Raw genomic sequence first — 121,896 nt, 5'->3', positions numbered from 1 at the left:
GAAAATGCTGTGGTTTCTTAGGATCTTGAAGATTCAAGACAATTATAAAAATAGTATTTATGAAATAGTAACTCTCTGAAATGAAGCGAGCTTATTACTACAGTACCAGTCATTCTTATTTGTACAGAACTCAAATTTGTAATAGATCTTTGGCAATAGCTGTGTGGAGGCTCTTAAATACTGTGTCTTATGCTTGATTAGCATGTTAAAGCTTTCAAGCAGTATAAGTGCTCATTTTATAAAACCTTTCATTGGACCGATGAGGACTCTGAGGGTCTTAGAGGAGTCAAAGCACGTGGTCAAATTTCAAATTCACCATCAGTTAGTGACCCAGTAAGAGGTCACATCTTCAACATCCTTCCCATAATTCTTTTTTTAAAAATATTTATTTATTTATGCATACAAGAACTGGGGCATAGGCCAGAGATGCGGGGGCTGAGGACCCACCAGAGACAGAGTGGGGAACAGAACAGGCAGACTGACTGAAATACACTGCTGAGAGGAGGAGCGGGCAAGTCAGGAGAGGTCTGCTGCCCCATGTGGGTAGCTCCCTGGCTGGGGATCGAACTTGTGCTTCAGTGGCTGCAGCTAGCTTCATAGGTTGCGTCTTAACCCCTTTGCACCACCAGGGAGGCCTAGTCCCATAATTCTTTACATCACACTGATTCCCTCTTCAGTACTTAGATTTCACCAGGGAAGCACAGTAGTGATTTCAAAGAAATTTTGCAAGTTCATACTTGTAAGCTTAAAGTGTCAGGAAATTAACATTCTTTATATCCTCAAAGATAACATTTGGCTATTTGGAATTTTAGACTGAAATGTGATAAGATAAACTTGAGATCCTAGAGTCTCATTAACGTGTTCATCTTCCATCAACATCCAATCAATTGTTCTGATAGGTGGATTCTAATCCCAAGCTCCTCTTGCATCCATCCCTGGTGTTCTATTTCCACAGCCCAGATATATGCTCAGGCCCTTGCTATAACACATTCACCTGTCTTTTTGCCTCCATTTTCTTCCTACTGCACTTCCCACAAAATGGGACTGGATTAATATTTTTGAACAAATTGCAGGCAATGATACACATCCCTTTGTCTTCCCCAGCTCTATTCATTTTCCTTTGACTATAAAGTCTTAGCTCTATAATCTGACTTTCAGGGTCCTCAACAATCTGGCTCCAAATATTCCTTTCCAAATCTTGAGAGAATCCTTTCTGAGTGGGAGTTGCAAGCAACAGTGTACTGAGGCAGCTTGTAATGACTTACAAGATTCACTCTTACACCTCAGACTCCTCTCTTCCCAAATCTGTGTTTAATGATGTCATTTTGGTAGCTGGAAGTTGGTCATGGTGGAAATATTTACTCCACACAAATCAGCCAACGCCACAAATCTAGGCTTTATTCTTTTTTTTGTGTGTGTGAAAGAGCTGGTTATTAAATGTTTATGAGCACACCATCAGTTGCAGGGTAACCAGGATTTAATCTGAAAGTGACAGTTTGGTGTGGTATGAGGGACAAAGGTATTAACATCAAAAACTCAAGTACCTATCAGAGATAAGAGAGTCTGGGAGAGGAGAACAAAAGGCAGAGCGTTGAAAAATTCTTGAGGTGGTAGACAGGGGTAATGGTGAGTTCCCACAGAAGCAGACATTGAAAACGGGATTTGGGTTCAAGTGGCTTATGGGAGAGATGAGCTCAGATAGGATTGATAGGGGAGTGAGGGAAGAGAGACTGTGAAGAACAGGCAGCTAATACAAGATGCATCAGTGAGCAGGCTGCTGCTGTGGGCAGATGAATCTCAGTGCCACTGGGGGAGTGCGTACAGCTCGCCTCATGGTTGCCCACCCAGGAGAGAGGAGCACCGAGAGTCTATCCTCGGGCAGACAGCTGTGGGAGCTTGCATTGAGAACTGGCAGGCACGTAGGGAAAGACTGAATGCCCAGTGGATGCGGACAGGACGTGGACACTCATGGTTTTCTGTCTTTCACAGGGTGCTTGGTGATGGTGGAGCTTCATTTAAATGGTCAATGATTGGGTGGATCCACCTGGCCAACTGTGAATCATTGTTGTTCCCACGCCCTCTTTGTTCCTTCCTTTGGTTCTGCTCATAGCTTCCTTCCTTTGATGAAATATCCTTTTTTTTTTAGCTCCCCTCAGTTTTGACAATTCCCTAATTCATCTCAATTTATCATGGATCAGTACCACCTCTCTCAGGAACTCCATCTAGTTCCCTCCTGCTGTGTGGAAGTTGGATGACGGTAAGCCAAGTCCGAGGCACGATGGGACCTGAAGTAAGAGGTCAGGGAACAAGCCCCTCAGGTTAGAATGTGCTGAGTCACAGACAGAAGACGTGTTCTGGAGTCATTCCAAATGGTGAACTCCATGTGGGAAGGGATCATCATCCCTGTTGATGATCAATCTCTCCCTCAAAGACCACCTAGCACAAGGACCTGACAAATGGTGGCTACACAATTGTTGGTGGTGGCAGAGAAAAATGAGTGAATGGAGGGCTGGGTGAGCAAAAGGAACTACACAGGGAGCTAAACCAGGCAGTGAAGCAGAATTCGAGGCATCATGAAATCAGTCAATAAGGGAACCTGGATGAACTCCAAGGATGAGCATCAAAAGCCTATTGGGTCTTTCCACATGAGACACACGTGTCGGTGGTCATAGCTTGTCTTTTGAGGTTGAGTGAAATTGCCAGTAACTGCAATCCCACATAAAGTGTGGCTCTTTTCTTTCAATCTTTTCAGGGGCTATGAGTGGCTTCAGTTTTTCTTAGTCGCCTCTGGGAGACTGAAATACTATCTCCATAGAATTAAGAGGGCTTAGGAGTTGCTTTGGTATCTCAGAAATGCTGCCCATCTTCTCTACCACAAAACTGTAGACACGTCTTGATTTCTCCCCAAGCATTGCAGAATCCAGGTTTTCTGTGTAGGTAGCACACTGAAGGAATAGGGTGAAGACCTGGGCTTTACAGTAACATGCATTTGAACCACTTCTTCCTCAGTCTCCCTGCAAAAAGTTTCCTTCCTTTACCCTGTATTACATAAAGCAATTTGGCTCTCTGAAACCTATCCAATGACTAGCCCATTTTGCCTTTTCAAAGATGCCTTATGGTCTTTTCAATCAAAGCAACCATCTTTTCTCCTACTTGAAGCTCTCCCTCTATATCTTCTCATCACTGTGTCTTTGCAAACAATTGCCTCTGCCTGGAATATTCTTTCCAGAACAGAAGATTTGGCAGAAGTCTCAAAATTTGCCTTTCCTTCACTACCCCACATCATTCTCTGTAAGTAGAAGGAAATAGAGTCAGGATTAATTTCCCACTGGCAGTAATTATAACATCATAATTGCCATAGTTAACTTTAATTTTTTAACTTGTTATTTTAATTTTTATTGAAGTATCATTGTTTTACATGCCTGCTAGTGTTTTGACAGTATGGGAATTCCACCCCCCTCTATAGTTGACATTTTTTTTTTTTATTCCATGAACTTCTAGTAAGTGTTTAGCTGGGCTTGCTAAAGTCATGCAGCCCCATCCCTTTCCACTACCCCTCACCTCCCACCCTTCCCAATTTAGAGCACTCCCCTCCCCTGGGATAAGGTAGAACTTTATCTGCACCTGTCCTATAGGCTTGTGCAATGGATATTTACTTACAAATCTTCACACCCTTACTGAACTATACATCCTGCATCTTCCTTCTCTAACATTGCAGCCTAGCACAGCATCTCACACAGAACAGACTAAGAAAATCTTTGGTTTATAAAGATGGATGGATGGATGACTGGGAGGCTTTAGACAGCCGTGAGTGATCTGGAAAGGCTGCCCGGGAGGGAGCATTTGGACCCCCACCCTCTCCGGCCCCATCCCCGCTTCTGATTGGGGTTTCCTGCTTGAATTACTAGGCAACTCTAGATTTATTCAAGACCTACTATGTACAAGGACTGAGCTCTAGGACTGAAGCTTTTTACTATACTTCTGCCCTACTCCAGCTTCTTGTCACCAGAGTAGCTGCGAGGGTACCTCTTTCCATTCATTTTGTGGAAAGACTGAGACTTAGAGGTAAAAAAGTGATATTACTGGAAACAGGACTGTCACGTCTGCATCAGGGGTTTTGCACTGCCAATTCATATTTTCTGAGTGAGTTATTTCTATGTACCTTCCCAGCAGCCAGCACTGCAGTGCCTTGCATATATTATACGCTCAATGAATACTTGTCAATTGATTTTGCACAAGTATGTGACAGCATAAATATATTATGAAAAATGAGCAGTACGGACACCAAAAGTGTCAGAATTCCTTCTTTTAAAAAAAAATTGCATAGTGGTGGGGCTTGGCTTAAAGTTCAAATGCTCCTGTACCCTGCCCTGCGGTATCTCTATCCACAGGAATTTGATAAGGTAGGCAAAGGGTGATATTACCTTTGCTCCCTCACTGCAATCGAAAGCATTCTTAGCTTTACAGTGGACCCCACTGGCTACCTTGCCGAGGCATTTTCAAGAGTGTAGAATCACCTTTTCACTATCCAAAGAAGATGCTGTTTAATTTGAGGGTCCTGTTGAACAATGCAGCTCTTAGAAATGGTCAGCATTTCGTGGTTCGAAATTTTCGGTAAGTGACGGCCAGAGACTTGAGTCTGATTTAGGAACCGTAGTGATAAATGAAATTCGATTGTGCAGATGCAGGCAGCCTGCAAAGGCCTCTTTCTGCAGAGTGTAATGCCGGGCTCGACCCTTATTTGAGACAGCTGCCTCTAATTCCAGCTGAGCTTTCATTTCTCAGCCCTCTGTAATCAGGTTTTCTTGTGCTCTTGGGAAGGGAGGGGGCTGCTAACCTCGGCAGGTAGAACAGACTAAATGTTCTTGACATCTTCCCTTGGTGTGTATTCTAAATGAGCAACTGGCTGAAGGAAATTAGAGGAACTAATTTACACAGGACCTTCAGTTTGTGTTTGTGTTTGCTTGAAAACAATTTATCACTTTCTGGGGTGTGGGGATGAATCAGTACTTTAAAAGTAGCAACTGGATAAATATCTACAGAGTTGCTGCAAAGAAGCCTTCTATGTGATGAGGATAATGATTTTTTAAAAATAAAATCCAAATTTGAAATCTATCACTGAAATTCTTGGTAGCATGTGCAAAGGAGTCTGTTTCCAGTGAATTCATCATAAAGGCTGCATCCTGTTTAGTCATTGAGCATGTGTGGGTAGGTGGTGGGGCATGCATTTGTGGGGAAGGGGGTAGGGGAGGTAAGTTAGCAGGGTAAGCAAAGCCATCAAATGCAGCCATTGCAGTCAGAAAGTTTCCAGAAGAGCTAGAATATGTTAACAATCATAATTTTTTGAGAACCTCCTTACAAACTAAACCAACCTCCGATCATCTCTGACTTCCTAAAGCAAGAAACTTCTAGTCTGAAGTTTTTTCCCACTGTTAGCAAGTGGGTCTGCAATAGTGGTCTTGGGCACCCCCTTTTTTGGACCACCTCACTGCCCCAAGCTCTCTGAAGTCCATCATTTGTACCACTTCTTTGGCAAATATAAGACTGTCAGAAGTTAGCATGGCATTGTAAATGATTTTGAAGGTTAAGCCCATATTAGACCTACCTGGGATCTCAGAGTAGTGGCTTCTTTTTGTAGATTAGGTAAATGAGGTGCAGAGAGATTGTGGGGTTTACCAATGAGTGCCAGAGCTAGATCACACAACCCAAGACTTGGGAGGAAACCTCAGGTTTTGGAGTCTAAATAACTAGGTGCAAAACCTGGTATCACCCCTTGCTGGCTAGATGACCTTGAGCAAGTCACTATGCTTTTCTATGATGTTGCTTAGTCTATAAACTGGGAAAAAGAATACCCGCTCTGCCTACCTCACAGGGCGGTTCAATCATTTGTTTGATAAATATTTATCAAACACCTACTGTATGCCACACCTATGCAAGGTGTTGAAGATATAGATAATGGTAAATAAAGTAAATTAAGATATTTCATTCCAGACACATGAAGTCACAGTCTAGTGATAATCAGTGAGATAATGTGTGTGGAAACTGTAAAGTGACAGATGAATGTTCATTATTTTATTATTCCATCCCACTGAGTTACATTAATGTGTAATGAAATTTTATTCCATAGTTTTAAACAAAGAATTATCATTGAGCTGAAAATAATCAACTGAATGAATAACTTAAAGCTCGGAACTTATACTCTTGCTTGAAAATTACAGGGCTGATTGATTTTTTTTATATATAATTGCTACAGGTTAAATTTTGCAAGCAAAATTACTTATAAATATTTAGGCTTTTTGCTATTTACTGATATTCTATTGTCTATTTCCAGTAACTAGACTATAATTCTCAAAACCCTGGCTAGTTCTCTCTTACCGTGATTGGAAACTCAGACAAAGGCATGGCTAATGCAGACCAAATCCATACCCACTATTTAAAAAGGTGAAAGCCTCAAGTCACCCACATTATTAGAAACTTAATAGTGTATGTGAGTCTCTATGAAAAATAGGGTAGCATGGAAATGGTGAAATTCTCATGTGGCATGGGTACACTATCTTCCAGCTAGATGAATTCCAAATTGCTGGTCTCCAAGAAGACCTCCAGCCCTAAAAGACCCCTCAACAACAGAGAAAAGCTCCCTGTAAACTCTGCCTCTAGTGTAATTTTGACTTTGATTTCCAGTCTTCCACAGAGATTCAAGGTTTTACCCCCATCTCTCTTGGGAAAGGTTCAGGGCCCTTGTTACAAAACAAACCATGTGAGTTTACCACTAGAGAATAACAGGAAATAATGTGGCCAGAATTTGGCAATGCCACAAAACAGGGGTTGTGGTTTTGAAGGGAGCAGCCATATTGCATTGGGCATGATAAAATAACAGCTTAAGTGAGGCTGAAACCATTGGTGCAGGCCCCCGGATCAATCAATTCTAGTCAATTATATACATGTATGTGTGTATGTATGTGTGTATGTATACACATCCTCCCCCACCCACATAGTCAATAGGCTCAGACACCAAGGCTGCTGAAATCACCCAATCCCCAGACTTTTCATCTCTCAAACAAGGCTATAGAGTTTGACTGTGTTTGGATAACAGTGTCCTATGATTTGTTGCCTATTAGGGAAACCACTTATAGCTTTTAAAGAAACCACTGAAAAATCTCTGTCTTTATCAGAGAAGACCAATTTATAAGTGCAGTTCAATTTCATCTCACAAATAGGAATTTCTTCAGAGAATATTGAACGAAGCCACCCAATTCTGTGGAGGTTATGGATTGGAGCCGAGGTGACTGGAGTGTAGGTATTCATTCCAGACTTCTCTGAGGGCTTACATAACTCATTCAGTTCCTTTCATCCCCCACACATGCCCATCTAGCCACGTGTAGACACACAGAGGAAGGGAAGGCAGGCCTTCCACACTCTTGTGTAGAGGAGAACACACAACCTGTTCAGATTATTCATATTTTCTGTCACAATTTAACATGAGTGCCTTACTAAAGACATATTTCTTGACACCAGAAAAGTACACAGGACATGAGACCAGGAATGGAATGGGTCATAATATTTCCTTGGCCAATCATAGAATTGGGGGTTTATTTCTAGTTTGTTATTTTTAGTAATTTAGTAATTTAACTAAGATAAAACAAGGAGAGGCAGCCACAGGTGTTCAAACGTTTCAGGATTCCAGCCCTTTACTAGCAGGTCTGCACAAAGTTAACCCTCATCTCACTCTCCAATTTTCAGATGAGGGGAAGTTTCACAATTTTAGGATATTGACTAATTTAGATTTCTTAGACACTACCTAGTCACCCAGTTACCAATACTAATTTATACTACATATGAGTAAGTGATAAGAGTGAGAAAAATTGCAAGCAAATTTTTATTAAAATATTAGTATTCTAGGGCCTCCCCTGGTGGCGCAGCGGTTGAGCGCTGGGCTGTGAAGCTGCCCGCAGCCTCTGCAGCGCCAGTTCGATCCCCTGCCACTGGCGAGGGTCCCACATGGTGCGCAGACCTCTTCTGCCGCCCGCTGCTCCCCTCAGCAGTGTGTTTCGTCAGTCTGCCTGTTCTGTTCCCCACTCTGGCTCTGGTGAATCCTCTCACCCTCCCGCGCTTCTGACTGTACCCAGTGCTTGTATAAATAAATAAAATAAATCTTAAAAAATTAGTATTCTAGTTAATAATTTAAGAAATTAAAATGCACAAGCATTAAAATAAAAAAAATTAAAATAGCACAAGCTATTTTTCAAATAGGATCAGATTCAAGGTTTTTGTGAACATAAAGTCACTTTCCTGTGCGTCCACTGTAATATGCCTTCTTGAGATGGAAAGAAAAGGCTGGAATGAATGTCAGGTCCCTGGGAATTCAGAGGGCTCCAGAATACCCTGGGGGAAATATTCTGTTTATAAACTTCATGAGTGCTGTAGCAGACAGAGACATGAAGGATCACTGATTTTTAGTTTATTTTCTTACCTTTTCAGCTGAGGAATCTCAGAGGTCAAAGTTGGGAAAGGTCATCATTGAACTAAGACTGGAATTTGAATATTTAAAACCACTACTCTCATTTTCCCACTGCTTGGATTACTTTGATCCCATCGAACTCATTAATTTGGCCAAGCTAACCTTGTGCAATATTCTTTTTTTTAGGTACAGTCAAACTATCCCAGTGAAAAATAAAAACACCAAGAAAATATGCCTTAACTGTTGCTCCTATATGCAACATTAAAGACACACCAAAATCTCAGTCATAAGACCTATTGGCCCTCTATTCCTCCAGAAGCTAAAGTCTTTATCTCAAATTCTCCATGGGGATCAAAATATCATTTAACCCTGAATTTTTTCCTACTCTGGTGAAGTCTGTTTCTGTCTGACCACTTTTTACTCAAATCAAGCACTTTCTCTTCCAACAAAATACAATTATACAAGGGAACCCATCCAGGTCTTCCCCCATGCTCCAAACAATTTACCAGAATTGGAAAACACATACTCTAGCAATGAAAGGCTTCATTTTGCCAATAGAGAACACTCTTCCATTTTCTAGCTAGGAAGGTATTCGGGCAAAGCTAACACAAAGATATATTATTACCCTGGCTTAACTTCTTAGCGATCAGTGATTTGGGGTTGACAAATCTCTGTAATTATTTTTTTTCAAGGATAAAATTAAAGTAAAGAACTAGTCTGCCCTCTTTAAAAGCTCTGGCTTTAACCAGACACAACGACAGTTTTGATGGAAAATCTGTATGTGGTTGCCATTGTTTTCTCCAATATTGTATCCTCTCTAGTATGTATTGGCTGAAAAACGACTATGTGATTTAGGTCTAGTTTTCCAAGGAATTACACTTGAGTACAAGAAGACCAAATAATTTTGGGGAACACTAGAATAGTGATACTCGCTCAGTTTGGCTGCTCATGAACCTGAGTAGATTGCCTCCAAGTGAGGTTCGGGGTCCCATGACATTAGTCATTTATGCCAGTGGTTTTACTTGTCTATTTTAAGTGTGGGTTTATCACCAGAAAGCAAGGAAATGCTTGATGCAGGCCAGAAAACTGGGGCTGTGTGAAAGCATTACATGGTACAACAGTGGAGCTCTTCCACTTTTCTCTAATTTTTAAGTACCTTAGGAAAGAGGTGTGGCAGCTCCATTTTGGAGCCAAGGGGAGGTCTATGAGGACATGGTAAACAGGATAGGAATTCAAACTGGATCTATTGTGTTTGCTTTCCTTTCAGTGATAAATTTTCCTGGTTAGCATTTGATATCTATGAAAAACAACTCTTTTCCCAAGAGAACATTTCCTGCCCCACCTCCTGGATAAAATTGAGAAACGTGGTGACTACATTAATGATTTTTCTATGGTGTAAACAGCATGACCCCCCTTTACCATTCCCAGCTAATCTGCCCTTACTGCTGGTATGATGTACAAGCGCTACCTCTCTACCTTCTCTCCTCAAGAACCCTGGGGACTTGTTCTATGCAAAAGGGGTGTGTGGAGCTAGGGAGCCAAAGTATGAGTTGAATTCACTATTAATGTGTGTGTGTGTGTGTATAATGTGTATATATATATATATATATAAAATGTGCATATATATAGTGTATATATATATACATTAATAGAGAATTCAACTCATACTCTCTCTCTCTCTCTCTCTCTCTCTCTCTCTCTCTCTATATATATATATATATATATATATATATATATATATATATAAAACTTCAGAATCAGCCTTCATGTGGCTATGGGTGAGATCAGTTCCACCAGGTCCTCTCACCTGTTTTCCAGGTCTTTGCACTTGACTCAAACTGCTATGACTAGAATCCAAGTTTATAATGCCCTTGTCTCACAGGCATATGTCCAAACAGTGTTGCTATGAGTACAGATTTGGGTCTTAGGGAATTTCAGTTTTAGCAACACACTAGGCCGTGATCAATTGTCCTTTGTGACTCTTGGACCTTGTGTTCAGACTGGGTCACAGGCTGGTTTTGCTTTAACATTAATCCTCTTTCAGGTGCTTTTGGTATCTTTCTTTATCATCAGACCTTGGGCAGGACATTGGAAATCCATTATGAGCAACCTCGCTAAATTCATTCCCAGAAATCTGCTGAATTTGTTATACAAATTGATTTACTTTTGCCATACTATCAGTCATTCATTTACTTAAGAAATATTTACTGAATACCTACTGTAGCACCACAAGCATTGCAATCAGCACCGGGCATATAGTAATGAATAAAATAGGCAGGATCCCTGACATCATGGATTATAGAATCCAATGGAAAAATAAAAGTAAGCAACAAAGAGACACATGGATGTATATTAACATTTTTGCCGCATTATGAGCAAAATGAAGAAAAAGCAGAGGCTACTTACTATAGTCAGGGAAGGAATCTAACAAAAGGTGTTAAATTCCCAACCTAAATATGAGAAGAAACCAGCTTTGAGAGCTGAGGAGAGAATGTTCTGGAGAGAGGGAATGTGGTACAGGTAAGGGTTCTATAATGAGGAAGCATTTGGAGTGCAGGCAATCCTTCATTTGCATGACCCCAATATGCTAAAATTTCAGTTACCACCGTTAGTTAAATAACACCAGTCTCCAAGTACACCATTCAATTCATATAATAATAATTAACGTATCAATGGTGAGTTAGCATATTAATTGTGGATAGTTACCTGCCTGAAGTAAACACTTTCTTGTAGCTCTTGGCCCACAAATCACTATGTAAATAACAGATACTCCTGAGGATCAGTGTCCCAGGACATCACTCCTTTCAGTGTGTCAGGGTTGCTCCCTGTGCGAGTTACTCAGTTGTGCTGCTCTTTTTATTTTAAGCCCACGTGACAGTTTATAAAATGGATAACTGAAAGGGAATTGTCTGACAGAGACGAAAGTGCCCCAGAGAAAGAAGAAACAACACTGGAAGTTAAATTTGAATAGAAAGTAGGTGTGTTTATAGAAGAAATACCTGACTGTGGGCTTGTTGGCCCAGCGACTCCTCACAGGAGGCTCCAGAGATGTAGCTGGAGGAAATTAGTGAAGACAAACTTATCCACACCTATGAGGAAAGTGGTTGTGACTAAAAGTATGATGTTCCAAAGGAAGTGACACTGGGAAAACCCTTCACATTAAAGAAACTCTCAGAGATAGTTCACGACTTTGAAAGTGCTAAGGATAAAACAATGGAAGTTGATCCAAACTTTGAAAGGAGTATGACAATTCACCAGAACATAGGAAAGATGTGTGCTCTGTCATGTCATAGAAGGCGACATTGTTAAAACTGCTTGATCATTTTTACAAAGATGTAAAACGCTGTGATTCTCAATGTTTTCAATTTTTAAAATTACAGTGTACTATATTTATACCAGCGTTACTATTTTTCATTTCTCCACACATTCATAACTGACAATAAAAGTTTTTCATGTTTTGACAAAAGATTTTAAAAGTCATAGGACATTGACATTTTCCCCAAAGCAGAAACATGGCTTTGCAACTTCACATTTAATGGTTGTCTATAGCTCCATACTCCTGTGCCAAGGCAGAAGGGTCTGTATTAAAACAACAGACAACACTTATCTGCTAACATTTATTGGAGGTGAAACCCCAGGGCCACAGGAGTGAGGGCGACATTTTCAACAGCTTCCACGTGGAGATTAGAGTCACAAAGAGCTATTCTTCTGATCCCTTGTGTTGTTAAGAAGAACTTAAACTAAGGCTTCTGTTCCTATATAAATTTAAAAATGAAAGGTCTGTCTGGACAAAAGGGAAGATTCAAGTAGGATGTTTCTGTCTTCTTTCTACCTTTAAACTCAAATCTGTTGATGGAGAAATAAAAGAAGCAGCATTTCATAATGTGATTCCCAACTTAGAAACTTCTTGTGTGAGGACAAATTTGAGGACGCCTCAGACCTTTTATCTTTTGCAGTCTGTCTTCTGTGTGGGTAAAAAGAGCTGGAAGCTGCAGATATTTTTTCCAATAGCTAAAGCTGTTGGTCCTTTTTAATCATTACTTTATTTTCCCGTTCATTTCCTGGAAAGGGAGGAGGTTTTAGTGTCCTGCAAAATTTTCATTTCCTATTCATTCCCTTTGAGATTATCGCTGAGATTTCCTCAGTTGCTCTGAGATTCAGCACAACCACCATACTTCTGAACTCGATCATATTCTCTTAAATGAAACTTGTATTCCTGAGAGTATTTGGAAGAAAGTGGATACAACAAAACTCTGCAGGGGAGGGAATTGAATCCCTGAAGGGTAGTCCTTTAGAGACTCAGCTTGGGTGGGCTCCAGAATAATTAGGAGTCTGGGCTTGTGCTCTAGAGGAAAAAAAAGGCTTGAAATTAGCTGATGGGTTTTTTTTCCCCCTGTTGTTAATGGATACAACTTCAACAACATACTGAGGTTTCCGAAATTCCTTGAATCCTGGGGAGAGGGGTTTTCCAGCAAAGTATTTTTTCCTCTTTTCAAATAATATTGGAGGAAGTCTTAATCTATGGAATATTAACATGTTACTGTAAGTCAAGAGAGTTTATCTTCTGTGATTTTATGTTGCTAGGCCCTTATTAGAGAAGAAAAAATATTTTCGAAGCTGCCTTAAAAGTGAATTGGAAAAGATTAAGTTGCTGTGCCTCCATTCCAGGCAGACATGTTAAACCTGTTTACAGATCGTGGGAAGGATTCAGTTTACCCTGAAAAATGAATGAATGTCAGCCAAAAGGGGGTGCTTCTCATAATATCAGTACTCACATACATTCCAAGTATTGCTTAATAATATGAAAACCAAACATATAACCATAAAACATAAGTAAAAACAAATTTCCTCCTTAAATGCCATGTCTCCAAAGTCATCATGTTGCTGACTACTATCCAGATCTTGAACATAGTTTTGTAAATGTTTTACGAGGGTTCCAGAAGAAGAAAGAAAATGAAGATCTGTTCTAGAAACTTCTTTTGTCAGTAAAATATTTTTGTATATTTACACATTTATTTTTTAGATATTTGATTCTTCTTAAATGTTTACATTTAATTGATTTTGTTTATGTTTTGTTAGGTGCATAATCTATTAGTGTTAGGAGTTGGTGCCTTAACGCCGTCTGGGGTTCCCAAAGACCACACGGAGCCAGAGATGCAAAAGCAAAAGGCTTTATTGCTAGCTTAAGTGTGGGCCCAACTCTGCCTGGAGTACTGACACAGCAGTCTCACCAGGTTGAGAGAGGGACCCCCTCCCAGAGCAACCAGTTGTTTTTGTACTTTGTTGACTGGATGCAGGGACTTTTCACACCTGGGGCAGGGTCCACCCTGATTGGATAGCTCTCATGGTGCCAGCTAGGTTTTGTTTTCCCTTATGTTGTGGTTTCTGCCCAGAAACGAAACCTAGCTGTGCCCTTTTGAGATGGCAGTTATTTCTCAAAATGGCTGCAGTCTTGCTCATCTTACATTAGGAAAGTAAAGTTATATTCTAACTAGGTAACCACGTTGTAGTTCCATGTTCAAATTTTTTTTTAAAGATTTATTTATTTATTATTTATATAAGCACTGGGTACAGTGAGAAGCGCGGGAGGGTGAAAGAATTCACCAGAGCCTGAGCGGGGAGCAGAGCAGAGCAGGCAAACTGACGAAGTACACTGCTGAGGGGAGCAGCGGGCGGCAGGAGAGGTCTGCGCGCCATGTGGGACCCTCACCTGGTGGCTAGGCACGAACCGGCGCTGCAGAGGCTGCGGGAGGCTTCGCAACCCAGCGCTCAACCGCTGCGCCACCTGGGAGGCCCTCCATGTTCAAATTTTTTAATGTTAGGAATCTGTAACAAAACAATTGAGGACTGAGGCTTTAAAGACATATTCTTTTGGAGAATATATGACTCACACACTTTAAAAAGCGGAAGGCAATGGTATCTCTTTGAAATAGGAATGTTAACCAAAATTTTGATCCACGTATAAACTGAAAACACATATAAATTTAATGTGTCAGTAGTGTCTTACATTAAGTCAATAAGCTATTAGCCAACCAAGCCACAAATCCCCTATCTTTATGGAAGTTCCTTTCTTTGCTAACCAGAATCTTGGAAGGGCTTATTCTCACCAAAGATCTACTGGAAAATAATCTATTTACTTGCTTAATTCACAATGAACCAATTAATTCTGCCATAAAGTTGCATATTTGATGAAATATTCATTTGTCTAAGTTATTGCACATCACACAATAGAAACAACAGTGGGTGAATTTGTGATTGTTCTACCTATTATCCTGTTGTCTTTGCAAAGAAGACATACTTAAATCCCACCAGATAATTTCACTCTTCATCCCAGGTAGCACAAGCTTTTTTCCTAAGCAGAAATTCAAGCATCATCATTTTGTAACAGTTATAAACACTAGTAAAATTGGTGTTTAATATATTTGGTAAGCCACAATTTGGCCTGGGTTATTCATAATTTGGAATGGTATATAATACAAATTATTGTTAATGGAGCTAACACTATAGATAGTGAAATAATAGATGCTACCATTTTATGTACTGACTATCCCAAATAACAATTATTGTTTTTATAATGTAACAGAATGTTAGAATAAGACTCCTTCTATCTCAGTTTCTGCCCAGACCTAATAGGTCTTCCTTTATTCCAAACTGAGATGCCAAACCACTAAAACAGAACATGCAACAGGGTTGCACAAGAATGAGTTTGCCACCCATTGGTGACCATCCCTAGCCTCCAAAATGGACTGCAGAAACCAAGACACAGGTTGTAGGTTAGAAGGGTATTTCTGAGGGTTGTCATTGTGTATGAGGTGCCCCATATGGGGGCGAGAAGTTATTCTTCCCTTACCTCAGGTCTAGCGAAACTGGCACCAATTTTGTTAGTGGGAGAGCTTGGGGACACAGTACACTGAGGTCAGGCCTCTCCCTGGGAAACCTAAAGGAAGAGGAACTGACTGGCTAACTGTTCTGAGGGCAAAACAAGAGAGGACTATATACTGGGGACCAATCTCTTGTTTTTCCATGAACTAATATGGAATGAGGAAGAGACCTAACACGGCATTGTTCACCTCGTGAAGCAACCTCCTGAAGGCGTGGAGAGAGACCAGCAAAAAGAGTCTGGATGTGTTCCCTAGGATGCCAGAACAAATGTAATTGTCTGCCATCAGGGACTGCTGTGAGACATTCCCAGTGAGGAGAACATTCTCCAAAAGCACCCTATAAGAAAAAGAGTCAGGTTCAAGCACCTCCACCAATGCTAGATTACTACAACAGGACCAGGCTTTGCTGGCTCTTATCTCCCCACCTCCCCTGGGCTTGCCTCAGAGGAACTGAAGACAGGGAAACAGAAGAAATAGCTATGGTCCCTCTTCCCTTCTATAGGAGGCCAACTTGAATTGGGCATGAGCTGGAAGGAAAAAGGTGTTCATGTGCAGTAAACTTCTTAAATTGCTAAGTAGAGATAGCACTTAATTACTGGATTATTAATAGAGATAGCACTACAAATAGTGAAAAATTATTACTACACATTCTGAGAATCTCAGAGAGCAGAGTAAGCCGAGGACTTTTTTTTTTTTTAATTTTCTGAAAATTATAAGAAAAGCTACAGGGCCCATTGTATTCAACTAGGGAATAAGAATAAATCTCCAAGGATAGATTTGAAGGGCAGTAGGGGAACAAGCTGAAATTGTTTTCTGTTGTAGGTACATTATATAGTCTTTGTATCATCTAATGAATTCAATAATAATGGCTAACATTTATTCAAATAATTTTATATGCCAGACACGGTGTAATTTCCATGTAGTAAATCATTTCATCCTCACAAACATCCTTATAAGATTATTATACTCATTTGTTAGGTGAGAAATTTAGACATAGAGGAAGGTCAAGTAATGTGCCAAAAGTTGTACAGCCAGTTAATGGCAAAGTCACTCATATGGATATTTCTAGCAAATGAAAATTCAACATCTTGCCTCAAAATTCTGCTTTTCTCTCAACCTCTGAAATACCCGGTGCCTAAAATTGAAGCCACAGCAATGTCAGTTCCAATGCACTAGCACTTTGTAGAGACACGTGAGGCTACTTGTGGTTTGCTATGTTTTATTTCGGGAATAAAACAAGGAATCACCGTAGTACAGGAGTTGTTTTCCTGAAATATTTGTTTCTCTTATTTCGTAGATGTGGACAACCACTACAAAATAAAGTACAGCTGAAGGGTCGCAACCTCCTGACTCTAAAGGACTTTACAGGAGAAGAAATTAAGTATATGCTTTGGCTATCAGCTGATCTGAAACACAGGATAAAACAGAAAGGAGAGGTATGTAGTATTTTTATCTTATCTTCCATTATTACCAATCAGCCTTTTTAAAGGCAGGCTTTCTAAAGAAAGAGGGAAAGGAAATGACATTAAAATTCCTAACCAGTAGCTAAGTAATGAAACCACATAGTCGGGGTAATTGATTATCACTGAGAGTACAGGCATATAAAAAGCATAAAAATCAGTTATTCAATGACAAGTCATTGCACTTCTTTCATGTGGAATGTTGAAATTCATTATGAACTGGATCAGAACTTAAGGAATAATATGTCCGGAAAGATTTTATATTTATCCTTCCTTTCTTTTCTCTGTGTGTTTTTTAGCAAGTTAAAAAGCAGGATGATACATTTTTTTCGAGCCAACGAATTTGAATTGTGGATGCATATCAGATATATGATCATTAGAATAATGTCAAAAATTCACAGTGATGTGACAGTGTTGATTTTATTTTTACATTAGCATAGAAACAATTAAATGGTAACCAAGTAGGAGAAGAAATGGGATATGGTGCTTAGCTGTAAGCATTATTCTGCATTTTGAGCAATTTATGTTTGAGACACGCTTAATTAACACAGTAGTTTCATTTAAATTGCTTAATTGTGAAAACATTTTCGTATTCCGTGCTTGCTCAAAAGCTTTTTTAGAGTTGGTTTCAGTTTGAGAAAGTTTTACACAGGCTTGATTTTCTTATCTACTTCACCAGCTCTTCAAATTTATAAGAACCAATTGAAAACAGGAGTGACTCCAACTTCTATGGGTTGATACTTCTGTAGAAAACCTGAAATCAGGAGAAAATTTCCCCCAAGATCTCAGGCCTTTGTTCTTTACACTTTGTGTGTGAGGAAGGTTAGCTGGCAAGAATCTATTTGTTCCAGAGCTCACTCTTGCTATCAGGAAGTCCATCTACAGAAGAGGAAGGAGGAAGAGACCCGCCCTCTATGCAAACTCTCCCCACTATTTCCAAAAGACTTCCAGCCTTTGCACTTCCTTGAAGATATGAGATGCAAGTGTAGCTGAAACTGGGGCATCGTCACTAGCAGTCTTAGCAGCACACGTGACAGAGTAGCCTATTCCCAACTGAGAAAACAATTCCTAGCCAAGCATCTTCAAGCATCTTCAACACTGATGGGGATTTCCGTGGATTTTAGAAGATAATTCCATCCTGAAATATTAATATACTTTGCAACAAGTGTTTAGGTTGAACCCAGCGCAACTAATATTGCTTGCAAATTGCAAGCATTACAGGGAGTTCCTGTCCCCTCACCCCTTGTACAGAATATGAAAAGATACTTTATTTTTAACTTTGAATTTTTATTTTCCTTTATGTTGACTTTTTTTCCCAAATTACATTTATTGAGGTAAAGTAGGGTGACATCTTTGTATCAGTTTTGGGGGGTTATAAGTTCAAAGCTCTGCAAATGGTGAAAGAAAACTTGAACTTTTAAAAATAACATTAGGAATGCTTGTTTGGAAACAGTAATTCATTAGTCTACATTTTCTGATAATATAAAGAATACTTTTTGAAACATAAGGCCTGATATTGGGTATAAAATGTATTTGTCATTGTATTCTTGTCCTTGATTTCCAGTATTTGCCCTTATTGCAAGGGAAGGCCTTAGCCATGATTTTTGAGAAAAGAAGCACTCGAACAAGATTGTCCACAGAAACAGGTGAGTCTAGAGACAAACTGGCACTTGTGTTGAAAAGTGGGACTCAGGTGAGAACGTGGGACATGTAGCCCAGTCGGGGGATTTGTGTGTCTCTTTAGCAACCTCAAAGGGAAACACTGTCACTGGGCGTTGCAGTGCAAGTCTCTGAATGCTCGTCCCAGTTCTCATTGAAGCTACAAGCAGAGATGAGAGAAGTTCCATGAGGACTGCCCAGAAGACTCACATAGTTCTTCATATTCAGAAACAAAACATGAGTCGTGTGACTTCTCTGGCTTCAAACGCATGTGCGCAAGAAATGTATGGGTATTTTTCTAACATGTAAAGAACTTTTTCTTGTTTGTACCCACTTCGCTAGCTGGCGGAAACCTAATCTCTGCAAATTCAGCAATAATGAATCGCTTCCAGATTTACTGTGTCAATTAGGGTCTCCTGTTTGCCATAGTCATGGTTAAGTCCTGGAGGGTAGCCCAGTGTCAAAACGTCTAGGGCTGTGTAGATCTGGTCATCAGGACATCCTCATCAAATGTCCATGCTGGAATTGGCCGGGACTTCTGCACTCCCTTTAGACCTTGACTGTCTCCCTTTAGACCTTCACTGTGGGGTTTGCCTCACTCTGATCACAAGACCTGAGATAGCACTTGGTTCGATTCTCTCAACAACCTGGCAGCTCCCAATGCCACGCTGGACACAGAGATAAAACGAGGCTTCCTCAATTCCATTGCCCCCACCCCCACAACCAGTGCTGGGCTCCTGAGAACTCGAAAACATTTGCTGCATCCTAAAGTCCTGTCTAATAACAAGATTGGGGTGTTCTTGGTGCTGGGGTTCCCCAAACACATGTGAAAGGTTCATCATGCCCCCCACCCTTCAGTACTGGGCCTGGGGCACAGACATCTGTAAAAAAAAAAAAGTTCATCAATTTGTATTTCTTTTGCTGCTTCTCTCTCATTCTTCCTCTTCCAGTTCTCAGTGTTGGCAGCCAGGTGATAGAGCAGGAGGGGAAACTGGCTCTCACCATCCACTATATTCTTTTAAATCTTATTTGTGCCTGGCTGTTGAAACTCAAAAAAAAATTTTTCAAACTATAATCACTGTAATGGGCTTCAAAAGGTCTACTTTGAAACTCATAGGCCACATACTATCTTTTCTTTCTTTCTCTATGCAGTTCTTTTCTACTAGACCACCCTGAATCAATAATGTGACTGCCCAAAAGGACAATGGATAGGATGCAGGAGGAGTACCACAAATAAAAACTCATTAGCTAACACTTCAAACATTGTATCCTACTTAGAAGCATCAGAATTTTTCAGGGCTGAGAAACACACAGCTATTGCATGAGATTCTTGCTTTGTAATGATCGCTAATGAAGTTCATCAGAAACATAACGAAATGCAATTCAAAGGGGCTAAATGACTTGCTAAGTTCACTCAATTAATACAAATAGCACCAGGATTCAGATCTCACTCAACTTCACTTTTCTTACTACTGCCTCAAGACCCCTTGAGAGAAGGAGAAAAGGGGGAAATGTATGAGGTGTCCTCTAATCTTTAAGGTTTTTAAGTACAAAACAGATGAGAATATTTTACTCTTTAAGGCTGACTCCTTTAAGAGGTCGAGATGACATTTGACACATAGTAAGGGAAGAAGGGATAGTGCACAAATCAGTCAGTAATTCTTCAATTCTGCTTTCATGAGTCATATTGAATTTTATATAACTTTATCTTTTTTAAAATCACCAAAATAATCCATTAATAGAAATTTCACAATTAAAAAAATTTTTAAATCAAATTTTCATAGTAATTGGTGTTTTCTGCCACTCCTCTCTGTTCAAATGTTATGTTTAACATCAAATAGCCCTGCATAAGTGATTCATTTTGCCATTCACACAGAATGTGGTACTTTGGCTATTAATAAAACTGAGAGTGGAGGTTTAATAAGCCTTTGGGTGCAGCCGCTGTGCCAAGTGCTCTACATCAATCGCATGGATTATCTCACTTAATCCTCACAACAGCTCTGTGACGGTGAGAACATTGAGGATAACAGGCAGAAACAGGTTCAGCAAACCGCCCAGGGGCACATAGGCAATAAATGGCAGACCCAGGATTGGAAGCCATTATTAAATGCATTTTTTAAGTATCTAATTTAATTCAGACATGTAATAGTATGTTTCATCTTGGGAAAATTGTTTCTACAGGTGACATTAGGCATTTTGTTAAATGATGGTTTTCTAGAAAGAGGTGCTCAGAAACCTGCACAAAATTGCAAATGGTAACAACAAATACATGAGCCAAAGAACATATGATCCTAAAACCTTATGGTTTACAGAGTATTCATCATGATCCTCCGTAAGTACCCATGGGGCTAATTGTATTTGGCATCCTGCCAAACTCAACAGTAGGGAAATCAGTCAGTGCTGTTGGCTTTAAATGCTTACAGAAATGGTAAACCCCAGCCCAAAACATGGCAGAACATTCCTGTGCGTACACATGCATCTTAACATTTGGCTCTAGCTACAATGTCTCATCAAAGCCTGTTACCTTGATATTTAGAATGAAAATAAGGTGTAATTAAAATGGTCTATTACTGCTCCAGATTTGTACCAGCCCCTAGGATGGGTGTGATCCGTTTACATCCTAAGTATGAATTTCAGATATCCAGCAGTATTTCTAATTACTTCAGGGGACAGTATAAAATTCTGCACCCAAGTCCTATTAATTACCCATGTAATATTTTCATTAAGGTGTATCACACCAACAGAAAAGACAAACATCCAGACAAAGAATGGAGATGTTAACAGCACCCTCCCTCGTATCTCTGTCCAGTCTCTACCCCACCCACACCATTACCCTGACTCCTAACTTTATATAAATGGAATGGAAAACACCTACTGCTACGAAAATTTGATTTAAAAAAATTTTAAATTGTGAAATTTCTATTAATGGATTTTCATGATTTTAGAAAAGATAAAGTTAAATTTATATAAATGGAACTTTATATAAATGAAATCATTCCATGCATTCATGCGTGCTCTTTTGTGTCTGGTTTTCTTCGTTCAACATTATGTTTGTGAGATGTGTCAGCATCACTGTGTGAAGATGTAAATCATTCATTCCTCATCCACTCTGTACATGCCTGCCTGGCAGGCTGTGCAATTCTCCTGAGTGTGTACTGATGATTATATTCTTTTATTGCAAATTAATTGAGCAGATAGATGGATACATTTATTAATCTTGGTAAGGGCAGTAACTGATAGAAAATGCACAGGGCCTCCTAAGAGATGGTTCTTTTCATTATTTAACATTGCTGTTTGACTTTCAAGGTGAAATAAAAGCTGCTGCTTTCCAAGCTGTTTCACACTCATCTTTACAAAGATTCCAATATAAAAATTGCGATGCTGTTCTGCATGACTAGAAGTGCAGCACAGATAATCTAGTGACTGCCTTCGTTCTACCAGCAAGAGCCCTCTGAGCCCTCGTATTTCCAGGGTGTGATTTCTATTTCTACCTTCCTTCCAAAGCTTGTAGGGGTCATGAGGAAAAGAAAGAGCAAAATAAGTTGTGTGTTTATTTTCCCAAACAAAATTTAGGGTATCAACCAAAGAAACGCCTTGTTCAAAAATATCTGCTGTGAACACATAAACAAATAAAGCAGATAAAAGACTTCTCTGGACGAAGGGTGAAGAGGGAGAGGAGACCTACCCCCTGTCCTCCTTCCCTCAGCGAGGGCAGCTCCTGATTGTTTATCAGAGCCTCTGCTACACCATCTGGGTCTGAGAACCTGGCCTGTGCTTTTGGACTGGAGTCCGATTTTTAAAAAAAATATTTATTTATTTATTTTGTAGAAGAACTGGGGTGTAGGTCAGAGGTGCGGGAGAGGGAAGGGTGAGAGGATTCACCAGAGACAGAGTGGGGGAAAGAGCAGGCAGACTGACGAAATACACTGCTGAGGGGAGCAGCAGGCGGGACAGGAGAGGTCTGCTGCGCCATATTGTGGATCAGCTCCCAGCCCGGGGACCAAACTCAGGCTATGGGGGTGATAGTGCTGAGACTTAACCCCTAGGCTACAAGGAAGGCCCTGAGACTTCTTTTTGATCAGTGGCTACAGTTGCAATTTTTTCTGGGGGGGGGGGCAATGCTTCCCATTTTCTCTTTCAAGGACAGCTGAAGGCTTGGCGCCTCCCTCCCCCCCCCCACTTCTAAACATGTTCTGTGTTCCCTCTTCCTATCCCTACCTCAAGTCCAGGCTTGCTATGAGTCTACTTTAGAGCACAAAGAGGGGAATGAAAGAACAACACACATTATTGCAGCAAAATGGCCTCTGGTCAAAGTAAGAGCGTGACTTGGAGCTGACCTACCAGGCCTTAAAACCTTCCTTTGTAGTTACCAGCCTGCGATGGGAGTCATCCACCCCTGGTATAGACACAAAGGGGGATCCAGTAAAGACTCTGTTGCTGAATAGGCACTATTCATATTTGTTTAGGTGACTCCCTGTTTAGAAGCAGATTAAGTGCTCAGGAGTGATTATAATCGTGTCTAGACTCCATTAGCACACTTCATACATGATAGAAAATTCTGTTCTGTTAACAAAATGAGAGGTTTGCAAATGGAAAGAATGGGTCCTCTATCCAGAGTCAAAATTCCTCCTATATTCACTCAGCAAGTATACACTGAGTACTTAGTAGGTACGTGTATTTATCAGAGGTTTTTGGGAGCGCTCCATCAGTGGACAAGACAGGGAAATCCCTGCTTTCAGGTCATGTCCAAGTTCCTGCCTCCTTCCCACCTTCGTTCTGCAGCCTCACCTCCCACTACTCTCCTCCTCCCAAATCCTGCACCTTCCACACCAAATTTCTTGTTGTGCTTTGAACTCACAGTCATGTGAGTTCCTCCCACCCTCAGTGGTTTTCTTCACTGAGTTGCTTAGAAGTTACAACTCTTGTTCCTGACATTCCCTTCTCTGCGCTAGTTTTCTTACAGTACTTGTCAACATCTAAAAAGACATCTTATTTAATCTACTCATTCAGTTTATTTTCTGCCTCTCCCCTAGATTGTAAGTTCCTTGTTTACAATGCTGTTGGCAGTGCCTAGAACAGCACCATGCACGTCATTTTAGAATGAATGAGTAAAAACATTCCAGGGGCATGCTGTGGGGCCAGGACCTGTTACGGTCACTTCAGGTGACTACTTCAGACAAGATGTGCCTCCCCTTCCTACAAAATTTGCTTCAATTATTGATAGTGAGGACAATACCCATGCCCCCAAAGTAATGAAAAGGTTTGTTATCCACATAATGTAACTTTCTAGGGAGAGCAGAGCTGGCTCCCAAGCTGATCTGAAAGTGGCATTCCAAAGCAGGGAAGTGATAGTGCATTGGGGTTTTATTGTGAGTAGGTGGTGAGACTGGGGTGAGAATTCCGATGCACAGGTCGGGGTTTTTGTGGTTTCAACCTCTTGCTAGTGCCAAAGGAAGGAGCAGCTATACTTTCTAATCAGCTTGCCCAAATGTAGGGCAGAAAGAGCAGGGGGAGGGACAGGGTTGAAAGCCTGAAGCTGTCAAACACCCGAAATGAAGTCAGACTTTATAGGACTCAGAGTGAGTAGGACAGTTAAGGTGTTTCCTCATCTCTCATTCTACCTAGGATGTAACACATCAGCTCTGCAAAGGATCATAGGGCTACAGGCCAACTGCCTGATTTTCCAGATGAGGATGAGACCAGTTCCCCTTTGTTGCCCTGTCTCTGTAGATTCCGATGTAACTTGTCTCAGGGCCTGTCTCCCTTTGGGAAGACCTTGGGCTATAGGTTCTTAAAAATAATCTTGAACATTTTTTTTTTACACTCTTTGACTCTCAGAATCCCCATCTATAAATCTTTTATAATGCTGCCTAATGTGCTCTTTGTCCGAGTGAGCGGTTCATTGGGAGAGCTGGCAGCTGATAATGCTTGTGAATCATCATGGCTGCCACCAGAACATGGCCGCCTCCAGCTAAAGACTATGTTGTCAGAGCTTATTTAAGACAACTTTCCTAAGTACGAACTAGGTAGATTACAATTTCATTTTATGTAGTAACAGGCACAAGGGCTACTGTTTTGTTCTGGATTTTTTTTTAACTTTTTATTAAAATTTTCAAATAAACAAAAGTAGAGAGACTAGCAGAATGCTTGCAACAACACCCTTACATCCATCAGCAACGGTTAATACGTTGTCTTCAATTTATTTATTTTTGTTGCTGAAGTATTTTGAAGTTACTTAAAGTTATAATGATATCCTATCCCACTTAGTATGCATCTTTAGAGTCTCCTGTATGACTGTAATGTCATTATTACACCTAATAAAAACAATTAATACCATTTACTACCAGTCCATATTCAAATTGCATTATTCAAATTGTGTTAAAGCATCAGTGGGGTGTTTTATGAGACTTTGGGTCAAATTCCCCTTGATGGATCTAGCTGACCATATATGTGAGGCATCCAGGAGGGAAGGAGGAGAGTAAGGGAAATGCGGGGAACCGAGGGGAGCACAGTGGACAACGGGGGAGGACTATGGGTGCTTTGGTGGTGGGAAAGCTACGGTGACCACACCTGAGGGGAGAAATACTAGACTGTCAAAATATTAACAAGGATGTAAGACAATGGTATGTCATTAAAAAATAGATAACTCTCCATCCTGGGAATGATTTTTTCTGTCCTTGTTGAAAGACTAAAAATAAATAAATAAAAATCCTCGTCCCTTAATTCCCTACGCAATTAATGATTTCTTCCATTCTTATTGGAAATAGGTGGGATTAGCAAGTTGTGTCTGTTACATAAAGATAAATCATGCACAGTAAAGTAAGGAGGAAAAATTGTTTGCAGAAATCCTTGGACATTGTATTTGCAGTAATACTTATTTACTTTTACATTGTGCATGGAGGAAAGCCTTTCCACTGAACCTGTCTCAAATGATAAAGATCTGATTGAATGTTATCATTTCCCATAATTTTGCCCCGGATATATGAAAAATGGGCTCCGTTTGCCCACAGAATTTAGCTGTGGCTTGGAGCCGACCCCACTATATGTCATCCTCAGAGCAATGGAATATACGGGGAGGGCAGGCAGGAAGCACCCTCATCTGCCCAAACGTCTGCGGTCATCACACATTCCGTGGGGGGCTGAGGCAGGGAGGGCCACATGTGAGTGGTGCTCAGCTTTGTCTGGGTTGAAGGATAAATAAAGCATCAGAAAGACCCTTTGACTTTGCTGACTTTTAGCAACCAGGAACTGCCATTTCAATGCTTGCTTTATCTTCAAACTTTTTTCTAAAACTGAGGTACAATTTATGTGTAGTAAAGTGGACTGATCTTAAGTGTGCAGTTCAATTGGTGTTGAAAAATGCACATGCCCATCTAAACTACAAATTCTATCAAGATATAGGACATTTCACCTCCCTAGAAGTTCACTGATGCTACTTCCCAGATAATCATCCTCTCCAGAAGCAACTCCTGTTATAATTTCTGCCACTGTGTGTTACTTTTTCCTGTTTTAGAATTTCATGTAATTGTAATTATACAGTATCTATTCTTTTGTGTTAAGATTCTTTTATTTGGTGGGCCTCCCCTGGTGGCTCAGCAGTTGAGAGCTGGGCTGCGAGGCTGCCCGCAGCCTCTGCAGTGCCGGTTTGTTCCCCGGCCACCAGCGAGGGTCCCACACACACAGACACACACACACACACACACACACACACACACACACAAAGATTCTTTTATTTAGCATAATATTAGTGAGATTCATCCATTTTATACCTATTAGTAGTTCCCTTCACTTTTACTACTGCACAGCATTCCATTGTAATCCCTGATATCCCAAGCCACAGTTCATTTTTCCATTCTCCTGGGTGGACATTATATATTTCAAAGAATTCACCCGAGGTGTATTCCCCCCAAAAGGAAGGATGTCCCATTATCACCAGGTTCTGAACAAGAAGGTGGAGAAATGTGCACACATCTGAAAGAGAATTGAGTGCAGTACAGAAAATTCCATCTTGTTCCCTTGATTCCTCATTTTCCTTTGCCTAGAAATTCCCGATTAGAGAGGTTGGAGAAATTTAAAGATTTTAACTTTTTGATTAATAGTGCCAATTCCTAATCATTTTGTCTCCTATTTCAGTTCTATTTTTTTCCCAAAGTGTTTTTTATCTTTTTTTTTTTTTTTTTTTGTAGGTTTTGCACTTCTGGGAGGACACCCTTGTTTCCTTACCACACAAGATATCCATTTGGGTGTGAATGAAAGTCTCACGGATACAGCCCGGTTTGTAAACCTTCTCTTCAAAGCTTATTTCAGAACCTGATTGATAAATTTCAAAATGAAAATATGCTTCTCTTTAGATAATGGTTTTTCCTCCCAGTGCCCTTGTACTGTTCTCTGCTTTCCTTATTTCCCACTTTCCCTGAGCTTCTGAACATCTCTCCCTCAGACTGGTCACTTTCCATGGGTTAAGATATATATTTTTTCTAAGCAATTTGAACAGGCTTCTGATCATATAAAAATCAAACTTAGGGAGATTTAGAAATCATCACGCATGACTCCTACATTCTGCAGTTCAAGAAACAGAGGTCCAGGGAAATCCACACCTTCAATGACTTATAGCTAGTTAGTATTGAGGCAGGTGGTAATATTAATAGCTAATATTTATCAAGCATTTATTATGGATCAGTCTTTGTTCTAACTCGTTTAATTCTTGTAACAATCCAAACAGATTGGCATAAAGAGGTGGAACCACTTAATTAGAAACATACTAGCCACTACAATGCAAACTCTCAAAATATCGATGACTTAGTGTTGTGCAAGTGTTCCTGATTGGGAAGAGGGAAGGACTGATGATTTATGTGGCTGTTCAGGGAGTCTTGATGAGGATGACCCTGCCATCTTTAACATGGACTTTGAAGTCACCCTGGCTATCAACATCCAGCCAGCAGCAAGGGGCCAAGGACATGGAGAAGAGCTACTTGCTTCCAAGCCACATTAGCAAAAAAGTGACACAATCAAATCTACTCACATTCTATTGGCATCTACTGGTAGCTCCCGCCCACCTAGCTGAAAGTAGAGGTGGAAAAAGCTCATAACTCCCATGCAATATTAAAAGACTGCAACTTAGTCTCCCGGACTCCTCATGCAGTGCCCTCACCATTCTACCAGGTTGAGGAATGCAGAGTAATTATCTTTGTTTAAATATTTTGCCCTCGACATGGAAAACAAATGATTTTTTTCTGAAAAGTTGGTGCCATAAAGTAATTCCTTGCAGATACTGTCTGCTTTTAATGGCAGCTGCTCTAGTATATACTAAAGAAGCCATCTCATTTGAATTGCTGAATAGATTTCAAATAACTCATCCTTAAAGCTTTTAGTTACATTATTTCATATGGGACTATGTTCAGATTAAGAAGTGTTGTTGTGTTCATCTTCTGGATACAAAGGAAAAAAAGAATAAATAAACACAGATGAGTTATTTTTTCCAAATATGCTGCCACTGACTGGGATGATATTTACCTAATAATTCTGCTTCCATGAAAGTGAAATATACTTTATATTCAAGAGCAAACATTATAAGCTGTTTGAGGAATGATGCTAGGGACACAGCCAGGAGAAGTTTCAGAGGGGATCCTCCACATAGAATCGAATGAATTAATGGTGAATGAGTTATGTGTGAACTAATGATTGGAAAAGCATTGTAATGTATAGCATAGTAATGAGTAATGAGTTGTGAAATGTGAAATGTTGCAAATCACGGAAGCTCCTTAGAGACTCAGCGTCGAGGGTTTTTATTTGGGATGGCTTCATAACATCCTCTGCTCGACATATACCCAAATTGCAAACTCCTGGAAGGAAAGCAGGTCTTCATTTTAAACCACAGCCTGTGTAAGAGCTTTTCAGGCATAGTGAGGCACTCATAGATCCAGGAACAGTGGAAACCCTGCCCAAATCCACATTCCCAGAAGCCAAAGGCCAACACAGCAAGCAGACCTTTCAAAGGAAAGCAGTTAGGTCTGCTATGTTAACTCCGTTCTGTTTAGAGATCACAAGCCTTGAAATGTAACCTAAGATTTGCCCCTTACCTACTCTGTGACCTCCATGGGTGAAAGTTTCTGTGGATCTTAGTTTTCTTTTCATGAAAGAGGGAATTCTGATCCTTAAGGTCCACTTTGACACTGCACTCATGAATCCATGCAAATGTACTAGCCATAAAATGGTAGCCCTCAACCAGAGGTATGACCCAGTGGAAACTGTAGACAGACGCAAGTTATTTGTATGGGGTAAAGAGATTAAATTTTCAGGGCTCAAAAACTCTTTTGAGAGTTATGTTGGGGAGCTTGTTAAGATGCACACCAAGAAATTTGCCATGTGCAGTTTAGGGTTCAGATGGTGTCTGGGAATCTATATTTTCAAAAGAACCCCTAATGATTTTACTGCAAGGGTGGCTGGATCACACTTTGAGTGATCCTGTGTTGGGCGGTTGTATAGTAATCCTGGATTGCTGTGCTGTCAATCTAAGCTAGTGTAACAGTGAGAGCAATGGTCAGGAAGGGACAAATAAACATTTATATGCCTTTATGATAACTGATTGTGAAGGGTAATATTAGCAGATGCAGGGAAATGAAAGCCGTTTCTGCTTTGGGGAGAAAGTGATAGATTAGGTACTAGACATATTGCATTAAGATCGGACAAATATCCACAAACCATTGGAGATAAAGATTGTGGGTTAAGTTGAGAGCTGGAGAAATAGAAATATAAGCTCAGTGGTAGAAAATGAGCTCCAGAGTCTCATTGCGGGAGGATTACAGAAGGCTAAACCTTGAGGAGAGGTGTGGTTAGGGAGGATCAGGAGGAAATTGTCAGGGCAAAAGGAGACTAAAGATAGTGCAATATCAGAAGAGGCCGGAATGGGAGATGGGGAGGTCAGAAAGGGGAGTAACTGCTGTGGAAATCTGACTTTCTCTAGTATACCCTATGACTGCTTAATCTGCCAAAAATATCTGACAAACAAGATATGGCTGAGATGCAGAAATTCAATAAGTCTAAATTGAAGAAGACAAGAGAAATCCACTGCCTTTCACAGAAGCAATTGAACAGAAGCAAGGAAGTGAATCTTAATGACATCTACCCTGCTGATATGCACTGTATGATCCATAGCCATTGCCTCCTTGCTTTCTGCAGAAATTTAACTTTGTAGATGCAAAGAGAATGGATGCTGTTTAAATGACAGGTGCTGACCCTTTCCAATCAAGAGAATAGTGCCCACATGACACTGACCAACGGTGGTGGTTTTCCACATGCCTGTTTGGCTGCTTTGGGGGCCTGGTGGTGTAAAAAAAGGGACTGCACATGGGTATGAGAAGAACCTACGGGGGAATACAGTGAATGTGGCAATAGGGAAAAAGAAAGCAAAGCAAAACTGGGCCAGTCTCCTGAAAGCTGTTAAATGCAATTTTCAAAGTGTCACTTACTTAGTCAAATGATTTAATTATTCATTTATTCAAACATTTATCGAATGCCTGGCTTTTCTTCCAGGCATTGAGAAATGCTGATCAAGTCAAGCAAAATCCTTGTTCAAGTGGAAATTATATTCTAGAGGGAGGAGGTTTTCACTGAACAAATAAAGCATGAATAGAATAGCAATTGAAGTAAGTGCTTTAAGGCAGCTGACGCAGAGTGATCTGTGGGCAGAGAAGCCTACCTGAGAGCGAGTGGTCAGGGAAGGCCTCTCTGAGGGCGTGCTAGACAATCTGAAAGCTCACTGATGAGACAAAACTATGGAAAGAGCAGCACAGATCCAGAGAACTGCTGCTACAAAAGCTTAAGGCAAGAACAAGCTTTATGTGTTCAAAAACAGGGAAGTCAGCAATGTTTCTAAAATCTGCAATCAACATAGCTTAAATCCAAACTTAAAAAAAAGTACCCCTATGAGTTTATACTATCTCAGCCACCAAAGGAAGGAAAAAATCAATCAGACCAGGGAGGAAAAAAAATCAAATACATGGTAAAAGAAATGGTATGCCTCTTCTTTCTGGATTATAATAAAACCTGTTCACTCTTCAAAATAGCGTGGGCAAATTCTCCTTGGCTAACTAGGCCTGAGTTGGGTACTGTTCAATCCGAGGGTGCTAGTGGGGAGGGTCAGGGAGCAGTGAGCAGGAACTGCCGACCGTCACGTGGAGCTGGTGCCTCTACCGCCCGCGCCCCCCCCCCCCCCCCCCCCGCGCCCCCCATTGTCCCCAGGTCTGATGATTCATTAGGAAATGCTGTCTACAGGGGACGCTCGTAAGAGACTCAGTGTCCGGGGTTTTTACTGGGGATTGGTCACATAGGCACCCTCTACTCACAAGTACCCAAATTCCACACTCCCAGAAGGGACGCAGGCATTCAGCATAATCTATAGTGTTTATACAATTTAGGCTATGAGCCATCCATATTGTTTCTAGAAATGGTGGAAACCCTCCCCAAATTCTATATAGATCCCAGATGCCAGCCAAGGCCGGCTGACCTTGCAAGCAGGCTTTTTGAAGCTAGCCACCTTACGACCACTACGTTCATTATTTTCTGCACAACCAACTCTCATCATTTTTCTGGATTTTGCTAAATGTCCTTTACCCATATATATTCGAACTGGCAGGGGAATGGATCTTACATCTAAGATTCGAATTGTTTCCTCACTTTAGTGTAGAAGCCTATCAGGCCAAGGCTCCCATTGTTCAGAATCAACGATTGCTAACTTTTCTTCTTTGAGAAGTCTCTCTTAACTCTTCCCCACCCTCTAATATGCCAGAAAACACTACACATATGCATTTGTACTCAATTAAATTGGCTTCAAATTTGAGGGTACTTCAGATTTTGTCAGTACTCTGGTACTCTATTGGGTTAAATGTGGAATATTCTCTGTTTTCCTGGCTCTGGCCTTGTCCTTTTAGATGTAACACTGGAAGTGACACCTTAGCATGACTCAGAACACTGATTCTTTGGAAGTTTAAAATTGGAAGGAGCTTGGCAATAGCAGTGGGACATTATCATTCCAGTTTAAGGCTTTGTGTTTCTTCCATAATGACAGCTGTTCCTGCCTAATGCTCTGGGTCCACTATTGAAAGATGCATAATAGCTTCACAGTCATTTTCACTTCAATACAGTACTTAGTAATGCAGCTTCAGGAACCACGTGTATGAAAGGCTCCACATAAAACCAAATAATGTAACGTTCTACTCTAATTACTTTCCCTGTAGATGTCATTTACTTATGATAGTCATTGCTACAGTAACACTTTGTTGTGTTCTGCCAATGTAAAACTAGTAGAAAGGAAAATCAGCATAAAACACTGTATTAGTCTCCCAGGGTTACCAGACCACAAACTGGGTGGCTTGAAACCACAGAAATTAATTTTCTCACAGTTCCGGAGGCTAGACGGCCAAAATCAGCATGTCAGCAGGGCCGTGATCCCTCTGAAGGCTCTAGAAAGTATCCTTCCCTGCCTCTCCCTACCTGCTGGTGGCTCTCAGCAGTCCTCAGCATCCCTTGGCTTATTGCTGCATCACTTCCAATCTCTACCTCCATCTTTACCTGGGATTCTTCTCTGGATGTTTTTTTTTGTATCTTCCCCTCTTTTTATGAGGACAGCAGTATTTGACTTAGGGTCTACCTGATTCCACTATAACCACATTTCAGCTAATTACATCTGCAAAGATCCTGCTTCCAAACAAGGTCATATTCTGAGTTTCCAGGTGGATGTGAATTTGGGGGACACCATTCAACCCCACATAGTCACATACCCCTGTAGCACCGTGGAAAGGTCTTAAATCATTGCCATTCTGTAACTCAAATAATGGAAGTTCTAGAGGGATTTGTGGATGAGACAAAGTCCTCAGGAAAAGTAAACCATTGTCATATTGAAAAGAATATTTTACAAAACTGAGATACTGTTATTAAGATATTCATACCCATGATATTAAGACTCAAAAGTAATATTTTTTAGGTTTCTGGCGAAACATTTTAAAATATTACCACCTAATGGGAAATACGTACCTGACCAGGTACATATAAATTGGTATCTAGTTGGAAATGTGTTCTCTCCATGAATCTTTACAGAGGACCCCCAATAAGCCAGCAGGTATGACAGTTTTATGTTCTCAGGTAAGTGGTAACAAAAGCTAGCTCCTCTCAGTGTGAACTGTGATATTTCATACTTTAGAGGCAGTTCACCATAGTGTAAAGAGCAGGAGCTTTGAAGCAAGGTCAGGCAGGCTTCACTCCAAGTCACAGCTCACACCACATTGGCCCTGTAGTTTGGACCAATTGCTTCTCAGTACAGGCGTCCTCAGCTGTAAAAGAGTTACAAATACTTATCTTAATGAGTTATATGAGGATCAATGAGAAAATGCTTATAAAGGACAAGCACACAAAAGAAATCCAAATGATATGGGTTGAATAAAGTAGTGACTTAACTCAATGTCAGGAGAGGCTCTGACTCAATTGCAGCCATTTCTGTGGTTTCCTATCAACTTACGCTGACCCAACACTGAAATTCCCTTTTTTTAAAAGATTTATTTATTTATACAAGAACTGGGGTGCAGGTCAGAGGCGCAGGAAGGTGAGAGAATTCACCAGAGATAGTGCTGGGAGCAGAACAGGCAGACGGACCAAAGACGCTGCTGAGGGGAGCAGTGGGTGCGACAGGAGAGGCCTGCCACGCCATGTGGGTTTCTTCCTGGCCAGCTGGGAATCGAACCTGCACTGCAGAAGTTGCAGACAGCTTCACGGCTCAGCGCTCAACCCCCTGTGCCACCGGGGAGGCCCAACACTGAAATTCCTATAGCACATTTAGAGCTCATTCTCAATGCCATTTCTCCCTACCTGTTTATCTCTGAAGTCCTCTAATCTAGAAACTAACTTCTAAGGGAGAATGATCTGGCTATTATAGGAAGCTTTGTGAATAAGATGCATATGCAATTTCATTTACCATCCCAGGCTTCTTTCTGGTGTCTTTTAAATGACACCAGTCATTTAAGAGGAGCCCATCTAGTTTTGCTGATATAAGTAAAATGCTGGGTGCAGATATTCGAGGGCTGGACTATTCTCCCTCCCAGGGGGAGACTGAGTCAGAAAATTTATTTCTTGACCAAGTACAATGGGATTAAAGTCTATGCCTCTTAGTTCTCAGCCAGTTTCAATGAAAAGTAAGAATAGTAAACATCCAGGTTTTGAAAATGATTACAGGATTCTCAGTGATATCAATATGCACAACCAAAGATTGCTCCCTCTGTTTACGAGTCAGCTATTCAGTTGATAGATGTCATTGACAAATACTGGAATTCAGGGGGCACACAGTCTGATGCACGGCAGGGTGGGGACAGAGGGAGGAATGCATTGGCTGGACCCTTTAGGAATGCAACTTTGGCTTTTGCAACACATCTACCATGTTCCAATAATTTAGGAACAATTCAACTCCTCCTAAGAGTATGAAGCTGTGTGATTGTCCACCTTACCAAATCCATACTTGTTCTTGAGATCTGTCTCAGTACACTATAGCTGGTTTTTTTTGTATTTGTTTATATGTTCTCAGTATTGCACAGACTCTGTACTAGCCCCTTCTGGAGCCAAGGGGGCACATTGCTTATGGTTCTTTTTGGTTTTATTTTGGCCTTCTGGCTATTTTGGTTAATTGTCAAACAAGTTTTGATCTTATACTAAAGGAGAAAAAATAAAAATAGTAACAGAAACTTGAGGTAGGAAAAGTCTTTATGGGTTATTCAGATCAACCATTCTTCTCATATCTCCTTCACACCATTTCTTCAAAATTGTCCTTGAGTCTGCATGAAATTATCCAGTGTCAGGACACTCTACATTCTGAGCTATCTTGTTCCATTTTTATGCCCTTTGGCTGTTCGGACAAGTTTATTCAATCTGACTGAGAGTTTTCTTTTAAATTGAGTTGAAATTGGTCTTGCTATGACTTGCTCTTCTCAATGTTCTGGTTTTTAGTATCTTTATCAGCTTATGACTTTAATATATTTAAAAATTTCAACTCATTGCAGTCATTTTTCTGATTGCGGCTCATGTGATCCATCTTCCACTTGGCTACTGGGTCATTGTGACATTACTGTATTAGTCTTTAGTAAAACTCTTTTCTTTTTGACATGGTGAGATATCCCAAATGAATTTTTCACATTTCTTCACCAAGACCAAGAATTAGCCATTGCTCTAAGAAGTCATCATTCATTTTCAATTGCTATCAAAAATCATGTTTACAAGAAATTTCCTTTTTTTAGAATGAGACATTTTCTCTGGGTTTTAGAGTAATACTCCCTTTGGTAGACAAAGAGATTTAAAAATATAGGTAGACCCACAAATACTGCCACTATCCAGAAATAATTTAGGCTAGTGTTATCACCTGAACCATCTTTCCATTTAAAGTCCTAGGTCATACCTCTCTTTTTACTAAACTGCAGGAAAAAAGGCAGTGGTGGGTGGTGGGTGGGGAATAGACCAAGTTTTAACATTTATGCAAAAATCAAGCTGAACATACATTTTAACTTGTTGATTATTTTTAAAGCTTCTAATAGTGGCTATTAAGCATCTAAGCAAAAAACTTTAGATTGGGGTAATTCGGATTTTGCAAAAGGTATTTTGCTACCATTGTTGACAGATGCCTAAGACTGTCTGCAAAGCTGCAGGAATCCACTGAAAGGCAAATAGAACTATATATATATTCTGCAGAAATGAAAAGAGACAAAAATGAAAAGTCATTACAGAGCCAGAGAGTACTTTTAACTTGTCAACCTTTCATTTGTAGCACGTATAACACAGCTCTTACCATGTTTAAAGCGGAGCTTCTAAATTGATGGAGAGCTATATAAAGGCCAGATTACTGTTAATGTGCTGTTACTACAGCTCTAGTTACAGGTTTGTCATTGTTTCCAGAGAAAAGGTGATTTTTACTTCTTTTTAAAGCTTTTCAGTTGCTTGGAATAAGAAAAATAAGAATGGAGCTTTCTCTGTTTTGTAGCGTCTTTAAACTTAAAGTAGAAAGCAATGTCATGGACAATATGAATTGTCTATTAGGATGTTTAGTATCTTTGTTCTCCGAGTGATTCCAAGGTGAAAACAACCTGAGAGCTTCTCGTGTTTCCCATATCATTGATTCCACTTCACCTTCAGCTTCTATAGCTGACGGGGGATTGAAGTGGCATTTTCTAGCAAGCTTTATAGCACTCTCTTTGCCCATAGATGCTTTAATGTTCAAGGGGCTTTTTGTGCTTATATAGGAATATTCTTTACAGTCCAATCTATTAGCCTCATGAGTTGATCAAACATTTAGAATTCCTTTAAAGGTAAAGTAGCAAACACCGCTCAGTGGTTTCAAAGTGTTCCCAAACCATTAGCAGGAGTGATGCCTGGGAGCTTGCTGGAAATGCAGATTCCTTTGGCCCCAACCCTGACCTACTGAATGAGAGACACAAGTGTCTGTGTTTTTAATGCTCTTCTGGCGACCCTGCTGTATGTTCAAGTTTCAAGACCATTGTTTTAAATATTCACATATGTAGTGCCAGGAAGGGCACAGAGCAGGTTTTCTACGATTCGGCAGACAGGTACAGGAGAGTCATGGAGCCCTCCATGGCTTTCTCAGGCTTTTATTGAGCTTTTACATGTAGTGCAGCAACAAGATACAGGCAGCAGGGGAGCTGGGGGGCCAGGAGGCTGGAAGGCCTCCAGGCCCCCAGCAAGTCTCCACTCTGGGCTTCTCTGGCTTTCTGTCTCCCCTTCTCTCCTGCCTCCTCCCCTGCTTCTCTTGGCAGATATCTCAGTAACGCACCTTTGGCCCACAGAAGTAAAGAACACAACTTATAACAATGTAACAAATGCAGGCCCCACCATCAGGCAGAGCAATCCTAATGGTAGGAGGGCAGAAAAACCTGAAAACCTTGATGGTTTGGGTTCCATGAGCCGGGTCTTTGGGTTACCTGTAAGAAAAGATTTGGCTGAACACAAGTTTAACCAGGAGATGAAGATGTTTCCACAGACACAAGCAGGCGAAAGGTACCTTTTAAAAGAACTGGTTTATGAGGAAAAGGAGAAAGAAAACAAGAGGCACCTGAGTAGTGACAGAGGGTCAGGAGAGCTGCCCTTTGCCAGAGCAGAAATTGCACTGAGGAAGTGTTCTTCTTTGGGGAAGGGGTTCATTCTTTATGTAATTACTATCTATTGTTACCTTAATCACTTCTAGGGTGTGACCAGGTTGCTTTGTAAAGACCAGTGATTCTCTACACTGGCCTCCATCCCCACCCCACCCCCCACCTCTGGTCTAAGCCTCCTGGATACTTGCTATAGCAGTCTGAGCCTACAGATTTTCTTTCTATAGCTCCTTTAACACTGTGTTCATCATTTCTACCCCCACATCCAGTTTCTGGTCTTGTAAAGCTTCCATCCGAGAAATTTTCTACTCTTAGCCCCCATCACTACTATACAACCACTAAATCAAATATATACAAAAGGAACAGCACAAGTCTCCTCAGCCATTGAAACTTTGATTGCAAACAAAATCAAATGCTTTTAAACATTTAATTTCATCAGAAACCTACCATTACAGATTTCCTTGAGTGCACTAAACATTTTAAAAAGGAAAAGAACCACATAAAATACACCTTGATTCAGAACTGAATCTGTGGCCATATATCCCTGAAAGTGCTGATCTGGCCTGATTATGTTAGCAGGCAGCATGAGCAGCATCCAGGAACCCCAAACCTGCTTGCTCTAAATGGGTTTTGCCATCTGCCGCATAAAGACAAACATACTCTTAGTGCATAAGATCTTCAATAGAAGGAACATTAATACAAATAGTGTGCAATAGAGAGAAAGGAAAAACTATAGTTAAAAGAGTTTTTCCACGAAACAACATAAGTTATTCCTCCCCTTTTTATTACATATCCAGACAAACTGGATTGGCCCAAAGGGGGGTGGCACAGAGGCCCAAAATCTTGTCCCATGTCTAAGGCAGTTTCTGGCGGGGAACCATAGGAGAGGGGCAGAAGGAATTAGACAAATCTTTAAAGAAAGGCGCAACATCAAAATATAAGTCAACATAAAGGCTGCCATTGTTAAACTCCTCAGGGATCTCTCACCCATGGCTGTTTCAAGTGTCCCCTTCCATGTACCCCAAGTCCCTGGTACAAGTCCAAGGCTGCAAAGCAAGCACAGCTTCTTCTTTATCTGTCTCTCTTCTCCGTGTACCTCCTCCACGTCTTCTAGTCTTCTCTTTTCTGTCTCTTCTGTCTTTTAAGCTTCTGCTGGCTGCTCAGCTCCACCCTCCCTTGGGTGGGGCAGGGCATCAGAACATCCCCTATCTGGGATTACACTGTTAAAATTACAGAACTGATTAATATTTTAAAGCAAAACTGGGCACCCTGCCATTCATATAGATTCATTTTGTTTTACATTCTTATCCTGCCTTTTATCTTTGCCTTACATGGTCCTGGAAACGCGCACTTCTACACATTGCTGGGTGGTCAGGAACGCTACAAGGAACTATGTTTTTTCAGGGTTCATGTAATTTACCATCTCAATTACCCCATCTCAAGATCCTTAATTTAATTACATCTGAAAAATTCCCTTTGCCATGTAAGTAAGGTAGATTCACAGGTTCTTGTGGCGGTATATCAGGCTGAAACTGGAGGCATGGGGATCAAAGAATTCACCAGAGACAGAGTGGAGAATAGAAAAGGTGGATTTATTGAAATACCCTGCGAGGGAGCAGGGGGTGAGATGGGAGAGATTTGTGCACCAATAAGGATTTTAGGCTCTCTTTTATACTCTGCTTTGGTGGTGTTGTATAAATAAATTCTAGCCTTCTACCCAGGCAGAGGAAGAACAAGCAGTACTTCAGGAATGGTGAGGTCAGGAGAAGCTTTATTACTCATGCATGAGGTCCCACACCTGGGTAGCCCGTAAGGTCTGAGCACCCATTTAAAGACCAAGGGTTTCTTTTATGCACAACTGTCTCCATATCTGTTACACTGATAGCATCGTTTTTCTGCAGGTACAACCATTTGTGGCAAAGTCCCCAGACACCGGGGTGGGGGTGGGGTGCAAGGCAAGGAGGGAAAGATGCAGGCATTCGGGGATGGCCTTGGAGAGATAGACCAGCTAGTTGGCTGCCCGACCTTGTAGATAAGAGTGCTGAGGCCCTGGCCATGAATCTTGAAAGGGAAGGAGCTGTAAGTAAGCAAACTTGTTAATCATGCCTGCATTGGAGTGTCCATTGTGTTACAGGGCAGGGAGAGAGGCAGTCCAAACCCTGCAAACCTGCCTATTCTAAATGGGTTCTGCCATCCGCAGCATCAACACAAAAACATGTAAGACTTTAATGGGGAGGAACTTTAATAAAACTAGGAAACAATACAGGAAAGGCAAAGAATCTAGTTTCTAAATGAAGCACCCAAAGTTACCCGTCCCCTTGTGGGTAAAACTCCATCCAAATGGGATTGGCCCAGAGCAAGGCCCCAAAGCCTGTCACAAGTCTAAAGCATCTTCCAGTGGGGACCCACAGAAAAGGGCCAGAAACAACCAGACAAGCCCGGAAGGAAAGGAGCAAAATCAACATCAAGATAAAAGCTGCCACTGTCCCCTCCCCATGGGTCTCACCCACATCTGTGTCACCCAGTCCATGACCAAAAGACAAGCGCAGTTTCTTCACGTGTCTCTCAGCTCCATGCGCCTCCTCCAGGTCTCCTTCTGGATCTCCATCCTGCTTCCTTCCTTCCTCAGTCTCCTCTGCAGCCGCTTCTCTTCCTGCTCAGCTCCACCCTCCATTTGGGTGGGGCAGGGAACCTGGAACCTCCCCTTTTCTGGGGACCACCCTGTTACAATTGCATCTGGGCTGGAAGTTCTGCTGGAATCTTTATTAGATTCATTTGCTCAAAAATATATTTTCTCATCAGTGAGCTTTCTAACTTGGGGTGGCATTTTGCCTCAGTTATTTGCTGGGATGTCTGATCTTGGGTGCTGGCCTTTGCCACAGGATGTGTCCTGGCCCTGCTTCTGCATTCCCAGACCAGGGCTGGTTTTGCTGGCCTGGTTTCCATGGCAACCGTATCATTTACTTATCTATTCAAGCCTCCTAAACCTGCCTGCTGGACCCAGAGTGGGGGCTTAGTTTTTAACCTTATTAAATGGTAAGGACAGTCCTGGGTATTAGGATTTGGACATCTTTGGGGGAGCTGAGTAGACAGACATTATTCTATCTATTACAGAATCCTTATTACTGATTTTCATAAAAATTCTGATTATTTTAGAAATTAAAAGATGAAGGATTCTTTCAGTTTTGTTTGTTTTCAGTTTTTGGCAGGTCATGGACCACTTAATATTTTCATGATAGATTAACCTGCCTTGCTTTCAATATTTTAGAATGTATGGCTAATTTATTGGCATTACATTTTTTGTAAGTTGGCTCATCAAAGGTTTCCCTCCCAAAGAGACAGGAAAGTGAGTCTGAAAACTTAGATTTCTTCTTCAGGATAGTTAACTGAATTATTAATGGGAAGGAATGGTTGTGTCATCTTTCTTATTGGAATTGTATGTGGTAATTGGTATAGTAAATGCGGGATTTCTCTTCATCCTCACTTTATGTAAAACCACAAATGCTGTCCGTTGAGAAAATAGTCTCAAATATTTCTAGGACTGTTTGACTTATTTGTTATGTTAATTATTTGTGGTTCACACAGATTAAAATAGCACATATCTATACTTTATGAACAGAAATATACCTAACAAAATCCCACAAAGCATGTTATCTATAGTTATATATACACACTTCCCTACCTCAGTAAATAAATTTACATGTGTGTGGGGATAACTATCCTTCTTTGTAGTGTAACTATAGTGATTTTCTCCTGCCTAAGGACATAGTGAATCTCCACTCTTTCTGGGCTCTCTGCTTCTTTGCTGCTACGGTTCTACTACTCTCTACTTTTTCTACTGCTCTGGTTCTGCTGGCAACCCTGTGAGGCCACCCTTTTATGCCCAGCCTCTCAGCCCAGGTGTACCCACTTACGCATGCCTGCACCCTACTTCTGATGGCACACATATAAGAACACAGTTGTCTATCATTAATACTAATGGCAGGAGGGCGGAAAATCCTGACAATTTTCACTTACCCTACACTAGGGTTTTAGGGAAAGAATGAATGGTACTTTCAAAAGTATGGTGGCCTCAAGTCCCTCTATTAGGATCTCAATCGAGTTTTAATATGCAAATGACTTACCTGGAGACCTTGATACAACACAGATACTGCTCAGCAAAGGGGATGGGGCCCGTGAGTCTGCAAGTCTAACAAGTTTCCAGATGATGCTCTTGCTGTTGATCTGAGAATCAGGCTTTGGCTGCACATTAGAATCTCCTGGAAAGTTTAAAAAAATATTGATCACTAGGTCTCACCCCTAGATATTCCATTTTTCTGACATAATCAATAGATATTATGACCTCAACATCAAGAATTTTAAAAACTCTGCAGGTGATTTTCCTGTGCAGCAAAATTTGAAAACCCCTGTTGTAGTCAAAAGTTAACCAACATTACTTGTTTTGCAAGAAAAATTCTACAGTGGCTCTCTTATTCGACTATTTCATGGCACAATATACAATGTGCTTAGATAGTTCAAAACATTGGCTTCCAAATCTTGAACTTGCCACTATGCCCCAACATGAGGCATTTTTTATCAGAAGTGGTAAAATAAGCAAAGTATAATACAGAAAATTTCATAAAGCTAAATTCATTCAATTTCTAGGATAATATTTTTTTAAAAGATTTATTTATTTATTTATACAAGAACCGGGGTACAGGCCAGATTCACAGAAGGGTGAGAGAATTCACCAGAGACAGAGTGGGGAACAGAACAGGCAGACTGACGAAATACACTGCTGAGGGGAGCAGCGGGTGCAACAGGAGAGGTCTGCTGCACCGTGTGGGACTCTTGCCGGCAGGCCGGGATCAAACCAGTGCTGCAGAGACTGTGGACGGCTTCACAGCGCTGCGCTCAACTGCCTGCGCCACCAGGGGAGGCCCTCTAGGATAATTTTTTGACATTACATAATTTTTACCTTCTTTTGGGGTCAAAATGTATTTGTTTAATTAAGTGGAGATATTATATGTGTTTATTTGCTTGTTTTTATGCCATTAATTTGCTAAACAAGAAGTTGGGAATCTTATATTGATATTCATAGGTTTTTGGAAATTTTGCTGACTTATAAAATCTGAAAATTTGGGAACTATGGTATGAGAATCAGTGAAGGTTTTAAATTGTTGATCCTATAATCCCTGAGGGCAGGGATTTTTTTTTTGAGTACTTTTATCTTTTTTTTAAGCAACAATATTTCCCTACCAAATGAGTAAATGACATATCGCATACATATACATGGACTAATTTTCCATATAATGATTAAAATATAAATTTACAAAGGCCTTACTGAACACGTACTAGCTTTTAGTTTTTAGGCATTCTATTTTTTAAAATTGATTTTACATTGGTTTACAACATTATATAGGTTTCAAGGGTGTAGTGTCATACCTCCATAAATGTACATACCATATCATGCCTGCCACCAAGATCTAGTACCATCCACCATTTTCAAATTGACTCCTTCTACTCCTTCCTTCCACCACCCTTCCTCTTTCCCTCTGGTAACCACCATTTGGTAATGAGTCTGAATTATGTTTGGTGAGTTTCGTCTATTCCTTTTCCCCACTTTTTGACTTTTTTCCACTTAGCATCATCACCTCAAGTTCTATCCATGTTACAGAAGTCCAGCATGTCATCATTTTAAATAGCTGAATAGTATTCCATTGAAAATATATGCCACAATTTCTTTATCCAGTCACCTCTCTATGGGCATTTAGGTGATTTCCATATCTTGGCTACTGTGAAAAGTGGTGCAATGGACATAGGGGTGCAAATATCTTTTTGAATAACTGTTCTCATATTTTTTGGATAACTATCAAGAAGTAGAATTGCTGGATCATATGGTAATTCAATGCTTATTTTTTTGAGGTTGTCTATTGAGGCTGTGACAATTTATATTCCCCCCAATAGTGTATGTAAGAGGGTTCCTTTTTCTCCATACCCTCACCAACACCTATTGTTTCTAGTCTTTTTGCTACAGACAATTCTCACAGGTGAGGTGGTTGACTCATTGTAGTCTTGATGTTATGAACTTTCTTTTGGAAATAGATGTAGATTTCCAAATATATGGAAATTAATATTCATTACTTTTTAATCTCTTACTATAAATAAAGCATCACACTATGCCATTTTCATAGATTAACTCATGTGATCCTCATAATATCTATTCAATGAAGTAGATATTGTTATCTCCATTTACAGATGAAGAAATTAAATCATAGAGAAATAAAATATGTCACACAGGTAGTAAGTTACAGGACCAGAATTAGAACTCAAGACTAACTGAATACCTCTAATCATGATTGTATACTCAATATAACTGTATCATGAGAGACTTTCCAAAACAATTTTTTTGCCAATAAAAAAGTTCCTTAAAAATGGAAATTGTTAGAAGCCCTTGTTGTGTGTGTGTGTGTGTGTGTGGGACCCTGTAAGTCATAGGAAGAAGCCCAGATTTTTAAACAAAAGCCTGAGACTTTACCTGAGGGACCACCATCGCTCTGACACATGGAGAGAACACAAAATCTGAATTCCAGGTTCTCCTTCCAAATTTTTATCATCTGCAAATTTGAGGTGATGTGTAGTAATGGTAAGAGCATGAGCCTTTGAGTTAAACTGACTTTGACTGAATTTAAGTATAATTCATGTATGACGTGGGGCAGTTACTTAACCTTTCTGAGTCTTGGGACCTTGAAAAATAAAATGATATCCGTCTTTCTGTGTGTTTTTTGAATTCATGGCAACAATTTTTCTTGCTTTCTTGGTGGTGTGTGTGTGTGTGTGTGTGTGTGTGTGTGTGTGTGTTTTGCAGGGTGTTGAGCATTTGTAGTTTGTTTGTTTATTTCAGAGATGCTGATAGTTATGCAGAGTGCAAGGGCAGCGGTCAGTGTCAGCCCCTGTCAGAGTTCACTGCTGGCAGTGTCAATTCAAATTCACTGAGAAGCAGACTCCAAGATGGACTTAGGGTGCAAGATATTTATTGAGGGAAACACCTGTCAAGGGTTAAGCAAAGGAAGCAGGGGGAGGCAGGTGGAGATCCTGCAAATCTGACCTCATAAAAGGAGAGAAGGAAGGAAGGAAGGAGTAGGGTTGGAAGGCCTCAGGTGGCAGCACAGCTTGGTCTTAATGGGAAGACCCAGCACAAGGATTGCTCATCAGAGAAATCCCATGTCAGGCAGAAGGCCCAGCTCCTGTACTCCCAGCATGCTCAGTCTTTGGCTCAAATAGGCTGGGGAGAGTGTGACCTCGCTGGCAGCGTTGCAGCAGATCCCAAAGGTGTAGCAGTCGGAGACTGTCAGCTAATAATGCTCCTTCCAGAAGGTTCCCTCTTATCGGGCAATCTGAGTAGGCACATCCATGGCTGCCACGTTGGAACTTTCAGTTTTATACTGAAAATATGTAGTTTTCTCTGGGGTGATGCAAAAGAAAATGATCCACATGCAAAGAAAGTACCCATAAGGTCATTAATGTTTCTTTATATATCTTCCTCTTGGTCTTGTCACTTTTAACTTTACTAACTGCTGCTTAAAAATTATAATTCATCGTCACAACTGCTGGACCAAAATTGATTTCTCATCTCTGTATATAATAGCAAAATCATGAGTGGAGCAACATCTGGCTTTTTAAATGACTACATGTTTAATATTAACCTTTAAATAGCTCATGTTGACAGATAGTTATAACATTAAAAATTCTAATTTTATTAGCATTTCTTATTACTGTTTAAGATCCTTATTAAAGAAGGAACTATTAAGCATAATTAACATAGATTATCTTTTCTTGGTTTGCCGCAGTGTGCTGTCTGGCATGACAGATGCAGTGTTGGCTCGAGTGTATAAACAATCAGATCTGGTCACCCTGGCTAAGGAAGCATCCATCCCAATTGTCAATGGGCTGTCAGATTTGTACCATCCTATCCAGATCCTGGCTGACTACCTCACGCTCCAGGTTGGTTTATTTCTTTGCCTCACACAAGGGTCAGAGCAACAAATGGTTCCTGACTAGCGCTAAATGGAACCATTTAAATCATAGTACTTGTGTTCTGTTTTCAAATATCATCTTGACAAAGAGTTACAGCATGTGTGCATGCTAGATTTCCGAGGAAAACAAAGCATTGTTAAAAACAGATTACAAGATCCCTTCTGTTCTCAGTCCTATTTCCAACCTCTTTTAGCCTGTTCTCATCCCATGTTCTTTCAATCACTTTGCTTTTGGGTGCCATATTTGACATAATGGATGAATAGGGAATGCCGGAGCAAAGAGAATGGAAAAGCTTTATGTGATCCCACATACATCAGACTACGTGGCAGGGAAGGAAGACTGAGGGACTGTGCTTTGAATATTCAAAATGGTCAATTATTGCATCGCTTTCTGAGAAGAGGGAACTTTCTATCATTTTAATAAACTGATTATTTAAGACAAGAGTTAAGAACATACAGAAATTATAGAATTGGGGCTCAAACTTAAACCTGTACCCCCAAATTAGGATCTTACAATGACTTTGAAAGATTAATTTCACTTGGTTTGCAATAGCCCACCTACATTTTCTTCCCTCTTAGAATCCTGAAAACCTGGGTTTCTGTGTCTGGGGGCAATTCTGGGAGACAGGGCAAACTGGACAGTTTTGGTTTTCTCCTCACTGGAATAAGCTGCACACATATAGATATGAAGTTAAACTCAAATTCAGACTCTTTGGAGATGAGAATAAAATTCATAGATGCAGCGAGGATGGTATCTAAGATACCAAGTGGCTGTTTGCGGGTGTTGCTTTACATATACACCAGATAATTTAATGCTTCCCCCTGGGGCTTTATCATTACTAGATTATAAATTCATTTAGAGAGAGAGAGATATGCTTTATTCATTATATTGTCCCCTGCAGGATCTGGTGCAATGCCTTCAAATAGGCAATATTCAAAGAGGAGTGGGTTGAATAAATAGCTGGTTATCAAGAACATGAAATCTAAACCAGGTGGACCTAAATTTAAATCCTAGCTTAGCCACCTGGTAGTTCTATGACCTTTAAATTGCTTAGCCTTTCTCTTTTTAAATATCTTAATCTTTATAAATATATAAAACTAATAGACACTCAAGAAAAAATAATGCCTCGGTGTCCATTATAGTTTTGTCAAATCTTACTTTAGAATTTTTATTGTTTTTAAAGAAAAGATTACAGATACAGTTGAAGCCCACTGTGTAACTCTCCCTGAATCCACTTCCCCCCACCCACTAGGAAATTATTCTGATATTTGTGTTCAATTTTTCCTCTTTCATTACTAGTCACAGTTTTGTTTATAACCACCCTGACTCACATCTTTCTTTACTTGTATTGTTTTTAATTGAACTAACATTGGTTTACAACACTATATATAATTTACATACAAAACCAAAGCAAAATAAATCCTAGAAATCTGACTGCAGAATTGAGGCTATGGAGTGGGGGTGGGGGTAGGAAAAGGGAGCAAAAGTGGGACGAAGTCCGAAAGAGGGACTCTGGTGGAGGATTATGGGTATTTTGGTGGTGGGCATAATATGGTAATATGTTTCTATTTATAATTCCCAGGCATGTTTTTTAAATTAATTTGTTTTAAAAAACATCCTTGTTTACTTATTTCACAATATAGGATTTTTACCCTTAGGTGAGGCAAGCCTAGTTTTCCCACCATCAAAGTGTCCCAGGCATGTTTTTAAACATCAACAGCCAAGGGTATTATTGGACATATTTTAAACTTTATTTGAATGAGGACATTCTCGACTATCATGCTACGTTGTCCTGGTACACTGTATTTCCCCTTTCTTATCCAGAGAATGTAAGCTCCATAAAGGCAGAGATTTGTGTTTCCTTTGTCCACTGTTATATCTTTAAGCCCAAGCACAGTATCTGGACCTAAATGGCGCTCAATTTGTTGACTAAATGAAAGAAGACAACAAAGATTTAGATTTGAAAATATAGGAACAGATGAATATCCTTATATGCTCATAGAATGTCTTGGTTTAAGATAGTAGCAAATGTTGCTATTTTTTAGAATTGCACATTCATGTCATGAATTGGTCTGTGTAATGCAAATAAAATGCAGGTTATTGCACAAAAAACATGAAAATAGACAGGGATGCTGTTTCCTTCATTTTAACCCTAATAATTGTTTCACATACGTGGGGTCCCTTCCAGATGTAATCGCCTTCTTCCCTCGCCTTTTAGGAACACTACGGCTCTCTGAAAGGCCTTACCCTCAGCTGGATCGGAGATGGCAACAACATCCTGCACTCCATCATGATGAGTGCTGCGAAATTCGGGATGCACCTTCAGGCGGCTACTCCAAAGGTAGGGGAACTGCCTTGAGACTAACCTGCTCTTAAACTATCCCCAGATTCAATTACCTGCAAAACCACCTCTCTTCCAGTCAAGGAGAGCATAGGTGAGCCCACACAATTTAGGTTGTTACCAGCCCTACAATTGCAGCTCTCTGGCTTCTTGAGTACCCAATTTCTCACCTCTACAATAGGAGATAGTCTCGGCTGATGCCTTTCATGCTGTAAATCTGTGTGAAAAGCATGTCTGAATTGTCCCTCTGAGTGCCCCATAAGCAGCCGTTGTGATGACTGGCAACCCCAGGCCTTTCTACCACAAAGGCTGAAGAAGGAAAGAAATCTAGGCAGTGTATGATTCCCCGGGCGGGGGAGGATGCTGTCATGTTTGTAATACTGCAATTTGGTAGAAAAATATCAATCTAATGTGAAGATCATAGTGATAGCATCTTCACCAGCTTGGTGTTTCAAAATTCCCCTGTAGGGTCCCGTCAGCTTTTTTTTTTTTTTAATTTATTTATACAAGCACTGGGTACAGTCAGAAGCGTTGGGGGGTGGGTGGGGGGTGAGAGAATTCACCAGAGCCAGAGCAGGGAACAGAACAGGCAGAATGATGAAGTACACTGCTGAGGGGAGCAGCGGGCAGCAGGAGAGGTCTGCTGCGCCATGTGGGACCCTCACCGGCGCCCGGGATCGAACCAGCACTGCAGAGGCTGCGGGCAGCCAGCGCTCAACTGCTGTGCCACCAGGGGAGGCCCAGGGACCCATCAGCTTTTTAAAACCTGAGTCCCAAATGGCTGGGAAAATGACCCTGCATACTCCCTACCCTGAACCCCAGAATCCCCAAAACTGCCTGCTCTAAATAGGTTCTGCCATCCACCGCCTCAAGACAAGACATACTCTAGTGCATAAGACCTTTAATGGAAAAGAATTTAATACAATTAGTGTGCAATAAAGAATAGAGAAAGAATATAGTTCAAATCAAGCACTCTAAGTTCCCCATCCCCTGTCGGTAAATGTCCAGACACAAAGGCTTGGCCCAAAGCAGGGCCACTGAGGCCCAAAAGCCTGCCACAAGTCTAAGGCACCTTCAGGTGGGGACCCATAGGAAAGGGGCAGAAGGGGCCAGGCAAGTCTGGAAGGAAGGGAGCAAAATCAAAATTAAGATAAAGGCTGCCATTGTTAACCTCCCCACGGGTCTCTCACCCATGTCCGTTTCAATGTCTCCTTCCATGTCCCCCAAACCCCTGGTGCAAGTCCAAGGCCAAGAAGCAAGTGCCGCTTCTTCACATGTCTCTGCTCCAGGTCTCTTTCTTGGTCTCCTTCCTTCCTTCTTTCAGTCTTCTCTCTCTTCTCCTCCCTGCTCAGCTCCACCCTTCCTTAAGGTGGGGCAGGGAACCAAGAACCTCTCCCTCTATTGGAGTACCCTGTTACAGTTTCTCAAAGCTATACAGGAAGCAGGACTTCTTTCCTAAGTCCAAAGTCACTCTTTTAACACCCAAGAAATTGGTAATAGTTGTCTTTGAGAAGGTTAATGGGGCTCTTCAAGGGTAGAAGTAGGCGGGAAACTATTTTCACAGCGTAAGCTTTCATACGACTTGATTTTTTTTTAAGATTGATTGATTGATTGATTGATTGATTTATACAAGCACTGGGGTGCAGGCCAGAGGCATGGGAGGATGAGAGAATTCACCAGAAACAGAGCCGGGAGTAGAACAGGCAGAACGACGGAAAACACTGCTGAGGGGAGCAGCAGGCGAGACAGGAGAGGTCTGCTGCGCCATGTGGGAATCTCCCTGGCTGGCGGGGAATCTAACCGGTGCTGCAAAGGCTGTAGACAGCTTCACAACGCTGCACTCAATGGGGAGGCCCACGATTTGAATTGCTTAACACGCAAATGCTTTACCTACGGAAAAACATCAATTCATAAATAAAAACACACTCAAATTAAGAAGTACAAATCCCCTAAGAAGACCTCCATTAGCATGCCCTCATCCTCACAAAATAAACAGACCTTGTAAAGGATAAACATTAACCCTGTAAGAGACACATCCAAACTAATCTTGAAAGATTCCACACAGAATCTTTTCAATACTCCATCTCTGCTGAATTCTTTTCCTCATTAGGTTTCTCATTGGCTACTCATGTTTTATCTGGTGTCTTTTGATGAGCCAACTCCCCTAAATAGAAAGTGTTTCAGAAACAAAGTAAAAGATGAAACTGACCTTCTGGTGAGGAGGAGAGGACTACTGCCCACCAGAGTGTTTCTGGTTTGTTTTTTTTTTTTAAAGATTTATTTATTTATTTATACAAGAACCAGGGTACAGGCCAGATGCGCAGGAGGGTGAAAGGATTCACCAGAGACAGAGCGGGGAACAGAACAGGCAGACTGACGAAATAGACTGCAGAGGGGAGAAGCAGGCAAGACAGGAGAGGTCTGCTGCGCCATGTGGGGCCCTCGCCGACAGACGGCCGGGAATGAACCGGCGCTACAGAGGCTGTGGACAGCTTCACAGCGGTGTGCTCAACTGCCTGTGCCACCAGGGGAGGCCCCAGAGTGGTTCTGTTACAGGGCAGGGAGAGGGGCACCCCAGACCCCGCAAACCTGCCTGCTCTAAAGAGGTTCTGCCATCTGCCGCATCAACACAAAACATATGAGACTTTAATGAAAAGGAACTTTAATACAATTAGGAAACAATACGGGAAAGGCAAAGAACCTAGTTTCTAAATCAAGCACCCAGAGTTACCCGTCCCCTCGTGGGTAAAAGTCCATCCAAATGGGATTGGCCCAGAGCAAGGCCCCAAATCCTGCCACAAGTCTAAAGCATCTTCCAGTGGGGACCCACAGAAAAGGATCAGAAACAACCACACAAGTCAGGAAGGACAAGAGCAAAATCAAAATCAAGACAAAAACCACCATTGTCACCTCCCCACGGGTCTCTTATCCACATCTGTGTCACCCAGGCCACGACCAAAAGGCAAGCAATTTCTTCACGTATCTCTTGGCTCCATGTGCCTCCTCTAGGTCTCCTTCTGGCTCTCCATCCTGTTTCCTTCCTTTCTCAGTCTCCTCTGCAGCTACTGCTTCTCCCAGCTCAGCTCCACCCTCCTTTGGGTGGGGCAGGAAACCTGGAACTTACCCCCCTCCCGGGCACCACCCTGTCACATTTCCAGACACGTGTGTGTTTGCTTTCAGGAGCCACTCCTGGGGTGTGTTCCTTCTGAAAAGGGGAACACATCTTGAAATGAGTATTGAGGCCTAAAGGCTGCTCCCTATAGGCTTCTTGAGTCTGAGATGTTTATTTGCCAGTCACTGGGAACATGACTTGCATGGTGCAGAGAAATAGCTTATTTTCTCCAACAGGAAATACCCACATCCTTGAGGCTCTCATGTCCTCCAGTGTCTTAGGCTGGCTTCCCCACACATCCACACCCCGTGAGGATTTATGCACAGATGAGTTTTTAAGGAAACACTCCTAATGAGACTAGGGAAAGCAGGACAGAAAAAAGGAAAATCTAAGCGTGGGTGTTATTTTCAGTGACCAACTACCCAGTTTGCCCAGGACTGGGGGCTGGGGAGGACACAGGACTCAGCCCTAAACTTAGGAGAGTCCCAGTTCACCTTAAGGCCATACCAGCTTCAGCCTGATCTCACACGTGAGCTCTGGAGTGTAAATTTTCCTCCAGAGTTTTGCCAGCCCCAGGCAAAGAAGGCAGGCTTCCATCCTTTGAACCACTCATTAGTCAAGGGCAGCAAGGAGAGATGGGGTGGTAAAGCCCCTTTGGCAGGAAAAGCGGCCAGCCCGGTAGCCTGAGGACCACCTTCTGAGAAGAACTGAGAGGGCTGGGTGTGGAGATCCACACTAAAAAGTGATCCTCTGAAAGCACCTGAGGAGAGGATCAGCATTATTTGTTGCATCCTGCTAAACAAGCATGTGTGTGCGCGCACATGCACGCACGTACACACATACACACACACACACAGGCTTTTCCCTAATGTTCTTGCTAAACCACTTTGAGTCAATGCCCCCTCCTGCCTTGGTTTCTTAGGGCTACCATAACGACCACACACTAGGAGGCTTAAGATCAGGGAAATGCATTGTCTCCCAGTTCCAGAGACTGCAAGTCCAAGATCAAAGTGTCTGCAGGGCAGACTCCCTGAGAAATCTCTGCAGAAGGATCCTTCCTAGTCTCTGTGGCTTCCTATAGCCCCAGGCATTGCTTGGCTTATGCTTGTTTCACTCAGCCTCCATCTTCTTTGTGTCTTTGTGTCTCTGTACAAATGTTCTTCTTCTTAAGAAGACACCAGTCATTAAATTTAGGCCCACCCTAATCCCCATTAATTAATTATATCTGCAAAGACCCTATTTCCAAGTAGGGTCATATTCCGAGGTTCTGGTTGGGCATAAAGTTATTCAAACTAGTATTCTTGCCATGGAAGAAGTGGTAGACATAGGCAACAGCATGTATCAGAAGCTGCCCTATTCTAGTAAGCTGCGGGTACCCAGAGAGATGACTCTTGCAACAGATAATTCTTTTTCATTCAGTGTGAACTAAAATAAAGGGTCAGATCTGACATGGGTTTTTTTTTGTAATTTTTTAAAATTGAGGTGACATTAGTTTACAACACTGTACATGATTCAGCGGAATAGGATCCTATCTATAATTCTCCACCATGGTCCAGCGGGGGTGCCTTCCTCCTTTTGCTCCTATCCTCAACTTTCCCCTGTAGTAGCCTCAATTCTACAGTCAGATTTCTGGGGTTTGTTTTGATTTAGTTTTGTGTGTTCCTTTGTTTGGCTTCTTTATAGTCTACATACACTTAAAATCATGGATATTGGTCTTTTTCATTCTGACTGATTTTAGCATAATGCCCCCCTAGTTCCATCCATGTTGTTGCAAATGACAAGTGTTCAGATCTGACATGTTGCTAAAGGTGGTTCTTCTTCACTTCATGGGAAGGGAGAGTCAACACACTCTCACTGCACATTTAGTTTGAAGAAAGACTTTATATTAATGCAAGCTATTATAGCATTTAGTTTTTTACAGATAAAACATTTTATATTACATTTAATTTACATTAGCAATCATTGTTCCCTTCTATAAGGTGTTTTTAGAAAACCTTTATTCTGTAGGAGAAAAACATAGTTTCAACATTTTATTACATGTCAAAGATGTTTTATTAACATTAAAGGAAAAATCCCAATATTACAGAGTAATTTTAGTATTGTTCTCATGCAGAAACTCATTTAAATGACAAAGAGTAATAAAACCTGGTTAAATCTTGGTGGGAGTAAGAGTTTAAAAAATTCTTCTGGAAAATCTGATAGCACAGAAGTTGTTCCATCAATTTATAAGTAGATCTATTTCCTTTAAAGCCCAAACTAGGAGATTTATTATAAATTTAAGAAGCACTGAAAAGTTTCCAAGGCCATAATTAATCTATTTCCCCATCCTTCAACCAAGAATAACCTACAAGTTCAAGAAAACATAATTTTGTCCATGGTTGTAAAATCCTTCCATAAACTATTGAAGGTAATGATTTTAACATTGTTCTAAGTGAATATTTAGACTGAACTGGGTTTGTTAATCACCTTCTTCATCTGGTTTTAAGATTTATGTAAAAGCCAATGAGTGATTTAGTATTGAAAGCTGAGCTGTGAGTAAAGAATTCCTCTTTGTATTCTCCGTCATGGCCCAGTGCATGCAAGGTTGGGTGATTTTCTAATTTCCAAGCCTCTCTGTTGGTTCTCTAAGTACTTATTGATTCCTTCTCTAAGAATGATTATGCCTAGGGAGTGTAGGACCTGCTATTCAACGTGCTGGCTAAATTTTCAAGGCTAGAGGCACATGGAGTAACAGCCCAGACTCTCCATTTATGTTTAGCAGTAAGACTGGTCACATCCTTAGTTATTAAATTAGCGAGCCTTTATTAATTACCTTTCCCAAATGCTCATCAACAAACTCCAGGAGTTATGGCTGAGTGTGACAAAGTTGCTAAAACATCTGCAGCCATCATCATCATCATCATCATCATCATCATCATCATCATCATCATCATCTGAGTAGTTTCCTCAAGAATTTTGTGACTAGAGAAGGAACTATGATAGACAATTATGTGCAAATAAACAGTTTCATATTAGTAAACCTGAACATGCTTGTCTCGGGTTGAGTTCTCCGGGAAGTAGACTTGGAGACAGAGTTCAGTTGTAGGATGTGTAGGATGTTTTTTTAGGGTGTGTCCTTGACATCAACAACCTCAACAAGGTAGAGGAAGGAAGCAAGAGTGGATAGCGGGTGGACTGTGGGCTGGCACGCAGGCCCAGGGTCAGCCTTAGTTGACCCTTTAGACAATTCCAGATCTGTGATGGCCATTTCAGCTGCCCCAACTTGGGAGGAGGGAATCAGATTTTCATATCCTCCTGTCAATCAGTCATTTAACGTAGGTGGCCCTGGGAGAGGGTGTGACCTTGGGTGAGTGAATTCTCTGCAGCTGGGGCAGTGCCCAGAAAGGGCTGAGAGCCCTTTGAGGGACAACTTCTGGGAGCACATCTAGTGCAGGGGGAATAAGTCCTTTATGCATAAGGGGGAATCTGGGCGGCACATCACAGCACTCACCCCAATGCCCTACTGAGAATTTATAAAAATCAACTCATAATACATGCAAAGACTTCAGGAACATAAGGAGGCTGGAGGTCGGTGAGGATAATTATGGTATTTGGACTGACAAGGCTCCATATGGAGGCTCTGGAGGTGAGTCTGGGCTAGACGTTTCACAAAGGAGGAGCTGACATGTTCCGATGAAGATGTTCAGGAGGGAACAGAGTGGGGAGGTGTTCAAGGGTGAAAGACTGTACTGGCAGAAAAGGGCAAGACATATACAGGGACAACAGTACGGTCGGCTGTCTGCAGCAGTGTTGAGAATAATTAAAGGACACAGAAGCCGGGAATGTCTTTGGGGAGCCTTGATACTCTTATTAATCAGCTTCGACTTAAGAAACAAGTAGTAAACATTGAAAGCTTCAGAGAAAACAAATCTTTCTATTGTGTACAGAACAGGTGGGAGACTGAAGAGGGAAGTACAGGAGCAAAGTCTGAGGTCTGAAACAGCTTGGGGGGTGTAAAGGGCAGGAATGGACCACAGTGCAGGTTTTCTGATCCCATGCAGACCGGGTAAAGGAGTCAGAGTCCTCAGTAGTTTTGCAGGTCTTTTATTGGGGTTCACCAGGCATATGGCAGGCAGGGGTGCTGGCTGGGGGGCTGGGAGGCTGGCAAGCCTCCCAGCCCCCAGCAAGTCTTTACTCTATCTGGGTTCTCTGGCGTTCGTTCTGCTGCTTCTCGGCTTCTCTTCGGGTTCTGCTGCTGCTGCTGGCTGGGGCTGCTGGGGCTGCTGCTGCTGCTGGAGTCCCCCCGTGACGCCGCCCTTAAAAGCACAGTCTTAGCTCAGCTGAATCCCATCTACCTATGCCCACACCCTACTCCAGGTGCCGCCATCAGGCATGCATTCAGGACAAGGATCCATCATCTATCCTGATGGCGGAAGGGCAGAAAAGCCTGATATTTTCTTTACCCTACAGGGGGCTTCAGCTGCTCCCAGAATGCTCCCTCACTTAGAGTTGGCACTAGGTGAGCCAGCAAAGCCCACGTGGTGCAAAATTTATCCTTGCAGGGCTCTGATGGCACCTTCTTAGATTTTGTGCCCTAAGTGCCTCACCTGAGTTCTATCCCTTTATTCACCAAACCACCCCAAACAAATAGATGTTAGCAAAAGGAGTATACTTGCTGGGTAAATGCAATCTCAAAGCAAGTACCTGCTGTAGAAGTTTGTTGGTGAGTACAAAATAATAAGATGTATATTTAGCTGGAGTGGTCAGGGGAGATTTTTCTGAGCAGGAAATATTTGTGCTGAGCCCTGAATGCCTTATCCACGTGGAGTGAGTTGAGGAAAGCATTTCAGCCCAAAAAGGCATTTAAAAAAGAGCTTGTGGTAAGATGCTGAGAGAAAACACATGAGGTTGCAGAATTATGTTTATAATCTTCTTAAGCTATTAGAGGATCAAGAAGAGGCGCTAAGAGGAACTGGAAAACACTGCACCTGTTTGTCTTTATCACTATGGAGGTCAAAGATAAAAGTGGGGCAATTGGTTACCTTTTTAAATTACAAAAAGCACTAATCAGGTTTGAAATTCTAGATGTAAAAATTATATTCTATAGACCCTGATTAGGTTACAACTTTAAGCAGTAAAGGCAAGGACAATGCCGATGATTGTTGAAATGAAATAGAAGCATGTGTAAGAAACGATGTAAAAGAAAATAACTTAAATAACAGTTCAATTCTTCCCCCTACAGGGGTATGAGCCGGATCCTACTGTAACCAAGTTGGCAGAGCAGTATGCCAAGGAGGTATGTTCCTTATATATCAGTTGTAATTGCCTTTCTCTGGCCCATGAAGTTGTATAACCCAGTGCTTGTGTATGCTAGAACGGTACCAAGCTGTCACTGACGAATGATCCATTGGAAGCGGCTCGTGGAGGCAATGTGTTAATTACAGACACTTGGATAAGCATGGGGCAAGAAGAGGAGAAGAAAAAGCGGCTCCAGGCTTTCCGTGGTTATCAGATCACAATGAAGGTACAAATTCATGCCTGTCTGACACTTCATTAATTCAAACTGTAAAGGCCAGAAACCATCCAATTGCTCATTCACTTGAGGGAGAACAGGCCATCCTTGCATTCCCTAAGGACTCAGAAGGTTAATGACCATATCCCCCAGGAATTTCTGTTTGGAAGATTCACTGTGTCCTTTAAAAAGACCCATTTGACCTGGATGAAACCATTTGAAACCCAGGGAGAAGAGAGAAGCAGTTTTTCCCCTCTCACAGCCATGGAGACATTGGAATCCTTTATTCTTTTGGGTTTAGACACATCAGGTTGTTTCTGCTGCATGTGGTCTCTGCTGATTTCTCCTCTATGAAACACTCGATAATTATCTTCTTCAGGTTAGTCCTTGCCTCCAATTTTTTAGACTCTTAAGTCCAGTTTAGTTATGCTACCTACCTTTAGGGCATCCTAGGGGAATTCCATCTGATCTAATGCCTTTTATGGACATCTGAAGCAATATTTCTCAGTCTTAAGTATGCCTTAGGTTTCTATACAGAGCTGGCAATAGATTCCCCCCTGCTCCCCCCTCCACCTCAACTCTACCAGTGTTTCTGATTCATTAGGTCATGGGTAAGACCGAAGAATTTGCATTTCTACCAAGTTCCTGGGTGATGCTGCTGTTTCAGGGCCACACCCTAAGTCAAGTGTACCTTAGGATTTTTTCAGCAGAGTAATTTGTTTTGGTGCAGAAAGTCATTACAAAGATATTTTGTTCATAAAGTAACATAAATATAGACTTCTCATTTATACATGCCAAATAGAAATGTATAAATTTTTCAGGATTATATCTGAAAAATAAAAAGTGAAATGTCTTTCTCCCAAAGCCCTTAGCAGTGACTATTCCCACAGGTATTACAGACTGATGTGCCTCTCTGCAGACCTCTTCTATGTATTTCCATATGCCAACACAACACAACTATTGATTTTCATAAATGGCACATTAAAAACATTATTCTGACTTACTTTTTCCACTTAACAACACATCTTAGATATTTTGGGATTTTCCATTGTTTCTAATGGCTGCATAGAATTCCAAACTATGAACGGACCATAATATTTTAAAATGTTTTCTGTTGATAAATTAGGCTGTTTCTAATAATATCAATTACAAACAATGCTGCAATGAATGTCCTTATACATGTTTTTCTGCAAGTATTACTGGGGGATAGATCCCTAGAAGAAGAATTTATGGATGTAGTGGTATATATTATGTGAAATACTGGAAATATTGAAAAATTGTCTATCCAAATAGAATTGACGATTTATAATCCTTCTGAACTCTCTCCATTCCTGTAATTTATGTTTTTAAATCTATATCTCATGCTTTTCAAAATCTGCATTTCCCTGATTACTAATGAAGTGAAGCATCTTTTTGTTTATTGTCCATTTCCATGTTTTTCTATAAGTTGCTATCCTTTGCCGAATTTTGATTACTTTTGCCTTCTTATATTTATATGAGTTCATTATATGTTGTGACTAATCTTTTGTCATATAGTTGGCAAATGTTTTTATGGAAAAATTTTAAATTCTCTGTAGTTTGCCTCATACTTACTTTGACCAAGCTTGCACATTTTTCTGGTGGTGGGGCTGTAGGTTTGAACAACAGTCATCTCACTGACAAGTGAGTGATTCAAATGTTACTCCGTTGCCAGTATTTTAGAAACTCAGAAGGTTCTGAATCTAGAAGTAGGATGGGAGGTAAAACAAAATCTTAGTACAAAGGTGGTAATTTGTAAGTAGAAAAGTATAAGGGAATGTAGTCTTGAATCTCTAAGTGAGCAATGGAAATGCATGGAAAAATGTAACTTTGAAAAATGAACTGTTAGAGAAAACTAAAACTGTTAGTACATTGGCATTAAGAATGAAACTTCTAGTGCATGATGGCTCAAATAAAAATCAAACATCTAGCATGTATAGTGATAATCCTGTTTAATGCACTCCTACCTCAGTGGTCTTTTTTAAAAATTGTTTTAACTAGTGACAGAGTATGCTTTAAATATTAAAACCCATAATTTGAACATAAGCTCAAAAGACAATAAATCACATAAAAGCAACTTTTAAAATATATTGGGCTATTATTGGTGCCTCTTGCTATCAGTCACATATTACACTAGTAGGACACTTTACTGAAATGTTCATTATCCCACTAGACAGAACCAGAAAACAATATTTTAATTTGGAGCCATAATCTCCCAAATAAAAAAAATGACTGTATTTATTAGCCCTGGAGCTTCAGTTGTGGGCAAGTGAAGCATGTACACATATTGAGGTGTAAAGTTGTACTCCAAGCACATATTTTTGTAAAAAAAAATGGCAAATCAATAAAATTTTGATGAAAAAAAATGACTATAATGTTCCAGCCATTGAAAGTACCATATAAATTTCTCCTGGGTGCTTTGAGCTTAAATCCTCACTTTTCCCCTTTGTCTCTCCCTTGGAATTGATCTCTGGCCTCTGGCCAGATATATTTTTAAATACTGAAGAAGACAAATAAGACAGCTACACATAGTTGTCAAAATGCATCTTATCCCATTTCTCTCTCTTTTTTTGGGTCCCATCTCTTCTTTAGACTGCTAAAGTTGCTGCTTCTGACTGGACATTTTTACACTGCTTGCCCAGAAAACCAGAAGAAGTGGATGATGAAGTGTTCTATTGTCCACGATCACTCGTGTTTCCAGAGGCTGAAAATAGAAAGTGGACAATTATGGTAAGTAATCAATGGGGAGGATAAGCAGGAGTCTTTCCGTGAGGACCCAACTTGGTCATTCATGCCTTTTGGTAGATAATAAGCAACTGAGATTATCCACCTACTCATATGGCATTGATTTTCCCTCCCTCTATCCCAGAAAATTCATAATACTTTATTATTGCTAATTAGCATTTAAAATGCCATAGCAAAAATTTTTCCTTGCATTCTATTCTTTATCAGAAGATGATTGACATTGCAAAGATAAATCAACCAATATCTGTTAAAATCAGTCCTTGCTAGAAATTCAGGGAGGAGGAAACTAAGTTTTCTAAACTATCACTTATAAAGATGTTCTGCAGTTTTGAATTTTAAAAGATCTTATTAAACAATAATGTTAAATTCAATTTACTGGAAAAATTAAATTCATGATATATACAAGCTATTTATATATGTGCGTATATATGTACGCATATGCACAGTGATAGCTTATGTCCACCCATTTAAGTCCTACCTTGGCTCTACAGGGAAAATATATTTTAAAGAAGACGAGATATAACCATGTTAAAATGAAGGCAGAAGTTCTAAAGTAGAAAGAATACGCAACAGGGGATAAGGAAACTTGACTTTTATAACTGTCTTTAATACTCATCATCCGTGTCCTCTTGGATAAGGCAGTTCCGGTTTCCTCCCATATAAAACAAGCAGATCAAGCTATAGAAATGGTGAATGATTGTTAATCTAAGGTCCCCAGTCTCATTGACAGGCTGCTTGGATTCCTGTGCTCAGAAGGTTCTAAGCCTTCCTGTGGCCTCAGGAAGATACAATGACTAGTGTTATCTGACATGGATCCTGCAAGGGAGGTGGACACAGATATGCGCTCTCTTTATGTCTCTAAGCTAGATTATTTAGAGACCCCCGTTGGGTTAAGTTCATTTCAGCAACCATAAACACTGCATCTACAGTCTGCCAGTTCTCTGCAAGGAACTGGAAATCAAAAAATGAGTGTGCAGTTCTCACACAGTACAACTCACAGAGACACATAGCATTTTCAAGTGGGATGTGACCTTAGAGAGTGTCTAGTCTAAATTCCCATTTTATAGGCAAAGCAATTATTCTTACACAGCTTATTTAGAATGGTATTTAGGCTTAACACTGTTGTGTTAGATTTTTCTGGGATGTTCTAAAAGTACAGTACTTTTTTCCTTGAGAATTTCCCTATCCAGGGCCTCCCCGGTGGCGCAGCGGTTGAGCGCTGGGTTGCGAAGCTGCCCGCGGCCTCTGCGGCGCCGGTTCGATCCCCGGCTGCTCCCCGGACACTGGAGGAGGGTCTCACATGGCGCACAGACCTCTCCTGCCACCTGCTGCTCCCCTCAGCAGTGTACTTCGGTCCTTCTGCCTGCTCTGCTCCCCGCTCTGGCTCTGGTGAATTCTCTCACCCTCCCGCGCTTCTGACTGTACCCAGTGCTTGTATAAATAAATAAATAAATAAATCTTTAAAAAAAAAAAAAAAAAAGAATTTCCCTATCCAATACAGAAACCATTAGGCGCATGTGCCTATTTAAATTTAAATTTCAATTGATTAAAATATAATAACATTTAAGATTCCTTTCCTCTGGCGTACTAACCACATTTTAAGTGCTCAATCGCCACATGTGGCGACAGCATAGAACATTTCCATCACTGCAGAAAGTTCTGTTGGACAGCACTACTCTCTAGAGAATAATTTCCAAACACACATCTGAATTTCAAACAGGATAGACAGATGGAAAGATACAATCTGGTTCCACGTTCTGAGATGCCCATAATGACTGATGTGAGGTATATAATTAAATAGGGTGAAGGGCTTGTTCACAATGAATACAGCATTTTAAAAGTAAAAATGGTCTCAGAGCACTCAGAGTAGCTTTTTCAGGCCCCCGTGCTGGGTGACTTCCCCAGTGCTGTTCAGAGCCCTCCCGTCACCATATCGTTCTCTCCATAGTGTACAGGCCTTTGTATCCCTTTGTTTAAAAAAATAGAAAAGGACACCCTTTCTTCCCCACAAAGCTGACTTTTGCATTTTTTAGTAACTAGTGAGCCTGTAGGACTCACAGATTTTACTGTGGAGCAAAAGTAACCTAAAGTAAGCCTGCAAAAAAGCTGATACTTCAAAGGACTGCTCTCTGGATGACCCTTAGCTATATATACCATTGCAAATGTGAGTCACAGTATTTTATAATCTCTTACTTCTTTCCAAGTGAGGGGTGCCAGACAAAATACAGGACTTCCTATTAAATTGGAATTTCAGATGAACAACTAATAATTCCCTAGATAAGTCCCATGCAACATTTGGATATGCTGGTAGCTTTCAAATAGTTGTATATATGCCTGTATGTTTTTTAGCATGTCTGCATTTATTTATTTATTTATTTTACTTCGCTAAATCTGGAAGCTTTGCTGCAACTTGACTTTCTAAGATTTTACATTTGGAAATAATTTGACACATGCAATGGCCATTAAAAGCAAAATGAAACCGGAGATGTGGTGCTGGGAACCCATTAATAAAGCTTAAAATATTTTACCTGGAGTATATTCTTATTCCAGAGTTGGCCTTCCTAATTCCTCCTTGTCATTTGGATCTCAACTTTAATGCCATTTCTTTAAGACTGCTCATCCAGTCTTAGCTTGTGCCCCAGCCTCCTTTATCCCATTTTTAGTTTCATTTTCTAATGACATTTATCACTCCTTGATAGTTCATCCATGTCTATTTGTGGCCTGTCCTCTACTATAATGAGTGCAGTGAGCTTGTCTCTACAGCAGAACCTCAAATAACAATTTGTTAAATGCTGTTTTGTTGTAATGTTGATGACAATACAAAGCCCACTAATGTTCGAAAAGCTGATTTCTTTTTTACATTTCAGTTTCCAAGAGCCTATCAACTACATTAAGTGAGGATTTACTATAATGATCTTCACTGTACATAAAATGATGCCACATAAATACCCTAAATAAGTGCTCAATACGTTTCTGTATCATGAAGGCAATTACAGGATATGGGTACCAGAACATAGGTTTATTTGGGCTCCCTGTGTGATCCTGAGCAAGTGATTAACTTCTCCAAGCCCCATTTATTCATTTGAAAAGGAAATTCAAGTAGAAACAACTTTATCAGGTTGTGAAACTTAAATGAGGTGAGAGTCATCTGAACATGATGGTCAAGTTCTAGGGACAAGCAGGTACAGCTCTACCCCTTACCAACATGTAGGAAAATCCTGTGTCTGTTTCCTCATCTGTCTTTTATATCTCTTCCCTCCTCACAGAGCTGATAAGAGCATTAAATGGTATGGTGCCCAGAAAGCATTTATCACAAGGTCCAATATTTGGTAACTGTTCAATGAATACATTCAATGAACACCTTTGAAATATAAGAACCACACCTCCTTGCCACATTTTAACCCATTTTTTTCTCCAGATTTTTCAAGATAATGAAAATTTGCATTGCTAGATTAAAATGCTTAAGTAAAGTTAGATGTCTCTCATGGGTGACCAACATTTGCATTATTGAGTTATTATGACATAATTTGTATTTTCCCTTTTATTTTACTTTTATAATCAACAATGTTTATTGCAGCACTTTTAAAAATAATTTATATATATTTTAGTTAGGATGTTGGAAAAGGAAATACACGTACCTGCAAGGCAATAAAACTACCTCTTGAGCGGTGTCAGAGAAATCAGTACTATCTGTTGCTTTGAGGATTGATTTCCTTTTCTATAAATGATAAGCTCCCTTAAAAGCGTGTTACATTAAATGAGGCAGTGCAAGATCATTTTTCTGTAGCTCAAAGCAGCACCTAGCACAGCACCTGGCAAATGTTTCTTAACTGAGTAACACAAAAGACACTAGCACCTAACACACTGTCTGATACATAGTAAACCCTCAATAAACGTTGTTCATTGTTGTTTCCCATATTATTACTATTGTCATTATTGTGAAAATAGTAGGAGTAAAAGTGAAAATTACCATTTGTGGCTGATGGCCTAGGGGAGGTTGTCCTCTTGGCTATAAAGTTAATGCTCTTTCACAAGACCGAGATTCAGATAGCAGACATTATTCATTAGCCTAAACTATTTACTTTTATTATTCTGTGTCTGATGAAACTTAAACTTCTCAAGGTTGTGAGTGACCAAACCACAGTGGGAGGGATTATATTTCTCTAAAACCAGCCAATACCTGGGTTCTACTTAGGACTGGAAAATCCAATCATAGCTCCACTGTGGTATCTCATTTCAGTCTTCTCACCCATGCGTCCTGGAGGGAGGCCTGAGTAACCAAGGTGGTTTTGCATATACTTGGGTCAGCCTGGTCCCTCCTGACCTTCCTTTCTCCAGATTAAAATAATATTAGTTTGAAACTGTCCTCTTATCATTTCCTTAGGAAAACACATTTTAACTGCCAGGCCTTCTGAACTTTCTAGAACCCAGCTCCCCTTCTCTTGGTCCCTAAGCAGACTTGCTAATGTTTATCCATTTCTTTCTTTCTCTTTCTCTGTTGTGTCATCCCAGGCTGTCATGGTGTCCCTGCTGACAGATTACTCACCTAAGCTCCAGAAGCCAAAGTTTTGATGCTGTGACGCCTGTCAAGAGAGGAACCATGTTCTTCAGTAACAGAAGTTGAAGACAATCTAAGAAATAAACAAATCTTGATGAAGTATATAATGTCTTGACATTGTGAAACCTTCCTTAATTTAAGTGTTGATGCATTATAATACATGGCTTGACTTGGTTTCAACTCTCTAATTCACAATTTCTGAGTTACGTTTGGGTATCATATTAATAATCATATACATTTGCGTCAACTAAACATAAAATATTGTGTTCATAACACATAATGTCTAAGCCGTTCAATGTAATCTATGCTTATTACCTTAATAAATTATCACCCATGCTAATTTATAAGTAAACATTTACCAGGCAGTCAGCTGCTGGTAGATCTATGGGTTGTGTTTATATCCCTCGGGACCAACAAGGAAGCCAAATGATCCATCTTTCTGATGTAGTACAATTTGCAGTCCAATGAGGTAGACAGATACTCACTTATAGAGGTGAGTGATGGAATTCTTGGAAAGTAGCTATAATTGTACCCAAACTCTGGAGTTTTGTCAGTTATATGTGGGAAGAAGGGCCCTCCAAGCACACATCTCTTCTCTGTAATGAATACTTAATATTAATGGTCTAAGTAGCTTATGTGAACAAGTGGTAAACTACGGCTACCTAGCTAGCAACATCAGATCCATGAGAGAATGAAAGTTTCGTAGGTTCAAAGTCTCTAGCAGGAGCAATTTAATTTTTTTATGTTTTTGTACTTATTTTTCATCTACTCACACCATACACTGCTATTTGCATAAATCTCCTTGCCACATTTTTAAAAAGATTTATTTATTTATGCATATAAGAACTGGGGTACAGGCCAGAGGTATGGGGGGTGAGAGGATTTACCAGAGACAGAGTGGGGAACAGAACAGGCAAACCTCAGAGACTGAGGGGAGCAGTGGGTGAGACAGGAGAGGTCTGCTGCGCCATGTGGGTATCTCCCTGGCTGGCCAGGGATCAAAGTCATGCTGCAGAGGCTGTGGATAGCCCCACAGTGCTGTGCTTAACCCCTGCGCCACCAGGGAGGCTCTCCTTGCCACATTTTAACCCATTTTTTCCTTCAGTTTTTTCAAGAGAATGAAAATTTGCATTGCTAGATTAAAATACTTAAATAAAGTTAGATGTCTCTCATGGGTGACCAACATTTATATTATTGGGTTATTATGACATAATCTGTATTTTCCCTTTTATTTTATTTTTATAATCAACAATGTTTATTGCAGCACTTTTAAAAATAATTTATATTTTCTTAGTTAGGATATTGAAGAACATGAGTGGAACTTAAAAAAAAAATGGATGGGTCATTTATACGTGGACTATAAAGAAACCAAACAAAGGGTCAGACAAACATTAAAACCAACCCCTGAAAACTGACCGTAGATTTGAGGCATCCAGGAGGAAAAGGGAGGGGTGGTGGGGTGAGAACAAGTTTGGGGGAGAGAGCCCATAGAGGTGGTGGAGGACTATGGAGGTGGGAGAGCTGCAGTGACCATCCCTGCGGTGAGAAATCCTATACTGTCAAAACACTAACAAGATCCATAAAAATAAAAATTAAAAGAAAAAGAAAAAGAAAAAATAATGTATTTTACAGAGTACAATGAAAGTCATTGCCTTTACATTCCACCTCTACTATTAGAAGAATATTTCCAGGCTGGTTGGCTGACATTCTGCAGCAGAGAGCTGTAACTTAACTAAGTCAGTCAGAGACAAATTACAAATTAGATTTGCAATGAAGATGTAATAAAACATTTTGTGGGGGAGAAAAAGCTCATCATAATGTTACAGGAAAAATCAATTTTTCTAGTAAACATCAAAGGTGACTTTCAGGTCTGTGGTAATTCACTGGAAGCTCTTATGAAATAAAGAGTGGAGATTAGTGAACTATCTTCTTTTAGCAGAGAGTATAGGAATGATTTAACCAGAAGGCGCCTTATTGATTGTGGAAACTTTCCCTCAAACTTGTCTACACATAAAGGACTTCATCTGAGTATCCTTCCACTTCCTAAATGGTCCCCCATGGTAATGAGCTCACATCTCTTTACTGGTTATTCTTTGCATCAAGTAGAAGGTATAATCATCTTCCCTTAGTCAAAAAGAACTTGTAATCATTTTCTTGCCAAAATGTAGCTATTTTTACCTCAAAGAACCCCCAAATTTTCTTTTTTTATGTACACAAAATTTAACACCCTTCTCAACCTAAACCCAATGTATTTTGCCCTTTAAACTTTTCACCTTAGGAGGATATTATTAATTGAGAATAAAGAAAACAGGGAAGGAAAATTTAGTATTAAATTTTTTAAAGCTGTTTTCATCTTCTGTTCCTTTTTGCCCCCTTCATCATCATTCCCTTTCCTGTGCAACAAAAACTTCAGCAATAAGCCTAAAGTATCTAGTGAACATAATAGATTCTATCTGCTTCACTATATAATTAGCTAAAGACTTCTTTTCTTCCAGGCTTTCTCCACTGCAATGTTGGGAGTAAAAATATCAAGTGATTACAACACAGTGATTTCAATATTGAGGAAGAATCATCAGCGTTTTGGTGGTTGGTTTTTTTGTGTGTTTGTGTGTGTGCGCTAAGTTTCCAGGAACTTTAGAGAAATAATCCAAAGTCAGATAAGTCAAATAGTTGTTCTGCTACTGATTTGACTGTTGCAAAAGTTCCCAAGCAACAGGATCTGCACAGATTAGCATGGCAATGCCAGGCCAAACCCCCTATACAAGTGACCTTAGAGCTTCAATTAAAGTGGTAGGGACCCCTTGGTCCAGGGCAAGTGATAAAAGTGAATAAAGGTGACATACAGAGAGGGTATGTAGGACAAAGTTTTGTGGTCCTTTTTGTCTTGGAAGTTTTCAATGATGTTTGGATTAGGGGGATGGCCGAAGCTTGTTTTTACAGGCTTGACGTCTTTTGAAAATGATGAAAGGTTGGGCCTCCCGGGTGGCACAGTGGATTGACCACAGCTCTGTGAAGCTGTCTGCCAGCCTCTGCAGTGCGGGTTCGATCCCCGCCAGCCAGGGAGATACCCACATGGTGTGGCAGACCTCTCCTGTCTTGCCCGCTGCTCCCCTCAGCAGAGTTTTCGGTCTATCTGCTTGTTCTGCTCCCTTCTCTGTCTCTGGTGGATTCTCTCATCCTCCCACGCCTCTGGCCTGTACCCCAGCTCGTGTATAAACAAACAAACAAATAAATAAATCTTACCCAAAAAATGATGAATGGTCATAAAAAAGAATAGATAGCAGTCCAAGTCCTAATAACGAGACCCCTACAACCAGGAACATATCAGCTGTAGACTGAAAAGCAAGTGCTGTTGTGCGCAGGTCTCTGAGTGGAAATCGGTGAGAAAGGGTTGAACTTGGTCTGCACTTCATTTACCAAATCTTGTGCTTCCTTGCAGACATTACAGCCAGGAAGCAGAATTTCTTTCTGGTAAGTTGTCCACCCAGAGGGGATACTTTTCTGCATTTCATAAGCATGAAGAGATGCTTCAAGTCACACAAAGGGCCAGTATCTGGTACAGGTGACCTTATCAACAGCTATCAATATCAAGATTTTTTTTCCAATATCACCTGTACTTGATTACAGTGACACCCACAGGGACACTTCAGTGATGGCTTTGGTGTCTGGACTCAGTTGCTGCCACAATTTCATCCTGACTCCACAATGCAAATGATAGTATTTGTTGGTCTTTGCATGGCAAAAACATGACAAAGATCACTGAGTAAGGAATTTGAGAATCAACTCTATAGTTCCTTAATAAGTAAATTTGTCCCTAATAATTGTCCAGAAAATGTAATATTAATTGTCGATAAAAGAATCTTGGTAAGGTCAAATGGAAGTAAATTCCTTGATACAGACAAGCCTTTTCACAAGTTTTGTCCTTAATGGTGCCTGACTTTGTATCAGTGACACCAGACTGAGTTTCTAATCAATGTTTTTGTGAAATTCATTCCTGGAAGAAATAGAAACACAACAATTGCCTTCTGGAACAAAATCACTTGGCAAGTAAATTTTTAAACTGGAATGAGGTTTAGAAGTAATTGGGACCATCCTTTCATTTTACAGAAAAAGAAAATGGGAAATAACAACAAAATGCTTTTAGCAAAGAAGAATATTCTATAGGAAGGGGTAATATCTGTGTTCAATACCCCCCGACAAACTACTGGGATCTTATGTATTTAGTTATTTTCCTTATTCGGGGGTAATATTAGTTCACAACACTGTATCAGCTCCAGGAGTACAATTTGTCACCTCAGTAACCATACATGTCTTACCACACCCACCACCAGATGTCCATCACGGGCCACCACCAACCAATCAGGCCCCTCCTGTCCCATTCCCCCCCACCCCACTGCTTCCCCTCTGGTACCCACCATTCTGTTGTCAAGAGTCTAGGTTTGTTTTGCCTTTGTTTGCTTGATTGCTCCTTTTTCCTTTGTATTCCACACATGAGTGAAATCATGCAGTGTTTGTCTTTCACTTTTGACTTATTTCACTTAGCATAATCCCCTCAAGGTCCATCCGTGTTGTTGTCACAAAAGGCACAGATGCAGCTGCTTGATTTGATTTACCTCACAGATTGAGCAGAGAGAGGGTGGGAAGCTGGCAGGTCTCCGACTATGGTTCTGTGAGGCTGAGGGATAGAGAGGAGAGTTCACATGTGAGGAGGGGATGGATACAGATAGCCAGAGGTATGAACAGAGACCCAGAGATCATCTGTGTGGTAGATGCTGTTTTTGTTCCAATCAGATCCCTGTTACCTGCGTGTGCCCATCCCCCAGCTTTTGTCAGTTCACAGCTCCCCCTTTTTATGAAGTGCTACCCTCAGCCACCTGGAACCACTTAGCTCAGGCAGCTAAGATTGTCACCCTCATCCCGCTCCAACAGGGGCAGTCCACAGTCAATGACCGATAGAAAAGTATACAAAATCTTGGCTATGTTCCTTCTAAGTAGGGCCAATTCTGTGTTCAAATTCATGCTCCAGATCTTCCTGTGGAACAGGCTGATGCTAGTGTCTGAGGCCACATCCTTGGTGAGCTTCCCCACTGCTTAGCCTGCTGCCCTTGCTTCCCTTCTCCCGAGGGTGCTTCCTCAGTAAATCATTCACACAAGAATTCTCACCTCAGGCTGTGCTTCTAGAGACTCTGATCTATGAGGACCCACGAATTCAATTTTTCATAGGTCTCTGCTGTACCACTCATCCTTCAGGTATCAAGGGAGGCTGTTAGGAAGGTAAGAGGCCTTTAGACAAATGGTGAAGATCTCGTGCTTAGAAAGCAAAACCTTTTCTGGTTACCAGGACAGACCATTCTTAGCAGGATGCACAACATGACACATAACAAATATTTTCTCCTGTCACAGGTTCAAGTTCATAACAAGGAATTTATTAACTCCATGGAATAGGAAACCAATTTGCTTTCCCCAGAGAAGAGTAGATCCGCAGTGACTGACAATAATTCGGTGATATTTTAGCACTTTTGTAGGTTGGCAATGATAGCAGCTATTCAGCTGTTCTGCCCTTTGCGTTGGCTTCCTTGAAAGCAGGTCTGGATGGGAGCCTGAAAATCTTCATTTTTAACAAGCACCCAGGGATTCTGATATGGTTGGTCCAGGGGTCACGCTTTGGAGAATGAATGGTCCGAAGCAATTCTAAAGACTTACTTGAGATGGGTTCTTTTTTTTTAAAAAAAAAAAAAGATTTATTTATTTATACATACAAGAGGTGAGGTACAGGCCAGAGGTGTGGGGGGTGAGAGGACTCACCAGAGACAGAGTGGGGAACAGACCAGGCAGATTGACTGAAATACACTGTTGAGGGGAGCAGCGGACAAGACAGGAGAGGTCTGCTGCGCCATGTGTGTTGCTCCCTGGCTGCCCGGGGATCGAACTCGTGCTGCAGAGGCTGCGATTGCTTCATAGTGCTGTGCTTAACCCTTTGCGCTACCAGGGAGGCCCCTTGAGACGCTTTCATCTCCACATTCATAAAGCACCACTTAAAAGTTTTTGACATAACCCAGATCCTCTGACTATTAATCTGTCTTTGGAGCTTCTGAGACATGGATTTCATCCATGTTCTACTATTTAACAGCTACCTATCCCTGCTCCCTATATCTGGAAAATAGGAATAATAACGTCCATCTCAGTTGTTGGGATCATTTAATGAAGTAAGACATGCAAGAGTATTTGGCTTTGAGTGAATGCTAAATGAATATTAAGCCCTTTTTATTTGATCAGATTTGCTTCTCACACTTTATATTTTTGCTTTTACCCTTAATTACAAAATTATATCTTGTCCTCAGAAAGACATGGAGATGAATAATTGCTGTAAAAGAAGTACAAGGAATGAGTTTGTCTACTTAAATAGGCAGAACCCAGCCAGGCCTATTTCAGTTGAACTGTCTCTCTAGCAGTTGGTTTGCGAATATGGTGCCCAGGGGAGCAGCCTGGCTCTGGGCCAAACTGAATCTGGGAAGCCAACAAGTCAGAAAATCTAATAAAGGTCACCAAACTCTTTGCTTAGGAAAGTATGTCAGGAATGTACATGCATGTGAAATAAATCAGAGCTTTTTGGCACTCATCAAGGGTCTAGCTGATAAAAAGGTAAAAGACTTATGGAAATCTCAAAGCAGGACATACCACATTAGAAACTAAAACAGACACTTTAAAAATATTTATTGATGGATTAATTTTAAAGATAAAATTGGAAACCCATGACAGGTCAACCTAATGCCTTTTTATAAAAAGAAAACTATTTTCCTATACAAAGTTAATGAATAGCGTGACTGACATTCTTTCATATTCTTGCCCTTCTTTAATGCCTGCCTTAATGGAAGACAGCTGAATCCTTCTTTATTTCTTCTGCGGCACCATGTTAGTTGAAGTATAGGAGGGATATCTAGTCATATACAGATAAGTAGCTGATAAAGGAGGACTATTTTAGCGGTCTTTTCAAATAATCATGGCTATTCATTGATGTTACATTGAAACTCCACAAGTCATAGTTCCTCAAAGATTAGTTACCATGTGGAATCTGAAATCACAACAATTAACTTTTCTACACTGTTATGTTAAACCTCGTGTCTATCTTGCATTTTGAATGGCTCTTTCACCCATGCATGATTCCACATTGGTCATTTGGAAAATATTCACTGAGTTCTGCAGAGCTTCCTAATGTTGGCACATTGCATTTTATAAAATAAGGAAAAAACTCACAAATTGTAAATGTCACTCCCTCAAAATGGCCCGAATATTGCTGTCCTTCCAAAATTCAAATGTTGCCTTTTTAACCCCTAAGGATTATGGTATTAGGATGTGCGGCCTGTGGGTGGTGCTTCAATCATGGGGGTGGAGCCCTTATGAATGGGATTGGTGTCTTATAAAAGAGACCCCACAGAGCTCCCTATATTCAACAAAGGCACGACAAGAAGGCACGGGCTGTAAACCAGGAGTGAGTCCTCCACAGAAAATCACCATGCAGGCACCTCTGTCTTGAACGTCTCAACCTCCAAGTCTGTGAGGCATACATGTCTGCTCCTCATTAACTACCCACTCTGTGGTATTTTGTGGTAGCAGACCAAATGTGGTAAGACAACCATCTTTGTCATTCAAAATTTTTTTAAATATGGTGAAGCGGGTACAGATTTTATACAATTTTTGTTTTCTTTTAAGAGCTCAAATTTTATTGTTGGCAACAAATACTGTCAGTCCCTTTCCTTGAATTGACAGGCTAACTTTGCTTATTTTTAAGAAGGTGTTTACTAACATTCAAGTTCAAGTGGCCATAGTTGGTCAAGGTTATTATTTTTTTTTAAGTAAAACCATTGTTCTGTGCAAAGGGTGACTAATTCAATGTACAGCACAAAGAGTTGCACAAATGCTATTTTTCAAGGCAGTCACCATACTTTGTATGCAACAGAAAGGCTTGACCTTACTTCTCATGTCATCGCACAGAATATTAAGAAGACATGTACTCAAGAATTGAAATGTAACATTAATAATTTTTACTCCTGTATCAAGGACATTCATAAGTGACTCTGACTTTTTATAAAACTGCCTGTTTGTGATAGTGAAGAAGAAAATGACTTTTGGTTCTATTACCTTGATTGGTGCTAAGGTGTCAGCAGCCACCATTTCTTCTGCATCACCCATTAATGTTGCTGGTCCAGGGAACACATATTGTGAAGCAAAGTCCTATACTGTCTGTAGGGGTCCCAGGGAGGTCAAGTGGAAGAACTCTGGAATACCCATTCATGATTAATTCAGAAAGCTGTCTCCACTCTGATTTCATCTATTTAGTAGCTTTCTCTAAAAAGACTCAGGTGGAAGATAAAAAGCTAAGGGACCAGGAAAAAGACTAGTTATAATAAAGAAAAAATCAAAACCAACAAGCAACTATAAACCAGAGACACACTACGGGGCGGGGCGGGGGGGTGGGGAGGAGGGATTAGGGTCAAAATAAGGGGGTGGGAATTGTATGGGGAATATAACCCAAACGAAAATGCATACATTGTGCAAAAATGAAAAATGATGTAAGAATTATATAAAAGAAAATATATTAAAAAAGAAAATAAAAAGCTGATAATTCACTTCTGTAAAGCATGACTTGTTTGCACTTACAGATAATATCCATACTGAAATGTCTATTTATTCATCTTGTACATAACAAGTCAGTTACTACTTACATATCAAGTCAGCTACTACTTGAGCCTCAGCTTTCTGCCAGGCACTGTATTAGGATTAGGCACTGGGGATATAGTAATTGATGAGAAAAACATGACCCCTGGCCTCATGGTGCATGTAGTTTAGTATGAGTGACAGACAACCACTTGTAAATAGATGTTGTGTTTGGAGCAGTGAAACAAACAAAATGCTCTAAGAGAGAATAAAGGAACGAAAGGAAGGGTATACATTTGGATCAGTAGTCTCAAACTTTGGTGGATATCACAATCAGGAAAACTAATAAAGAATACATAGGCCCTGGCTTATCAAAGTAGCTAGGGTTTAGGCTTCTGTATTTTTATCAAGTGATTCCCAAAATTTGAGTAGTGCTGCTTTAAAATACAGTGCCCAGAAAAAGCCTCTCAGAGAAGGTGACATTAAAATTAGATCCTGACCAGTGAGAATAATTGGGGTTTCCAGATTTTTATTGGATTTGAATCAGATCTGTCTGAGGCAATGCTAGTTCTTCTACAGTTGTAGGTTGAGTTCTAGGACTGTTAAGTTTGTGGACAGCATAAGTGAGCCCATTTGTTTCTTACAACAAAATATTTCATCACTTAAGTAAACAACTTCAAGTTTCTATAGCAAACATGTTTTGTGATTACACTAGACATTTTGTATTTACAGCCTTGTCCTAGAACATCTCTAGGAAGATCTTAACTCATTAAGGAGGAACAGAATACTCAGCTTTATCTTTAAAAACTTGTACCTCTACTATTATTTTCCTGATGGCTTTATACATGGTCACTAGAATGTAAATGTCTTCTAACTTCTCTCAGTTATCTGCCTGAGCTTTTTACAACCATCATGACACTTTGAAATTAATTCTCTAAGTATTAAGCTAATAAAATTATCTCCCCTCAAGGCTTTTCATTAAATATAACTGTAAAAATTACATTTCTTTAACTAAGGTCAGTAAAAGAAATCAAGGTATTTAATTTTTGATCCCCATATAATTAAATGAAGAGTGGAAGAGAATAGTATTCTAGTTGGAGGGAATAATATATAGGTTAGCCCTGAGGTGAAAGAGGGGTTGGCATTTTCAAGGAACTGGAAGCAGGTAAGTATAACGACAGCATAGTCAGCAAGAGTGACAGGAGCACAGATAAGTCTGAAAAATTCAGCAGGGGTTAACTCATGCATGTCTTTGAGGCCAAGGTAAGAATTTTGGTTTTCATTCTTAATGCAACGGGGAGTCATTGTTAGGGCCTATTTACCCGCGTGTTTCATGAAGACAGCAATGAGTTGGATGTATTACAGAGTGGTATACAAATACACTGTTATCTGGTTTATCCATCAATCTCTTAGATAGTTGGTTGGTATGAGTTAGCTCTTGAAATCTACTCAACTGTTGACAAATCAGTAAAGTGACTTTTCCATAGTCACTGATTTTTAGACATTTAATAATTTGCAACAGATCTGTTTGTAAAAGGAAGACCCTGGAAGACAATTAGTATTGACAGATCTAACTCCAGAATCTTCAACTCCATTTTGTTGGATCATGTGTCACTCCATTTTTTAATCTTCCATTGTTTATTCTTGCCCTCCTCTGCTTCTATGTATTTACCTTCTTACTAGTCTTTCAATGTGTCACATACTCCAAATCTCCTTGTCTTCCTCCAGGAACAACGTAAACTTGAGATCACATTGTAAATGTAGTATAGCCTAGAGGATAGGAATATGGGCTATTCAAATTCCAGCTCCCTTATTAGCTGCATGACCTTGGATAAGTCCTATAACATCTTTAAGCCTTAGATTCCTCATCTACAGAGAAAAAGTATTATGCCTACTTATATAAGTAAGAAATACTCAGTGCATGGCCTGCTACAGAGTACATGCTTGAAAATGTTAGTATTATATATTTATTATATATTTAATTTTTGAATTAAATTTTCCATTTATATTGTAATCTCATATTTTGAGCTCTTACAGATCAAGTGGTATATATCATTTATTTTCAAATCTACCATGCCACCTCTCATTCTTTTGTCACTCTGTAAATAATTTATTGTCTGCTTAATACAATTGTGAAATGTCAAGACTTCAGTGACAGGATAAAATACCTTTCACAGGCCTGATAAGGAAATCCTTCAGGTTGGTGGGTGGACGTGACTCCATCATTGAAGGACATATGGCTAGGCAAAGAAAAAGAAGGGCATTCAAGTTGGCAGGACTGTGAGCAAATCATGAGATGGGAATTCATGTTTCATGGCCAGTGACTAGTACATATTGTTTCAAGTGGAGGATTTGTGTATGGGGGGATTTGGAAAGTTGTGTTGGTATGAAATATGAGCACCTTTGTCAATAAGCTGCTAAGTTTGGGATTTTTCCTGCAGGCATTGGAAAGTCATTGAACATTTTGGCATGAGAGAGGGACATAATAAGAGCTGTATTTCATCAAGATTGATCTGTGATCCACAGCACTGTGTAGATTTATTTGGAAAACCAGTCTTGTGGCTGTTTTATTCCCTGAAGTAGGGCAGCAGTTGTGGAAATGGAAAACTTGATCCAAGACAAAACTGACAGGACTTGGCAGTTGACTCTAACAGTGAAAAAAGAGTTTGAACTTGAAATTATCATGAAACATGTAACAGCAGGTCACCTCACCTCTTTGCCTCAATAGTTCTATCATTAAAGTGGTGTTTAATAAAATAAAATCTCTTAGCGTCACAGGGATGAAAGGAACTTAAGTGGGCTACTTGGTGTGAAGCATAAATATGATAATAAATGCAAGGACCCCTTGCCCCTAACTGAGCACAAGGAAAGTGATTAATAAATGTTTGTTCATTTTAATTACTTTGATACCTTTAGAAACAGGGTTCCATAAGCAAATTAAGGCATTTTTATAGGGTGAGACTAGTTAAGGGAAAGTATTAAAGGAGATACTGGACTTCTATTTCTTATCTTCAAATCTCGATTTTCAGATTAATAGATCAAACAAGCATATTTCCTGCTTGTGGGTCTGAGAGTAGGGAAAAGAAGGGGAAACTGCGAAGTTATAATTATTAATGGCTTCCCACTCCTTCCTCTTTCATCAGTAAAAGTTCAATAACAGCATAACCTTATGAACGTAAACACCTTTTTTTCTCTGACCTAACAAAGCTGAAGTTCTTTGATAATTAAATTATTAATCCTTTCAATGCCATTGGGAGGAAGCTATAACATATTTAAGTAAGAGTGGGCAGTTATTTTCAGTAATAAAATACATGATCCGTTCCTGGATCTGCTATCTTCTGGAGCTGCTATCTGGAGCTGCTATCTTCTCTGGCCCCTGAAGTGGCCACTTCCCTCCCTGTACAATATTTAGGCCAAGACAAGAGTTACAGTTTCCAGAAATCATTTTCAGTAATTTTTTTAAGGGCCTTTGTAACCATTACACTCTTTTGCTTGCTATTTCTATAGACCTGCTTTCAAACAATCAAGAATGCTGTAAGATATAGTCAATAAAATGTATCCATATCACAACCCTGTCTATCTAGCAGGATAGAATTTTTTCAAACTCTCTGAGAGGTTCTCAGCACTATCCTGCTTTTGTCCTGACTGATAATAGCTCAATAGTACTTAAAAATGAGGACTCCCCACCAGAATAGCTAACATTTTCAGGAATTACAATACCTTCTATCCGAGACAACAGGACACTGAACCACTAAAACACTTACACTATGCTGATAGGAGTACATACTGGTGCAACTGATGGAGGACAGGAATAGAAAAACTGAAAAGGAGGTGCGCACAAGACCAGAAACCTGGCTCACACAAGGAGGTGGGAGTAGAAGAGATTAGCATAGCCATTGACAGCTATGGAAACCAAGATTGTTAGGGCCAACGCCTAGATTACAAAGCATGACATCCAAGCAGGTATCCAAGTGTGAGTGAGCATCCAAAGGTAAAGATATGGATATGGAGCCCATTGTGGAATTTCTGGTCCCTTTCAGATTCTGCATAGTCATCCCAAATCAGCAACTAACCAGAGGCCCACAAGGAGTGAGCCCCTCCCAAGCAGAAGAAGACTGTATCAGTGCAGTCTCTGCACAGCCTGGGGCAGCAATCCATCTGCTCACTTGTGACTTTGCAGGTGCCTCTTTTCACCAACTCTCTCCCTCTGCAGGGCAGCAGCTTCCTGCCTGCCCGTGACCTGTCCCATGCCGGGACTACTCTTCACTGACCTCCTTCAGCAGAGGCAGCTCTCCTCAAGGCCGCCGGCCTGCAACCACGCTTGCCTCTCTCAGCAAACCTGTCCCTTTTGGGGCAGCTCTTCCTACCCACTGGTGTCTATGCAAGTGTCCTTTACTTTTTTGTCCCTCTCCTAATAAACCTGTTCTTTAAATATAACGACCATCTCTGTCTCATGGAGAAACTTGCGGGGAAACTCGCTGCGTGCCACTGAAAGGGAAGCTCTGGAGAAACCTTTTCCAGAGTGAACCCAAGGGCCCTGCACTAACTCCAAAACCACATCAAAACCACACTATAAAACAATTTGGCAGCATCTACAAAGTTGAACATACTTGTGCCCCATGTCCCAGCAATTTCACTGATGGGGTTATGTGCTCAGGAAAAATGAGAGCTTATGTCCATCAAAAGACATGTTCAAGAATCCATAGCAGCTGTTTCTGTAATAGCCCCAAACTGTCAACTACCCTAATGTCCATTAACAGTAGAAAGGGTCAGTAAATGATAGTATAGTCACACAATGGAATTAAAATCACCCAGCAATTAAAATAGATGAAGTACAGTCACCCATAAAAATATAGATAAATCATACAGACACAATGCAGAGTGGAATAAGTCAGACACAAAGTTAACTCATGACCGTCAAGGAAGGGCAAAATTAATCTGTGATTATGGAAGTCAAAATAGCGATGACTTGCTTCTGGATGGGCACTCACCAGGAAGCAGCAAGAGGGAGACTTCTAGGGGTCCTGGAAATGTTCTGTATCTTGATCTGGTGGTTGGTGGTTACATGAGTGTCTGTAAAAATTTACTGAGCAATTCTCTAAATATTTGTACATTGTGAAGGATGTAAATTTTTTCTCAATTAAATTTATAAATAAATGTATTTTTCGTTTGAGACACTAAAAAAGGTAGGAGAATCCAAAGCATATGCATTAAATGATTTGCCCAAGGCCATCCTTTGTCTGGATTTGGAATGTATTTCAACACATTGCTTGAACTGCACTGCTTACCAAAGAGGAGTAGATCATCCCATGTCCACCAAATGTCCACCCACCATTCACCACCAGCCAATCAAACCCTCTACCTGTTCTACCCCCTTCCCTTCTGCCAACTGTCATTGTGCTGCCAGAGTAGAAGGGTTTGCATTTTTGTTTGTTTGCTTGCTTTTTTCTTCATAAAAGAAGAATTACATTTGAATACATTTTATTTAATTAAATAAATTTGGCATCTTCTTTATTAGAATGAAGGTCCGAACCTTCTGCAATGGGTGGATTCACCAAATTTTTGCTCTGCCAAAATATGAGTCAAGAGACGGTTTCAAAATTGAAAAGCCTTTGCTGCTTCCCTAATGTGAGACTATTTTTGGCTAGGATCAGGATTTGATACCCATTCGACATAGTCCGGTTATCTACAAGGTATATAATACTCTACATTACAGTAAGAGGGTGTAGGCTCCCCCTTTTAAAATGAGGAGGCTATAATATATCCTGAAGGAATTTATAGTATATGTATATTTTAAGATGTGTTATTCTTCTTTGAGATAAAAGCCCACAGCAGTCTATTCTCGCTAATTGAGATCAGCAATACATTCTGAAAGCAGATGGTCTTAACCACCCATGGGGGACAATGAATGGTCTCGAGATGATCTGTGAACACCCCCAAATGACATGCATTTTTACACGTGTATATTAATATTCTTTCTGTGAAGGGAAACGAGCTTTTGTGGCAGCCTCACCATGCTGAATCAGCCCCAGCTCCCACGCGCTGCTTCCAGCAGTGAATGAGTGAGGCGAGGATACACGGCAGGTGCTCCCAGGAGGTGTGGGACTCCTCTGTCAGATGACCCTGGCTCAAGGCCTCCTGGCAACTCTTAAAACTGTACTGTCAACTCTTAAAATTGTCAACTCTTAAAACTGTACTGAAGTCGAAGACATTTCCACCAATGGTCATCCTTCCTTCCCTTTCACCTCTGCAGGGGATCAGCCTCACGGCTCTCCGAGCCTACTCATATTTTCCCTCTCCTCGCTTTCCATCACAAGTCTTTCTCTTGCTAAATCTCTTGTAGGCCTGATCCTCTCGTAAAGGGCCTGGATCAACACAGCTATGATCACATATTCAAAAAGTTTGTGATCTAAAAAAGGTTATGACTCGTTTTTTTTTTTTAATTAAATCTCGGGAGAATTGAGATTTATTTATTTATTTATTTATTTATTTACACATGCACTGGGTACAGTCAGAAGCGCGGGAGGGTGAGAGAATTCACCAGAGCCAGAGCGGGGAGCAGAGCAGGCAGAAGGACCGAGGTACACTGCTGAGGGGAGCAGCGGGCGGCAGGAGAGGTCTGCGCGCCATGTGGGACCCTCCTCCGGTGGCCGGGGAGCAGCCGGGGATCGAACCGGCGTTGAAGAGGCTGCGGGCAGCTTCGCAACCCAGCGCTCAACTGCTGCGCCACCGGGGAGGCCCGGTTATGACTCATTTGCCAAAGGCTGAATTTGGATTCCTACCTAGGAATAACCAGGAACAAAATTTGGAAGAATTCTTGCGTCAGACCAATGGTCTCATTCAAGGCAAGTAAGACTACGCCGAAGCATCTGGGATTAAGACAACACGCCAAGTAAGCTCAGGGTGGTGACTTCTCTATCCTTTGGCCAAGCAGGTCATCTTTCCAACAGAGTCAGCCTTATTATATGAACTACAGGGACTCAAAGGACTGACACAAAAGCAATTAAGTTGGAGAAATAGTCTGCTTTAAATTTACTTATTAAAATAATACATTAAAGAGAATAAAAAATCCTTTGGGAATCATCGCAGTTGCAATGCTATCAGTCACTCCCAGAGCTCAGAGTGTACCATAAACACAAAGACTCACTCCATCCTGAAAAATGCAGTGATGAGGGAAGATGATTGCAAACCATTTCTGGAGAAAATTAAATACATACATTTCGGGTTTTAGACAGTTAGTTTTTTGGTTTTTTTTTTTTTTTAAATAAAATGTGCGCTCCCCAACCACCCTTGAGCTTTCTCCATGGCATTAATTGTGTTGTGCTGGCTGGGAGAGAGGCAATATCTATCTAATAGATCTCTTACCCACTGGGGAGTGTTTCAAGAGACTGGCGACACCTTCCTCTCTTATTAGTGACAGGACTGATTCAGAGTACTCCTCCCTGACCCATTTATTCATGGGTATGCTATCAAGAATAATCTCGAGCTTTCTATTTCATGGCATAATAAAAAATAATTAAGCTCAGGCAAAATTCATACTCTGTCCTCTTTCTGTCTTACTCTTGTTTTGGTAATAGAAATCTTATTTCATAAAATTTCAGAGTCTGAGATTCTTTCAGATATCAGTCCAACTTAAAGAGGCTGAGGGCCTGACTCTTCAAAGGTAAGAGTGGAGAGGTTGGGCGTGGGGTCTGGTATATAGGTGGTACATAAGCCTTTTTCCAAGTGCCCAAGACCCAAAAGGGCCCTCCTCCAGGGTACTGGTGTTCGTGGCAGAATGTTGGAATGCAGAGACTACTAAAACATCAGTAGGCTGATTTGATCTTCCTCTTTTCTTAAAAAAAAAAGATTTATTTTATTTATTTATGCATACAAGAGCTGGGGGGTAGGCCAGAGATGTGGGGGTGGGGTGGGGTGAGATGATGCACCAGAGACAGAGTAGGGAACAGGATGGGTGGATTGACTGAAATACACTGCTGAGGGGAGCAGCAGGTGAGACAGGAGAGGCTTGCCATGCCATGTGGGTCAGCTCCCTGGCCGGGGATCGAACTCATGCTGCAGTGGCTGCCAGTAGCTTCATAGTGCTGAGACTTAACCCCTTGCGCCAGCAGGGAGCCCCCCAGGTCTTCCTCTTATTTAGTATCCTTAGCTGATCCACTTGCCAAAATCATCTAGGTATTCTCTTTGAGCCAAAAAATACTGGAAGCCCATGCAAAACTCTGTAATTTAATTAATCAGGACACCCAGTTTACCAAGTGACCTTAAATCAAGTATCTAATCTCCTGCACCTAAATTCAGCCATTTGTAAAACTGAGATGTTACTTCTCTCTTCCTCTTTCCATAGGTTCATATGAAAGATGCCCCAATTTTAAGCGAGTCAGGTTATGATGGCTAAAATGAAGTGTCAAATTTTATTCAAGGGACTCTTGAAACATTATTATTCATGTTGTTTTTGCATTCACTGGAAGCAAACTTAGTAGCTCTGAAAGACTCTGAATATCTAGAGTATAGTGAGAGAAAAAGAACAAGATAAAATATTACTGGTTAATATTACTAGTTTAGACACTAGTATTGATATTATAAAACCATTCCACACATGGTGTTTCCAGAAGAGCATATTTAATAAAACTAAGAGAAAATTTTAAATAAGTTAGTTTTTAAGTTATATTTCAGCTACTCCATGAAGGGAAATACATCCTCCTTGACAATAAGGCTTAAAATTCTGTCTTATGTTCCTCTTCCATATACACACATCACACACCCCAGGTGCGTTCCAGCCATCACCTCAACATTAGTGACCCACGCTAACTTGGATGTCTTGTCCACATCTAGCAACTCATGGGTCCATGAAATTCTTGTCCACACAATTGGCTTCACCATCTACTTCTAATTCTCCAGCATAGAAGAGCTCAATCCAGTCTGTCATTAGAACTCCCTCCTTTGATGGCAGAAGAAGGAAAGGACAGGAAAACAATTCATTTTAAAGGGAAATGGAGAAAGTATTTCTAGAAACTCCCAAGTGTCAAGAACTTTTACTCCATTATACTGTAATATGGACCTCATCTACAATTGGATGTATTTATAAATCTTAAAATACTTCCTAAATTATTTTTGTTACTAGCACATGAAGAATAATGGCTCTCGTGGGAGAGAGAAGAAAGCCATTTGACATGAATATAACAATAGCCAGTCTCTACTTGATCAGCCACAGCGTCAGCAGTAATTGAGTTGGGTGTTTTCCAGATCTTCAGTCACAAAGAATTGTTCAGAAAGATGTATATGAGAAGACTTTTTCCATTCCCAGTGCACCTTTCAAAACAAACCAAAAAAAGGTAGAAAAATTCATGTGTCTACATATACACCCACACAGATTCCTATCATATAAAAATGTTTTAATAATGGTTGGTATGCATTAAAAACTTTCTTGGGACCCTTGTGCATGGCAATAAATATATAAATATATACAGCAAACAAACTGACCATTTCAGATAGGAGGCCAGAGTTGGGAAAAATATGTTCATGTGTTATGAACTAGTTTTTGTATTAGAGCACATAATACATTCTACCTCGTGTTATTATTGTTTATTAGCAGGCCTGTCTACATTAGCTCATAAACCTCTTGAATACAAAGGAGACTTCTATTTCTTTATATTCTCTGAAGTAGTGCTACTCAAAATGTGGTTACTGGAACTGGTCTTTGGTCAATGAAATGTTTATTACTATTCTGCAATAAGATAAGTATAGAATCTGAGAGTATGTATTTAAAATCTTCTATAAAATTTCACATTGCCATACTAAATATATGATCATTGGACTCATCTTGAGCAAAGGATAGGCCAGATTGGTGGGTTTTTTTTAAGATTTACTTATTTATGCACACAGGAACTGGGGTACAAGCCAGAGGTGCGAGGGTGGGGGTGAGAGGATTCACCAGAGACAGATCGGGGAACAGAACAGGCAGACTGACCGAAATACACTGCTGAGGGGAGCAGCGGGTAGACAGGAGAGGTCTGCTGCGCCATGTGGGTAGCTCCCTGGCCAGCCGGAGATTTAACTCATGCTGCAGAGGCTGTGGACAGCTTCACAGTGCTGTGCTTAACCCCTTGCACCACCAGGGAGGCCCTAGGTTGGGTGATGTTGAACTCACTTGCATGAGATATAAGTGGTATAAGCTGTATACTTTTTCTGAGCAGCAAGAACATACATTTATCTCGTCTACAACTAATTAATAATAAACAAAACTAAAAGCTAGTGCTTTATTACAGCTTTTTGAGAAGTACTGCTTTAACCAGGAATTGTCAGATTATGGCCTGTGAGTCAAATTCTACCAACCATGTACCTATTTGTGTATGTGGAGTTTTAATGGAATTACTTATGCCCCTTTGTTTTCTTATTATCTATGCTGCTTTCACCCTTGCACAGGCACCACAGAGTAGCTGCAGAAGAAACCACATGGACTTTGAAGCTTAAAATGTATTTTGCTGACCTTTTTCTAAAGTTAGGTTCTTTAGACTCCACTTGACTATAATCAATAGTAAGGAATGTCGTTTAACTTTGAAAACAAGAAGAAATATATCTATCTATCTGTGACAAAAACAGTATTTTATTCTCTCTATATGTGATCAAGAAATATTTCTATTCTTTTCTGCTTTGCTCAATTTTGTTAAAAAATGGCATTTTATGCCCAAAAATAGATGACTGGATCGAGAAGATGTGGCATATATATACAACGGAATATTATTCAGCAATCAAAAAGGATAAAGTCATGCCATTCACAGCAATGTGGATGGAGCTAGAAGGAATTATGCTCAGCAAAATAAGCCAGAAGGAAAAAGAAAAATATCGGATGGTATCACTTATAGCAGGAATATAGGGGAACCAAATAAGACATCAGTGTAAAAAAAACGAAAACAGTACAAAACACAACAAAGCAAAAACAGACAATGATAAATCAGAGACATACTACAGGGGAGGAGGAGGGAGAGGGATCAGAGGGAGGGAGGGAGGAGCACAGGGGACTGAGGTGATGGTGCACGGGTGCATTGGTGAAGGAAACTCTGTGGGGACTATACCTGAGGGGGTGGGGGGAAGCAAATACTGTTTAAAAATGAACAATGATGTAAAAAATAAAAAACTTAATTAATTAAAAAAAAATGGCATTTTAGGGGCGTCCCTGGTGGCACAAGTGGTTGGGACACAGCACTATGAAGCTATCCACAGTCACTGAATCACCAGTTTGATCCCCGGCCACGGAGTTGACCCACATGGCACAGAAAACCTTTCCTGTTTCACCTGCTGCTCCCCTCAGCAGTGTATTTCAGCACATCTGCCTGTTCTGTTCCCCACTCTGTCTCTGGTGAATCCTTTCACTCCCCCAGACCTCTGGCCTGTACCTCAGTTCTTGTATACATAAATAAATAAATAAATCTTTTAAAAAATGGCATTTTACACAATATAACGAATTAATATTACCATCTTTTCGTAGATTTTTACCCATTGTTTGAAAACTGCTGCTCAAAATCCCCCAACGCAGTGCCTAACACATAGCTGGCACACAGGAAATATTTATTCAAGATTTTATTGATATATCTCACATCAGTTATTTCCCTTCCATATCACAAAGTGTTTACTGATATTCAATATCATCTCTACCTCCTAAGTTCTCCCTTATACCACAAGGACTAGTGCTTGTAAACTGTTTTCCAGATTCCTTTGTCATCAAGTCTCCAGTTGCATTTTGCTAAGAGTGAGCTTAACGGGGGGATGAAGGAGATTTATTCTCCAATGACAGGCATTTGGGGATCAGCAGATGATGGTAGAAGGTACAAGGTTTTGCCACACACTTCCAGGCATCCACCTGAGAAATAGTCCCTCCAGTGCTACAGGTAACTAAGAATAATTGGTGGCAGCTTCCCCATGGTTCCTGGACTTCAACAAAAGGAATTTTAGAAGGAAATATAAAAAGAAAGAGTTGTAATCAGTGGTGTGATGACAAATGTTTAACTGACTCTGATTTGTAGGGTTTGCCAATTTCCATGGTGTACATGGCCAATTCAATCACAGTATCCAATTTCAAGCTATCAATGTGGTATCAATGAATGTGGAGTTGGGGAGATTCACACCATCAGCTCTGTACATTGTGGGAGCTGGGCTGCAACAAAAGTATTCACCGTGTTATTAGTGGCGTGTACACGGTGATCTCCGTTTGTACCTATTGTCTAGGCATACCGTCTTTAACTTCCTTAAGCATTTTATTTAATATAACCTATGCTTGTTATTCACAGTAATTATGTTCTGTAAGGTTCTATAAGGTCACTTCGAACACTGATTTGCTTTTAGGGCAAATACAGAGTTAGGTTCCTGCAAGCCTCTGGTCACAGCATTTTTGTCAAAATAATAAATTTGTTTTCTGTGAGTTTCTGCCTAAAAACACCTCTTTTGTGGGTCTCTGCTGGTGCCACAGAGAGTTGAGCACAGCTCTGTAAAGCTATCAGCAGCCTCTGCAGTGCCAGTTCGATCCCAGCCGGCCAGCGAGGGTCCCACATGGCGCAGCAGACCTCTCCTGTTGTGCCCGCTGCTCCCCTCAGCAGTGTATTTCGTCAGTCTGCCTGTTCTGTTCCCCACTCTGTCTCTGGTGAATCCTCTCACCTCCCATGAATCTGGCCTGTACCCTGGTTTTTGTATAAATAAATAAATATATCTTTAAACAAAACGAAACAAAACACCTCTTTTGTGTGTGTGTGGCTGTTTCATCAACATTGAACTAACACTATATAACCATATGTACCTATCTATTTATCTACCTACCTACCTCCCTACCTCCCTACCAATCACACCAGAGTGCCAACCGCTCCATAACACATGCCTGAATGAAGTTAACACCATGTATTTTCTTCCTCAGGAGCAGCCCAGCTCTCTTATGCTTAGGAATTCTAGAGAGCAACTCAGCACACCGTGCTTGGGAGTAAATTTAAACAGCAAAATCACAAAAAAAAAAATCACAAAACTTGATTTTGATTTTTCTTTATTATAATTAGTCTTTTTAGACACACTACGGTGGTGGGGAGTAGAGGAGGGATTAGAGTCAAAATAAGGGGGGTGGGAACTGTATGGGGAATAGAACCAAAATGAAAATGCATACATTGTGCAAAAATGAAAAATGATGTAAGAATTATATAAAATAAAATAAAATGTACACAAGGATAAAAAACAAAAGCAAAGAAAAAGGACAAAACTCAAAAAAGGACACTTGTTTACAGTATGAGAGCTGAAAGAAGCAGGCAGAACATCGATCGCTTTTTTCAACCTCAGCTAGGAACATGCACACGGAATGAGTGACTCAAATATTTTGCCATTCTGTGCATGTCTGTGAATGACAGAAAAGCATCCCGAGTATTGACTTTGGTGTTACAAATAAATTTTGGCAAGTAGGCACATTTACAAGAATAGTGTTTGTGAATCATGAGGATCAACTGTATGTACTAGTCACCCTAGTTATGAAGTAGCAAAAATCATTAGGTCTTTTCATGGCTAGAAAGAGTAGGAGTTCTGGAAGGATTAGTTGGAGAGGTAGGAAGACTGGAGTTTTGGCAAGATTTTGTAAAAAGGATTAATGTTTAAAATCACCTTAAAGGAATTGCGAGGGGCCAGGCAGATTGGATTTGTTACAGGTTTTATCTTTCACTTGAGTCCCTGGAGCTCAGAATTCTAACCGAATCTTGAATCTCACTGTAGGTGTTTCAGTCTGCCAGCTGGCAAATGGGATCAACAAATAGAGTCACTGCAGCCTTCATCCTGAGGACTCTGTTGGAATTGATTGCAATACCAGCCTGTTTCTTATTGGTTTTCAATATGAGGGAGAAATTGAGAAATCTCTAATGCTGGGAACATGTTTATGAAGTCTGTTTTTTGGTTCAGGTCTATTAAAGAATCAGACTGGTGCCAATAGAATTTATTCCTTGCATGTCACGTATTCTGTTTACCCCTCCAGTTCTGTTTTCCACTCTTCTCCACCCTGATCTTTGCCACAGGAGCCACATCAGTAAACTTCCTTGTCCTCTGGCTCCTGGTTATCCAATGATGGACAGCTATAGATCACAGGATGGGAAGAGTGAAGTCCATGTACTTATTCTCCTGGTTGCTTCCCTGCTGGGTTGCCACACATTGGCAGTGGTTACATTCTCTATTCTAGGCCACGACTCCTACTGAGTGAACTTCTTTAGTTCAATCTTTAGCTTTCAGTAACTGCTCCCTCTCTCTTTGCCCCTTCAGGCCTAGGGTTAATGGCACCCTGCTCCTGAGCCCCCAAGTGTACTTCATCATTCCTTTTGGTTTTCCTTAACCATGCCCCCTGCCTTGGCATTATTTCATTAAATTATTCTCTCAATTGTTTTATTTGGCTTAAATGGCCATAAAGTCATATTATTTCTTTTTTGTGACTTGACTGATTGACTATTTGGGGGGTGCTGTCAGCTTGATCCTTCTATAATAGAACTTCCCATTGACATCCACCTAATGATTTTGACAATGTTTGATGATTGCTGCTAGAAATCTTGTGCATCAGCTGTGTAGTTATCTTAAAATAAAGCTTGTACAAGAAGCAGAATACATAATTCTTTTTCTTTACTAACCAAATTTTAGAAAAATAAATGATGTTTTAGTAACTTCCAAAGATGCTCACCTTTTGTTCCAACTGTTGTGAACTCCTGGATATTTATATATTTGGTACGCTCGTTATTCCTTTTGATACTCAAATTGTCCCATCTTTCACCAGGAGGACTTTTTTTTTGTCATGACCCCAATAGACTTTACTTTCTAGAACATGATGTCTCAGATTCCATTTAAACATTTCCTGCTCCAAAGTTGGAGCAAAACATTACTCTAAGGAGCTCCAATTCCTTTTTGTGGCAAATGCTATTTAAAAACCGTAATTGCAACATAGAGTTCCTCGTACCTACTGGGTTTTCATTGCTTTTATGCTTTTTCAGCAAACAGCATTAGGAAATATGCACATTTTTAGCAAGTAAAAAACAAATCATGAGCTTACAATGATATTTCCCAGGCAAATTGAAGCTTACAGGGGTTTTAACTTATTTGATTTTACATTAAAAATATTTATTCCTGGGGTCCCCCGGTGGCACAAGGGGTTAAACACCACAGTATGAAGCAACCCGCAGCCTCTGCACCACAAGTTCAATCCCCAGCTGGTCAGGGAGCAACCCACATTGCGAGGCAGACCTCTCCTGTCTTACATGAGCAGTGTATTTCAGTTGGTCTGCCTGTTCTGTTCCCCGCTCTGTCTCTGGTGAATCCTCTCATCCCCCCACATCTCTGGCCTGTACCCCAGCTCTTGTATGCATAAATAAATAAATCTTTAAAAAATCCTATAAAAATATTTATTCCTAATTAGATTAACAAGATGAATAATTTAATTTATCCCATTTTACATGCCAAAGTCTCAACAATAATATTATTATTATTAAAAATAAGACTGTTGAATACGCGATAAGATTTCTTTGTGGTTATTTGATCTGTAGGATATATTCCTCAGAGAATGTAAAGGGATGTATAAGGGATGCCTCTTAGAGTCACATGAAATAATTCTTCTGTGGTTATGCCATCAAATTTATCTTAGAATCCATCAATAATTATATTTTAGAGGTTGCTTTGTTTTTTATTCTAGTTTCATTTGGGCCTTAATTTGTGTAAAAAAATTATGATTCCAAAGTCAAAATTATAGAATAAGCCAGAGAATTCTAGCTTCCATCGTTATTTGTGCTCACATGTTCCCTTTCTCCTGTAGAAATACCCTCCAATTTCCTTTCATTGTTCCTTCTTAAAAAGAGAACTGTCTGTGTGTGTTCAAGGCCTTACTTATAATAAAGATAACAAGCTGTATATATTAACTATATATATTTTACTTCACCTCAATTTATTTTATTTATTTTATTTTACTTTTAACAATATATCTTAGAGACAATTCTATATTTGTAGGCAGAGATTTTGCTCTTCCTTTTAATGCTAACTAGTCCTGCCTTGTTTAGATAAACCATAGTTTATTCAACCAGTCTCCTATTGAGGGGCATATGGGTTATTCCTAATCTTTTGCTATTACATATAGTTGTGAAATAACTAGCTTTAAAATATATGTCATCTTGTATTTTTGCTAGATTTTTAGAAGTGGGATTGGCTGTTTAAAGGGTAAATGAATATACAATTTTTCAAAGATGTTATAAATTCTCCACCAAATGAATTGAAGTTTCAACAGTTCTGAAATGAGAGTGCCTGTTTCCCTACAGCTCCACCAATTATGTTGTCAAACCTTGAAATTTTTTACCTCTCTTACAGGTAAGACTAGTATCTCAGTGTGGTTTTCATTTGCATTTCACATATTATGATCAAGGGAGAGCATTAGGCTTGGGGGCCATTTGCTTGTCCATTTGTAGAAACCTCTGTCAGGAGATATCTGGGTGCTCTCCAAATTATATAACATGAGTATCTTAATCTAAGTTACCCAAAGCAGACCTTGAGACATTGACTCACGTGAAAGGGAATCATTAGGAGCTATCGCCATGAAAAGGCAGTAGGCAAATGGAAATTTTGGACAGGAAAGGGGGTTCATGTAGGGTGTGATAGCAAGCAAAGTTCCAGGGAATATTACTCTTGTTCCAACTCACAGGGGAGTTATGGAGACAGTATGAAACATATCTAAGAATTGTCCCCATCAGGAGGCAAAAGAGCTGGAATATTCTCTTTACTGTCATTCCCTGGTTAAGGGTTTCTCTCTGGGGGATATAGATTCCCAGGCATTTCCAGCACTCCAAGTCTTCAGGCAAGTCAGGCTTCTGTTATCTCAGGGTTATCACTCAATTAAGAGATGTAGGTGCCAGCTGTTGGGAATGAAAGCCTGCATACACTGGCAGGCAGGCAACTCGCAAAAGATCAAGGAACTGGGGGAGTTAAGGGCAGAGCCCTGGCAGCATCTGGGGGAGGGGGGGGCATCAGCTTTACATAAAAGGGACATTTATCAGGCATGATTTCAAAATCAACACCAGTATTTATGGTAAATGAGAGAGTATCATAGGCATTTTATTTACTTGAGTTGACTTCACAACTATTTGTTAATCACGTGCTAAAAGAAAATTACGGTGTATTTTGTACACCCAGTTTTCCCTAGTCACACAGTGTTGAGTCAGATGACTCCTGTGAGGCTGCCTCAGAACTTCCACAGCCGCCTTAGCTAATCCCTTTGTGTGAAATCAACACCCAGACCTGTGTTGGAATGAAACCAGGGTCCCCTTGACACTAGTGCAAGGAATAAACAGAGCCTTGTTTTCTCAGCTAATGAGAACAAACAGCTCTATCCCGGGTGGCCTTCTTTAGAGGTTTTGCAATTCTAAGATAATCACATACAGCCCAAAGGTACAGTTCAAAATCCTGAATGAGAAACCAGGAAAGGAATAGAACAACACGCTTTGCTGAGATTACCCAGTGCATTAACCCCGTACAAGTTTACTGACAAAGAGATTTTAAAAATATATGCCATTTTCTATTTTTGCTAGATTTCTAGAAGGGGACTTGCTTATAAAGCCTTTGACCCTGGACTCTGTCTTGATTTGCAGGAAAACATAAAGAGCTGTAAGATCTCAGCATCGCTAAGAGCAGACAGCTGTTCCTCATTTCCTTAGACTCTCCCCTCCCCTCCCCTCCCCTCCCCTCCCCTCCCCTCCCCTCCCCTCCCTCCCCTCCCCTCCCCTCCCCTCCCCCTCCTCTCTCCCCCTCTCTCCCTCCCCCTCCCTCCCCTCCCCTCCCCCTTCCCTCCCTTCCCCTCCCTCCCCCTCCCCTCCCCCTTCCCTCCCTTCCCCCCCCTCCCCCTCCCCTCCCCTTCCCTCCTCTCCCCCCTCCCTCCCCCTCTCCTCCCCCCTCTCTTCCCTCCCTCCCCTCCCCTGCCCTCCTTTCCTCTCCTCTCCCTCTCATTAGTAAGGCCATTAGTACTATCTAACATAACATGAAGTTAGGTGCCAGGAAAGTTCCTAGATTATTAATGCCTACAATTAGTGAACGCAAACACACCGCGAGAGAAGAGCTAACATGAATAAAAATCAACCCAGAGTGTAATTTTCCCACATCTCTTTTTTTTTTTTTTGCTCCTTAATTCTCAACTTAAATTTTGGTCAGTTTTAGAGGTAGCCAACTCATCTCAGTTTTCCCAGGGCTTTCTTGTTTTTAGCACCCAAAGTTCTAAATCCACAATAATTCCTCAGCCCACGAGGCATCCAAACTCTTGAGTAAGTTTGGTTATATTGATAGTTTAGGACAGGGCTGCTCAAATTAAAGTGCATCCAAAATTCTCCTGATGTGGAGTTAATACTTTGATTCTGATGGGGTCTGTGAATTTGCATTTCTAGTTCCCAGCAGTTGCAGATGCAAGAGTCAAGAGCAGGCATAACATTGATGCCACAGTTTTGCTGCAACTCTCCACTTTTTGAAACTCAATTTTATTTAGTTCATTTCTGTTTTTAACTTAAGAAAAATGTTTATATGAAAATATTACTCTTTTATGAATATTCATAGTGAAGACCAAGAAATTAACTTACCAATAATGCATTTGTGTTTACGACAGTTTAAAGGAAGGGTATTCAATTTACAACAAAGCAAATGTTCATTGATACAAAAATTATAGGTGATGGTTGCTGCACTACTTTTTATATCATACTATTCAACTTTTATTTAGTCTTTTGAATTTTGAACAAATTTGTACTTAACATATTCCTAGAAAGTTTTAATTTCACCAACATACCGCACTGACCGTTTCCATCACAATCATATAGGGGCACTAGCTGTGCTTTCCAATGGAGTTGTATGTGTTTTAACCTGATTTCCTTATTCTTTCTTCACAGGGACATATTTCTTTAGAAATCTGACATATTTAATAGATAAAATAACAACGTGTTTAATAAGGGTTCTTCCTAGATTATTTCATCATCTCTGTATCTAAAACTTTATTTATTTGCTTTTTTCTGGGCACATTTCCCAATGGCAAACCTCCTTGAACAATACACTTCATCCATGCTCTGAATTAGGGTTGATTTCAGAAAAAGTTTATTGCTGGTAATCTCCGTTGTCATCATTAATATGATGAACAATATCTCAATCTGCATGATCTCTAAATCTATTAATGGTTAGTAATTGTGTGTGTGTATGTGTGTACTCATGTGTATAAGTAAAGTGAGGTGAAAATACAATCACTTTTGTTATAGTAAAGGAAAATTCAGAGTTTGTCTTATTTAAAAAATTATATTCTACCTTGTACTAGTTATTTCACATAACTTGCAAGTGTGCACCTTGAGACAAAAAAAGCAAGCATTAAAAATGAGTTGAAGAAATAAACTAAATCAGAGCATAAAGTAAAAGTAGGAATAAAGATGGAAGTAGATCCATTAATAATATTCACATCTAGTGTTTAAGCTTCCAGAATCCAATATAATAGTGTCTGAGAGATAAACACAGACCAACTGATCTATGTCTTGCACAGGACTAGTTCATTATAATATTTCATCTTGTTCCACTGGCATTAGTGCCAAGAACAAACTGATGGTCGTTCTAAGAAAATGAAACTTTTTAATAAACTGAACTTGGGTGCTATTTATATACCCTAAAATACATCTACTTCAAGTGTATATTTTGATTAGTTTTACAAAGTTAAAAACCTGTGTAACTACTACCCCAATCAAGATGCAAAACATTTCCAAAAGCCTTATGTTTTCTTGAACCCCATTCTAATTGATCCTCCCCACCTCCAGCCTCAGCAGCCATTGATCTGTTTTCTGTTACTATGGGCTAGATGTCTTTTCTAAAACCTCATGTGTATGGAATCACAGAGTATGTCATTTTCTGTGTTTGGCTTCTTCCCTTCAGCATAATGCTGTTGAAATTCAGCCAGGCCATTGTATCAAAAGACCATTGCTTTTTATTACTAGTAGTCCATTGTGAGGATATATACCACAATGTATTTCTCCATTCACCAGTGGATGGACACCAGTTGAAAGAGAAAGAAATTTGAAAACAAACACACAAAACAAATCTGTAGACCTGTTATTTTGGTTTTATAGAGAGGAACTCTTGATAAAAAGAGTTTAACAACAACTAATTTCTTTCTTCTTTTCTCTCTCTAAGCTTGTTGCATTTTAAAATACTTAGTAATAATTGTATTATACAAATCTAAAATATTTACTAAAGTATTTATGCAAATTATCAGAAATCGAACCCCCTCTTATTTATCACTTTTGGCTCACATGTCATTCCTGAGTGACAGGTAGCTTGCAGAAGCTATTATTCTCCCTCAGTTGTAAAGGAAACTTCTGGAAATAAGCTAGTACTTTTGAACTATAGCAGAAATATGGAATTGAAACTATAATACAATATAGATTTTCCACAGTTACTCCTCTACTTTCTTCCTGTGCCTCTATCATGAAAAGTGTTGGGGGAAGAGACGGAAGAAGCAAAGCGTGCCTCCTCTGCTTCCCCTCCAGTTCCCTCTTCTCATTTCAACCCACGCATCTGGCCTTGAACTTGTTTTAATCTATTGAATTTCCATGTAAGATTTCATTTCTTAAAATGATTCTCATGTTAAAAAAAACCCTGAGGGCCTCCCCTGGTGGCTCAGCGGTTGAGTGCTGGGCTGCGAGGCTGCCCGCAGCCTCTGCAGCGCCAGTTGGTTCCCTGGCTGCTGGCGAGGGTCCCACAACAAAAACAAAACAAAACAAAACAAAACAAAACAAAACAAAACAAAACAAAAACGAAAAATAAAACCCTGAAAACCTACTGAACCAAATAATGCCAAGAAAATGAGGATTCTCTCTGTTTTAAAATACAAACTTTCAGTAATATGATATGCTTTCTACTTATATGACATGTCTACGTCTTTAAAGAGATTTCACAGACATTTCATTTGGCCAGAAGAACAAAGTTAATCAATAAAGCCAATTAATTAAGACGAAGCATTCACAAATGTGTTAAGTCCAGTTAACGTTTAATTATCCTTGTTAATGAGAAGTGAACCAAGTATGTGCATGCAAAAATTCACATACAAAAAAACTTAATTAGAGCAAGTAGTTTCTAACTTCTCTTTCACTATTAACGAAGTCCTAAAAAAAAGGAGGAGCTGAAAAAAAAAAAAGAGGGACAATATTCATGGGTTTCCCTTCCCATCTCTCCTGCAACAGAGTAGTGGTGAAGAAGTGAAATAAGAATCTTGGGAAAGTAGCTTTTATTAAGCCCTCAAAAAGTGATTTTCTAAAACCTGATTGCCAAAATTCCATAAAATAAAGACTTTTTTAAAAAGACACTTAAAGGCTCCCAACAGGTAAGGATAGTAACACCAGTAATAGCACCAATAATAGATCAAACCGAGACAATTTTCTGCCTCCTTTTCCCATTTTTCCTTTCCTAAAAGATGCTCCAATTAACATCTTGCACAATCGAAGCCATAGAGAGAACAAGACTCCCTCTCCTTTCTATTTATTTTGACCAGTGATTTGCAACACTGTGCTCATTTAGAATCACTAAATGCTTAAAAATACTGATGTCTGAGAAACTTCTTGGAACAAGAAAACCTGATTTTGGAGATGGAATGCAGTCATTGATACTATCTCAGAGCTTCCCAGATAATTGCAATGTGCAGCCAGGGTTAAGAACCACCGATTCCCACAATCATCAAGTAATTATTCTAACACAAGGTACCTGTTATTCTGAATGATGTATGAAATGTAGTATTTCCTTGGGGAAGACGGCTGTCTCCACCCATCACCCTTAACCACAGACCATGGCATAATCCCCTTAGCTAGAGGCCCTACTCTTGTTATTCACTGTTCACATAAGGATAAGTCTTTCAACTTTTTTCTCTGAAATCTTTAGCACCTATAATAATAAGAAAACACAGCATAGACTATAATAGTCCAAATGACGAGCTCCTTCGCCCTGGGATAAAGCACTTGAAATGATAAGTGATAAATACACTTCAAGGGATCTTCAAGTTGGCCACTCCTTAATGATTTGATGGAAGCTCTGACATTCTGAATGCTTAGCAACTGAAGCTAGGTGGCAGTCCTGCTTAGGCAATTAAAGGAGACACCATACAGACAATTATAAAAGAAGAGCCATACAGAAGAAAACCAAAAAGAACTTACCACTGATTTAAAACCAGCATGGGATAAACCGGGCAAAACAAACTTGCTAACATCTTGCCTTTATATGTATAATGTTCCTCAATAAAGTTGGGGAATTTCCAAAAAATCATGGGCAACTCTTGAATGTTTCCGATCGCCATAACCTCTTCACATTTCAAGTTTCTAGAGACTGCCCTATCTTACCTCTTCCCCTTAGGCATATGTCTCCAAATGGACACTGGCTATTCACTTACCCTTATTTTTATAAAATGAGTAAGTGTGAATGGGCCTCCCCTGGTGGCGCAGTCGGTTGAGCGCCACACTGTTAAGCTGTCCGCAGCCTCTGCAGCGCCAGCTCGATCCTGGCCGGCTGGCGAGGGTCCCACATGGTGCGGTAGACCTCTCCTGTCTCACCTGCTGCTCCCCTCAGCAGTGTATTTCATCAGTCTGCCTGTTCTGTTCCCCGCTGTCTCCAGTGAATTCTCTCACCCTCCTGCGCATCTGGCCTGTACCCCGGTTCTTGTATAAATTAATAAATAAATCTTAAAAAAAAAATAGAGTTTAAAAAAAGATGAGTAAGTGTGAAGAGGTTATGGAGAGTATTGTGAAACACTGGAAATAGTAATGCATGCAACACATGTCCAAACCAGTGACAGAATGTGATTATTTTAAAAGGACATCACTTGTATATCTATAAGGATGTTTATCAACATATTAATAGCATTTATCTCTAGGTCAGAGGATATGGGGAGGTTTTATGTTCTTTTTTATATTTTCTGTCTTGTTTAACTTATTTCACAATAAGCATATGTCCTTTTATTTAAAATTTCACTGTTTTTGTGAGTCATAATGTCCTTTAACTCACTAATGTCCATCGGTGATTAGATAATTAGCAGATCATGACTGTTTTCTGTCATGTTTGTTCTTAGCCCAAGGCCTGCTTTACTTTAATTGATGGCTCCCTAATTAGAGTTGTTAATGGATGATTCCAGTGTCTTCATACATCAATAGATTGTGCTTGTACACACTCTAATGTGGAAACCTAATCAGAAGTTGAAACTTTTGTTTGTTTGCTATTGTTTTGGGGACTACCCAAGATGAGGCTAGGGTATATTGACTTGGGTAAATATCATATTCTTAAAGTATTTAGCAAACTATTACATAGATTAGATGCAATTTTAGAAATTATAGAACAAATTGCTTTATTGAAGCTCAGACTTATTTTGTGATTTTTCTAAACACATATTCATTTAGCTATTTGAATTAAGTACAGTACATTAAGAAATCAAGTTAGGAGTATAACTGATGGTAAGAGTTGAGTATCCCAAGTACTACTGATGAATTTTTCTTAAAATATTGCTTCAATGTACAACCAGATATTGAGTGGGAATTTCCTGTGGTTCTGAAATTACTTTTAAGGCACAAAGTTGGTTACAAAAGACTAATACCCTAAATCCAAGTTATTCAAGTCATCTAGATTTGGGAATAGTATAATCAGGGGCTCCCTGGTAGCGCAAGAGGTTAAGATGCAACCTATGAAGCTGTCTGCAGCCACTGCAGCATGAGTTCAATCCCTGACCAGGGAGCTACCCACAGGGTGCAACAGACCTCTCCTGTCTCACCCGCTGTTCCTCTCAGCAGTGTATTTCAGTCAATCCGCCTGTTCTCCCCACTCTGTCTCTGGTGAATCCTCTCACTCCCCACACCACTGGCCTGTACCCCAGTTCTTGTATGCATAAATAAATAAATCTTAAAAAAATAGGTATACTCACCCACTGCAAAGAAAATGAACATTAAAAAAAAAAAACCAGATACTACCTCTACCCACCCTACCCCATATCTCTCCTAGTCGGCATAAAAGAAAATTTGGGAGCAAACCCATGGCCTTTTAGTACCTGAAAAGTGAGCTTTTTGGAACTTCACTATGCCATATATTTTATCTTTGATTGGGCCGGATGAGGTTGCTTCCCTTTTTCAAAGCCAAGATGGGGTCTTCAAGAGAATTATTCAAAAAGTTATAGATGCCTATCACAAAAGGATACTATAATTTCATTCTCTCATTGCTGTCTCCTTAATCAGAAGATTTGCTGGTATTTCCCTGTACTACTAGAGCAGAGAAGTGAGAACTGGGAGGAATTGGCAAGTGGCAACTACCTAGCAGAGTGGATTCCAAGAACAAACTCCAATTAAGCTCGTATTTCCTGGTAGGGACAGAAGATAGACCCCACAGGAACAGAGAGAAGATGCAACAGGGAGTTTCAGTCCTGCAGCATAGGAGGAAAGAGACTTCGCTATAAAGAAACTGTCTAGAATATAGCCAAGAGATGAGATATGAAAATCATAAAAGAAAGATTAAAAGACTGGAAGAAAGTCTATTTTAATATAATTTAATTATATCTATTTTACATCATTGTTCATTTTTGTTCAATGTTTGCTTTTTCCTCTCAGGTGTAGTCCCCATAAAATTCCCACCTCCAATTCACCCGTGCACCATCACCATAGTCCCCTGTGCTCTTCTTTCCCCTGCTGTGATCCCTCTCTCTTGCCCTCCCCTGCAGAATGTCTCTGATTTATAGTAGCCTGCCATTTTTTAAATTATTTTCCCCCCTGTTCCCTTACTTGGTTCTCCTATATTATTCCTATAAGTGAAACCATCTGATGTTTTCTTTTTTCTTCTGACCTATTTCACTGAGCATAATCCCTTCTAGCTTTATCCATGTTGCTGTGAATGGCATTAGTGTAACTTTTTGATTGCTGAATAGTATTCCATTGTGTATATGTACCACATCTTCTTGATCCAGTCATCTATTTTTGGACATTTGAGCTATTTCCAAATCTTACCAGTTAAAAATAGTGCTGCAATAAACATAGGGGTGCAGGTATCCTTTTGAATTAATGTTTTTGTGTCCTTTGGGTAGATTCCTAGGCATGGAATTGCTGGGTCATATGGTAGCTCCATTTTTAGTAGTTTGAGGAAACTCCTCGCAGCTTTCCATGGTGGTTGGACCAGTTTGCACACCCACCAGCAGTGTAGGAGTGTTCCCTTTTCTCCATATCCTCGCCAACATTTGTTGTTACTAGTTTTTTTTTAATATGTGCCATTCTCACTGGTGTAAAGTGGTATCTAATTGTGGTTTTGATTTGCATTTCCCTGATTATAAGGGATGTTGAACATTTTTCTTATGCCTGCTGGCCATTTGCATGGAGGAAAGTACTATTTAAAGTGATCATGATTGAGAATATCCTAGAATTGTTGACAGACACCAAATCTCATTATGAAATCTTAATGCTACCAAAAAGGATAAATAAAAAGAAAAACACACCTTCATATATCTTAGTGAAAGTACAGATTAACAAAGAGAAAGCCAGAGAAAAGATTAAATCACTTATAAAGGAATGGTTATTACATTCATAGCCACAATTGAAGCCAGATGGCAGTGGAATAATATATTTAGCATTCTGTGATTAAATAACAGTAAATTTAGACTTTTGTACCAACAGAAACTATATATCTATAGTACTATCTTTGATTGGTTTGGGATTCAAGGCTGTGCTAGCCCCATCAAATTTTTCTCAAAGATAGTACAAGAATGGAAAATTACCAGTTATTCTCATTGCTGAATATAGATGTAGGAAACCCAAAGACTATATAAACAAACTGAATTTAGCCATGTTTAAAAAGATGATCGTGTTTTGTTTACTTTAGGAATGAAAGATTGATTTGATAATAGAAAACTGATCAATGTAATTTCACTGCAGTGACTATTTTTTATTTATTTACTTTTTTGCATTTTTTAAAATTTATTTTTTTATTTTTACATTCCCCATACAATTGCAACCCCCTGATTTTGACCCCAGTCCCTCCTTTCCCCGCCCCCCACAAAGTGTGTCTCTGGTTCATAGTTGTTTGTTGATTTTGATTTTTTTCTTTCTTATAGTTATTCTTTCTCCTGGTCCCTTATTTAGGTTTTTGAGATTCCTGTTAAGAGTGAGACCATCCGGTATTTTTCTTTTTCTTCTGGCTTATTTCACTGAACATGATCCCCTCCAGCGCCATCCATGTTGCTGCAAATTGCATGTGTTTATCTTTTTTGAATGCTGAGTAATATTCCATTGTGAATATGTACCACATCTTCTTGATCCAGTCATCTATTTTTGGGCATTTGGGTTGTTTCCAAAGCTTAGCTATTGTAAATTGTGCTGCTATAAACATAGGGGTGTAGGTGCTCTTTGGAATTAATGTTTCTGTGTCCTTTGGGTAAATACCTAGGAGTGGAATTGCTGGATCATATGGAAGCTCTATCTTTAGTAGGTTGAGGAATCTCCATACAGCTTTCCATAGTGGTTGGACCAGTTTGCACTCCCACCAGCAGTGACAATTTAAAGATGAAAAACCATATGGATACAGAAAATGGATCTGATAAGAAAGGCAATATATACTCATGATCATAACACTCAACGAAATAGAAATAAAAGGATCTTCTCTAACCTTCCTGATAAAGGATATCTTTGAATATTGACAGCAATTATTGCACTTAATGGAAATAAATCAAAAGGATTACCTTTACGATCAGAAAACAATGGAGTCTTTTATTCACTTCTATTCAGCATTATACTGGATATCCTAAATAGTGTAACAAAAGAAGAAAAAATATTTTTAATATGTAAAAATTGAAAAGGAAGGAAAGCTGTCATTATGACAGATACAATTATCTATGAAGAAAATCTACTATAGTTTTAAATTTATTAATTAAGAAGAAAGTTTGACAGCTTTCCTGAATTTAAAATAATGTATAAAATTCAATTTTGCATTTCTACAGTCAATCGTTTATCTGTTGGAAGATGTATCTCTTTACTTGAGTTTTGTTAGTAATTTTATTGCTTAATTGCCGTATATTACAGCATTTATAGTCTACCATATTACTTTAGTGTTAGATATAGATTTAAGTGAAGTTAATGTCCACTGCTGCTTCATCGGCCATAGAGTCTCTAACTTTTATTTGAGAAAATTCTCATTTTAGTTTCACCAAGATTTCAAAGGAGTATTTTTTCTTGAATTTTTGTATATCTGAAAATATTTGTCTGTTGGCTCTGTACTTGAAATGTATTTTAGCTGGTTATAATATTGTTATGACTCTTTTCCCCTTAGAAGTGTCTAGGCATTGCTCTACTGTCTTTTAGGGTTTAATATTACTGTGCAGAAGTCAGAAGTCAACCTGGTTTTTATCTTTGTAAGTGGGTTTATGGTTTAAAGCCCATAAGAAAGCTTCTTTATTTTTGATGTCTAGAAAATTTACTAGGATATGTTTTAGTTTTTGCTCATTCTGTCACTCAGGATCCAGTCATAAAAGCAGACATAATACTGGGTATTTCAACAGAAAGGATTTAATATTGGGAATTTTTTGCACACATATGAGAGGTTTGAAAGAATAAAAGGAGATCACTGGAAGAACCCAAAGATAATACCCTCAGGAAACAGCTATCACTTCTAAGTCTGAGGAAACAAAGGCTAGAGATGACCAGAACCTGGAATTTTTGAGGAAGGAACTCCTATACTCAGAGGGTGCTGCCTGGCTTGTGATATCATTTCGGGAGCTTAGAGAGACCCTGCAGAGCTGAAACTCAGATCTTTGAAGAGAGTGTACTTCTGACTGCTGTTGTTATCTTTGAAGGGGCAAGGTTAGTCTGTTGTGGGAATGCCTAAAGCTGGAGATAGTGCCTTTGTTAGGTTTTTGCTGACAGGAGCACCATGCAAACAGGAGGAAGGATGTTCCCTCCTCCAATATTCCAATATTACTCTAGTGCCCCCTATTGGCAGGACCTAACCAGTGACTAGCTGGCAAATGAAAAATGTAATAGCAGTTTCAGACTCAGCATCACCAAGTGCAATATAGAAGGGTATGTTTGGAGCCGTGAGATTAAATCTTGGCATACTCATCTTTACGGCTAGATGGTACCTTGGGATCAAATGTTCCTGAGATACAGTAATGCCATTCCCATTCGTATATTCAAGACTCCTTTTATTTCAGCAATGTTTTCTTGACTTACATCTGTGAATTTTTTTTTCTAATCCATTGTTCAGTCCATAAATTCTTTTCATGTGGGCCACAGACATACCATATGGCTAAATTAATTCCCAGTTTGTTCATCATAGCAGATACGAACCTAGCAGCAGAAAAGTGTTTACATAGAGTACCATGGTTCTGCTTAGCTTCCAGAGCTCACCAGCACCACCACTAAGCACAAAACTGGAGGACACAACTGCCCGGGTCAATGTGTGCCCAATGTAGGGTCTTGATAAATCTAAGAAGCTTAATTTCATGTTTTTAACCCATGATGAGTCCTTGAGAAAATACTAGTAATATTGTAAGAATAGCTTTACTCTTCTTATCCCCAGGTCCACTTTAAAACCCCTAATTCCTCCTCCTGGTGTCTGAGAAAAGAAATGCAAACAATAACAACAAAAATATATGGAGATAAAAATAATGTAGCGATGGGTTTTAAGATTCTATCATTTCTGGTCCCCTTTAGATCTTTGGACTAACAATCTTGTCCCCAAATCTTTACCTTTATAGATATCAAGAATGACTGGGCACCTGAAGTTCGATTGAGTGATATTTTATCTGTTTTGCTGGTACAAACTTTAGTTAGAAACCAAACATGGAATAAGGAAATTGCATTTTGTTTTAGGATGATCGCCATAATGATGAGTGTGGTGGGTGGATTTGTGGATTTGTGACTAACTGAAAAGTTAGTCAGACATCTGCTATTCTTCACCCTGATATAGTCATCTTTTCCATATTACTCTCTCAAATGGCAAGCTTCATCTAAAATTAGTCACTTTACTAAAGACACCATTTGAGCAACAATTTGAGAGATTCTAAGCTTAAAGGGAATGGGTGAGGGAATGATAACTACATCAACTACTGGAAGCTATAATGAAAGAGTTTATTTATTGGACTGGCGCCTGCCAGGACAGGAAGAATACCTGTGTTTTTCTGACTTCACTCTCTTCTGGTGACACTTTAGACCTGGTTCCATCAATTTATATTTTTAGTTACTCTTGTTTTATTGTCCCTTCCCCTCCTTCCATTTGTAGGCCTAAACTGTATTAAAAATATTTATATCCCACCTCCCACAAGTTTCCCAACTCACTGTAATCAAAGTTCTTGAGGGAAATTCTCATAGCCTTCTGATTGCTTATCCCCTTGGAATGCGGATCCTATTTCTCCCTCCCCACTGAAACTACTCACCAATGTCCCATACGACCTGCTAATTGTTAATCCCACTGCTGTTGTAACAGGGTGGTCCCCAGGAAAGGGGGAGGTTCCAGGCTCCTGGCCCCACCCAAGGAAGGGTAGAGCTGAGCTGGGATAGAAGAAGCTGCAGAAGAGACTGAGAAGGAAAGAAGCAGGATGGAGAGCCAGGAGGAGACCTGGAAGAGGCACATGGAGCTGAGAGACATGTGAAGAAACTACACTGGCCTTTTGGTGTGGACTGGTTGAAACAGATGTGGGTGAGAGACCCATGGGGAGGTGACAATGGTGGTTTTTGTCTTGATTTTAATTTTGCTCTTTTCCTCCCAGACTTGTCTGGTTGTTTCTGATCCTTTTCTGTGGGTCCCCACTGGAAGGTGCTTTGGACTTGTGGCAGGCTTTGGGGTCTCGCTCTGGGCCAGTCCTGCTTGGGTGGAATTTTACCCACGAGGGGATGGGTGACTTTGGGTGCTTGATTTAGAAACTATATTCTTTGCCTTTCCTGTATTGTTTCCTAATTGTATTAAAGTTCCTTTTCATTAAAGACTCATATGTTTTGTGTTGATGCGGCAGATGGCAGAACCTCTTTAGAGCAGGCAGGTTTGCGGGGCCTGGGATGCCTCTCTTCCTGCCCTATAACACTGTCTCCTAATTCCTTTCCATCTCTAACCATCTTTTCATGTTGTTATCCTTCATCACCTTTCTTCACCTGACTTTCACGACACTGAGATTTCTTCATTCTATTTCTAGTATATGTGCTGCCGAAGCGAGCACTTCATTCTATTTCTAGATATGCCTCTGCCTTCTGCATTCATCTTCTTTCCCTTTTCACTCCTGAAGGCTTTTCAAAACTTTATCATTGGTTGTTATTTTTTTCTCTCTCTTGAAACTTTTTTTTAAGATTTATTTATTTATTTATACAAGCACTGGGTACAGTCAGAAGCGTGGGAGGGTGAGAGAATTCACCAGAGCCAGAGAGGGGAACAGAACAGGCAGACTGACGAAATATACTGCTGAGGGGAGCAGTGGGCGCAGCAGGAGAGGTCTGCGCGCCATGTGGGACCCTCACCGGCGTCTGGGGATCGAACTGGTGCTGCAGAGGCTGCGGGCTGCTGCACTACCAGGGGAGGCCCTCTCTTTTGAAACTTAATGAGTTCATCAATGACCATGCTTCCATCTACCCTACCCACATCTCTTAATTCAATTATTTCCTGAAAGGCTATCACTCCCTGTATAATGCAACAGCTTCTCAAATTCACAGGTCCCAAGGTAAATGCAATATCTTTTCCCACACATTACATCTTTTTTTCAAACAATATTTAAAAAAAATTATTTATTTACACATACAAGAACTGGGGTGTAGGACAGAGGTGTGGGGGTGAGAGGATTCACTAGAGACAGAATGGGGAGCAGAACAGGCAGACTGAATGAAATACACTGCTGAGGGGAGCAGCGGGCGAGTCAGGAGAGGTCTGCTGTGCCATGTGGGTTGCTCCCTGGCTTACCAGGGATCGAACTCATGCTGCTGAGGCTGCGGACAGCTTTACAGTGCTGTGCTTAACCCCTTGCACCACCAGGGAGGCCCCACACACATTATTTATTATTGTAAAGGCTTAAGGCCTGTTCTTCATTCCTTTCCATATCTAATAGACTGCATATCTGTAAGCTCTCTGCCTCAGCAATATGTGCATCTGCACCCTATAATCAATTCTTACCACCACGGCCCTGTTCCTAATCCTCACAATCAATAATTTGTCTATTGTCATAAGCATCTAATTTCTCTTCCCCTACCATTTCTTATTCTAATCCATCATATTCAGCAGTCAACTTCAATTCCTAGGGTAAAGCTATGATCTTTCACCTACTCAGAAACTCTCAGTAGCTCCCCAATTCCTCCTCAGTTGAGAACAAACTTACCATCTCCACAGTCAATTTTCTTTGTCATCTGTTCCCAGTTCACTTTTGCTCAGCTTTCTCTCATCTACTCTTCGTATACCCTGCAAGAAAACTGAATTACTTGTTCCCTAAACCTGTCCCCAGATTCCCTACCTCCGTGCTTTTGTTCATACCACTTTTCTCAGCTCTGCTTGTCAAAATCCTGACCAATATTCAATTTGAATGCTCTCTCTTCTCTCTTCTTTTGCAAAGACCTGGTGGAAACCTCTGCCAAGACCCCATGTGAAACTTCAGTTACAGCAATTACTGCATCTTGCATCTAATTATAGTTTTCTGTGATCTTGTTTTGGCTCCCTGCTCAGACTAGAACGTCTGTTTTTTTTAACTGGGTCACATATTGGGCAACATCAACACACCGCCCAGATCTCTTTGTGAGCATGCCCTCCACCCATGTCAATGATCTGTGAAATGCCAGGCCAGTACCTGTGGCAACTCTTCTTCAGATAGCTGCCCTAACCTAAGGCTTATAGAGAGTCAGTGAGCTATTGCTGGGAGTTTCTACTATCCCTCCAACCCCGCTACTCCCCCACCTCCCCACTCCCCCACCTCATGAACCCTCCCAACTCCCTTACCTCTTCAACCCCCATCTGCCTACTCCAGGGTGAGCAGCTGTTAACCAGTGACCAGAGAGTGTGGGAGTATGAAAACACAGCTGCCTGACCTCAAGATGATATAAATTGGAGGTCTAACTCACACTGAGAGCTCCCCTGCAGGATCGGGCTGAATTTATCCCTTGCAGTTTTTATTTTTTTACTGTGTTTCCGCCTTGTCTACTTTCCTCTTCTTCCTGCTCCCTGCTCCATCAGCCTATCTCTCAGGATGCTACTTGGGAAACCTAACTTAGACAAGGAAGAGCTTTGAGCATCTATCATGTGCCAAAGTACCATGTTAATATAAGCATGAATTATTTCATTTAAATTTAAATCTCACAATCACTCTGCGAGCTAAGTACTATTATTATTTTGAATTAACAGACGAGGACACTGGAGTTTAGAGAAGCTATTGTAATTTCCTTTTCGAGGCTATATAACAAGAACATAGCAAGGCCAGGAATCCAAACAAAGCTTCAGAGGCTGCGCCACTAACAGCTTTGCTATGCTCCTCCTGAAGCTATTCCATGGAAGGGAGACATCTAAGAGGTCACCTATGACCCCCACTTCCTGCAATCCCCTGCCCTCGAATGTGAACTGGACCTAGTGGTTTGTCTCTAACAAGTAGAATATGGCAGAGTGAAGGCATAGCACTCCCATGATTAGTTAGACAAGACTGTGATTTGCCTTATGCTGGCTGGCTATCTTGATGGCTTGGATGAAGCAAACTGCCACGTTGGGAAGGCCCATGAGGCAGGGAATTGAGGGTAGTCTCCACTAAGAGTCTGAGAGAAACCGAGGCCCTCAGTCCAGCCCTAGCACCTGCAAGAAACTGAATCCTGCCCACAAACATGGGAGCAGACTCACAAGTGAATCCTCCCCTGCTGCAACGACAGCTACAGTCCACCTCTTGACTGTACCCCATGAGAAACCCTGAACCAGAGGACTCCGCTAAGCAGTTCCTCAATTCCTGACACACAAGAATTGGGAGAAAAGAAAGGTGTAGTATTAAAAAGAGAAAACCAAAACATTGATGCCTGGAAAGCAGAGGAGTCCGTCTTATTTTGTGTAACACTTGCAAATTCTGACTCAGCAACTAACCAACAGAAATATTTGCCAGTGATCTATCACCTCCGCTGATTTCACAGTCTCATCAACTTAGCTGATCTGGTGACAATACACCACTGGGAAAGCATTAACTTTCCCATGTGACTGGTAGTTGGTGCCTTTAGAACCAAGCAAACAACAATAAAGAGTGAGGATTGGGTAAAGGAATTGTTTTAAAACACCAGGAATAAGCCTTTGGTTTTGTGCTTGTTTCAATCAATCAGTCAATAAGGGGCAATACAAATTGGGCACCAGCTGGCTTATTTTGCAATCATAAGCAAAGTTATGTTCAGTGCCTCCCAGTCAACATCTTGTTTGCCAATTTGTGCCTCTCCCTGCCCCTGCATCCCCACCCACATACACCAAGCAGTTATGTAAATGGACATCAGTTAAGGATGCTGTCTCCAACTCTATTCCTCTTGTTGCCATGGGATGATAGAAGAAAACTCAAAGAAGATTGAAGTAAAATTGAAAAATATGCAGCCTTGCAACTTCCACAGCAAGAAAAGCTAATCATGCAATGGGTGACACTGAGCAACAGTGAGCCCCAACGATGGTAAGAATAGAAAAAGGCCAGGAGATGAAGGCTATTGCATAATGTCCTTTGATCCACAGGGAAAATGCACACTTTCTCCATCCTTTTCAAACAAAGATTGACAACTGATTTGTGCACAATTGTCCTAGTTTTAGCACGGAAAGTACTGTGTCCCAGCAAACAGCTCAGTCCCTGGCAAACCAGAATGGTTTGGTCACCCTAGCAACAATCATGAACTCTCAAAGGGCTATGATCTCGCTGATGTTTGCTTTTTAATTGGAGGGGTCAGTAAAAAGCTGTTTTCTTTAACTTTTCACTTTGAGAGCTATATTCTATGGGTAAAGATAATTGTTAAGGCAGTGCCATAAATTCTATTTCTTCCACTAAAAAGTGAAAAAGGCAAAGACGTTACTAATTTTATTCAGATGCTATGTTTGAGATGAAAGGTAGGAGATGAGGTAGGGGAACCAGCTTGGAAAACAGAAAGCTATCAAAAATGTCTACTAAGAGCACATTTAAATTCATTGGTACATTATTGATTGGTGGAATTCCTTGGTTGAATACAAAGGCACAAGTTAATTATGTTTGTAGTGACTTTTTACCCATAGAGATCTGGGCCTAACAATTTGCAAATTTTACAGCTAGAAAATAACTTGGGGGTTATCAAATCCAAACTCTTACTTTTCAGATAGCATTTGAAGAAGCTTAAGTTTTCATTTTTACTGCTACCTTATTCTGTTACAGAATACCAGTTTGGGGAGCTCTTAATAGGTATTACATAGTAAATGGGTTCCTTGATCACACAAATTTGGGAAATAACGAAGTAAGCAATGTCATTCTCTGGAAAGCTCTGTCATTCATCTAGTCAGGATGTGCACTGTGAATCTACCTGACTTGACCATATGTATGTATATTCCTCTCTCTTTCCCTCCATTCCTCTCTATGTATTTTGGTTTTTGGAAATCTGATTTATATTTTGAGTTTTTGTTGGTGAATTGTTACAAGGGAAAAATAAAAACTTAACAATGATATCTGCGACAAAACTTTGTTTCTTGAAAAACAGATGACTTTCACTTCATTTAATTTGTAAATGTGAAGAATTTAAAACATAGGAAAGTGGGTAGTATAATGAGCCCCCTTATACCATCACCCAGAATGAACGAGTATCAATACATGGTCGCCCTGGGTCATCACTGCCCTTAACCAATTCCCCCCTCTCACATTGCTGGATATATTTGAAGCAAATATCAGATAATCGTATCATTTTATTAATAAATATTCAAAATGTATCTCTGAAAGATAAGAATTATTTCTAATATAATTGCAATGCCAGTATATAAAAAATTAATAATTTTTAGTGCTATTAAATATTCAGTCACTATGCAATCTTATAAAGTCAGATGAATTGACACCTTAATGATAATACATTTTCCTAACCAGAACATGGTATGTCTTTTTATTTGTTCGTGTGTTTTTGTGCATTTCAGAAGTGGGTTGTATATATTTATTTTATGTGTATTATATATATAAAAGTTATATACAATGAAATTTATAATAAATATAAATGTATAATCATACAAGTATATAATAATATATGATCATACATGATAGAACTATAAATTTATCATTATGTAATTAAATATATAATACATATGTAATGAAAAACATGTTATTTCTCATATGGCTTTTTTATTTTATTATTATTTTTTAGAGATTTATTTATTAATTTATACAAGCACTGGGTACAGTCAGAAGCACGGGAGGGTGAGAGAATTCACCAGAGCCAGAGCGGGGAGCAGAGCAGGCAGAAGGACCAAAGTACACTGCTGAGGGGAGCAGCGGGCGGCAGGAGAGGTCTGCGCGCCATGTGGGACCCTCCTCCGGTGGCCAGGGAGCAGCCGGGGATCGAACTGGTGCTGCAGAGGCTGCGGGCAGCTTCGTAACCCAGCGCTCAACCGTTGCGCCACCGGGGAGGCCCTCTCATATGGCTTTTATACATAGTAAAAATAAGTTTTCATCAGGCCTCCCCGGTGGTGCAGCAGGTTGAGCGCTGTGCTGTGAAGCTGTCTGCAGCTTTGGCAGTGTGGGTGTGATCCCGGCAGGCAGGCGAGAATCCCACATGGTGCCGCAGACCTCTCCTGTCCCGCCTGCTGCTCCCCTCAGCAGTGTATTTCTTCAGTCTGCCTGTTCTGTTCCCTGCTCTGTCTCTAGTGAATCCTCTCATCCTCCCGTGCATCTGGCCTGTACCCCAGCTCTTGTATAAAAATAAACAAATCTTTAAAAAAAGTAAGTTTTCATCTAGGTAGTATAATTTATTCATTTTGGCATCTTCTTTGCTGTTTCACATGGGGTCTTCTCTTTCATTATGTTTTCTTTTCTTTTTTAAAGATTTATTTTTTATTTATACAAATAAAAGAGCTGGGGTACAGGCCAGAGGAGTGGGAGGGTGAGAGTATTCACCAGAGACAGAGCAGGGGGGAAAACAGGCAGACAGACCAAAAGCACTGCTGAGGGGAGCAGCCGACATGACAGGAGAGGTCTGCTGTCCCATGTGGGAATCTCCCTGGCCGGCTGGGAATTGAACCCCTGCTGCAGAGGCTGGGGACAGATTCACAGCGCTGTGCTCAACCTGCTGTGCCACTGGGGAGGCCCTCATTATGTTTTCTTTTTTATTTTATTAATTTATATATATTTTACATCATTTTTCACTTTTTTTTTTTTTTTTACAATGTTTGCTTTCTTTTCTCAGGTGTAGTCCCCACAGAATTTCCACCACCGGTTCACCCGTGCACCATCACCATAGTCCCTTGTGCTCTTCCTGCCCTCGTTTTGATCCCTCTCCCTTCCCCTCCCCTGCAGAATGTCTCTGATTTATAGTTGTCTGTTTATTTTTGTTTTGTTTGTTATGTTTTCTTATTGTTATTATTTCTTCCCTAATGCCTTATTTGGTGCCCCTATATTCCTCCTACAAATGAGCTATCACCTTACCCAGTAAGAATGGCTCATGTTTAAAAAAACTAGCAACAACAAATGTTGGCGAGGATGTGGTGAAAAGGGAACTCTTCTACACTGCTGGTGGGAATGCAAACAGGTCCAACCACTATGGAAAGCTGTATGGAGGTTCCTCAGACTACTAAAAATGGAGCTACCATATGACCCAGCAATTCCACTACTAGGGATATACCCAAAGGACACAAAAACACTAATTCAAAATAATACCTGTACCCGTTTTTATTGCAGCACTATTTATAATAGGTAAGCTTTGGAAACAACCCAAATGCCCAGAAATAGATGACTGGATCAAGAAGATGTGGTACATATACACCATGGAATATTACTCAGCATTCAGAAAAGATAAACTCATGCCATTTGCAGCAACATGGATGGAGCTAGAAGGGATTATGCTTAGTGAAATAACTCAAAAGGAAAAAGAAAAATATCAGATGGTTTCATTATGTTTTCTAATGTGGTATTACTTGTATACATGAAGTTTATTAATTTTAATTATCTTTATTATGATATAATTATACGCAACAGCACACACAAGTTTTAAGTGTAGCATTAAGTGAGTTTTAATAAAAGTATATAACTAGGTCTCCCCTGGTGGCGCAGCAGTTGAGCGCTGGGCTGAGAAGCTGCCCGCGGCCTCTACAGCACCGGTTCCATCCCTGGACTCCGGCGAGGGTCCCACATGGTGCGCAGACCTCTCCTGCTGTGCCCACTGCTCCCCTCAGCAGTGTATTTTGTCAGTCTGCCTTTTCTGCTCCCCGCTCTGGCTCTGGTGAATTCTCTCACCCTCCCAAGCTTCTGACTGTACCCAGTACTTGTATAAATAAATCTTTAAAAAATAAAAATAAAAAACTATACATCCAACCCCATTATTGATTTTATATATTGATTTTATAATCTGCTAATTTGCTAAATTATATTTTTTACAATATAGTCTCAAAGTTCTTACTAGCTTTGAGACCTGCTAGGTCAGTTATTTAAAAACACATCACATTCCAATTGCTTTTTATTTGGGTTTTTACTTCTTACTCAATTCACAACACCAAAAAGATTCTCCAGTCAATGCTGTCATAGGAATAGAGTCAATATCAAATTCTGACTGCTCCTAGAGGTTTCAGTTGTTTGTACAGGCATAAAGAAACATGATCCTTTTTGCAACAGGTGTCATGCTAAATACAAGTTTACTGGTGTTAGCAGCTAATAATAATTGGAATGTGAGCTGACTCAAGAATAGATATCCGACTGGTTATTATTTGCTTCAGAGACACAGGCTCAAATGTTCTTCTGGAGTCTCAGCGGGTCCATAACCTGGATGTCTAGATGAATAAGTTTATAGCCACACTGTGGACTAAGGTTGTCATTACTCAGAGGATTCCAATGACCACTGTCTGGAAAAATGTGTTTACTAAGCTCCAGCTGTTGTACTTATGAAAGTTTGGAAACTATAGTGATTGACAATGGTCTCAGCGCCCCAAAAATGTGATGGATTTTTTTTGAAAGTTGAAAGGCATCCAACTCACCCACCAAACTGAGACCAGAACCAGGGCAGCAGCTTCACATAAGTGTCAAGGCTTTGCAGACCAAGTCTCCTCTGGGGTCATCAGCACCACGAGAATAGACTGGAACCTACCGAGGGGCTAGAGACTGAACAATATATGGAGCAAGGTGGTAAGGGTAGAGGGATGAGGCATAGTGGTTAAAAGATGAAACAATGGATTCTTCCAGAAGTTGCCTAAATTGAGACTAAAACTCATAGTTTATCACTTAATCTTTGTCTTAATTTTGGAGTCTGAAAATACAAACCCTGAACAAGGATTTGGGTGCAAGTAGTTTATTGTGAGAAAGAGTATGAGCTCCAGAAAGAATCAATAAATGAAAGGGTTACTGCTGGGGACGATCAGGGTTCCATTCATTGGGTGCTTTCTGAGATACTGTGTAATATATGCCTCAGAATTATCCTACTGAGAGCTGAGGACACCGAGATATTTATACACTAATTCCTGTCCCTTATCGGTTCAAGGTCACTGTGAGGCATGGGGCAAAAGTTAAGACTTTCTACTTTTGAACTTTCCCACGTGCAGACTGAGCATGCTATGTGACCAGAGAACCGGACAGTGCCCTCTGAAAAAGGGTTTTATGGGAACTAGTGTCAGGACAATTTCCAGACTAGAAGCAGCAGATGTGGGTGTTATCATTCTATATCGTCTGTGTTGCTCCCTCTCTCTCTTTTTTTTTAATGTGCGAGTTTCATTTCATTAACAGGAATGTACACTCTCGGAGTGCATGAGCCATAGTTTACATTTGCACTACTTCCACCATAAATTCTGGTTAGCGTCTTTCTACTGAGGGATTAAATCCACCAAGCCCACCAGCCCCTGGGCCTTGCCCAGCTTTCTGCTTCAGATTGCTCTTTCCAATCCACTTTTTCATGCCAAACACTCCAGTGATTCCATTAACCACTAGTGCCCCTCTCTGTCCAGAACACCTCTTCTTTCCTTGTCCAATTGTTCACCAATGATCATCTTTCAAGATCAGCTAAACAACTCCTCTTTCTTACAAGTGTTTCGTGTTCCATCAAAATTGAGTTAATCCTGCTTCTTTCTCCGGCCACGACCTGGGTCTTACCTCTGCTATACAATTATCAGGGTTTTTTTTACTTGTTAGCCTTGCCTACTAGGGTGTGAGCTCTTTGAGAAAGTAAACTGTGTCTAATTTATTTCTTTAACTGCAGCACTTAGCTCAGCACCTGGGGTATAGACTACTAATCGATAAAAATTATTTGAATGAATATATATTGAACACGATCAATAAATACTTCTGGATTAGATTAAACAAGAGGCTGAACACACTTGCTTTGGATTCCCGTAATACCTCTCAAATATTTCCAGATTGAATATTCCACAGAGTAGCATGTTATTGCCCTACGGTCAAACATGACCTAGAATACACATGTAATTAAACAAAATTGGAATGTTTCTCATTGCAGGGAGAAAACACACATCATGAGGGACCTTTGGGTGTCTTGGTAAAAGTATGTTAGAAAGAAGCAATTATAGGATTTGGGCTTTTTTTTTAATAGATTTTTTTAATTTAAATTTTATTTTTATATTCCCCATACAATTACAACCCCCTTATTATGACCCCAATCCCTTCTTTCCCCACCCCCCACCCACCATAGAGTGTCTCTGGTTCATAGTTGTTTGTTGATTTTGATATTTTCTTTCTTATAGTTATTCTTTTTCCTGCTCCCTTATTTAAGTTTTCTAGATTCCTGCTATGAGTGAGACCATCCGGTATTTTTCTTTTTCTTTCTGGCTTATTTCGCTGAGCATGATCCCTTCCAGCTCCTTCCATGTTGCTGCAAATGGCATGTGTTTATCTTTTTTGAAAGCTGAGGAATATTCCATGGTGTATATGTACCACATCTTCTTGATCCAGTCATCCATTTTTGGGCATTTGGGTTGTTTCCAAAGCTTAGCTTTTGTAAATAGTGCTGCTATAAACATAGGGGTGCAGGTGCTCTTTGGAATTGATGTTTCTGTGTCCTTTGGGTAAATATCTAGGAGTGGAATTGCTGGATAATATGGAAGCTCTATGTTTAGTAGGTCAAGAAATCTCCACAGAGCTCTAGGATTTGGACTTTGGATGGATCATTTGGGAGAGGAACCAAAGCAGGAGAGACCTGCTCCGGTGCCAAAGCATTCACAAGTGTGCAATGAGAACTGAAAAGAAGGGAATAAAAGTGAAATTCAAACGGAATACTCCATTCTGCTCAGTGACCTTTCAGGTTGACAGGAGGTTTAGATCCTGAAGCTCCATATAGTACTAATGGCAAGAAATTCCTCACAAGAAAAGCAAGTAACACCAATTCTCATTTAAAGGTATAAAACCATAACATCTGGACAATTAAAATACTTAATCCAGGAGCCTCCCTGGTGATGCAGGGGTTAAAAACAGTGGTATTGGGCCTCCCTGGTGGTGCAAGGGGTTAAGCACAGCACTGTGAAGCTATCTGCAGCCGCTGCAGCAGGAGTTTGATCCTGGGCCAGAGAGCAACCCACATGGTGCAGCAGACATCTCCTGACTCGCCTGCTGCTGCCCTCAGCAGTATATTTCAGTCAGTCTGCCTGTTCTGTTCCCTGCTTTGTCTCTGGTAAGTCCTCTCACCCCAGCACCTCTGGCTTACATCCCAGATCTTGTATGAGTAAATAAATAAATCTTTAAAAAATAAAAAAAAATACTTAGTCCAGCATCAGTATCACTTGTGCAATGATGAAGTAATAGGATTTCCTTTTCCTCTGTTTCCCTGCTCTCGTCCCTTTCCCTCTTAAAAAAAAAAAAATATTGTTGACATCCTTTGTGGATATGAGGATTAGATAACATGTCTGAAAGTACATAATTTATATTCAGGTAGAAAAAAAGAATTTCAAATTTTCTTGCAGTTAAATAGTCATGAAGCCCCATACACCAAAGTCCACAGGCTCATTTAAAAGCCACTGCAATGTTTTTGAGCACTTTGAATGAGTCAGGTACTATGTTAGATGCAGTAGTTACAGATCTAAATGATCTGTGATTGACTTTCAGGAAACAACCTCTTTTTTTTTTTTAAATAGAACTTTAAACTTACGGAGAAGTTGCACCAGTAGTTCATACTTCGCACAGATTTGCCAATTATAAGTTAGAGAAACCGCCTAGCTACCTACCCCTAAATATCTCCATGTGTGTTTTCTAAAAGCAAGGACATTCTCCTACCTGTCATGCAATTATCAAAATCAGGAAATGGATACCATCATCCAATCCACAGTCCATATAAAATTTTATAAATTGTCTAAGTCTCTTAATGCCGCTTAATTTTTAATCTGTCTGATGTTTTCTCATCATTAGATTCAGAGTATAGATTTTTAGCAGGAGTATATTCTTGATTTCCAATCCCAGAATAGCTGCCCTACCCACATCTCTCCTATTTTGACCTGACAACTTGCACAGTTAGGGGAAGCTTTGAGGCCTCCTGGTGAAATGCAGATTTTTCTCTGCTTCTTCTTTTGATCCCTTATTTAGCCATCAGAATTGCTAAAAATCCTGAGGCGGATGTCTGCTTCTTGGGGAGTTTATAGTCAGCTGAAACCTTACAATTCATGCAAAATTCTTTCCTAATGTGTACCCCTCTCCCATCTCCCATGGATTAGTGCCTACTTCAGTATTATTGTGAAGAATAAATTATTCATCAAGGTGGATAAATGGCTTATGGAGACAAATGACATGACATGAATGTACTAGAAATGTTTCCATCTTCTCAATATCGTTAAAATGCAGTCCTCTACTACTGTACATTCTTCTGGAGAGGAAGCATCAACGACATAGTACTCCAAATGCAAGAGCTTTAAACAGGCCCTCAGCAAAGGAGGAGCTCAAGGTCTTAGTGATGCCTGCAGTTTTGATGTGTCTAGTTAGCCCCCGATCCCTCATGTTGACACGTCCAAGGCTAGCACAGAGTGGAAGGAGGGGGAACTGTGGGAGAAAAGAGGGGACAGAGAAGAATCCCAAGGATTGTGAACTCGGCTAAGAGCTAATTAGCTTCAGCTCTGAAATGACCCCTTTGTGGGACTTGTCCTTCCTGAGAGGTTAAAATGCTGTCATGCCTGCTTTTGACAAGTGTGGTAATTAAAACAATTAATTCAGGGTCCAAAAAAAGGTGGCTCCACTTATTTGGCTGGAAAGTGGTTCTCCTTCATTTCCTCTCCACCCTCTTCCTACTCGCTGAACATCACATTCAAGAAATGAGCAAATACCTACACTACACTTCCACACACAGGGCCTAATTAGATGGAGGAATGATCATAGATGAGGAAGATTCTAGAATCTGAAGATACCTACTTTCCAGAAACTGAGTTTGTCTTGAGATATTACTATTATAGCTCTTTACTAATTTTTGCTTGGATAGAAATCAGTTGATAAAAATTGCTATCATTTGTTGTGCATTTAGCATGTCATAACCTAAGGCTTCCCATGGTTTATCCCATTGAAGTCTCCCTAAAATCTATGAATTGGGTAAGGTTATCTCTATTATGATCATGTCCAGTTTTTTACACTTGATCTTAGTCCAATTTTTTAGATAGTAAGTGGGACCAAGAAAGGTGAAGACACTGGCCCAAAAAGAGAGTAGAGAATGGATTTGTACACACTCTGGCCCAAAGTTCAGTGCTCAATCACTGTTCTAATTGATTTGAACATAGATTAAAGGCAAGATGAGCCGATGATTGGTACCCCCAAACTCCTAACAATAGGGAAGTAGTAGAAAATTTGATTTAAAAGGCAGATTAGACATAGTAGGCCAGAATGCCTTAAAGGCTGGTATAAGGACTTTAGGCATAGCCTATAGAATCATTTATTGTAATTCTCTGAACACATGCACGCATGCACACACACACACACACACACACACAGAATTTAGCCAAAGAGGAAATTACTGTGGAATTTGTTTACAATATGTTAGAAGTTTAATGTAATCAAATTCCCATTTCCCCCCCATAAATAAATTTGTCCAAAACCTTAAGTCATTTTTAAAATCTAGGTAATATTTTATCCATATGTCTTTGAGTCATTTATTGTTTGCCCAGCAAGTTGCTCTTTTTCAAGATTTGATGGCCAAACAACATTTCAGCTTATCTGGGAGACTTAAATAAAACTTTCTTCTAAAAAAAAAAAAAAACTTTCTTCTACAACCCCATTCTTGACATCAAAAGACACTAGTTAATGGTTTGATGAACAGGTCATTGTTTGGAAACAAATGTCTGCATCCGTCTTCCCAAAATATCTGCCTCAAAGTACAGTCTTTCAATTGAGCGCGCAGCATGAGGTGAATTTTTGTCACATTCAGAATTAAGTGTTTATAGTCAAGCTAATTTGAAAATAATTTCTATTTTAAGTATATATTTTAAGTCCAGCAATACGTTTTAATGCAAACATGAACATTGTTAACCACTTCCTTATTTAGTGCCAGCTACCAGCAAATGGGCTAAACTCCTTTCCCTATAAATATTTTTTCCGGTATACAATTTCTTTTAATTATCAAAAGACTTTACATGAAAGCAGGGAGATAGTAGAGCTTCCTGGGGCTGGTAGGAGGCGAGGCGATGTGCTCGCCTTCTAGTCCCTGCGCGACCTCAGCATCTCACTCTGCAGCGGTTCCTGAAACCCGGCCCATCAGCACGATTTTTATCAACAACCTTCATGAGAAGATCAAGAAGGATGAGCTGAAGAAGTTCCTGTACGCCCTCTCTCCCAGTTTGGCCAGATCCTGGACATCCTGGGATCACGGAGCCTGGAGATGCGGGGCCAGGCTTTTGTCATCTTCAAAAAGGTCAGCAGTGCTACCAACACCCTGTGCCCCACCCCGTGCAGGGTTCCCGTCCTACGACAAGCCCATGCACACCCAGTACGCCAAAACCACTCAGATACTATTGCCAAGATGAAGGGCACTTTCGTGGGGCGGGGCTATAAGCAGGAGAAAAGGAAGCCCAAGAGCCAGAAGACCTTAGCCGCTAAGAAGGCCGTGGAAGGTGGTGCGGCCGCCATGGTGGTGGGTGCTGTCTGGAGGCCTGGCACCCCACATCCTGTATTGCACACCAGGCCAGCCACGGTACGTGCCACCTCCAAGCATGATCCCACCGCCTGTCTTAGTGCCCTGCCAGATCCCACCGAGAGCCATGCCCCCGCAGCAGCGTGTGCCGGGACAGATACCACCTAACTAGCCTCTTTCAGCAAGTCCACCAAATCACATCTTGGTCCTCATCAACCTTCCAGGAGACCATTGAGTTCATGCTGTCCATGCTTACTATTCAGAGATGCCCTGCAGGGCTTCAAGTTCACCCAGAACAATGCCATGAAGATCTCCTCTGCCAAGAAATAGCTCCTTTCCCCACGCTTGCCCATGCTCCCCTCCCCCAGCCCTCTGTGAGGCCTCGCCTTCCCCAACTTGGCTCAGTGCCAGGAGGTACTGAGGCCTCAGTACCTCAGGGGCCTTCTGGGCCTGGGTGTGTCGGTGGTCACATAGCCTTGTACTGAGTCTGTGCTCAGATACTGTACCTGGTGCTGTTAGGCCAGAGTTAAAGTGGTTTTTTGAAGTTTGGTTTTTCACCAAAAAAAAGAAAAAAAAAAGAGAGCAGGGGATTTACGTTTTCTCCTTAAATTAGCAATATAGTTCTCAATCTCTATAAAATATTCTTTTTGAAATTTTTTAAAGATTTATTTATTCGTGCATACAAGAACCGGGGTACAGGCCAGATGCGTGGGGGGTGAGAGGATTCACCAGAGACAGAGCTGGGAACAGAACAGGCAGATTGACTGAAATACACTGCTGAGGGGAGCAGCGGGCGAGTCAGGAGAGGTCTGCCGTGCCATGTGGGTTGCTCTCTGGCCAGTGGGGATCGAACTGGTGCTGCAGAGGCTGCGGACAGCTTCATAGCACTGCGCTCAACCCCTGTGCCACCAGGGAGTCCCTGCCTATAAAATATTCTATAAAATATTATAAAATATGCCTCTAATCCTTGTAAGGTGGAAGAAATGATAGTGTACCTTTAGTTTTCCTGCTCTGGGAAGGAAAGTTGCAATGGGAAAATGATTTTTCTCCACTTCAGTTGCTTGAGAACAAGTTATAACCCTGGTTTTTCAAAGTCAAAGAAAATAATACACAATTATTAGATTGCTATTTGTGAGACACAAATATGTGGATTTAGTAGAAAACAACTCACCAGATAAATGGAACACATTTTAAAAAGAATGCCATATTTTACTGCTTCTTTCTCTTGGCTTCTGGAATTTAACCTCCATTTGACCCTCCTCCATTCTAATCACTTTGGCTCTCTTAGAGCTTCCTTAATGTTCTCCTCCCTTCCACTAAAATGAACTCCAGAGCCATTTTTAATCTGCATTTTGAACATTTATTTATCTATTAATATACAACTATATTCCAGAAAGAGTTTAAGGTGGTTTAAAAGGATCCATAAAATACATGAAGAAATTGGTTAGAGAAGAACCAGGGGAACTTAATCAAAAAATGGTTATACAATCCAACTAATTTACTCTGGGTGGATTATACACTTGGCTTTAAGCTTTCTAGCAGGCCATCAGAAAAGGAAATGTCATTAGTTACATCGGTTACAGCATCCATAAAACAAAACAAACCAATAACCCAGGTGAAGCACTGTTATTCTTAACACTAAGACCAGAAAGAAATTTCTCCAGAGGTTTCAGAGGTCAGTGTAAGATACAGCAACCTAATGGGAGACACAAAGATGAATTTCAGAGTTTTTTTTTTTTTTTTTTTTTTTTGCTATTCAATAGACACTGATGAAATCGCACCAAGTCAAAAATCAGAAAAAACAATTTTTTCACGAATTTGGGGGTGGAGGGGGGTGACAATATGATAAGCTCAAGGTACTCACTCAATTTTCCACTCTGCTAGACAAAAGCCATGGTGAATTTTAGAACAATACAGTCTAATCCAGTAGCCAGAATGGTTTCACAGGAATTATTTCGAGAACTTAAACCCCTACAATCGTTGACAATTTTCTAACATGACAGAGAAAAGTTTATCAGATCCTCAATGTCCACAAGTTGGAAAAACAATTTCTTCAGAAAAAAACTTAAGAGAATCAAGCCGACTAGAAATCTTCCGTGCTAGTCTGCATGCTTCTTATATTCCTCTCCGCCTAGCTTTCCTCCCCCTCTGCAAAAAGAACTGTGTTTGTTTCCATTTGGTCCGGTCCGACGGCGTGGAGGCGGCCTGCAGGGTAGTAAAGCGCTTTGCTGCGTAAGTACCGCGCACTAGCCGATGCCTCGCGGCTGGAAACAGAGGCTCAGACAGAAATTCAGAGGCCTGGAGACTGCAGAGAGATCCCTCAAAGGTCGTTGGAGGCGCCTACTTGCGCTTTTGGGTGAGCTTTTCGAAGAGATAGTTGCCCACATCAGCCTGGGGGCTGGCCAGCCTGCGGAGGTTGGTGAGGTGGTGGCCCAACTTCTTGAGGAGATCAAGCTCCTTCTCCAGAAAGTGGCGCTCCAGGAAGGCACAGAGGGGGATGTCTGCGTGGGCAGAACCCAGGGCGTGCAGATCTAAAAGGGCCTGGTTCAGGTTCTTCTCCAGGGCCAGGGCGGCTTCCATGGCATCCACGCTGCCACTCCACTCACCTTGGGTCAGGCTGCGCTGGTTCTGGAAGAGGTGGCGGGCACCCCACAGCTTTTGCATCTGCAGGAGGAGCTCGGAGTCCTTGCACTTCTCCTCAGCTAACTCACGGAAGAAGCAGCCCAGGCCTCCCAACGCCGTATTTAGGCCTTCGAAGTAGAAGCCCAGGGACAGGTAGGAGCAGGATGCGCGTAGATGCAGGTTCACCAGGCCCTTGACTGCGGCCTCCACGCTGACGGAATAATCCTGGGAGCTCTGAGTGCTCATGGTTGCTCAGCAGTGAGGAGCGCGCCACAAAATCGGGTGTTAGCTGGGCGGGAAAGCAGGGATAAATGAGAAGATGGTGCAGGGAGTTGTGATTGAAGGGGGAGGAGCTGAAAACTTGCTACACTCAAGGGGGCGGGGTCAGGGCAGAGTAGGTCAGGCTGGGAGGGTTTTTTTTTAAGGTATATTTTTATTTATGCATATAAGAACTGGGGTGCAGGCCAGAGGAGTGGGGGGATGAGAGGATTCACCAGAGACAGAGTGGGGAACAGAACAGGCAGACTGACTGAAATACACTGCTGAGGGGAGCAGCGGGTGACACAGGAGAGGTCTGCTAGGCCATGTGGGTAGCTCCCTGGCTGGGGACCAGGACCAAACTCATGCCCAGTGGCTGGGGGTAGCTTGATAGTGCTGAGAATTAACCCCTACGCTACCAGGGAGGATTTTAGTCTGTTCTATCCTCACTGTTGAAGCATGAGACAGATCTGGGCTACTGCAGGGCACACTGTCATTCTAGATTTTGCTAAGAATTTAATTCTTCCTCTCCTCCCCCCCCCAGAGCATTTTTTAAATTAAGGTAACATTGGTTTATAATACATACGTGATTTAGGGGTACAGGTTCACATCTCTTCAGATGTATGTACCACATCACCCCTCCACCAAAACACCCATAGTTCTCCACCTCGGTTTACTGGGTCCCCTCCCCCATTTGTTCTCTGCCCTATCCTTCCCCTATTTAGCCTCAATTCTGCAGTCAGATTTGGTGTTTGTTTTGGTGCAGTTTTGTCTGGTCCTTTGTTTTGAATCCTTATATTCCACAGATGAGTGAAACCATCCAACATTTGCCTTTCTAGTAACAAAGTATAGAAATGATCCCCAAAGGATCTCCTTTTGACTTATTCTGCTTAACATAATCCCCTCCAGTTCCATCCATGTTGTTGCAAATGGTAAGAGTTCATCTCTTTTGATAGCTCAGTTGTGGTATTCCATGGCATATATATGCTTGTTTCCTAATTATTGGAAAGGAGTTTGTACTTGTCATTTTGCCTCAAGTTCAATGTCTTGCAAACACATTCCATTTCATATTCCATAGTGTGGCTCTTGTTCTCAAGTAAGGTGACAATGTAAAATATAGTCCAGACAAAAGACCTCTCAAAAGGGGTATGAAAGGAGCCGCTGTTTAACTTTTTTATTTAGGTATTTATTTTTTAGGGGGCACCATTAATAATCACACCAGGATAACAGGACTGCTCTTAGCAAACTGGAACTAATAGTCACCCTTTCAAGGAGGGATTTCGTTGCCATTTTTTAATTATACCAGTAAGACTCCCATCATAAATGTTCTATTATTCAGCCTTTGTTTTTTATTTGTTGATGCATTTATGCCTCCTAGTAAAAGTTCTACTGAATCCTGTTTATGTGATAGGTGTCTTGTTCCAAACTGGGGATTTCTTGTGATTACTCAGATATTCCACCATTAATTGAAACATATCATGAGAAATGGACACTAAAGATGAACATGTAGACTTATTAATCCTATCAAAATAGAAAATAACCCGCACAGGATGAGTTAGCCATTTTTTTTGTTGCCCTGGAAAAATCAGGGCAGGACTAGATGTTCTCACAGGGTCTCTTCCAGTTTTGTGATTCCATGCTTTGCATTTTATTTTTCTAAATACTGCTTGCCTGGGGCTGTTTCACAATTAAAATGCTTTCATGTGATTTCTATCAAACAGGAAGGCATATTCTATTCAGGGTAAACAATATTGGAAGCCCACAGAGGAGAGTTTTTCTCTAAACTTGGGACTTAGTTCTAAAGAAAAATAAAAATTCATTCTTTTGCAACTACTTTCAAAATTTTATGTTCTCTGTAGTTGAAAAAAGGCATCTCAAAATTTCAAAAAGATATCTGCCACGTCCCTTCACTGGTTAAGTTTAAATATGAACACATATCCTGTGTCCAAATACAGGCTATATTGTCATTTGTTTTCATGTAAGGTTGTCATCCAAAAGTGTTCTCATATTGCATCTGAGGTTTGCAAAAAGTTGTTCGAATTCAGGAATAGTACATTTCTCAATCCTGGAGAGAATTAATGCGCTAAAACAGGAGTACTTCTGCAACCTTCCTGGCCATGGTTCTAGAGCAAAAAAGAGGCTGGTGGGGGGAATTGAAATTTCAGAACAATCCTCTCACATACCATATAGGAGTGAAATTACATTAGATGCAGAGCTTTCCAAATGATTGCCAAGAAAATGATCATTTTCTACCATGTGCATAAACCATTAATCATATTGACCTTGTAAGACGAGTATGCTAAACTTAGAGAAAACTTCACTGTATATCGTACTATTCGTATTGCATTATGTCAGGCTCATTTAATAGATTTCAGCTTCCTACACATTCACTTATTCTTCTTGGAAAAGAAAAATATCTATATAAACCTCCCCAGATGAAATAGTGTTCTGCCTGTGCAAATGTTGACAAATCTTTCCCTCACTTTAGAGAAAAGAGAGCCAGTGTCAAAACTGTACTGTGGTGGATGGTTAAGCACATAGTCATCAGCATCAGACCAATGTGGGCTCAGATCCCAGCCTTGCCACTTACTGTAAGTGTGACTTTAGGCAGGTAGCAGAACCTCTTTGAGCCTCAGCTTTCTTGCCTGTAAAATGGGAATGTGTCATCTCACAAGTATGAGAAAACACTGCCAAACAAGTAGAAAGCCCTAAAATGAGATAGTGAAGTATCATTGATGTTTTTTTTATAAGATTTATTTGTTTATCCATACAAGAACTGGGGTACAGGCCAGATGCGCAGGAGGGTGAGAGGATTCACCAGAGACAGAGCAGGGAGCAGAACAGGCAGACTGAGGAAATACACTGCTGAGGGGAGCAGCGGGTGAGACAGGAGAGGTCTGCCACGCCATGTGGGACCCTCGCCGGCCACCTGGGTTCGAACCGGCACTGCAGAGGCTGCGGGACAGCTTCACAGAGGCGCTCAACCGCCTGCGCCACCAGCGGAGGCCCTCCTCAATCTGTTTTGCAATGAAATGGAGACTCTCTCAAATCCCAGTATCAGCGACCTGATCCCAGTATATCTTTGAGCCAAGATTCCTCACCGTAGACCTGTTTTTGCTGAAGCACTATCCTGTGTGGTGATGTCTTTCAAGTAGGAAAACACAAGAGGCACAACTTTGGGTGTCTAAGATCTAATTCATTTAAAACACGAGCAAAGCCAGCTTCCTTATTTCCCTTGGCTAAGTGAGATCCACTGCCCTCCCCGAGGTCTTTTGTGGCCCTGTGGG

At 40.5% G+C, this 121,896-nt stretch overlaps 2 protein-coding genes and 1 pseudogene across 2 annotated transcripts; 2 read left to right on the top strand and 1 right to left on the bottom strand.

Moving 5' to 3' along the window:
- Positions 1–4,537: 4,537 nt before the first annotated feature.
- OTC (ornithine transcarbamylase) lies at positions 4,538–62,976 on the top strand. Its single transcript, XM_037512530.2, has 10 exons — positions 4,538–4,614; positions 16,637–16,775; positions 18,364–18,445; positions 26,645–26,732; positions 44,425–44,578; positions 46,830–46,952; positions 55,286–55,339; positions 55,418–55,567; positions 58,166–58,303; positions 62,831–62,976. The coding sequence occupies exons 1-10, from the start codon at positions 4,538–4,540 to the stop codon at positions 62,888–62,890; spliced, it is 1,065 nt and encodes a 354-aa protein (XP_037368427.1). The 3' UTR covers positions 62,891–62,976.
- A 52,307-nt stretch (positions 62,977–115,283) lies between these two features.
- LOC119245703 (U1 small nuclear ribonucleoprotein A-like) lies at positions 115,284–116,059 on the top strand (annotated as a pseudogene).
- Positions 116,060–117,124: 1,065 nt separating this feature from the next.
- Positions 117,125–118,668, bottom strand: LOC119246745 (ferritin light chain-like). The gene has a single exon (XM_037513088.2). It carries the CDS (start codon positions 118,595–118,597, stop codon positions 118,070–118,072), a length of 528 nt encoding a protein of 175 aa, XP_037368985.1. The 5' UTR covers positions 118,598–118,668; the 3' UTR covers positions 117,125–118,069.
- Between the last annotated feature and the right edge of the window lie 3,228 nt (positions 118,669–121,896).

The sequence above is a fragment of the Talpa occidentalis genome, unplaced genomic scaffold (genome assembly GCF_014898055.3).
Source record: "Talpa occidentalis isolate TD23 unplaced genomic scaffold, MPIMG_talOcc4v2.1 talOcc4.15, whole genome shotgun sequence".
Lineage (NCBI taxonomy): Eukaryota > Metazoa > Chordata > Mammalia > Eulipotyphla > Talpidae > Talpa > Talpa occidentalis.
Note: the sequence above shows the minus strand (reverse complement) of the source record. Positions and strands in the feature narration are given on the sequence as shown.

Coding starts and splice junctions, on each gene's coding strand:
- OTC (XM_037512530.2), top strand. CDS start 4,538: ATGCTGTTTAATTTGAGGGTCCTGTTGAACAATGCAGCTCTTAGAAAT. Junction 16,776..18,363: donor GGATAAAACAGAAAGGAGAG/GTATGTAGTATT, acceptor CTTGATTTCCAG/TATTTGCCCTTATTGCAAGG. Junction 58,304..62,830: donor ATAGAAAGTGGACAATTATG/GTAAGTAATCAA, acceptor GTGTCATCCCAG/GCTGTCATGGTGTCCCTGCT.
- LOC119246745 (XM_037513088.2), bottom strand. CDS start 118,597: ATGAGCACTCAGAGCTCCCAGGATTATTCCGTCAGCGTGGAGGCCGCA.